Here is a 144,179-nt window from a genome sequence, read left to right as displayed (position 1 = left end):
TACGGCTCTTGAAAAGCACGAACCTCTATGACCGCTGGTGATTTACGATGAACGCTTGATAATGGCGTGCCAGTGCAAAGTGCGAACTTCACTTTTCTCATCTTTCAGTCCCCTTTCCCGTGTGCAGGGTAGCCCACCGAGCTAAGCATGGTTAACCTCCCTGCCTTTCCCTTCAGACGTCTTACTCTCAGACCCAGCAGCGAACTCCCCCCATCCCCTCCCCCCCCCCCCCTATGTAAACGTGGCTACAAATTCCATTTATTAAATAATACAGTGCTTGGAAACTTGTTTAGAAATAAACATCTATTTCGAGCACGAAGGAAGCGACAAGCCAGTAGGTCTGACAGGACTTGCAGAGCGCTCTGTCCTGTCTATTTGTTTTTCGATTCCCTGCGCTGAACATACCACTAGTTGTATGTACGATTTGTGACCATTAAAAGAGGCATGGCTGAGGCCTGATTGGCGTGCCCTATTGCAGAGGTAGCACTATGCATGCTATATAAGAAACGGCACGTACAAAATAGCGCGTATTGAGCGCGTCCTTGTGTGGAGTTGGCGAGTGCATGACGTGGGCTATCTAAAGGCGAAGAATGCCTTTCTCTACGGGCGGAGTTTGCGTCACGGCGTCATCACTGCTTCACCTACGAGGCGAACGAGTGCGAAGTAAACTTTCAACTCGGCCTACGCTGGTCCGTCAACATACTAGCACGTTCCGAACGAGTAAATCTATTTACACTGCAGCAAGATTCATCATTGCATATATTAAAAAATGAAAATATTTCAAGGCCTACAGAGACAAGCGGGAACACGGAATAGCTCGAGATAACAGAGAAGTACCGAATAGAAAGGTTGTATTCCTAGATTTGCAGCTTCTGATGCAATGGTTTGCTTCTTTCCTTCGTGATTTTCTTTTATCAATTTTTTGCGAGTCACTAATATGTGTCAGTGCTTGCAAATACACGTCGCCTTTCAGAATAAGCTAGCGAGCTTTCGACTGGCATCTTCTCGTACCGCAAGCGCCTGGCTTCCAACTTTTTCTGCTCATTTCGCAGTTTATACAGGCCGGTCAAACTCAGAATTTTTCGTGTCCTTCCAACTACGCTTAATGATGATCACTGCAGGGCCCGATCGACGTGATTCGAAGGGCTGAATACATACAACCTCCTTTTTTTCAGTAAAATATATAGTTACGGAAAATGAAGGCTTGAAGCTGGTGAAATTCCCCGCCTACCATGCATTGGGGGTACGTTAAAGATCCCCAGGTAGTAAAAATTAATCCTTAGTACCTCACTACAGCGTGCCTCATAATCAAATCGTGCTTTTGGCACGCAAAACTCCAGAATTCGTTAATTCACTCAAGCTTGTTCCAAAATTTTGGAACAGCGCTAAACGACAGCGCAAGAAAGACGATACATGGGCGCAGTGCGTTACATGTTGTCTGGTCCCGTCCTTTAGCGCCGTTTCATTAAAGATGTACCAACAAGCTCAATTTGCAACCGTACTGCAATTTGTTAAATTTTCTTGGGGCTGAAAATTCAACGAAACTTTTTACTCGAGATGTCCCCTTCAAATTTTTTTCACTAGGTTACCATGGTTACTGCTGCCGGCTTTGCAATGACGCAGCGCGTACACTTGCGAGTGGCGACCGCCGCCGAGCTTTCTTTCTCTCGCCGTGACGCAGCGACTTCGCGTGAAGAGCGAGCTAACAACGCCGCAGCCAACCGCGGCGGCGTAGGTGCGTTGTGGGCGATCGCGGCTGTTATGCCGCCGCGGCGGCGTTTGGTTAAACGCCGCATTCGTTCGTTTTCTTTTGATATTTTGATACGTGCAGATCACTCTGTACTTCACCGTATTTGAGTACAGCAGCATAATTACGAGCCATTCCTCCTGTCTGCTCCCTGTGATGCGCAACGCCACGAAAGTTCTACAATGTAATATGAACCAAAGGTGCGACATCTCATTCGTTTTTGAGTCGTCGCTTAACGTTCATGACAAAACCATTAGCCTGTTGCAGTTTCAAGCGAAGCGTAGAACTATTTTGTTCGAAAGTACAAGACTAATCACTTCGAGCTGCGTTTTGGACGCAGGTGGCTGGACTGCATGACGCAGCTGAAGGGTATTTAACAAGATACGCTCCAGAAGGAGATCTTGGGTTAGAAGCTTTCTTAACGACGTGAGGTAGCGCACGAGCACTACCACAAAGAAGAGGCACACAGAACACTTCACAGGCGCCGCTAACAACTTTACAGAATGGCATTGAGCTACAATACAGGAGGCGATCAGTTTTACGCTTTCTGGAATTATTAAAATCGCCCGTGGCATATAACGTAATTGTTGTCCTTGAGCTGGAGTACTCGAAGAGGCGGACGTTATTATCACAACAAATTGAAACAAATTGAAGAAAATTAAAAAATACAAATTATTTTATTTAGATTACCGCACACATTACGATGTACTAGTCGTGGCCGGTGAGTTTTCAAGACGTTTACACTTCAAATTAATCTTCAGGATGATACCAGTTTCGAGATATTATTTCCCAAAGTGTAGGACGAAACACATGGGGGTCCAGTTACTTTTGGGCTTGAATGCATAAAAGAAAATTTTGTTCAATATTAAGTGGGACAACAGTGCATTCTTTCGACGAGTTTGATGGCGCTTATCTCCAAACTGGCGTCATTCTGGAAATTCATTCCAAGTGGATATGCTTTGCCAACGCATCGGCTACAAATCGTACATTGTAATATGTGCCGTAAAGTAATTAATAAGTTAATTAGTGAATCGTCTAAATTAGGTGCATATGCGTTTTGATTTGTCGTGCAAGTTTTTACCGCCCCTCTCAATAATCCATCAAAAGGACTAAACTTACGTTATCTGCAACAGGAAATTTTTGAAAATTCCGTGAAAGTTAAAAATGACCATTCCATATAGATTCCTTCCATTGCGCAGATGAATCAGCCACAGTGGACGTGCTACAGAGGGTGTTTATCGAAAATGATTTGTAAGACTTAAAAAGCTGTTGTCCGCGTTATACAAAACTACAGACGTCAACATATACATCGCTTTATTTCGTGTGTGTGTGTGTGTGTGTGTGTGTGTGTGTGTGTGTGTCTTTGCTGTTACCCAGAATCTTTACATCACGAAATCTAGGTTGACAAGAGCAGGATTTACAGTGTGCAGAAACATGCGCAGTCAAGCCTTTTTTCAAGTTACATGCTAATAACAAACAACGGTCACGGCCACTGTTCAATGAAAAAGATATTTTAAAATGTCTGCGGCGCTGGGTGGTGACGAATACGCGTCACACGGGTCCTTCGAGCGCAGCAGCCCAACGAGACGGCGCAGCGTGTCCAATAAATTGAATAGGGAGAAACTGACCCTTCTAGGGTGGTGCTTCTGCACTGCTACCTGCAGCGACGTCACATGCGCAGCAGATTATACAAGTTTTATTTTTTTGTTCCCCGTTTGCTTCGCTTGAGACGAGTGCCTCCCGGGCACGCATTCTTGCGCTGGCTCGTTTGTTTTGCTCCATGTTCGTTCTGTTTGTTTATTTATAAACTTAGTGCAAATCGCATACGCGTGTCGACAATGAGCGATAATGTTGATGTTAAGGCACCCATTCTTATAAGATATTTGCCGGAGTTAAAACATGACGATGACATCTTGTCTGGCTACTTCAAATCGGACGATGAGCTGAAACAGCTGGAACGATCATTGACTGCTGCTGCAGTTCCCAGAAAGCAGCGTTTCAGGTAGGGTGGCCCCGCGTTGATTGCTCCTGAAACACACCGCAGCTCTCCCTGAAAAGCTACTTTATGGAGTTACCGGCAGGCGGCGAGACAAATTCACGATTGCGCCATCGCTGAAGCATCTCGCATCGCCATAAGCGTAGGCAGGTTTGCGCTTCTTTGCTTAAGAACCAGGTGTTAACAGGCGCAAGTGTTACATTGGACGACGTGGACTCCGAAATTCCATCCTTCTTCGAAATCGCTCAGGGGGTCAAGAATTTTTCGACAGTAAAGGTCTGCATGCTGGTGAGCAATAAGAACGTGATGACAGCCATCGCCTTGCAGTGCAGTGTTGCTATTTGTAAAGGAGATGAAGATGGCTAGCAAGACAGGCTATTTTGTGGAGGCGTGGATGAGTGACGACAGAGTGGAAGTGGGCACAACGGGAGAGAGCGTCGGCGTCGTGGTGCTTCTTTCCAGACCTGCACATTATGTCGAAGTCGTACTCTTGTAAGTGAATCATCCAGCGCCCAAGAAGACCTGATAAGTTCTTCAGCGAGGAGAGCCAGCACAATGCGTGATGGTCTGTAACGACCGTGAAACGGCGGCCGTGTAAATATGGGCAGAATTTCTGCAGAGCCCAAACACCAGCGAGGCATTTCTGCTCAGTAATTGTATAATTCTTCTTTGCTGTGGACAGGCGACGACTGGCATAGGCAATGACTCGCTCGCGAGATGTATGGTCACGTTGTAATAAAAGAACGCCTATGCCATGACTCTAGCGCATAAAAATATGCATGCCATGTATTCCACGCTATCTGGATGCCATTGTAGTGGTTTCTTTAGCTGGACCTATATATCGGGATATACATAACATGAATGACATGGCATGCGTGACATGGCATGCATGGTATGCATGGCATGGATGACACGCATGCATGAGATGACATGTAATCCATAACATAAACATCACTATTTCAGTTCGGCAAAAGAGCCCGACTGCATAAACGCTTCATAAATGACGCGTTTCACTCTTGTCAATAAGTTGCGTTGTTGTATTGCCTTAATGTTGACCTCATTAACGACCACAGTCATTGGGAGATGGATTCTGCCGCATTTTTTATTTGGACCCTCCTTGTTCTTTTAGAATATCGCCGAAAAATTGGCGAACTAGAAAAAAAGTCAGAAAATATATCTGTAACGTTTATCTTCGCGATAGAAGCACAAATTCAAATTTTCTTAACTGCAGAGAAAGAGAGAGAGAGAGAGAGAAAGCCACAAGGGAAAGGCATGGAGGCTAACCGGGCTGAGCCCGGTAGGTTACCATGCAGTGGGAAAGGCGGAAAGTTAATTGAGAACACGTCTAAGGCGTACAAAATTCAAGTTTTGTACATTGATCTGAGTCCTAACAATAAGCTGGTAATACCTGAAAAAGGAAAGAAAATTACCCGATACACTTGGCTTACATTTTAAACTGATTAAATTTTTCCAGTTCAGGCAGCTTTCATATTTGCTATATCTGTTTTAAAGTGCAGCTCTTGGGCTCCCGTTCCTGCATTGTGGCTGTTGGGGCGTGTTGGTAAGACATGACTAAGAACCTAAGACGCACAACCAGACGAGGACGGTGAAACAAGGTGGGAGACACGCGAACGTCTGGTTGTGCCCTTTAGGTTTTTAGTTCTTTAGCCCGTTCATGCGTTTAGCGTAGGCGTCCACCGGGCGTTTTCCCTAGGCGTAACCGAGTGAACGAGCACAGCCAAGGATGGAACTGCGAACCCGGAAAAGCAGCGGGGCATGAAAGACGGCGATAGTGAAGAGAGCGCGAGTAGGAAAACGGAGGAGGACGGTATGGCGAAAGCGTCAGAAGAAAAGCATAGTGCCACGCAAGACGGGCTCTGCGGCGACGACCGCTACGAGATGGCGCCAGAGTCGCGCGCCGGCGTCTGTCAACAGATCGCATGCGGCGAGCGCGTCTACCGTTACCATATACGGAAGCAAAGCACTGCGCGAGCAGGGGGCTGTCTGTGGCGGCTGCTGTGAGTTGCGCCCACGCGCTGCCTCTCACAATCTCCCGATTAGCGAGGCAGTCGCGCCACATTTCGCTCCATTTGCGTTGTGCCGTACGAGACATATTGTCCGCGCCAGTCAATAGAGAGTTTTCGTTCCTGCGTACGCAAGCCGCTTGCGTCCCCTAAACTAAAGCTCTCTATATAGCGTATAGAGCGGCGCTCAAATTTCGCATTAGGGAGTATCATAGTCGTCGGCGAACTTCTTTCATGCCGAGTTACAAATTTGTGAACTTAATGCTGTATTTTCTTTCCTCTTTACCATTTATGGGAAACATTTGTGAATACTGCGAGACTTTAAATTGAAGTCTTTGAACAGTCCGTAGAATTTGACTTTTCTTTTAAATTAAACAAATTTCGTTCAAATCAATTCAGTGGATGCCGATACCGACATACATTTTTTTCCGCGTTTCACATGCAATTGAATAGAATAGCAATTATTAGAGATTTCAAAATAATTTATTACTTTTTGGTCTTTTTACAGTTTTATCAACACTTATTCAGACATGCGCATCTACGTTTGCGGCACTTGTGGCTATACGGTGCACGTGATTCCAAAGATGTGTTCTTGCATGGTGATTGTTCATTGTATGTGTTGCGGTGGTCTTCGTTGTAATGCATTAGCATCATTAGGGAACTTCACGCACATTTCGGGGGCTGCCTTACTTGTGCCTGTGTATATGGGACAAGTTCCTGAAACCAGTATGTTCCCAGCTATCACATTGGGCATGCCCGCCTTATTATTATTATTATTATTATTATTATTATTATTATTATTATTATTATTATTATTATTATTATTATTATTATTATTATTATTATTATCGTCATAATCATCATCATCAGCCTGGTTACGCTCGCTGCAGGGCAAAGGCGTCTCCCATACTTCTCCAACTACCCCGGTATAAGGGAACACAAAGTTTCTCTATGGGATCTCCATATAAAAAATCCTTATATATGGTGCATTCATATAAACCTGATTAACTATGGATGATTTATCGGGTCGAAGGGTTCATGTAAAAGCTAACGGTCAGAACTGACCGATGCCGAAGCGATGAAGGCACTCGAAGAACCAGAGCTACTGCTTGCAATACGCCAACTGCCTTCTCTTGTGTCATCCGCAAAGCGACAGAAAAGCACTGGGACAATCCAGAAAATCACCACAGACTCAACCTAAAGATTGGACCCTAACATGAAATTTAGGTTAACACCAAAGATGCAGCGCAGCTGTGCCAGTCTCTAGCGCAGACTTAGGCTGGGGGTTGCGTTTACGGGCGGGTGCGTTCAACTAATGCGACGCACCGAGTCTCCAGACTGTGAGCGGCGCACGCGGCTGTACGTAGGTTGTGTGCTGTGCGAGTGCCCTCAGTGTGCGTGGAAGAGTGACCAAAGTTGAGCAACGATCTTACGCGCTGAGACAGCCCACCGTTGTCGGATGACGTTATTTTAGGCCTTTGGCGAGACGTTAAATCTACTTTTCAAGGGCCTTACTTGATTCTTTAAAAAGCACGGGCCTGGACTGTAGGGCTTGCGCAGACCTAGGCGCTTGTTATATATTCTAAAGCTTCTTCCTGTCGTCATCGTCACCCATCACACTTCTCTTTCTTCCCTCTTTCTTTCCCTCTTCCCCCAGCGCAGAGTAGCTGGTTGGAGGAATGTACCTCAGGCCGGCCTCTCTGCATTTCGTATCATTAAAGCTTTCTCTTTGTCTCTGGCGGAAGATAGGCTTTTGTATGAGAATATTGTATATGACTCTAATGGGTGTTTTTGAGAGGGCAGTCAGGGATGGTAATTGCAGAGTGTTTATATCTTGATATAGCCTACAGTCAGTAATGCTGGGATGATCGGTTCAAAGCACGGACACAAATTATTGGCTGCAGACGTTACAGATCATTAAATTAAATCTATTAATTTAGCATTGCTGACGGAAAAAGGCACGTCGAACATGTCTGCAAACATGGTATAGTCTTTTGAGCATAGTGTGTAACAGTACTCTAAACACAGCGGTTATACGAAATCGCAATGAACCTATGCAGGGAATTCAAGTTGTCCGCACCTCAATGTGCATGTTTTCTTGCTTTCTTTATTTTTTATTTTTTCATCGACCGGACAGAAACGGCAAGGACAAGTCGCGTACATGTACACCATAACGAAAGCGCATACGTGAAGAAAATTCCATACAATACGATTAAACCCTGCCGTTCTTTTTTCATTCAGTGTATAGCCAGCTCATTCCCAGACGTTTCATCTAGAACTATGACAAATAAGAGACCTCAATCATCAAGGCACTCTAAGGTGCAACTAAGACGTACAAAATGAGCCTTACGGCTTTTTCTTTTCTTTTTATGACATCGCAGCTCGAATTTTTTTAAGGAAGTGTCCTAAGCTCCTTAAAGTCGTGAATTTCGAGGCTGCGCAAACTGTTTTAGAAAACACGTGCGGCTAAAGTGCTTCGCTTTCCTGTAAGACAAAGGAACGGTCGATTCGGGCGGGGCTTATCGAATAAGCGGCGAAAAGCTTGGCTGGCATGCATGCCTGTTTGCCCATCGTATTACCCAGTCGGCGACGTATCGGAAGAGATAACAAGTGTCAACATTGAGCGCAGTGCATTGTTGATTTCCTCCCACGTTGGCGGGAAGGTCGACCGAGCGCTTCCGCGTGGCCGCCTGCGGTGGAGTCGGCTCTTTCAGTACGCATTTGCATAATTTAGACATTCACTGCTTGCAGCGAGAACGAACAATTCATAATGCAGGTCATTTGTCTAACGACACGCACTGCAGCGTTTATAGGAAATAACTTGCGCTCTTTTATATCTTGAGGTCCGCCAAAGATGGAGCAGTCAGTGCATACGATATGAACAGTGTTAAAATTATTTTCTCTCTCACAGGGTACGACGCGGGAAAATGTGGCCATAAAATGGTGGTTAACTCTGTAGAAGGCGTCGACTTACGTTTATTTTAACGTTTTATCCGCGTTCTTCCTCCAGCGCAAGTCACCGTATTTGCACGTACATAATGCGACCACGAACACGACAGGGGACTCTCGACGTCTCAGGAATATATATATATATATATATATATATATATATATATATATATATATATATATATATATATATATATATATATATATATATATATATATATATATATATAATATTTTTTCATGTCGGATTAACCAAGGAAATTCTGGCAATATTTATCTAAAGATAAAAGCGGCATCACAGAGATCAGAACATCTGGCATAAGCATTGACTATCCTTTAACCATTGCTAATTAATTTAACGCGTTTTTTCAATCGGTGTTTACTATCAACACATCGCACGCGCACTTGCAACCTTACACGCTTCGTAATCCGATGCCAGAAGTAGATTTAAGCAAAAACGGCATTCTTAGTCTTTTGCGTAATCTAGACATAATAAAGTCGTCAGGTCCGGACAAAATATCTGATGTTTTCCTCAACAGATACGCAATCTGGGTAGCAGAGTACTTATATGTAATATATAAAACTTTGTTAGAATCCTGTGTGATACCGGATGACTGGCGCTTTGCAAGGATAGTTCCGATTCCCAAATCTGGATCCCCTTTAGAATTAAATAAAAACAGACCAGTTTCCTTAACATCCACAACTTGTAAACTGCTAGAACACATATTATTTAAAGCGATTATAACACATTTAGAGAATATTCATTTGCTTCATGCAAATCAACATGGATTTAGGGCTGGTTTATCCACAATAACACAGTTAGCTGAGATAACGGATGATTTTATGAATGCACTGAATATGGGGGATCAAATCGATGCAGTGTTTTTGGACTTTTCCAAAGCGTTCGATGTAATTCGGCATGCCGATTTAGTAACTAAACTGCTCTCTATGGGCATTGAACGCAATATCATCCGTTGGATAGAATCTTATTTATCCTCAAGAAAACAATACGTTGCCGTTAAAGACTGCGTTTCTGGTACATTAAAAGTGCACTCAGGGGTGCCACAGGGGTCAATTCTCGGTCCTTTGTTGTTCTTAGTTTATATCTATCTGTTCAATTGCCTGTGAAGATCAGGTTGTTTGCGGACGATTGTGTTGTTTATACTAATGTAAATCATCACTCCGACCAAGTAAGACTTAATGAGGCGTTGCACTCAATTAGCGTATGGTGTGAAACATGGGGATTGAAGCTAAATACTTTGAAGACGGTAGCTATTACATTTACCAACAAGAAATAACCCTTAGATTTTGCTTATATTATTAATATTTCTTATATACATAAAACCCAGCGAGTGAAGTATTTAGGTGTTACACTCACAAACAATTTAAGTTGCGCGGAACCCCATATAGAAAACGTTTGCAGCAAAGCGCTAAAAAAGCTGGCATTTTTGATACGGAAATTGCGCCGTACCTCAGCGACCGTTAACAGCATACAAAGCTCTTGTCAGACCAAAATTAGAATATGCGGATTTGATCTGGAGCCCTCATCAAAAATATTTAATCAAGAAAATAGGAGTGCAAAATTTAGCTTTGCGGTTTATATACTCCACATACTCGCGTTTTTCTAGCGTGTCCGTTCTTCGCGACAGGGCGAAATTGAAAAAAAAACTAGCTCATCGCAGGCAGAATTGTATCTCGCATCAAATTATTATATCAGCTGTACCATGGTCACTTCAAAATACCGCGTGAATGTTATTTACCTGAGCCCCCCATGTGGTCTGCTCGTACAAACCACAACAGAACAATTAAGCAACCATTTAGTAATGTTAATATCCATCAATATTCTCTTTTTCCCGATGCAATTTCACTATGGAATAAATTACCCGAAGAAGCAGTTAACGATAATACAACAGAATCGTTCGTTCAGCTTTCAAATAACGTTTACTTTGACCTCTAAATTGCCGCAATGAAAGCAGTTGCTTTTGCGTTGCGCTTTTTCATTGTTATTTTGTTTATGTATTGCACTGTTGTATGTTCATGTTTATTTTTGTTACGTATAGTGTTACAATGATGTATGTACATGTTTTTGTTGTGTTCTCAATTGCTGTTGTAATTTACGTTGCTGTATGTACCCACTCCTGCTTGTGCCCGAATAGGGCCTGCAGTATTTGTAAATAAAAAGAGTATATTGCGATTATAACCCTAAGCTATCCGACAAGGGAACAAAAAACGGTGCGTAAAAGGGAATGCCCGCAGTGCATTAATGAACGTCACTGCAGACTAACGTAGCAAAATAAAGTCAGAGCATGGGTACTGGCGTCATGCCCCGTGGCACCCGCCAAGGTCACTCGACAGGCAGCACTTGAGAAATGCCTGCGGCACAATCGAACGGAGCAGAGCCTTTCACGCGTTTTCCGAGACCGCTGGCTTTACGCGCCTGTGCCTGCACAGCAGCATGGATCGTCTTGCTGGAGGTTGCGATTAATCGCCGATGCAACACTGCCAACACTAACAGCGTTCTAAATCGGGAGCGGAAATACGGCCCGAAATGCGCAGGGGCCACTCCCGCAGAGGCAGCTGTTGCGTGGGGCCAAGTGCCAGCGGGTGCAGAGAGTACGGGGAGCCCAGCTGCGTCCAGCGTGCGCAAAGTGATACACGACAAACCAGGTTGTGTTCGTGTCGGGAACCTGAATGTGACGTGAGGCGACCGTAAATTTCGGGGGGGGGGGGGGGGGGGCAAGAAAACCGCGTTATATTTGTGCAAGCACGGTACTTTTGCACACTATGCGGCGTCACATGTAACCTGTGCTGCGAATGTTTAGGCACGAGTGCATACCGTCTTACAGGACGCGAGGACTACTGAAAGGTAGAAAAACTCATCTGTACAGCTTTGATGTCTATTTCTTTATTTGTTTACAAATACTGCAGGCACTATTCGGGTCCGAGCAGGAGTGCGTACATACAGCAACGTAAATTGCAACTGTCAATTAGCAATTGAGAACACAACGAAAACATGTACATACATCATTGTAACACTATACGTAACAGAAATAAACATGAACATACAACAGTGCAATACATAAACAAAATAACAATGAAAAAGCGTAACGCAAAAGCTTTCATTGCGGCAATTTAGAGGTCAAAGGAAAGGTTATTTGAAAGCTGAACGAACGATTCTCTTGTATTAGCGTTAACTACTTCTTCGGGTAATTTATCCCATAGTGAAATTGCACCGGGAAAAAGAGAATATTGATGGATATTAACATTACTAAATGGTTGCTTAATTGTTTTGTTGTGGTTTGTACGAGCAGACCACATGGGGGGCTCAGGTAAATAACATTCACGCGGTATTTTGAAGTGACCATGGTATAGCTGATATAATAATTTGATGCGAGATACAATTCTGCGATGAGCTAGCTTTTTTCTATTTCGCCCTGTCGCGAAGAACGGACACGCTAGAAAAACGCGAGCACGAGTTGCTCGAATTTAGACAAATCTGCAAAGGCTTTTTTTGTTGTTGTTTCTGTTTGTGATTATGCAGTATATTTCCTCGTATGCGCATGGTCAGCTACTGCAGTGGTAATGGTTACTCATTGCTGAGCATGCTTTTCCTTAATAACCCTCAGACACGGGACATTCCCAAGAAATCAACAACGAAGTTGCGCTGCGCGCGAACTACAGCTTACGCGTAAATGTTTTAATTAGTCTGCTCCTTTTAACCTTCAGTATGCATCAGTAATGCTCCATTGGTTTGTACATAGCCTTTACATAAACGATGCCATAGGAAATCACCCCGCATATGATTATTTTGGGGCATGCGCCTTGCCGACTGTGGGATTTCCCGAACGACGAACCAAATCAAATCGCCACTGAAAGACGCCGACGAGCCCTCCGGTACTTTCAGTTCGCCTCTAGGGTGCGCTGGTGCGGTCATCCGCGAACGTGACGAACGGCAGTGGACACGTGTTTAAGAAAACTGCACCGATAGACGCAGGCCGCTACCTCGAGGCATTTAATTTCTTCCTGCTCGCGCCGCCAGGAATTGGCGGGGGAGCCGAAACGGCAAGGGATTCGTATGCTGGGCGCCGAACTAATGCCGCCCGAGGGTGTTCTCTATAAAATGAAAAAAAAAAAATATCAGCCGCCTCTTTGGTTCGGGAGCTGTTACTACACAACGGAGTCTTACTGCGCCTTTCACAGGAACAGTGCAATGTTCTCGAAGACCCCGCTAGCCCACGACCCTTACAGTTTGCCTAATAGATGCAAATGCAATGCTAGTGTCTGAGTTTATTCAGGGGCGTTTAACAAGTGTGGCAGTGAGAAAAGAAGAACCGACTTTAATCTTAGACTTAGGTTAATGCGCGGTGCAGTGGGAGCTTTATGTAAATTCTGTTCCTTGCAACAATACCTAATGATATCAGCTGTACACGTATTATACAAAATTGTTTCCCAAGATGGCGCAGTAGATAGAAAGCACCAGGGACTTGCACGGATGAGATTTTAGTCGTAAAATCACTCTGCTTTCTCCACCTAAAAGGCCCATACTATGGATAAGATACCGAACACACCGCGCTCATTGCATAAGGAAATCTTAGACCCAGAAAACTTGTAAAATTATGGAGCACTTCGTGGTAACAGCGCAAACCTACCAAACTTTACGCGAGTATGGAAAGCAAGATTGTTTTGTAGGAAACCAAACTTAGAAACGGATACTTGTACGCTTGGTGCATCCATGATTCATTGAGATGTAACTAGTGCAGGCCTCAAAAATCCTTTATTGTCTTGCTTGTTGAATCACTGGTACCAGTTATCGCCATAGTAAACTTTTGTGAAATTGTATGCGCACTCGCCGCAGTGGCTCGGTGGCTGGGAAGTTCTGTTGCTAAGCATGAGGTTGTGGGTTTGACTCCTAACCCCTGCGGCTCCATTTCGGTGGGGGTCAACAGCAAAAATGCCCATGTACTCAAATTTAGGTGCCTCAGACGGTCAAAACTAGTCCAGAGACCTCCACTATAAGTTGTCTCTGATAGCCCCAGCGTTGGTATATATATAATGTAGCCTTAATCCGCACAAACCGACCATCTATGGCATGCGTTGACTGAACAGGACAGCCAGTGACGTCGTGTTGCTCCTTGGCATTCGAGCATCGTGCTCCGGTCAAGTCCGCTGTCGAAAACAGCGAGCAGACTTAGGTGCAAGACGCGAAGCAACAACGTTATTTAGTCGTTCGAACGAAATGTTAAGCTTAGTTCGAGTGCTATAACCTATGATACCTCAGAAATATCAGGATGCTCGACGTTTGCTGGGACCACAGCGTGTTAAAAAGGGTGCCATAAGATGATATTCGCACCTGCCTAATTATTCGCAGCACTGATTACATGTGACGCCCCACAGTGTGCGAATGACCGGTCGTTTCGGTAACTAACTTCAAGAATTTAGGATTAGTGATAAAGTCATTGTGGAAATTGTAGGCACTTTCTGCATAACGAATAAAATGGGGAGAAATGCCCCTAATTATCGCCATCAGGTGACAAACTCTCGTTGAAAAAACTGCGGTTGTTATAAAAATGAAACGAGTAAAAGAAAGTTGAAGGCTGCCTTTAGTTCCAATTTCCTGTGTTCGTAAGTTTCAATATTCTGCGAAGGATTTGTCCCTCACGATATAATCTGAGGGAAGGACAAGAAAGAAAAAAAAAATGTCGCCCACCTGAGAACAGCACGAATCTACGAAAGAAAACAAGACGGGTTTCCTTTGTAGTTGGTCCCAGGTTTGATCCCCGAACCGGAACAAATTCCTCTTCAGAATTGTCGAAGTGCAGACCAATTGGTTTAGCACTGTTAAGGATGAAACAGCCCAAATCACGGGACCGAGAATAAAACGAACCAACGCAATTACGTTGTGTTACTCTTTGTAACTTGTATTGCGGTGTTTTACCCGACAATTTTTCTTCAACTGAGAGGCTTTCTTTACCAGAAACCCATTCGAAAGATATGGAAGAGAGAAAAATGAATGAGAGCAGGCAAAGTGAAAGCGTCTGATTGGTTATCCTACGCTGGGGGGAGGGTAAATACTGGGGAATAAAAACGAGAGAGGGAGAGAGAGGAGAAAGTGGCGAATGGGTTGAACACGCGCAGATAACATACGCAGGCAAAGGTGTCTTCCACACAAAACGCAAAAGGGACTCTGCTGCCGTCTCGACGGGCAGCCGGTGTTCCAGTACAAGCATGTTGACAAACTGAGCTTTATAACTGGAAGAAATCTTTCCCCCTGGACCAGCTCATGTCATCGTCATGGAAACTTTGGACAATCTGCTGTTTGTGGAAAAGCAGGCAACACAGTAGTAGCAATATTTCCTATTCCATCGAAATAAATCACAACCCTGCAGTCTGCACGGACATGCAGTGGACGATCGTCGTCTCAATTTATTGGATAGCGATTATTTTTATATGACAAATCGAGGACTGCATCACAAAAGGTGCTCGAGGTTCTTTTGCTAGTCCGGAGACATCGCACGCAGCACTGTCAGCCATCCAATTATTGCGGAAATAGCTCTCGTGAAGGCAACTCCTAGCCATCCGTAAGAGTTTTCTTTCTAGCTTCATGCTATGTTCTGAGGTATATGACAATTTTTATCGTGCTTGAAACTCACTCCACCTTGCGGATTTCTGCAGTGCTTATTTTCCAGGGGAGGGCAGGTCGTATATTTGGTGCCGACTGGGGCATTATTAGTTCTTCGGAGTAAAAAGTGGATTGCAATATATTTTAACAATTCATAATGTCGAAGTAAGTTGTGACAGCGAACACAAGAACAAAAAATAATACACGCAAGAATGGATCAGGTTGGATTCGTGAGTTCATACCTCCTCATCCACGAACGGCCGAGGCCTGCATTTTGCCTTCAACGACATTATGCTAACCTGTGGTTCACCTATGCGAGGACAGTACCGATTCACGGCTCCTACGAGATTAGCGCTTTCCAATTCAGGATAGCGGTCCGAATACTCAGCGCCACTACATTGACGAGGACCGGGAGGACGCAAACGGAGACAACTAGCGACGACATCTGAATTCACTTGTATTTAGGTGCAATACCGTTAGAAAAGAATTGTCGTACATGACATAGTAAACGCATGTTTCGAGCTTCTATCAGAGCCCAAATATTGCTTCGAGGCCTGTGCCCCCGGAATGTGGTTTGCAATGCCGCGGATTCGGTTTCTTTCATTGCGTTTCTCCAGCTTGGTGTGAATGGAGGGTGCTGCAAATTACAAGCGCTTAAGCAAAACAGGACAACAAGCAATTTGAGACTCCCAACTTTACACACGGGTTCGTTCTCTTTTGTGGAGCTGGCCATTACTATAACGCATGTGCGCGCACGCACGCACGCACGCACGCACGCACGCACGCACGCACGCACGCACGCACGCACGCACGCACGCACGCACGCACGCACGCACGCACGCACGCACCTACCATGCCATTAAGCTTACTAATTGAATGCGACTTTCGCTGTTGTATACAGTCAGTCAGTGCTTCTCAATTTTGCATACCATGCCACCCCTCCCATATGACGTACCAGGTCTCGATTATTATCGACTTACTTACGGTATTCGTCAGTACGTAAATAACGAGCAAAAATTAATACTGACACTTTATCTTGTAATTAATAAAACCTCACTGAATTTGTCGCATTAGCTGCACGTTATCTAAAGGCAATAGGTATGTGCAATATTTCTGGATATTAACGGTAACTACGACAACGTCTTCCACTATTCGATTCTTCGAGCGCTTGAGGATGTCGGAGTTGTTGGGCAGAAGTACGCATGGCTCTACAGTTAGCTCAGTGGCCGCACCGTTTTCATGTCCACTTCCTATGGCGAGACTGATAGACATGACGTTCGCAGAAGTGTTCCGCAGGGTGGCGTTCTTAGCACAATATTGTTCGATGTCATACTGGTGGGCGTTGCAGACGAGCTACCTGACACAACGCATGTCAGCACGTACGTGGACGACATCTGGTCATCTGGGATCACACGTGCACAAGTGCGTGCAAGGCTTCAACGTGCGGCTACCATCACGGCGAAGTACCTGCGCCGTAGAGGCCTGCAACTCGCAGCAACTAAGTGTGCAGTGTTGACATTCACGCGCAAATTAGCGTCACAAAATATAGCATCGTTGTTGACGAAACCACGATCCCTTTAGTCACCCACCACAGATTTCTTGGTGTGATAATAGATCGCAGTCTTTCTTGGAACAAACATGTTACTGCTCTTAGGGCTAAACTGACAAATTTCATGCACCTTGTTCGTCTTATATCTGGACTGAGATGGTGCCCCTCTGAACGAAGTTAGCTCCAAGTTTACCGGGCACTTTTTGTGGGCTACATACGCTACAGCATGTCTGTGCTGTCTAACATGGGATTATCTTGTATGCTCACGCTGGAGAGCCTTCAGGCACGAGCACTGCGGATATGCCTTGGCTTTCCACGCTGCACGTCAACTAAGGGCACAATAGCGGAAGCACGGGATTGCCCAATCGACATATAAAGGTCTTGTGAACCTGTGCGAACCTATCTTCGCCTGCTGACCAGACACTCACACCATCCTCTGCCAACGCTTCCAAGAACCAACCTTGGCTGTGCTTTTTATGAAGCAATTTCATGCCACCCAAGCATTATACCTTCAAGGTTCCAAGCCACCAACATCCTCGAAGCACTTCTATGGACATTATTGAGACCACTAGTGAGGCTTTAAATACCGGGAAAATGAGAAAATCCCACGTGGGATTTTCTCATTCTCATTTTCTCAATGGAATAAACGTACGTTTGTTCAGGACAACATTCATTTGGGCTAGATGGTGCATACTTGAATTACGAAGGAACAGCGCTTCGTTGGCGCTGTTCCTTCATCACAGTGCCGAATCAGGTGGCCATGTGATCACATTTCAATGGGTGCCTAGTCATTGTGGTGTGATTGGAAATGAACTGGCTGTCAGTGATGCAAGATGGGCACTCTCTTCCTCAGATGAACCCCGGATTGCCTACTCGCGACCTGACACCAACTCTATGATCAAGGCACTGATGCAGGACCTTAGAAAGGCGTACAGAGCCCCCGATGACAACATCCGCAGACGCCTACATTTGATCGACCTAGACCGTAAATTCTGTGTGCCCCCAGAAGGTTATGCGGAGCAAAACGTCATTGCTACACAGGATTCGGCTGGACGTTGCTTTCACCCGTCGCTATGCACATCTCATGGGCCAGTGGAAGAGCCCTGATTGTGAACACTGCCAGACGCCTGAAACACTGGAACTCATAGTGCGCGATTGCCCAGCAAATATGCTGCAGCCAAGGACGTCGGACAGTTCCCTAGCCAGCGTCAGCAGGCAACGACTGTCGGAGGACGCTATCCTCGGCCCATGGCCTGACACTGAACTTCAATTCGGGCAACTAAAGCGCAGTTGAAGTTTCTGCAGGACACCAAGTTAGACGAGCGGCTCTAGTAGGGCCCCTGTTTAATATACATAAGCACTCGCCACTTCTCTTATCATCATCACCCGTCCCAGTACTTTCACTCGCCGTGCCTCTTGCCCAATGCAGAGTAGCAGACTAGAGCGCACTAGCTCAAGTAGACCTCTCTGTATTTCTTGTCGATAAATTCTATCTAAACGCAAAGCCTGCCAGCATGGGCGACAATATTAATTGCCTGCAGTGTGTTTGTTTGCTATGGAGCCAAAGCATGGGTATGGTTTGGGCAACGTGACTCGCTTTAAAAATACTGCGGCTCGCGTCCCGGACTCTGGTATGGATTGTATGGGATCTCGGCATCTAATGCCCCATTGTGTGTATGTGCGTATGTATGTTTTTATTTGCGCTTTTGGTCTTGACGTTTCTGCATATTCGTATGACGATCAAGCGTTTCGAGAAAGCCGCCGCCGCAAGTTATCACCGTTTCCAATATCTAGCAGATAAATAAATCTGAGCACTATGTCATTGTCGCGGCACCGGACAACTTCCCCGCGACTGCTTTGCGAACTCTCTTAGCACGACTCGCGACCTACAGCTCGAAAAACACTGCCGGATCATTATACGCGAAAGGTGACCCAGACCTTGAAAGTAACCATCGCCGGTTCTCTCGGAAAAAAATAGGGCTGGTTGGTAATTGTGTACATAAGGTTCCACCGAAGTATCTTTATCGGGAAAAAAAAGTTGTTTGGTGACGTAAGCGATCTTTGAAAATTTAGCAAAGAAGCAAAAGTTTGTTGGTGGTGAATGTCTTTTAATCAAATCGTGAAACTAATTGCAATAACAAATCTTATTTTAGAGTATTCTACTTACGTGGTTCTTTGATGTGACATCATAAGTGAACGCATTTATGAATTTTGCGCTTTTAATTGGCTCAGTAAAAAAGCAAGAAATTGTGCGTTTTCAGAAATTCGTTGCATGAACGTCAGTCATGTTTCAGCCACAATAACTTTTACTGCTTTTTTTCTGTAGCTATAATTCCTGCTAAAAACAATGTTATACAGTCAAATGAAGTGTTTTTTCCAGAAAATTACCTCCAACGTTGTGGAAAGTTACTTTCTGACACGGTTCAGATCTAAATTAAGCACTAGGCACTCCAGACAACATTACGTGATATAGCTCATTACACGCACCAACGTTTAAGCTTGTGATCTAGAAATAATAATTTCAAAAATTTTGTTTGAAACCAGAACATTTTTTTTTGAAGCGACGAATCTCACCGGTAGGCGCTCCCGAACTGTCTTCACTAAACAGCACTTTTACGCAACCGCCATCTTTTCTTCTTTCTTTCTTTTATTTTTGGGGGGGGGGGAGGAGGGAGTACACGCATGTGCACTGTGGCCAAGCGAACGTGTGCTGTGTCACATTACATCAGTATAAATACATCGAAAAAGGTGTATGTTCGGCAGTTCACCACTTCTGCTGAACTGCCGGTATGGGGCACTTCTGGTATGGGGCACTACAACTGATACGAATTTAAACAAATTATTTTTATTACAGAAAAGGATAGTACGCGTCCTCGCAAATGTTCCGCCCGATACACACACCGAGCATTTGTTTGACAAGTTTAAAATTATTACAGTGGACAAAATTTATAAGCGTCGACTTTTGCAGAAGCGATCTATCCCTTGTTAAATTATCATGTTTAGAAGAACGTGTTCCCTCACGTTTCACAAGAAACACAGAACCCTGGACAGGGCACCGTTTTAGAACTAATTACAGCTCACAAATGGTAAAAATCACCTTATCAAGGCTTTTAAATGCTTACAATAAATCTGCAATTGATATATGTGCCCTTACCCTATCAGAATTTTCTCGACTTAATTAGCAGGACTAATATTCATGTTTATACGGTAAGCTATTTCCGGAGTGCAGATTAGTTGAGCGTACAGGCTCTTGTTTATATATATATAGATAATGTGTGTGTAGTGGTAGTGTGTGTGTGTGTGTGTGTGTGTGTGTGTGTGTGTGTGTGTGTGTGTGTGTGTGTGTGTGTGTGTGTGTGTGTGTGTGTGTGTGTGTGTGTGTGTGTGTGTGTGTGTGTGTGTGTGTGTGTGTGTTTCTGTGATGTGTGAGACATTGTGTAACTTCTCCATGCGCAACTTCTCACTTTCCAGTTAGTGCTTCTTATGCATTCTTGGATAACTATAACTGTATTTTTGTATTGTCAAAAACACGTGGCAGCTCGGCGCTCCCCATAGTCTTGTGTTCATAGGGGGCGGGTGTTTTTTCAAGCTGCACTTGCAGCTTTTCTTCCCTGCCTCCCCAATCTGTTGGAAATAAAGGTATATTCAAATTCTATTTTTGTGGGCTCAGGGCGGTGAGGTATAGACTACCACGCCATAGATATGTGCTTTTTGCAGCGGCAGATAGCGGCTAACTTAACCTTATTCTGTATTTCTTCACATTTCTCTATTACAACTCGGTTGGCGTGCAGTGTCGATGATTCAGGCTCTTGCATAAGTTGTAATGTGTTGATCTGTAGTACTTACAAAACAATTAATCAGCGCCGTGCACAATATTTCTTGCCTGATAACTGTTCCATCCTGACGACTCCTTTAAAGCAGTCATGGTTTACATTCATCTCACAAATTTATTATTGTAATAGTTTACTACCATTTACCACGTATAAAGAAGCATGCGTCCATATTTTGTGCACAAGGAGTTCATAAGCTCGGCAAGAATTCATTTGAGGCCCATACGTGATTTGCAATGAAGACACAGTGCAGTAGTGCCTACCGGTGAGACTGTTTGAGGACTTCACCTATTTTGTCGCTTCAAACAAAATTTACTCGAATAAAAAAATTATTGATAGCAAGCCGTAAGGTTGCTGCCTATAATGAGCCATCTCACTTAGTTTACTCTGGAGGATTTTAATGACTAAACTCGGTCTGAACATCGTCAAAAAGTGACTTCTTGGCAACTTCGGCAGTAATTTTCTGGGAAAGCACTTGATTTTGATTTTCTAACATTACTTTTAGCAGAAATTCTAGAAAAAAGTGCTACAAATTATTGTGGCTGAGACATCACGAATCTCTGTGCAAAACGTTCTAAAATCGCATAATTTCTTTCTTTCTTTCTTTCTTTCTTTCTTATTGAGCCAATTAAACGCGGAAAGTTTATAAATGGGTTCACGTATGACTTCTCGTGAAAGAAGTGCGCCGTTAGAATACTCTAAATGAAGGAATGGTGTCTGGATAGTGCAGCAACACACGGACGCAAGATGTTTCTTCTTGCGTCCGAAGACAAGCGGTAATGTTTACATGTCGCCCTCTTCTAAATGACACCGCTATTTAGAGAAGTATAAACGCGAGTGTCTAACATAACAGAAACTGAGCAAGTCCTCTCGGCCGCTGACCAATGCATCAGCAAGCCGCCGCCATCATTTTCCGCGAGAGAATTGGATTATTTGATCATGCCACGAAAGCTGACCACATTTGTAATGTATATTTTAGGTTTTCTTGGTGTCTTCTCGATGTATCGGTTTTAGATTGTTCTCATGCCGTCCTGTACGTATCTTCGAGCTTGATATTACTGTGCGCGTGGCTCCTTTGCGTGTATAAGTACGATCGATAGCGGAAATAAAATTTCATTGTTGATAGCTAGCGCTTGTCTTCGTCCGTTCGTTTCTTCTTGTGCCCGTGTTTTGCTGCGCTATCCATGCACCATTCCACGATGACCGACCAACAAGCCCATATCGCCACCTTTGTCTAAACGAAAATTTCTCATTGCACCTAGTTTCACACTTGAGCTTAAAAAAATTTATTTACAACCAACATTTGCTTCCTCGGGATAACTTCGAAAACCGCTTATGTCACACACACACAAAAAATAGCGTGAAATACTTTGATGAATCCTCATTCCCACAATAACCAACCAGCCCATTTTTGGCAAGAAAATCGGCGATGGTCTCTTTTAGGGTCTGGAACGTTTCGCGTGGAATGACCCTGCCGTCAGCCTAGTTTCTATAATCACGTCCAATTGCAAGATGTTTACACCCTTTAATCAAACACGTGTGCGCAGGACGTGGGTTTTCTTGCTAGCGCGTGGGAAAATGACAACAGTGCATGACTTGCGATAGGTGGAGCTGGATTTCCCCATTGCGCCACTGTGCTCAACTTGATTTGCAAGGACAACGTTCAATGAATTGCGTCAGTCGTCCGCGCGGACGCTACCCACCGACCATCCGCCCAAAAAGCAGTGAAACAGCGTCTGTGCTCTTTCGATAACAACTGGCGTATCAGCGCACGTGCACGCGTTACCGAATTCTTCTTGGGCCGCCTCGTGCCACATCAGACTGTGATGCGCCCGGCACTGGTTTCGACGCCACTGCCAGATGAGTTTGTTTGATCTGCACGGTGTTTGCGTAGGACCAGCACCGCTAACCCCTTGTTGCCTGAGAAAAGCACCCGGTGGCGACCCGTCTCCGGCGTACGGTCGGTAATTCTGATGCTCGCGGACCCGCCGCATCTATTGTAAACTTGTCGGGAGATACGCACGTGAAGGCGCACTGCTTTTTTTTTTAAATTTTATTCCTCAATACTGTTGGCCGAAGGCCGTTACAGGGCGGTTGCAAGAGAAACGAAACAAGATAGCAGTGCTGCCGCAGTCTAGAACAGGCCAAATAAGGCATATACACAGGAAAAGGCAGAATGCAAAGCAAGAAGAAGCAAAATACAAATTACAATAGGGTGGTACCAAATGTACCACAGTCACTGGAATAATCATGTGCGTTACAACCAGGAACGTAAGTTAGACAAATTACCATTATTAAAATAGCAGCTACATACTTTTAGCCGAGGTAAAAAAAATTGTTAGTGTGGTTTCAAATTTCTTTAGATGGTCTACTGTTAGTAATTCATGTGGCAGCGCGTTCCATTCCTCTTTTGTTCTGGGGAAAAAACGAGTACTCACGTGCATCTGTTCGTGCTGAAATGGGTGGAATTTGCTCTATAGGTTGCCGCTTCGTACTGTTCGAGACAGACGCTGTTTTATGTACTGCTATGTTTATGGTTAAACCAGTTATGGCGAATCAGATAAATAAATTTTAGTCTAGCTATCTTTCTGCGTTCTGAAAGTAGAGGTAGGTTGAGCTTCCTGAGCATTTGAGTTAAGGAGTCAGTTGAACTATATTTTGACAAGATGAATCTGGCCGCTCTTCGAAGTTTTTCAATTCTATCTAGCAGTGAACTAGGGTGGTTTCTTGGGCTAGTTGGTAATTCATGATCAAAAATAACGTACAGCGCTGTGTATGTCGCCTATCGCTGTCCTTGTCCTTCACGCTGTACGTTATTTTTTATCTATCTACCAGGTTTTTTTTAACGGATCCCACACGACGTTCGCGTACTCTAATGTGGGACAAACAAGCGTTGAATACGCAGCTAACTTAGTTTGTTGGTTGAAAGTGAGCATACATCCGAGCTTCCCTCCTGGTTACCATCTATGGATTTGTGGCTCACACCATAGATCTCTGCTGATCGTCATTACCGAGAACTATGTTTCTTTTTTCTTTTTTGTATCGTTAACGGTATCTTTAAGGAGACACCTGACATGTAGCGCAATTATACTTATTGAGATAGGTTAATCTAAAGGCGGGCATTATTCGCATGAAAACAAAATGATTCTTTGTCTAATTAACAATATTTCGCTAATTAATTTTCCAACTAATTATTTTACGGTGAATATTGTAATTTACGGATGCAGCCAATGACCTTGAATGTTACATTCACTTAGTACGAACTCTGAGGATGGTACCAGTTTCGAGACATACGTTCCCAAAGTTTGCGACATGCATTGGTGTTGCAGTAATTTTTTAGCTTCAGTTTATAAAAATGCCTTTTGTTAAGAAGGTAAATAGAACAACAGTGCATTTTTACCGCAATTTTGACAGCCCGCATATTAAAACTGTTGCTATTTTCAAGATTGCTTCTAAGTGAATGTACCTTGTGAAATCATTGGCTCTAATTCGCATATTTCAATATATATGCGCTAAGGTATTTAGTTAAAGAGTTGGTTATTAACATTTTGTTCAGTATTCTATATTACAATTTTTATGCGTTGATTTCTGAGGTAGGCCACAAGACGATTTTTTAATGTTTTAGTGATAAAGAATACCCACGGTATACGATATGCTGACCTGAGCAAAAAGTATTATGACCAGGGATTTCGCGACAAAAATGCAATTTGACGCTGAGGACTGCAGTCTGAATATGGCAGTGCAAGCTTTCCAGTGTGCTCGCCGACACCAGTTTGTGCGTCGGGATTGCGTGTAAATTCAGCTTTTTTTCTGCGAACCTGTGGTCCGCATATTTTTTTTTTTTTTTTCACAGGTGTTCGAATCAGACCCTTTCCTCTTCTTACGCCGCAAAGCCAACTTTCTAAATAAAGGAAGAATGTACGCGCTTGGTAAACGGCGGTGCTTCGAACAGGAAATGGATGGCCTTAAACAGGTAGCATGTGTGGCTGCCGTTTATGTCGGATTGTCACGTTTCGGTGCGCTGAAAAAAAAAATATATCCAGGTCCATTCCACCCTGTGAAAGTGGATCTAAAGTGAAGCTGTCGCCGAAGTTAGGCAAGCAACGCTACCACAATTGACGTACGTCACATGCGCACGCACGTGCGCGGAGGTGAAGCATGCGTCCCCATTCTTCTGGGCCCTCTGCCAAGCGCAAGTGCACTATTGAACTACATGAATGTTTAAAATTAAATCGCGTCAGAAAAATGCGTAACGTACGACTTACGCACAAGCTGCAGACATGATAGCGAGCATTGTTTAACTGCGCGAACAAACGAACCACAAAGACAGCGAGGGACAAGGACGGGCGCAGACTTGCAACTAAAGTTTATTCCACAACGTACACATATAAGTACACACCTGACATACCCCACTGCGCGTGCGCAAAAAAAGGCAAGGTAAAAGAAAAGTAAAACCTTGTATAAGCGAAACGCGACCTACCTATGCTCGTCAATAAACCTCATCTCACTGTTATGTAAATAAACTGAGGTGTCACTGACACATTCTTGTCCCTTCTTTCTAATATGGTACGCCTCGAGTAGCTCTCTGGCTCGGCTATCTCGGCAGCGGCACAAAATCTTTGCTTCCTTCATGATCGGCTTGCACGTGCATGCCAGGCAGTGGACAGGCAGGTGCCCATTCGCTTTATTCCTAATAGACAATTCATGCTCACGCAAGCGCACATTCACACACCTTCCTGTTTGACCTATGTAAACTTTGCCGCATGATAGAGGTATCTGATATACTACTCCAACACTGCAATCTACGTGGGAAATGGAGTGTTTTGTTCCGCACCCTTGGAAGTTATTTTTACTTCTTCCTATGCGCGAGCATAGCCCAGCGAGCTTGCCGGGAGCCGAGAGCGCTATCTCAACTCCATACCGTTTCGCAACCTTCTTTAAGTTGTGGGAAGTTTTGTGAACATAAGGCACAACTGTCCGTTTCTTATTTTTGCGCTCCCTTGCGTCTTCAGCAACATTGCCTTGCGTCTTTATCTTCTTAAGCACTGCCTCCACTACTGCTGAAATGACTGACTGCGGGAAACCGGCTTCTTCCAGCCTTACAATCTGCTTGTCAAAGCTTTCCTGTATTTTGTGCGTGCAGGTCTTTCTTATGGCTGATATGATGCACTGGGTGGCTATTGCCCGCTTTACCGTTTTCGAATGAGCCGAATCGTAGGGCACCAGTTTCTTTTGGGATCTTGGGTTATATTTCCAGCACACATGGTCGTCACAGAAGCTTATAGCGTTGTCTAAAAACTGAATATTATTATCCTTTGTTAGTTCATGGGTGAATGTTAGACCTTTGCCAAGGCGCTGAAAAATGTGTAGTACACCTGCGATGGCGTCGTCATATGTGTAACTGGCTTGCTTTTTTAAAAGAACAAGAAAATCGTCAACATAACGGAACACGGTAACAACCAGGTCACGATCGATCCCTTCGTTTACCGCTCTGTCAAATTCCGATAAGTAAATATTGCACAAGATAGGAGCTACGCAAGATCCTATACATATACCTTGTTTCTGCACGTAATAGTCTTCTTTAAACTGGATGAAGGTAGATTTGAGGTAAAACTCAAGCAACGCTAAAAACCTATTAACAGTCAACCCGGTAGAATTCTGAAAAGACACTTCGCCATTAACTTCAATACATTTCTGAACAGCCTGAAACAATGCAGCGTGAGGGATAGAATAAAACAAATCTTCTATGTCAATGGAAAAAGCATGGCCAATATCGTCATTCGACTCTATAAAGCTAGTAACAGCTTCCGAGTTCCTTGTTTCAAACGGATCGTGCACTTTCAGGTGCGATAAACATTTCTGCAAAAACTTGCTTACTTCGTTCTGCCAAGTTCCTCTTTCACTCACGATAGACCGGAAAGGGATATCGTCTTTGTGCGTCTTGGCCGTAAAAAACACGATCAAGCCATCACCTTTGCTTTTGTTGACTGAAGTAGCCAGTTTGTGCAGTTCCATCTCCTTGCACATAGAAACGGCCTTCGCCTTTATCCTTGCGGCTTTCACTGGCACAGGCTTGAAGTTCTTTTTCACAGCAGCCGTCGCCTTCTCGTCGAAAAGCCCCGACGGCATTACCACAAACCCTCCTTCTTTATCCTGTTGCAGCAGTCTGAGGTCGTTCTGTCTAAAAAACCTGACGATTTCTGACGTTGGGTCCTTCCGCTTTGGCCTTTTTTCCGTCTTCTTGACTGTGTTGATTAGGCTGTCCACGCCATCCAACAAACACCTTTCTTGATCCTCTGCCTCCGCTTGCTTGGCCAGGCTCCGGTTTAGGGTCAACCATTCATGCGCTTCCAGTGAAGTTTCCATGCTGTACTTGGGCCCTTTCTTGAGGGTGGACAGTATTCTCTCGGGCACCGCAGCTTCTCCGAGCTGCATAACGTTACCCAAAGCTTGTGGTTTGGTGTTCTTGATCTTTGCTAAGGCATCTCGGAGGTAACAGCGCCACCAACGTTCCGTCGTCTGAGCTTCTAGCCGTTTGGCGTCACGCATTTTGATGGCAGCCAGCCATGCAGGATAATTCGCAAAGAAGAGAAGTCGTAGCAAGTCTACAAACCTCCGCGTCTGCTCCTTCAGCTCGTCGCGTATACAATACAAGGTTTTACTTTTCTTTTACCTTGCCTTTTTTTGCGCACGCGCAGTGGGGTATGTCAGGTGTGTACTTATATGTGTACGTTGTGGAATAAACTTTAGTTGCAAGTCTGCGCCCGTCCTTGTCCCTCGCTGTCTTTGTGGTTCGTTTGTTCGCGCAGTTAAACAATGCTCGCTAATATCTACCAACTCGCCCAACAACAAGTTCTTCTAAACTATGTATGTTCTACAGCGGGCTATGGTTTTTGTGTTCCCACTCCTGTAAACCGTGTTCCGGAGATCATCGCCAACATCGTCACTGCGAAGTGCCGCGCGCGCCTGTATGCCTTCTACATAAGGAAGAATGTGGTTCCTGAAGAAGTACTCCGGTTGTATGGGCATGTTAAACCTTCCTTGAAACATGGAAAACAAGTATGTCGAAATATACGCGACGAGCTGAAGGAGCAGACGCGGAGGTTTGTAGACTTGCTACGACTTCTCTTCTTTGCGAATTATCCTGCATGGCTGGCTGCCATCAAAATGCGTGACGCCAAACGGCTAGAAGCTCAGACGACGGAACGTTGGTGGCGCTGTTACCTCCGAGATGCCTTAGCAAAGATCAAGAACACCAAACCACAAGCTTTGGGTAACGTTATGCAGCTCGGAGAAGCTGCGGTGCCCGAGAGAATACTGTCCACCCTCAAGAAAGGGCCCAAGTACAGCATGGAAACTTCACTGGAAGCGCATGAATGGTTGACCCTAAACCGGAGCCTGGCCAAGCAAGCGGAGGCAGAGGATCAAGAAAGGTGTTTGTTGGATGGCGTGGACAGCCTAATCAACACAGTCAAGAAGACGGAAAAAAGGCCAAAGCGGAAGGACCCAACGTCAGAAATCGTCAGGTTTTTTAGACAGAACGACCTCAGACTGCTGCAACAGGATAAAGAAGGAGGGTTTGTGGTAATGCCGTCGGGGCTTGTCGACGAGAAGGCGACGGCTGCTGTGAAAAAGAACTTCAAGCCTGTGCCAGTGAAAGCCGCAAGGATAAAGGCGAAGGCCGTTTCTATGTGCAAGGAGATGGAACTGCACAAACTGGCTACTTCAGTCAACAAAAGCAAAGGTGATGGCTTGATCGTGTTTTTTACGGCCAAGACGCACAAAGACGATATCCCTTTCCGGTCTATCGTGAGTGAAAGAGGAACTTGGCAGAACGAAGTAAGCAAGTTTTTGCAGAAATGTTTATCGCACCTGAAAGTGCACGATCCGTTTGAAACAAGGAACTCGGAAGCTGTTACTAGCTTTATAGAGTCGAATGACGATATTGGCCATGCTTTTTCCATTGACATAGAAGATTTGTTTTATTCTATCCCTCACGCTGCATTGTTTCAGGCTGTTCAGAAATGTATTGAAGTTAATGGCGAAGTGTCTTTTCAGAATTCTACCGGGTTGACTGTTAATAGGTTTTTAGCGTTGCTTGAGTTTTACCTCAAATCTACCTTCATCCAGTTTAAAGAAGACTATTACGTGCAGAAACAAGGTATATGTATAGGATCTTGCGTAGCTCCTATCTTGTGCAATATTTACTTATCGGAATTTGACAGAGCAGTAAACGAAGGGATCGATCGTGACCTGGTTGTTACCGTGTTCCGTTATGTTGACGATTTTCTTGTTCTTTTAAAAAAGCAAGCCAGTTACACATATGACGACGCCATCGCAGGTGTACTACACATTTTTCAGCGCCTTGGCAAAGGTCTAACATTCACCCATGAACTAACAAAGGATAATAATATTCAGTTTTTAGACAACGCTATAAGCTTCTGTGACGACCATGTGTGCTGGAAATATAACCCAAGATCCCAAAAGAAACTGGTGCCCTACGATTCGGCTCATTCGAAAACGGTAAAGCGGGCAATAGCCACCCAGTGCATCATATCAGCCATAAGAAAGACCTGCACGCACAAAATACAGGAAAGCTTTGACAAGCAGATTGTAAGGCTGGAAGAAGCCGGTTTCCCGCAGTCAGTCATTTCAGCAGTAGTGGAGGCAGTGCTTAAGAAGATAAAGACGCAAGGCAATGTTGCTGAAGACGCAAGGGAGCGCAAAAATAAGAAACGGACAGTTGTGCCTTATGTTCACAAAACTTCCCACAACTTAAAGAAGGTTGCGAAACGGTATGGAGTTGAGATAGCGCTCTCGGCTCCCGGCAAGCTCGCTGGGCTATGCTCGCGCATAGGAAGAAGTAAAAATAACTTCCAAGGGTGCGGAACAAAACACTCCATTTCCCACGTAGATTGCAGTGTTGGAGTAGTATATCAGATACCTCTATCATGCGGCAAAGTTTACATAGGTCAAACAGGAAGGTGTGTGAATGTGCGCTTGCGTGAGCATGAATTGTCTATTAGGAATAAAGCGAATGGGCACCTGCCTGTCCACTGCCTGGCATGCACGTGCAAGCCGATCATGAAGGAAGCAAAGATTTTGTGCCGCTGCCGAGATAGCCGAGCCAGAGAGCTACTCGAGGCGTACCATATTAGAAAGAAGGGACAAGAATGTGTCAGTGACACCTCAGTTTATTTACATAACAGTGAGATGAGGTTTATTGACGAGCATAGGTAGGTCGCGTTTCGCTTATACAAGGTTTTACTTTTCTTTTACCTTGCCTTTTTTTGCGCACGCGCAGTGGGGTATGTCAGGTGTGTACTTATATGTGTACGTTGTGGAATAAACTTTAGTTGCAAGTCTGCGCCCGTCCTTGTCCCTCGCTGTCTTTGTGGTTCGTTTGTTCGCGCAGTTAAACAATGCTCGCTAATATCTACCAACTCGCCCAACAACAAGTTCTTCTAGACATGATAGCACTGGTCTGTAATTCGAATATACGAGGAAATATAATTCTGTTATGGGGAAACTGAAACACAAAGCCTTCCAGCTGCCATTTGTCTATCTACCATCTAGAGGCAAATTCCGACCGTCCAGAGGCTGACAGCTTCACTTGAAGAATGGCTGAAGCTGACGCGCCGAAAACAGCCAGCGAACAGGCTGATTTCCCTTCAGCCGTCACGATCAGGTCGCATTGCAATCAAGAGCACCAGTCTTCGGAAAAGATAAACAGACAAACATGAGCGTTTTAATTGGAGGCGAGAAAGTGAACTCCCGCAAAGTGCGTTCTTGTTGCAAACGTGTGCGCCATCTTCTGGTATTTTGGATAACGGCAGACGGGTTCTTTCTTCAGCGTCACCACTCGGCACTCGAAGAGATTAAAAAAAGAAAGAAAATAAAGCGATGATTTATTTCTATAAACACGAAGGAGTGCTTACCCGCTATAGGCTTCAGCTTCAGCACCTGCTAAAGGAAAGTGCCAGGTGAGTGATTTCACAGCTCATTCGAGACAGGCTTTTGGCTGCCGTGAGGTTTAGTAACCCGCGAGTTTGTGGTGCGGGTGAGTTACAGTACGCAACCTGAGCATTGACAACTATGAACTGACGCGAGATCTTCCAGCGCCAGTCTTGATTTATTAACAGCACTGAATTCTGAAGACATAGTAATGTTCATGTTATTTTATGCTCTGTTTCTGTTCAGGTTAAAATTTCAAATGATGCGTACAGTTGCGTTCAATATGAGCTCCAACACCAGTGCCCGTGGTCGGAGGAGGTCCAATACTGCGCAGCGGCTCTGACGCATTAAAAATAGGTTTAATAAGTACCAGTAATTGGAGTGGCATTCTGGATTTTTTTTTTAATGTCGGCGCCGCCGTGCAGTCTAGGAGCCCCTTCACTGATGAGCACAGGTGTTGCAGCTCATATTGAACGCGGCTGTAGAGCCGAGTGGTGTAACATGTGCGCCGCGACGTCAAGCCCTGATTTGTATCTGGTTTCCGGGCCTCTGTGAAGCTACAGAACGCAGATTTTCCAACGCAGAACGCAAAACCCTTCCAAGAATGTTCTGAAAAAAAAAATGAATTCACTTGGCACCGAGTTGTGCGATAGCAACGAGCTTGACCTATAGCCGGCCACTTTCACTTCATCTTTAGATAATGTTAACAATGCGAGCGCTATCCTTACACCGCGCATCTTCATCTAGCAAACTGGAAGAAATGGAACGGACAAAGCATCTGAATTAAATATACATAAATTAAATTTGTTATTGAAGAATAATGTACTTAAGTAACGTCATCTGGCCTTGACAGTATTTGAAATAAATAAATAAATAAATACGAATTTAATTTACGCGCATATGTAGTTTGCACGGAGTACACCTTCGTGACATTGCATTGTCGACTCAGAATTCATGTCCTTACTTATGTCATCATTAGCGCAAATGCATTCAAAGCTAGTGATCACTTGCGTGCCATCAGTGTACTAAGGTCTCCACATCACCGATTAGCTATTCGGGCAAGTTGGTCAAAGTTCATGTTGTGAATGCGGTGCGAAGGGGTGTAGTTCGTGAAAACAATAAGTGTGTGATCTGCTTTGCTTGGACTTCGAACTACGTGTCACCACGCATTGATAAAAGACACAAAGTTGGTGTTCCAGTAGCAAGAACTAATCGTTTATTCCATGTTCTAGCGGAAACTCGAATCACTTTCCCGCCTCCATCGTCTTTATCCAAGATTGCACACCGTTCAAGCCTGCAATTTAACGACTTGCTACTGTTTCTTTTCGCTACTTCCTTATTTTGTGTTGTCACCTATTCCTTTCTGTAACGTCCACACGGCCTTGAAAGTAACTAAATGAAATGAAACAAACACATCAGCAATTTGCGCAAATCACTAGTTAAGCGCTCTGCAGGACGGACTGAAATGCTTGTTGTGACCTCTTCAGTTCTTTGCAGATTGCCGAGTCGCTTCGAGTTGCCATTGCACTTTCCACTGTTGGTTTTATGAGGGCAACGCCGCCATAGCATCCAGTTTGGGCAGCATTGTCGTATAGTTCCATGAGAAAATCATCTGCGAAGATCTTCTACAAGTAAATCATTGAGCGAGTCTCATCGACTTCCAAATATTGGTAAGTTTAGAGACCTTCGGCTACAACAATTTATAATACTTTATTGTCACAAACATCCAACTTCTGACAGTGGTACACAATACAGTTAGAGTGTGTAGATTGTTCATCGTTTGTCTTTTCCTGCTACACACAAATTTGATCTGTAGACATATATGCAGCTCAACTGGAATAGCAAAAATAAAATTGGGAAAGCCTGCTTGCGTTATATAAGACAGTCACAGCTATCACACAAACAAACATAAAAAGAAAGAAAAAGAATAGATTCCTGATATGACCCCAGAATAATTAATTAACGAATCAATATTAGCGAGCACGAATCAAATGATTAAGTCCCGCACTGTTGTCGACCCTCGCTAGAGTGAGTGCAAGGTCGGGACGTGAGAATATTCGGGCTCCTGCTTTTCATTATCAGCGTACATTATTTTCTCACATGACGTAAACATGATTGCTGTAGTTAAACTAGAGCCACAGTTTGGGCGTTCGATTACAAATATTCCGTGAACAGCTGTATGCGATGACCAGGAAATACTGCGAAGGGATGATGCCACATCGACGGCCATCCAACTGTCGAGGAGGAACCACCCACTCGGTCAGTTCTTCTTGCAGTGGAAGCAGGCGCAGCTTTTGGCCGACTTGAAGACCAGGTCTCTGTGGCCGTCGAGGCAGCGGACCTGGACTTTGACCTGCGGGAGGAGAAGCGCGAAAAGTGCATGCACATGGTTGATTATGCGGGATCTCAAACTTAAACGCGGTTCCAGCTATAGTGAATAGAACAATGTAGGATGTAATAAGTACAGGTGCGTGAAACAGTGTTCCGGATAACAGTAATCACTGCACTGGAACACAGTTCCACATAGTTACTGCTACGTGTATCTAACAAGTAGGAGACTCGGAATGTATGAAATGTCGTTCCATATATTTTGTGGTCTTTTGTGGAATCACGATCCGCTCAGTTACGCAGAAAATATTTGCAAAAGTTTTCTACTTATGGCAGGAACGGAGTTAAGAGACTATTAATGGTGGTAATATCGATGCGGAAATATGTAGCATTGAAACAGCAGAAAAAAATGTAAAAGCTTTTATGAGATAAAATGAACGAAACGAAATGGAAGGGAGACCCATGCAGTAGCAAGATTACCTTGACGAAGTGGCGAAGAGATTTTTGGAAACGCTGAACGTATATAAATATATAAATTAGATTTTTACATTGGGAAATAAAATGTAGGAAACGCGAACAAATTGAAAAAGAACAGACAAAAAAGTGGGCCGTACGTAGGCTAGAGCCAGAAGAGTGGACACGCGTGCATATGAAATGTTTCTTGCATTACAAGTAATAGAGACGCCTAGAAAAGCATTGCTCGTTATATTAAATGTGAAGCCGGAAATACCGACGCCCACGCTGAATAGCTGCACTTTCGCCACCGGGCTCGTGCCATTGAAAAACTTCCAGCTTCATCTTTTAGCGCCTCCTGATTAATGAAAAGTCTCAAACAAGGTTCGCAAGCACGGCAGGAATTGGGATGGAGACGCTGCTCGGCCATAAGAAAAAAAAAAAACACGTAACTGAATACATTTAGTGAAGTACTCGCCATAGAAACTATCTGGCCAGGAAAGCGCCGCCTTAAGTCTTGCACCACGTTTCGGTTACGTGTGGCAGAATAGTGTGTTAAATGTAGCTAGAATTGATCCGCGTATAGGCGGATCATATCTAGCTTATAAAGCTGACCGGCACTGTGCAGTGTCGTGAGAATAGAGTTGTTATTGCCTGAATAGCAGTAACTGGGAAGCGCTGGCATCCAAGCATCAAAACTCGCAGAAGTTTCAGGATTTCTCTTTTGCCCCCTTTTCTAGGAAGCGCTGTGCGCCGTCAGCCGCCTTGACTTCGGCTCTTCTGTTTTGGCGCTGTTGCGAAAAGCGAGGGCTGACGACACCTCGGAACGGCAGCTGTTGCGCACAATTTGAGCTTGGGACACCGAAGCGAGAAATAATAATAATAATAATAATAATAATAATAATAATAATAATAATAATAATAATAATAATAATAATAATAATAATAATAATAATAATAATTAGGAAGAGGAAAGAAAAAAAGAAGGCAGGCATGTTAGCCAGAAATCGTTGGAGAAACTAAAGCTTCACGCGGAAGACTAACAGGACTTGATTTCCCTGTAGCGTTAAAGACGTTCTGCCAAGAGCTCAGGGAACGAAGGACCTTGGACTTCAATAGCTCTCCGAGTTTCTCGCCCCACGCTCAACACACGAGTCAGTGGGCACTTCGAACGCTCGCCACAGCATGCTGGGCGACGAGAGACTTCAAACAACCCGGGTCATTTGTACCTTTATATAGGAGCGTATGACTTCCAGTTCTTTAGTATGCCTCCGTGGTTTGAGTCTGTACTTGTAGGTACAATTGTGAACTTCTCGAAAATGTGCAAAAAAGTTTACATCTATATTTAAACATCGATTCTGTCAAAAGCCTTCCATCTCCATAGAGCTAACACACACACTCGCGTAACCTAGCCTCACTTGTACACGCAATAAATCGGATGTTCTTCTTCTTCACAAATTAATGCATGGAAAACTCTGCTGCTCGTACTTGCTTTCTAACGTGCGCTTTTACGTTCCGCAGAAAGGCACACGGAAACAGCGCGCCTTTCAGCCTCCAGATTTTTGTGACCCTCTATCTAAAGTGCAGGCGACACATAACACCCATTCAGAATGCCTGGATATCTCAATGCCTAATTTTAATAATTCCCTGAAAGGAGTTGCAGAGGTATTTCAATAATTGAACAAAATCTCATATCAGTTGTGTTCTGTTGTGTATCTGTTCCGTCATTCTGCAATCCTTTTTTCTGTTTCTCCACTTTTGCTTTGTATACTCTTCGTGCACACATTTTATGCCCTGTTAAAATCGGCATTCGCAAAATTATTATTCCTTTTTTATGTATGCGTGCGTGTATATATGTGTGTGTGTGTGTGTGTGTGAGCTTGTATTGTTCTTCATGTGCATTGTTTTGCCGAGTGCGCCAGTACCAAGACGAGATCTCAAGGTTGTTCCTGGGCACTTAATTGAACATATTTGTATTATTATTATTATTATTATTGTTATTATTATTATTATTATTATTATTATTATTATTATTATTATTATTATTATTATTATTATTATTATTATTATTATTATTATTATTATTATTATTATTATTGCTTGTGTATTAATAGTAATATACAGGTTGTTTCAGCGAATACGTTCTAAAATTATTAAAGGTTGCTTGTGGCAGATGGCACAATTCTAGCCCATGAGCTGGTCTACTCGAAGAGGCGGACATTACTTCCACAAAAAGTTGAATTGCATAATCGACTGCATGCATAACTGTATGTGTGACCTCCATATAGGAAATGTTTGCGTCAAGCGGCTTTCTTGAAAGTACTGCATAATGCTTACAGTGCTGTTCCCGTGCAGGTGACTGACCAGACTGTCTTCGGGCTTTTTTTATGTCCCTCTAGGCTTTCTTTTTCGTTTGAGCATTTAAGGCGTAGTGCTAAAAATCGTAGGATTCAATGTTTTGAAACAGCATCACGGATTATGAGGAACGCTGCGACGGATGATTAATTTTGACCCCCTGAGGTTCTTTAACGGGAACCCAGCCGTGGTACGTGAACGTTGTCGTAATTATCCTCCATCGAAATCTGTCACCGCCGCTGTGAACCGAACCCACTACCTCGTGCTAAGCAGCAAAGCTTCACAGCCACTGACCCACCGAAGCGGGTAGGGCGTACTGGTGTTTTATTCAAAACTTGTTCGAAGTCAGTTTGGAAGATCCAGTTAAAAAGTAGCGCTCCTTGCAATCTCTTTTTTTTTTGATTTACTAAGCAACAGCAGGGATACCAAACATTCTAAAAGCCGAATGTTCCAGCGTTACTTGTAATTTACACTTGTTCCGGGAACGAAAGCAACGGATAACGTGGCGCAGCCGGTAATTGAACGTTTGCACCAAGCCAGTGTCCACGAGAAAAGCTAAGAGTGTTCTCGTAGGGCGCCAGCCACTTGTGCATATTGCGTGCATTGTGTTATAGTTAGGGTTAAGTAACGTGCTTGTGCGTGTCGTGTGCTTATGCAATATGCATGAATGCATCAATTCCTATGTAATCCGTGTCATCTGTAAGCGGTACATTCACTATATCTCGTTCTTTCTCCCTTAAGTGACGCCAGTAAGAGAGTTTAAAATATTTTCTCCTGCATCGCGTAAAAGCCGGGCTTTCCACACGGTCCCCCAACTGCCTCAGCTTCCGTGGCAGCGGGATCGATGGCGACGTTATGGCTTGGTTGGTAGTTTCTCATAATGAGGCCCACGCTGGGCTCAGCCCCCTCTGCAGAACTGTTCTTAAGCGCCGCTCTTAATGAGAGTAGCTTTCGTTCGCAGGCAGCTAAGGCACCTAAATGAAAGCGTCAAGCGATCAAGGACACGTCAGCTTAGGCACTATTGCAGTCATGAAAAATAAAATTGTGGTGCTTTCAGAGGCAGCAAAAAGAAAAATCGAAGCCGTGAAGCTGACCCGCAAATGGTTCTTAGCTTTTTTAACATATGATATTTAGATGTTCGCGCCTTTCATTGAGCCTACTTCACCAGAAATTTAAAGAAAGCTAGAAAAATATAAATACTCTATGTAACACACTGACGCTAATAGTCGAATGACATAAATAGGTTACACACGTGCACACGCGCTCACACTCACGCGCGCACAACCACACGCATGCACATACACACACCTAAATCAATTGTGTCATCTGTTCATAAAGACAGATCACCAGAACTTGTCACAAAAAATACACTAAAACGTAAAGTCGCGAGGAGGAGGGGGAGGAGGAGGAAAGAACTTTATTCTGGTCCTGTACAAGGTGTTGTCAGCTGCCTATAGCTAGTCCCATGTTGGGACCGGGAGGTCAAGCCTCCTAGCCCTATCACGGGCGTACTGCACAGCCAGGACTTGAGGGATATGATCTGAAGATCTGATCATTCCTAAAAACCGATTCCGGGAAATGCCAGGGCCGAGCGACCCACACTCCCAGAGCAGATGGTGAAGCGTACATATCTCCTTTTCGCATGCTTTGCATATAATATTCATGTCTGCAATGTCATACCATTCATTCCTTTATTTGTACAGGTGAATAATAAGAGTGTGTTTGTAATTGCCTAATTGCCTAAGTCTTCTCCGCCCTTAAACTGGCTCTCTTAACTACTACACGCACAGACAAAGCAACAGCGCGCGCTTTAGATCCTATAGATGAGATGAATATTTACAATTATTATTAGGGTTATAATTATATTCGAGTGCTGATTGCCGTGTTATAGTTTGTTAACGAAGCTTCCCCTCAAGTCTAAATATTGTAAGGCAGTTTGTCGTGTGCGTATCATGGACACGCATGCTTATATCGCCTTCCGTTTCTCTACCACGGTTGCGCTTTAAAACCACGGCGCTGCAATATTGCTTTCCTCTCCTTCCTTCTTCTCCGCCCTTAAACTGGCTCTCTTAACTACTACACGCAGAGACAAAGCAACATCGCGCGCATGCGATCCCATAGATGAGATGAATACATATATATAGAAAAGTATCAGTCATAGCTCTCGTAGTATAGCCTTCTGAGCCGTTTCCTTTTTTTTCTTTTCTTTTTTTTCTTTGAAAGAAGTCCTATTAGGGTTATTATAATTACACGAAGGTATTTCACCCTCGCCAGCAGCAGTACTTGAGATAGCTATTCCGGCGGCTAGCTTCCCACGCTATGCGTGCCGCCCTCGCACCTGTTTAAGCTTTTTCCTAGACGCTAGAGCTATACAATGTCCGCGCAACCTTGAGCGATCGGAAAGCGCGTTTTCCACTCCTGGCCGGCGGAGAGGGGAGACTTCGTTCCGGCCGCGAAGCTCTCTACATCTCAGTAAGGTGCCTGGTGGTGGTCTCGTGCTGACGATGCCCTCTCGGTGAGCGCATATTTCCCCCCTCATCTTTTAAGAGATTCAATACATACAAGCTTTTGTCTCGCAAACCAGATTTATTTCAAGGGAATTTTCCACGTCTCAATAATTTCTCTCGTCGTATTCGAGTGCTGATTACCGTGTTATAGTTTGTTAACGAAGCTTCCCCTCAAGTCTAAATATTGTAAGGCAGTTTCCTAGTCTCTAAAGCCGCTCGAGTTCACGCTGCTCCTCTGGCGGCCATTTTTCCAAGAAATTATGCCTTCCAACCACTCAAAATCGAGTGCCGCGGACAACATCAGTCCTTTTCCACATAAGTATGAGGCTCGGAGCAGGAGCTATGGCGCTTGAAAGTAACCGTTGGCTTGACGAACCAACCGACTGAGCTACCTTTCCGGGCAACATTGAAGGATCACGAGTTCAAATCACATATTATGTTCCTTTTTTCCCCCCCTTTGTTTTCTTTCTTTTAATGTATTTTCCTTCATTTTATCACTGTACGTAAACCCTCCTAAAAAAATTATATATCCTCAATTATGTGTGGCCACACATGTGCAGGTCATAAATACCAGGTTCTCTAGCCGAGTGCCATCCATGCGGTATAACCGAGCTCAGATTGGTCCACCTTGACTGATCAAATAGAGCACCACTGTAGGTTAAATGAGGCGTACAACTCCTGCGGGACCCGCCGTGGCTGCTCAGTGGTTATGGTGTTAGACTGCTGAGCACGAGGTCGCGGGATCGGACTCCGGCCACGGCGGCCGCATTTCGATGGGGGCGAAATGCGAAAACACCCGTGTACTTAGAATTAGGTGCACGTTAAAGAACCCCAGGTGGTCGAAATTTTCGGAGTCCTCCACTACGGCGTGCATAATCAGAAAGTGGTTTTGTCACGCAAAACCCCATAATTCAATTTTTAATTTAGCTCCTGCGGGGACGGTAAAGTATCCGTCTCCAGTGCAAGAGGACCGTGATTCAAATCCCGGTGCCGCGCAATTCTCCACCGGAAAATACAAAAAAAAACCGTGTGTCGAGAAAATTGCACAAACAGGCCTGGAGTGCGGCCTGATCCCGGTGACCAGAACCGGTAACGCACTCTCTCACCAGAACAGGATTGGCCACCCTGGTGCAGTACTTGGCCACAACCTCCTATATGAATACAACAATCAAACCCTGGCCCTCAGTCCCCAGCAGCCGCGAAGCAACTGACCACGGCGGCGGTCAGATCTGTGACGCTGCAGAGGGTGCTAAGAATACCTGGCTCCGGACAGGCCGCCATTGGAATCTGAACCTGGCAACGTTTAACGTTAGAACGCTATCTAGTGAGGCAAGTCTAGCAGTGTTATTGGAGGAATTAGAGGGTAGTAAATGGGATATAATAGGGCTCAGTGAGGTTAGGAGGACAAAAGAAGCATATACAGTGCTAAAAAGCGGGCATGTACTGTGTTACCGGGGCTTAGCGGAGAGACGAGAACTAGGAGTCGGATTCCTGATTAATAAGGAAATAGCTGGTAACATACAGGAATTCTATAGCATTAACGAGAGGGTGGCAGGTCTTGTTGTGAAACTTAATAAGAGGTACAAATTGAAGGTGGTACAAGTCTATGCCCCTACATGCAGTCATGATGACCAGGAAGTCGAAAGCTTTTATGAAGACGTGGAATCGGCGATGGGTAAAGTCAAAACAAAATACACTATACTGATGGGCGACTTCAATGCCAGGGTAGGCAAGAAGCAGGCTGGAGACAAGTCAGTGGGGGAATATGGCATAGGCTCTAGGAATAGCAGAGGAGAATTATTAGTAGAGTTTGCAGAACAGAATAATATGCGGATAATGAACACCTTTTTCTGCAAGCGGGTTAGTCGAAAGTGGACGTGGAGAAGCCCGAATGGTGAGACTAGAAATGAAATCGACTTCATACTCTGCGCGAACCCTGGCATCATACAAGATGTAGACGTGCTCGGCAAGGTACGCTGCAGTGACCATAGGATGGTAAGAACTCGAATTAGCCTAGACTTGAGGAGGGAACGGAAGAAACTGGTACACAAGAAGCCAATCAATGAGTTAGCGGTAGGAGGGAAACTAGAGGAATTCCGGATCAAGCTACAGAACAGGTATTCGGCTTTAACTCAGGAAGAGGACCTTAGTGTTGAAGCAATGAACGACTATCTCATGGGCATCATTAAGGAGTGCGCAATAGAAGTCGGTGGCAACGCCGTTAGACAGGAAACCAGTAAGCTATCGCAGGAGACGAAAGATCTGATCAAGAAACGCCAATGTATGAAAGCCTCTAACCCTACAGCTAGAATAGAACTGGCAGAACTTTCTAAGTTAATCAACAAGCGTAAGACAGCGGACATCAGGAACTATAATATGGATAGAATTGAAGAGGCTCTCAGGAACGGAGGAAGCCTAAAAACGGTGAAGAAGAAACTAGGAATAGGCAAGAATCAGATGTGTGCGTTAAGAGACAAAGCCGGCAATATCGTTACTAATATGGATGAGATAGTTCAAGTGGCTGAGGAGTTCTATAGAGATTTATACAGTACCAGTGGCACCCACGACGATAGTGGAAGAGAGAATAGCCTAGAGGAATTCGAAATCCCACAGGTAACGCCAGAAGAAGTAAAGAAAGCCTTAGGAGCTATGCAAAGGGGGAAGGCAGCTGGGGAGGATCAGGTAACAGCAGATTTGTTGAAGGATGGTGGTCAGATTGTTCTAGAGAAACTGGCCACCCTATATACGCAATGCCTCATAACCTCGAGCGTACCGGAATCTTGGAAGAACGCTAACATAATCCTAATCCATAAGAAAGGGGACGCCAAAGACTTGAAAAATTATAGACCGATCAGCTTACTGTCCGTTGCCTACAAAGTATTTACTAAGGTAATCGCAAATAGAATCAGGAACACCTTAGACTTCTGTCAACCAAAGGACCAGGCAGGATTCCGTAAAGGCTACTCAACAATAGACCATATTCACACTATCAATCAGGTGATAGAGAAATGTGCAGAATATAACCAACCCTTATATATAGCTTTCATTCATTACGAGAAAGCGTTTGATTCAGTCGAAACCTCAGCAGTCATGGAGGCATTACGGAATCAGGGTGTAGATGAGCCATATGTAAAGATACTGGAAGATATCTAGATATCTGTAGCGGCTCCACAGCCACGGTAGTCCTCCACAAAGAAAGCAACAAAATCCCTATAAAGAAAGGCGTCAGACAGGGAGATACGATATCTCCAATGCTATTCACAGCATGTTTACAGGAGGTATTCAGAGACCTGGAGTGGGAAGAATTGGGGATAAAAGTTGATGGAGAATACCTTAGCAACTTGCGATTTGCTGATGATATTGCCTTGCTTAGTAACTCAGGAGACCAATTGCAATGCATGCTCACTGACCTGGAGAGGCAAAGCAGAAGGGTGGGTCTGAAAATTAACCTGCAGAAAACTAAAGTATTGTTTAACAGTCTCGGAAGAGAACAGCAGTTTACGATAGGTAGCGAAGCACTGGAAGTGGTAAGGGAATACATCTACTTAGGGCAGGTAGTGACCACGGATCCGGATCATGAGACTGAAATAACCAGAATAATAAGAATGGGCTGGGGTGCGTTTGGCAGGCATTCTCAAATCATGAACAGCAGGTTGCCACTATTCCTCAAAAGGAAAGTGTATAACAGCTGTGTGTTACCAGTACTCACATATGGGGCAGAAACCTGGAGGCTTACGAAAAGGGTTCTGCTGAAATTGAGGACGACGCAACGAGCTATGGAAAGAAGAATGATGGGTGTGACGTTAAGGGATAAGAAAAGAGCAGATTGGGTGAGGCAACAAACGCGGGTAAACGACATCTTAGTTGAAATCAAGAAAAAGAAATGGGCATGGGCCGGACATGTAATGAGGAGGGAAGATAACCGATGGTCATTAAGGGTTACGGACTGGATCCCAAGGGAAGGGAAGCGTAGCAGGGGGCGGCAGAAAGTTAGGTGGGCGGATGAGATTAAGACGTTTGCAGGGACAACATGGCCACAATTAGTACATGACCGGGGTAGTTGGAGAAGTATGGGAGAGGTCTTTGCCCTGCAGTGGGCGTAACTAGGCTGATGATGATGATGATGATGAAGTGTAACTGCTTGTGCTCTGTTTAGCCTATAGTGAGGGGGTGGAAACTCCCTCCTTTCCATGTAGTAATGTTTTGTAATTTCATTGTATGTAATGAGCTTCTCTCTCTGTAGGTCTCCAATCCAGCAGAATCAAAACCATACGTAAAAGCGACCCGGTCTGTAAGGTCGCGGGCGACGCTGTTGGCCGATGCATTTGGATTGAGAGGAATGTCATCAAGTGAACCAAGGTGTGCCTGGAACCAACAAATGCAACGTGTAAAATTTGTTTGCATTTGGTTAATTATTCTTGCAGCCTGTGGAGCAATCTTTTCCCTACTGAAAGCTCTAATAGCTGTTTTCGAGTCACTATATATTGTAATGTCGCGACATAAATATGCAAAGCAGGATGCACCAACCTAACGGAGTAACGTAGCAAGCTCACGGGAAGCCAAACACAGAGTAGCCAATTGTTCGTGTGAGTGCAGCGGCATATGTGCTTCCAATTCTGAAGTCTTCAGTTGACTGCCGCATTATCACTGCTGCCATCTAAGCAGCACTGCGGATCGAAGTTTCTCCGGCCACAGCCTGCTATCCTCTTTTCAGACATTGCAATTCCATCTACTATATACGGCTCTGTGACGGACTCGGTGTTGTGTACACTTGCCGATATCTTAACAAGATCGTAGCGGAAGAAATTATTGACGGTTGCCTCAGTGGTACCTTAGAGACACTATGTCGCATGCTGCGCGTGTGCCACCAACATGCGACTGAGTGAAATATGCTCAAGTTTACACGGGACTGTCTGACTCACTCCCCTTTTCGCAGCAGATGCTTTTGGGCGCATGGAGTTAAGTTGATCATGCGCAACACGTCATAAGATCACCGCATGGCCTTCTATGCGAGACGATCTTAGACGCGCCACATTAGAATATGTGCGGCGTGAATTCAATGTATAAAATATGTTTACGAGAGAACATTGCGTGTAGACGCATTCATTTTGTTTGTAGTGCTCGCGCCAATACCGCATATAGGGCAATGTGTATATAGTTCGTTGTATTGTACTAGTGTATATCGCCACCTACTTCCTCTCTCTGTCTCTCCTCCCTTACCTCTGTAAAGTGTACAGCCGGCTAGACTCACGCTTTACCGGCCGACCTCTCCTTCTTTCTCTTTATTAAAACGGTTCTCCTACTGCTGATTCGCGAACGGCAATGCTAGATTACAATTACTACAAAGCATATTGCAAGTTCACAGGCGCACTGGGCGCTCATAACACGTTGCTAAACAATTACGCAACCTCGGTTCTACTATCACGTTCCGTTGGGTATACCGTCACAGGCAACGAGGCTGCTGACCGTCTTGCGCGGACAGCGTTGATGTTCAAGCCAACGTAGAAAGCTCGTCAGAAAACAAAGGGTGATGAAACAGACTGTCTTAAGCCATTTACCTTCTTTGTGGTTACCCCAGTCCTTAGCTTCTGTGACAAGTGAGCGTCGCAGACCTGAAGGCGCCCACATTTATTGCACCTACACGGAGTTGACCATTGTTGTATTAGGTAGTAAGGTATACAGGGAGTTGAACTGGGGGGAGAGCTTGGAAGCAGCAGGGATTCGACTACTCAGGAAGCGTGCTGCATTCTTTGTTCACGGTGTAGGTGTTTCAACGCTTCCTTAGAGTTGCGATTGATACTTATTATGTGTGTTTCATAGCTCGTTCGAACTGCTTGTCTTCTTTACCTGAACGTACACATTTACGAGGTGCAGTGTCGCTAAAAAATAAAGCGGTCTCGGGGTTTAGGTGCTAAAACAACGATATCGTTATGAAGCACACAGTAGTGGGGGACTACGGATTAATTTTGGCTACCTGAGGTTCCTTAACCTGCACCCAGTGCACGGTGCGGGGGCGTTTATTGCATTTCAGCCCCTTCGAAATGCAACCGCCACGCACGGGATTTTAACCCGCGCCCTTTGGCTTAGCAGCGCAAAGCCAAAGCCACCACGGCGGGTATAAATGCCTTGTCCTGCCCAGTACGTTGCTCAACGATCCAAGCGTGTCGATGTAAGTGCTCATATAATTCAGTGTATATATGCGAATCTATTTATTTGCACATTTCCTCTCGTCATATGTGCTGATCCATAGACCAACAAGTGCTGTGGAAAAGCCGACGACGGAAGTTCCCAACATTTCCAGAATCGTCAAATCAATTAACCGGTGCAAACTCCATCGTGGCGGTGCAAGATTGGAGTTAACACGGCATCGTCATCCTGTATGTACTGTCAAACTCTTGATGACATTAACCATTATTTTTTGGAGTGCTTCGAGATGGTACCACGTGGGCTCATCAATGAAGCGTATATAAGACATCATACGCAAGCACGACTTCCATTGCATTCCTGTGGAGGTCCTTATATGCTTAGGAGCGAAGTGTTTCGGTTTTGAGCTGGAGAGTGAATGGTAAGCCCATCGGGCAGGCTATAGCTGAGCGAGATGTGACAGAGGGTTCGAAGCATATTTCGCTCACTTTCAACCCCGCCATCTAACCGGCATGCGTTGTTATAGGCGGGCGAAGCAATTTGTGGTCGTATCTACAAGACTACGTTGACCTTGAGCTAGAAACAACGTCATTCCCCTCCTCTTAAAAAAAAAAACAGCAAATGTTATGAGCCGGGAAACGGAGGCCTACCGAAGAAAAAGATCAATAACGCGACTCTGGCTTACTGATATCCACGTTACCATTATACCTTCCCGCCACCTCCTACACAACACCGACATATCGAAGGCAACCGCTTACTGGCAAATAAATTGATACAGCGCAATCCCATCACAGGGATGCCACCGTGTTGCAACTTCAACCAGGGCTCCGATTTCATGACAGCCAAAGGTGTGTACGTGAGGGGGAGCAGGCGCACTCCCATCGCAACATCGATCGACAAAGAGGCGACGCCTGCATTGTGCGTCGCGCAGCCGTAACACACTCGTCTGCTGTGACCCGACGACCTGCCGGGCGCGCACTTCTCACGGGTCTGTCAGATTTATGACACCTTCATGGGTACAATACGTGATTCTAGAGAGCATCAAACAATATAAGGCGGTTATATGCACTGCTTGTCTTCTACGAATATCTTGAGTGAAACACGTGTTGCCCGATTGAGAAAAATTCGAGAGCTCGCGTGGACAAAGATGCCAGCCGTGGTTGGTCCCCTTGCTCTTTTAACATTGGCTTTTCACCTTATACCCGCCTACACGGGCATACACGGGCATTCAATTCCGAATTCCTCAAATGCCTCTGCATGGTCGCTAGCTGGGTGATTGCATAGGTATCTCGCAAGAGGACGTTTCTCTGCCCTGCACTGAATGATGCGCCCACAAGTGTCGCGCAGATAATCTCCGAATGTGCGCTCTCCCTGTAATGCTTTCAATCTGCGTGCAGCCCGCAGTTCGCAGAACTGCCGCAGCATGTCGTTCGTTTGCCACGTAACCCAGTCCCCTCGCAGCTGACTAACCTACCCTCCCGCGCCATTTTTTTTTCAGTCATCTATGGAATGTGTATCAATTTGCGCTGACTCGTTCGACATGTAAAAGCTCTCCGCCCGCGACATTTATGCACCCCGGTATCCAACCGCTAAGCCTAACGGTGCGCGTATCGTTCGGCCGAGATCCGGCGTGCCGCCTGCGCTACGTATTTATGGCTCGCCGCTCGTGCGCCGTCTGGAATGCAGTAAAGGTGTATTAGCTCGGCCGGCTCCCTTCGCGTCAGGTGGCAGACCGGTATAGCGCACCGATGGACCAAATCTTCGTCTCCACCGCAAATGAAAGTGGCGCGAAATGACCGCCAAACGGACACGTGCGTGGGCCTGCGTGTCTCATGGGTATTGGAAGAGTGTTTCTGAGCTACACGACAAAGAAAACACAAAAAATTGCAATGATGGACAGTACATGAATCTGCCTAAACTTCGTTCTCCTGTCTTCAAATATGGCTTTCGGCTTTGCAAGCTGGTCACCTTAAATAAAGTATTGCATTCTAATGCAACAATTCGCCATGAGTGTGCATGTGGGTGAATTAATGTTGCCTTCCTGTATTTAGAAAATAACGATTGCTTGCAAATTAATAGAGAAAAAGCACGATGAACAACTCTTAAGCCACGAGCACCAATATTAGGCAAATCCCTGTATACTTTACCTATGGAGCTACGATTGCAGCTTAAGTTTCCTCAAGTAACTTTTGTAGGAAATCGTACAGGGACTCCGCCTATACTAATTTTAAGCTTAATTTAGAAAATGATGAAAGTGATAGCTTTCGGAGATGGAGAATTTAATTTGAATTATTGACAGCTGGCTATTTACCAAGAAATTCTTTTTTGAAGGCACCACGTTAGAGGGCGTTCGCACGCAAAAATTTCAAGGTGTTTGGTTCGTGGAAAACACGTCGTGGAATACCCATGCGTCAAAGTTTGCTTCTGAATTGGACAACACTGTAGGCTGCCTGTACAGGCTATCAAATCGAGCCCCATTATGGCTAAAAAAAGCTATATATTACGCTCACTTCTACTCTCGCTTGTCTTACTGCGCGCTAGTATGGCGAGAAACGTCTGCTCAAAACCCAAACAGACTCGAGGTATTGCAGAAAAAGGGTTCTTTGAATATTTGAAAATTTTTATGGGCACCCTCGCGAACTACGTGCTCATGAGTTGTTCATAAATCACGATATTACTAGAGCAAGTGATCTTTATAGATATAAATTACTACTTTATACAAAGAAAAACAAGCTTTATCAGCATTCATTTGATAGCTCCCGCCGATACTCTCTCCGAAATCAATCCATACCAGTTCCGTCTTCCCGTACAAGCTACGGAGGATGTTTTCTTCAATACCAAATACGAGTAATACTGAGCAAATTTTTAACTTGTACCTATTTCGAACTTCCTGAATGTAAATTCAAGAAACGTGTGGACTATGCTTTCAAACGTATAGGAACCACTCGAACACTAACATTCTTCCTTTGTTATCTTGATATATATTACATTTTATGTACAAAATTATCTTTGTTGCCTGCGCGCAAGTGTTTACAAGTATTGTGTGACATCTGTATTATGTGCATTTATTTTGTGCACTAAAAGGGTTGCGTTGCGTGAATTATATTTCGTGCCACATTTTAGCACGTTCTTGTACAGTGTTTGAGGTTATTATTCTTGCTATCTGCCTGCTGTTACTTAATGGGTCCTTGGTTAATCTCAAGATGTCTGTGTCATCTTTTCGCCCAAGAACTTCGGACTCTGTGTTGTTGGAAATAAACTTGAATTGACTTGAACCCGCACGAGAGAACCCCAGTTCATGATGCATTGCTCCAAAAGTGCTCCACGAAATGCATCGCTGTTCCGGAAATTCACTGATTCTTTATCTTATTTTTTTGCACTTAGCCCCCTTCTCTTCCTCCCATGTACAACTTTCGGCATAATTCAAATGAAAATGGAAAGGCCTCTTTTTTAGATGAGCTGCAGAAGTGGTCGGTACTAAAGGTCATGTATGTGTCAATTAACGAATTCAGGCGTGCGGTCGGAGAGATGGAGAGAGAGAGAGCAAATGATAAATGAAAGGTAGGGAGGTTAGCCAGGACTGAGCCCTGTTGGCTACCCTACACTGGGGACGGGTGCTGCGTGTATGGGCATAGATGAATAAAGCCACAGGTAGGAGAGATGATCGCTACCTGCGAATTCATGGTCCTCTCTCCCTGCACGCGCTATTCGTATCGTGTAAATAATTTGCCACACCCAGGTAGGGCTAGCCTCGGTCTCTGCTCATTTGCACGCAGTCTCTATGTTGATCAAACCCAGGCTGTGCAGGCCGCATTTAGATATCTACAACGCTTATTTTCCTAATGGATGAGCAGAAATGATGCGAGGAAATTAGCAAATAAATAGACTTGCACACACACAGACTTAATTATGCGAGCACCTACGTTGACGCGCTTATATTGTTGAGCAACGTAGTGGGCACGACAAGGCACCTAACCGCCATGGTGGCTTTGGCTTTGCGCTGCTAAGCAAGAGGTTGCGGATTCGAAACCCGTCCGCGGTGGCCGCATTTCGGTGGGAGCGAAATACGAAAACGCCAGTGTACCCTGCATTGTGTGCACGTTAAAGAACCCCGGGTGGTCAAAGTTAATGCACTCCCTCACTACGGCATGCCTCAAACTCATATCGAGGTTTTGGCGGGTAAAGCAACACAATTCTTTAAATTCTCTATGTTGAACTCATTCACCGATATTTTGCCTCTCACTGCGTTCATTACCCCGTGATGTTCGAGAACACCCAGGACGCGCTACTGCTTTTAAATACAGTGAAGATCGGGAAAAGATAGAAAGATAGCGTGACCAGACAATGCGTCCTCTGTTTTTCATTAATAAAAGTTCACGATGACAGTCTTTTTGGGCCCTTCTCCTGTGAATTCCAATTTATGACGAGGAGTGTAATCAAACTGCTGGACTTCTTTTTCAGGCGATGTAGCGTGCTAGTGTTGTGTGAAGGTGCTGACCCCGATTTTAATAAATTAAAAAGAAAGCGACCTACGAACTGTATTTGTTAAGACATATAGGCCTGATTTTTTTTATAATTTTTGCTTCACGAATGGACCTATAGGAAATCACGAGTTATTAAGCAACACTTTGGGGGTATTAGGTCCTCATTGCATTGTGCAGAATCAAGCATGTTCATAGGCAGATGACTGAGCTGCATGGCTGCACGCCGACATAGCAATGAACTCCTCATCTCCAGAGCAGCTCGAGTGTTTTTATTTTAAAGTGAAGCTGCATAGAGGACTTCCACGAATGTTTTCGTGTTGTGGAGGAGGCAATGTGCGGCGCGGTGTTTGACATCGAGGAGGCATAGGCGCATTGTGTACAGAGCGAAGCCAGGGCAGCACACAGGTTACATGCATCGCTTGTAACAGAGGCCATTCGAATACCAAGTATACGGATTTAGCGAACTGTGTGAATATGGTCGGGTGTAGCTAAGAACTTGTGCAGGAAGTAGTTGCTAAGTCTTGTTTAGATTTCTGGCAGTGGCGAACCACACCCCCAAGCCTTCTGAATGTTGTGAGAACACCCTTAACAGATTGCATACGAGGACGAAGGTTTTTTTTTTCAACCGAATTTTGCGATCATGAACTCTGTAATTACCCTGCTATCCAGCATGACGAGCTGGCAAAATTTGTAATTCAGCCACGTAACAGGATTTATGAGCTATCATCGTCAGCTGTTAAGTAGCATTTGCTAGAAACCAGTTATAATATCTGCTGATTGTTATAATCAGACTAAAGAAAAGATAAATCAGGCCAGAACATAGCTCCGCTATCTCTCGAAGTATGCTCTCACACACTTAAACTATGATGCTTCGACAGCTTTGGGCGCATGCGTCAGGAACGATCGTGCGCGCACTATGATTTACCAAGGTGACGTTTTTTATACCTCTCACCTCTTGCGAACTTACAATTTCGTGCACACAGTGACGTGCTTGCCTGCACTCAGTATAATTCGAGCTTTCTGCTCCGTAGCTTCCAAGTTGTAGAAGTGTGCCTATAGTTCAATAAAAAAAAATCCTGAGAGATTCTGGAATGGAACATGTGCCTTCCAGCACAGAATCCCCCAGTGATCTAACCATTAGGCAACTATCGCACGCTTGCTCCTCTCGTGCCAGCGTCGCTCTTTGAAAGTTTGGCGCATGCGTCACGAGCCACTTTCTCGCATTGTTCCCTCGTGACAGCACTTAGGGACGCTGTGTTGGAATCGACTGCCTTAGAGGTCGGCCCACATTTCCTGTTAGATACTGGATACTTCCAAAGTTGGTCAACTCCACCTACAACTCTATCGCCATAAAACGTCCACGAATTTCTTCTATTTCATTTTATCTACGCGTTGCACCCCCCCCCCCCCTCTGTTTTGTTTTAGTTCTACTGCACTAATTGAGCGAGGCCCTAGATCTAGCTCCATAATTATCAACGCTACCTTTTGAGATAATTTGTACACGCTTCCAATTCCTTGTTCTTTATTCGGAGAGCCCCACAGTGCCACTGAGGAATTATTGCGGTGGGTTACTGTTCAAAAAACAAGTCGACATTCTTGTAGTCCACCCAGTCCTCTGCCAAATGATTCCTCTCTTCGATGGTCCGGGGAAAACATGGACACTTAAACAGCTTTGTCCAGGAGTGATACGGCCTTATCTTACACGCGTGATACTTGCGTGATGAAACATAATGCAGGGGATAAAGATACGTCCTGGGGGAAATTCCCGATTTATTGTTGTATATTGAATGAAATAAAGCGCAAATTCTTACGCCGCCCCACTGGGGAAACTCAGCCGATATCTTCCGTCATTAAAAATAATCATTTACTCTCGTTGCATTCAACATTTACTACTGCCATTACCACCATACATATCACATGACGACTTCTGCCTACCACCTTTTGGTCAGAGTACGGCTGCGATCACTGCACCATTATCACAGCGCCATTGACGGTGCCCTGTTGGCGCGTTGAGCTTCGAAAAGGCCGTGACCAACGAGACGGAGCGAAGCGATAGCCAACTCACGTTCGGGCATGGCTCCGTCGTTCCAGCGGCGTGGAACTTCGTGAAGGCTGACTGCGTGTGATGCCAATATCCGTTGCACCGAGCATAAACAGCCGTTTGATTCGAACTGCCAGCAGAGCCAGCATCATTATTATGATCATTACAGCATGTGTGCTTCAGTTATTTATGCAGTCAACTGCATTATAAGTCCGGTGCGGTGAGACGCTACAAATCATTCTAGATAGAAATAAAAAGAAAAGAACACTTTATCTCTCTGCGAGTACACAGTGTCGTACGTGCGCTCCGTTTTACACTGGCCGTTTTATTTCACTTGCAACTCGCAACTGTTTACTCCTTTAAAGAACGCTTGTTGTACCTTGTAAAAACAGTGAAACCGTTTCCTGAGCGCTTATTGGACTTATTTCAGCCGTCTTTAGCTGCAGTGGTTAGCTCCGGTGGACAATAACAGTTTAGTGCGCTAAAACAAGCCTAAGAGGAAGCATTACCTCGGGGTCTCCTATCTATACCATGAGAACGGAGAAATCGTTTTTCTTGTCAACCACTACAGCGATTGGGAGGAAGTTTCCCACGCTTAAAAAAATTGAATCTAGTGACCGTAAAAAGCCGATTTCCAATTTAGACCTTCATTTCTTTTCTGGAGTTCTCTAATATTGCAAAATGTGAAAAAAATAGAGCTTAAGTACGTAGCTGACAGCTCTGTAACTCAGTAACAAATATATCTGAGTTCTGCAACCTACACTTAACATTACATCTAACGCACATAAAGGTAATATATCATAAACCGCTCTGAAATATACCACTAAATTATGAATTTGATTCTTTTTTCGAAACCTTTGTAAGCATTAACAACTTCATGTAAACTGTCAATTCCTATGCCAAATTTGTCCGCTTAATATACTTTAACAGATGCAGTTCACATAACTGCGACATCTGTTCTAGATGCAGTTACTGATTAATTAACTTTGAGGTTCAATTTCTTTTTAAACTTACCAATTCGTGCAACCTTCTCTACAATATACTCGGCCCCAAATAAACATTTTGCTTCATAGAGCCAATAGAATTTAACTTCCTCTCTCCTCTCCAATCAGTTGGCGGTTGTCTCCTAAAAGGAATTTGGTATTTTACTTGTATTTGAATAAGGAAATCGGGGTTTGCCCCGAGCTAAAGCTTTGTTTTAAAGGGACGCTATTGTGGACGCCAACATTGAATTAATCTAGGCTGTTTCGCCACCATTTTAGTAACCTCGCAACGTTCTATTTATTTGAAGAGGTAACGCCCTGAAAAAAAAATACATTGCCAAAAACGTTGCCAAACCATTCAGAAGTCTTAAAAACAATTAAAATTATGGGGTTTAACGTGCCAAAACAACCTTTTGATTATGAGGCACGCCGTAGTGGAGGACTCCGGAAATTTCCACCATGTGGGATTCTTCAACGTGCACCTAAATCTAGGTACACGTGTCTACTTAGCACGCGGCCGGGATTCGATCCCGCGACCTCGTGCTTAGCAGCCCAACACTATAGCCGCTGAGCAACCACGGCGGATATTAAGAAGTCTTGCCATGCTGGGCGCTGCCCCCTGCTTCGAACAGGTGAGGCGGGTAAGCAAGACGGCACACATGGCAGGGTAGAGACGACCCTTCTCAACCTGGAAATCCGGGACCACATGTGCGAACAGCATGAGCTGATTTTCAATGAATATCGAATCGTGACAGTACAGAGGAAATATTTTGTGCAATACCGCGCTCGCGTCGATAAACGTAGTTAATGGTAAATGAATTCCAAATGCTTTTTGAGGCTGCCTTCAGGACTCCGGAGTACACGCATGTTCCTTTATGACCATGTAATCTCCGCACTACTTACATCCCACCCTAACTCCGTATTTTGCTAACGCTGACTAGCTTAAATACTCATTTTTTTTTCTACGCACGAAGGATATATTTGGAATTGTCAGGACTGCGCATTACACCAGGTTGCTTTTGATGTATTTCTGACATGTTATTATATTACTGTGTTTCTTTTTTTAATTTTTGCGCCTTGCCTGCCAGCAGTGCTTGGACGGAGGACATACCGCCATTTCGGGACGCGTGGCACAGCGCAGCAGTGATGACTCACTTGCTCACTTTATATTTCGCAACACATGCTGCCCCATTCTTTCATTTCTTGTAATTGCTACCTGCCTTCATACATTGTTCCCTGCCCCTCCTCATCCCAAAACTTGTTTATTCGAAGTACAATAAACTTATACAAGATGCATTCACTTAATTTTATGGCGAAGCACAACGTAAATAGCCGGATTGTGTATTGTCATCGATTGAGGAGTATTCACCTATTTAAAAAGAAAACACCTGACGTCACGGGAGGCTCCTACCAGGCTTTCACAGTTACGGCACCAACGGTGGCCCATTATGACGTCCTTGATTACCGTAAAGAAAAAAAAATTGATAGTTCCAGCCGAAAGCGTTGACAGCGATCGCAATGTTTAGCATTGCGCTTAAACTTCTCGGACTACACGCGGGTGCGCGAAAATTCCTGGCTCCCTGATAAGATTTAACACACCGTGTACGCTTTTTAATTGCATCACACAGGGCATCACTGCGCTGCCCGTAATAAACAGCGGTACCAGTGAAATTACATTACTTTTAGATTGTAAGCACTAATTTTGTTTTCGATATTTTAATACCTGAGAAGAGTTAAGATAAAATACATACGCTCTGATTGAAATTTTGTTAAGAACGTTGTTTATGCGCTGGAATTGTCAAAATTCTGAGGAATAATTCAACCAATCATATAAGATATGGCTTTAGCAACTTTGGCGATCGAATATTATTACAGCTACTTTGCACATACGGCACAGATAAACGTATACATAAATATATACAAGTCGGCATGGCGATGGATCAGATTCGCCTTGGGTGTTCACGTTGTGATGAATGGTCGTAGGCAGCAGGATTTCCGACAGCATCGCGTGCTGCAGATGCTCGAATCTACAGACTGTGATCGGTCAAGCGCTCTACCCGTCATCGGCCCGTCGTGTAATAAACCTCCTTCATAATATAATTGCTATCGCACTAAAGAGCTTTGTTTAGGGTAAAATCGACGCCTTGCAGTATCATCTGTCGCTTTGTCTTTGCCTATTGTTTAAATGTGAATACCACAATGCGAGGGAGTGAATGAAAGACACATACGTATTTAGCATTCTTTTAAATGTCTTCAGAGATCTTTATGTTTGAGCAAGCAGTGCTATAAATAGGTTACTGGAAAACCAGACGAACGGTGCACGGAGCAAATTGGGCCTCGTCCCAATTATGTATATATATATATATATATATATATATATATATATATATATATATATATATATATATATATATATATATAATGTAGACACGAAAGGCCAACCAGCTCCCTACAGATACACCAGCCGCACAGCAGACTTAATGAGGCTCCACACATGCTCATGGTTATATTGCGCTCAGTTTTACAAACACGATATTAAGGAAGGACAGGACGTGGACGTCGTGTCCTTCCGTCCACGTCGTGTCTTTCCTTAATGTCGTGTTTGTAAAACTGAGCGCAATATAACCATGAACGTTCACCAACTAGCCCCCTTCATTGCTTTACTCCACACATGCACTCACGTCCTCGGTGTCGATGATGTTGCAGCACTGTCCGAACGAGGTGACCCGCTGGTTGCGGTTCATGCGCAGCGTGAACTCTGGCGACGGGATCGAGTACGAGGTGCAGAAGCCCCGGCACGCGTTCGTCGTGATGTCGAACTCGACGCACTCGGGGATGCTCACCCGGCGCGTGTGTCCTGCGTGCAGGAAAAGAAGAGATCACGTGACGTCACGTGAAGGCAACGGGTGCGGCGAGGCCGTGTCTTGTTTCGTTGTCTTATTAACTGCCGACGAATGGGACGGTAGGCGACGTAGTTAAGATAGCGATTTGTGGCAGGTCGGTCTAAGTTCATGGCGTTAACGCAGCGCTGAGCACTGGAGTGCGGGGAAGGCGCTGCTGTGGTTAGTGGAGATAGCACAGCGCTTGTGTTCATAACCGCTCTCCCCTAATCGCGCGCACACACACCTACCTTCCTGCAGTTGTGAACTTTGCGCTGCACTCGCGCCATCTAGTGCTTTAGGGCCGGCTATGAGAGACGAGTAAATGTTGGAGAAAAACAGTGGCGAAAGCACCGATGCCGTTTCTCCCAACAACTACGTCGCATCGACAACAACACTTTCTTTTACAAAGCAGCTCATACAATCCAGAGCAGCGCAGAAACCGATATATACCAACACTGCAAATCTACAGTGAAAAGTTTGTTCCTTTCTTGCAAATCTCGTCCGTGACACTGCGTCATTTCGCGCGGGACATCTGCTGCATACATTATGACCTTCGAGGTGGATAATTCCCAATCGTCGCCTTCATGGTAAGGTTTGTAACAGCGCACCCAAGACAAGGACAACAGAAGGAATAAAACGATGACACGGCGCTGACTCTCAACCGATATTTTATTGAAGATATGTCTAACATATATATAGGTGTCATTTGATAACCATGACATGCACAAGATACAGATAAGCGTCGAGGCAACTGTGACAAACTGACGCATACTCAAAGTTGAGATATCATGGTTATCAAATGACACCTATACATATGTTAGACATATCTTCAATAAAATATCGGTTGAGAGTCAGCGCCGTGTCGTCGTTTCATTCCTTCTCTTGTCCTTGTCTTGGGTGCGCTGTTACAAACCTTACTATGAATCCCAACCAACTGGCCCAACTTGCCGTTCTGACGTCGCCTTCAAAACGGCTCACCGAGACGGAAAAGAACACTTTAACCAGCAGCTTGTGAAATAATGTGCTCTGCTCGCCAGGCAAAATTATTTTTAATTATTACGTGAATATTCTGTAACTACAAATTCATCAGTAGTTTTTCGATTCTCAGGCGCCGTTATTTGAGAAAGAAATAACCTAAAAGGAAGGCGGTCTCTGCTGTGACATCATCTCGCAGTAAATGAGTTTATAACCGAAGGAATTGCTGAACACTGCCGATTTTTTTTTTTGTCCGCCTAACGTTTCAATCAATGAGCACAAGCGCATCACGCGAGTGTACCGACGAAGAATCAGTGTGGAGCTTGCATGTTTAATGTTTCACGAGCGCACAGCAATGACAGAATGACGTTATACTTTTGGGCAGTTCCTTCTTCGCATTGTACTCATGTCAGTATGATTTATGACGTTGCTGCGTTATAAGTAAGTATAAAAAATCCGCCTCCACTCCACCCTGTGAAAGTGCATGTACAGCGAAACTGATGCACACGTTAGACGAGTACCAAAAACCCAGTTGATGGCAGACGACGTAATACAGGCGCCACCTTCGCCACAAGTACGGACGCACGTGTGCGGCAGTGCAGCATGCGCATCCTCGTTATTGTAGGCCGTCCGTCAAGTGCAAGTGCTTTATTGAACTAAATTAATGGTTAATAGTTGATTGCGTCAGAAAATACGTATAGTACAGCTATACACAGAGCCTACGGACGGTGATAGCACAGGATTATATAATTCCAATATACGAGAAAGCATACTTCTGTTACGCAGAAACTGAAACACACGCCCCTTTTCCAGCTGCCGTTTTTTGGGTGGGAAAACCCGAGCAACAAGAGGTTAACGGCTTCGCTGTAAAAGTTCGACGTATTCACTCCTCTATATGACGAAAAAAATTGACTGAATGTATTGATTACGGTGGTCTTCTTGACATAACTTTAAGAGCAACCGAATTGTTATGAAGAAGCGCACACCTCAGTGCTTCGGCTACTGCTGTCTACCAGTCCATATTTGCATTTATTTATTTATTTATTTATTTATTTATTTATTTATTTATTTATTTATTTATTTATTGCTATTGCTTTTGCTATCCCATTGTACTGGGACATTGCAGGAGCGGGTTAACAGTATAAAAAGCAGAACAACATGATGTGTGCAACATCGTTGGAAATTTGCTTCGTGCACAATGCGATAACTTCATTAAAAAGTTTGTAACAAAATTCACAATAGTAGTAAAGTTAGCAATGAACGTGGGTTAATACAGAATGCGAGTACCGTGTTTCACAGTGTGTTAGAAAATCACAATAAAGAAAGTTAACATTGAAGCTGATTAGAAACTTCGCGCACAAGTTATACAAAGGGCGATTGCCGCGATAAGCTATTTAATTTATTACAAACTATAGACGCCCCCCCCCCAAAAAAAAAAAAAATATTGAAGCAATTCAGTAAAGGCTAGAATATGTATGCACCAAAATACTAACGAAATGAGCAGTCTATATTGCCACGCGTACATTGTGTTACTTTTTGTCGGTCAGATTTTCTCGCCAGGTTATCACTGTTATCGAGTTATCGCTTGGCGCACGACGCATTTGAAATTTTCGGAACGCTGTCGCCCGTCATATAGCGTAGAGACTTGCTCAATCGAGATTGTTTGCGCTACGTGAATGATGTTGTGCATTCTCAAACGCACGCGATCCCCAGCGATAATTCTATAATATACGATGACACAGGTGTAAGTAGCGGAGGACTTTGGCCGTGAGTTTACATTCAACAACCAACGACTATGCTCGCCGCTATTTTTGTGACTCGAGTGTTGCTTGTCATCTTGGGCACGTATTTCCCACTAGAGAGTTAGATTATAAACTGACAATTTTCGCAATTTCGCAGTTTCTGGTTTTTTACAATAACCATAACGCGAAAATATAGTGGGAATTTGTGCTAGCCCCACTCATTTATTCACCTAATTCCTGCCCAAGACATTCTGCCCACCTGCGACTGCTAGGTCGACTATGACTTCGCACTCGAGCAGCAGTTATATTTGGCGGGACGTTCTAGTGCCTGGCTCGCTTCAGCGAAGGCGCGCAGCTCTTCACAGTTCCGTCCGCAGTGCTTTCAGCCCGCCGCTCCAGCGCCTGTTTAACATTCCGATTTCGCAACTACGTTCGTTAGTCCATGGCGCCTCTGACGGGAACTCGCAAGACTTGAATTTTTAAACGGCCTGGATGAAATACAAGGAGGGCAATTCATATTCAAGGACAAGGGTAAACCGTTGAATCCTGCTTTCACGCTCGCATTTCGCCGGTTCTCCCACGTTGCGACCGAAATCAGAACTTAATCTAATCTGCTCCCTTGCGCACAGGCGTGCACCGCGGCGAAATTGTCTGCACTGGCCTTCCTCTAGCTGGTCAGCCTTTTTCCGGCTCGCGCAAGTCAAGATCAAGAAGAAAATTCACTGGAGCAGAGGTGTACGTTGCTACTTTCTTCTTACACGTCTGACGCATCTTGGCAATTCACTAACGAGAAGAAAAAAATAAATACCATCGCAACAAGTGCGTTAAGCGAATCTTTTAAACGTTGTCTTAGTTGTCCGAGAACAAGTTTCAGAATGCAGCGCGTGTAATGTACGCAAACGATACCGTGAAACGCAACGAAATATACAGGTGGCGTCAACTACGCTATAAAGAAAACATGCCGCTGCGCTTATCTGTTCCCATTAGGAATTACACCGGTTCTGTACCACATTCTGTGCCTGTCTATGAATAAAAGAGTTAGGAAATCTTTTGTGATGCGAAGAAGTGGCTTCGTGTCCCACATGCGGCCAATTGTTTTTCCCTCTATACTTTCCTGTCCGATTATTCATCATGTGTGCGCTTCACTTGAAACAAGCAATTTACCCTATGCTGTCCGTGGTGTCTGTTGGCTTCGTTCTTATGTTTTTTTCCGAACCAGGACGCAGGTTGTTTCTTGTTCTTTGACCTATGCATCACAGCAGGCGTCTTCGACTAGCCTCGGCAAAACGCTCGCCGTCTGTGCCTGTGTCTGTAGCGTCCTATTCTTTAAAAAAAAAATGACAGACCTCCACGACCCCGAGCAAAGCAGCCTCGATTTCGTCCACTGAGCTCGAGGACGTGGGGAATTCGATTCCCGCCGCGGCGCGGCCGCATATCGATGGCGGCGAAATGCAAATACGCTCGTGAGCTTACGTTTAGGTCCACGTCAAAGAATACCACGTGGCCAGATCATTCCCAAGTCTTCCACTGCGGTGTGCCCAGTAATCGGATCGTGGTTTAGGCGCGAAAAATTGGCTGAGACTTAGCCAAGGTTAAGCCTGGGTATCTCGAAGCGAAAAGGTTTGGTGATGCTTATGGTTTAGCTTATGGTTGTGCTTTATGACTTAGCCTATGGTTATGCTTACGGTTTAGCGTATGGCTATGCTTTCTGATTTAGCCTATGGATATGCTTACGGTTGAACTTATGGATATGCCTATGGTTTAGGTTATGGATATGCTTACGGTTTAGCTTATGATTATGCTTTATGATTTAGCCTATGGTTATGCTTACAGTTTAACTTATGGATATGCTTTGGTTAGCTTATGGTTATGCTATACGTGTGCCTTCTGTGATTAAGTAAATTGCTTATCAATGATATATACCATAAGTTATCCAGGATTATTAAACTTCTTTATTTATCACTGTTGGGCACATTGTCTTGCGATTTCTGTACAGCCATAAACACAGCTCTCTCTATCGGTAGTATCCCTCTCTTCTCCTGCCATGTTTAATGCGCACGCCTATACTCTGGCAAGCGGTTATATAGTCGGCCTCCGCGATAAACACGCGCTTGCGGCGAACGTCAAACGATGACGCATAGGGCGCGGCAGTGGCCACCTGCGCAGACTCTGAACATGCTTACGGAGCCAATTCCGACTCCGAACACGCTTACGGAAATATACGCTAGCACGCGCTTCGCGCGTGCTGGCGTATTTCGGAGCGTATGTCGGACTGGAACTGGTAGATCTACCAGCTCCAGTCACAAGACCGACGGGACGCTTTTGCACGTGCCATGTTTAGGAGTACTCCTCACGGGAACGCCACTGCGCACCAGCTGCTCATTTTCTCTTTTCTCCTTTTCCTTTCTCTTTAGATTCCCGCAAGCGGGCAAATTCATTCGCATAGTGGCGATTCTCGATATCAGTGACATTGTGGAACGTTAAACTCTCCGGCACGCCATGTGCATGAGTCAAGAGAAGCCAGTCCAAAGACGTACTCCTGGACAATGCAATATGCAGTAGGGTTTTCATTTCATTTGTTTTTCAGGAGGTCATTACATATAAGGAGGACGTACGAGTGTGTTATATACAAGCATTTCAGAAACTAAATTAAAGAACAAGAGAATAGAAGCAAAGGATTGCAGACACATAAACATTACAGAGCATAGTGTGTTTATGCAACGAAGTCTCCACACCTCAAACTGCCAAAGTGCGCAAAGTGCCCCGAGTGTCCAGACAGGCGGCAATTTGTCGTGTATTCGAGGACTTCTTTCATGCTCGGAAAAACACTTTTATGTAGCACCTATTGTGCAACGGAAAGCTGTATGGGTAGTTTTTCGTGTTGCGCTACAATTTTCTCATGGACACTTTTTATCTAATTATAATATTTGAGAAGATTAAAAATTAATTAAGACTGTGTAATTGGGCGGAATGCAGAAGTAATCTGAGTATCCCCAGAGAGAGAGAGAGAGAGGAAAAAGGAAAGGCAGGGAGGTTAACCAGAGAAAAAGATCCGGTTGGCTACCCTACGCTGGGGAGAGAGGGGAGGGGCAGGTAAAGTGGTAGCAAAGTAGAGATAAGGAAAGGAAGAAGCATAGACACACAATCACAATCGGTCACTGTCACCGAATACTGTCATCGCACAGCACAGTGACACTTGCAGCTCTATCAACTCCAAGCGACGGCAAACAGCATTACGCTGATTCTGTCCAGCTGCGTGGTATCCGCATATGTTTAAAATATGGCTAAGTTACATGGGACACCCAGTATTGGCGGCGAGAACTTACGGAGTTGCCATCTGTCAGAAGCGCCTCGCTTGCGTAGTATGAGGAATAACGCGGCGCTCTCCTCATAGGTTTGGCTGTCACCGCTCAATAGAAACACCACGCGGGAGCCCTCCTGGGTATTTCTGTGAGTACTCCCAAAGCGAGAGAACTTTCTACAGTCAAAATAATAATCATGAGCAAACGCAAAGCACAGAATGGTTTACAGACACTATCTGTTTACCGAACACGTACAGTGAATGCCAACTGCTAGCGGTCGCCGCGATGGAGTCACCCGAACCGGCTTCTAGCGTGAAAGGCCGGCAGAAGCTGAGAGCAAACTGTTTGAAATATGATGGGTTCGCAGCGACCGACTGCGCGTTTACGTGCATGTCCGCGCACAATGTTTCGCTTTTGCTGCGAGGGCGTCTTAATTCGCACAGTGCCGTGAGCTTTAGGCGGCAGCATATGAGCATTTGACAGTACACAAGCAATCATTGTTGCGTGGACACTGTCGGAGCTGTTCAAAAATAATTTCGTTATATCTAGGGACTTCGACGCTTATGGCAGTCGACTTGTGCTGTGCCGTCGCGACGATTGAATTTTTTTTTCTTGGGTGTTTCAATATCATTATTTCTGAAATTGTGTCGCCCTTACGTTTATCGCTCTTCTCAGCGAGCAACTGCCCGCTATTTCTTTTTCTAAATCCCGTACATTTCATCGTTTTGGTGATACACAAGCATGGTCATATGTGAAGCCTTTTTGTTAATGTGATTTTCACTGTTCCCTCTCCATTCCAGCCAACTTGTATCTAGCATCAAAACGCTCATAGAACAAAGCTTCATGACATTAGACGGGCATCGCGCGCGGGGAAATGTCTCAGTGAGCGCCTCCTGCTACTCACCGCGAACATCGCAGCCCCGTCGTCGCAGCAGCAATCTTCCTCACGGAAGTGATTCCTACACACCCGAGTTGTAGTCGATGGCTGCTTGCTGGTTGCAAGTTTTGCCATGTGGTTTCGCAATCCAAGCTTCGCGCGGCTTCTTGTCCAGCGGGTACGTGTGAGTGCTGACACCGGGCTCCGTTGTGTGCGTTGTGTACGTTGTGTACCGAGCAGTAGCCTACCATGTTGGACGCCTTCAAAGCCAGCCATTACCTATTAGAAGGCTTTCAAGTGTGATCGAGCCCACACCCGAAGCGGGAAAGCCTCCCCACTTATCAGAACCGCAGCGCAGGTGGGACATTAAACTTTCGTTTTCAGCTCGCTTCGGCGCTTCCGAAGCAGCCGACGCGGCCGCTGTGTCCACGTAATCCTTTTTATCACGTCACGCCGATGGCGGCTCCAGAGAGAGAGAGAATATTTATTTGGACCATCGGGGTCGTTGCTCTTGGGCTCGAGTGGGTGGTGTCCTCGCTCCAGGACTCCACTGGCCATGGCTGCTCGGCGTACTTGCTGGACGAGAGCTTCTTGTCCCGCCAGGGTTTCGCCGATCAGCTGTACCTTCCACCGCTCAAATGACGTGCTAGGCGCCAGCTTTTTCAGTGGTGGAGCTCGCCCCCATTAGTGTTAAACTGCCCGTGTCTCAGTTGTGGGATTTTTGTTTAAACAACTAATGACGATAATTTTATCCTTGCGTCACCGAGGTGCTCAAGCGTGATACAGCCAGCTTCGGAAATCAGAACTATAAAGTGCAGCAGAATCCTAATTTCTTTTATCCTGTTGGAAAGAATATCGAAGTTCAGTGATCCACACTCTATTTTGTCCACGTGAAAGTGAACAAACGCCACACTAATTGCGTGGAAAATGCCTGTGCGTTCTGAATAGGTGCAGTTCCAAGTTTTTTATCCAAGAAGTGGTGCTTTGAGTTCCTGATCAATGATGATGACGATGATGATGAGTTTTTTACATGCTGGCGGTTTCTCTTTAATAAACATTAAACCTTTCTTTTTTACTGAGAGAAAAACAACAGTAACCACGGGGAAAGACTTCATGGGTTTGTCACATGCCGTACACTGGCGCTGGGCACACAAATTTGAAGGGGTGGGGGAGGTGAGACGGTTGGGGGGGAAGTCAGGACATCCAGACATCACTCCGAATCTGCGCATGATTCTAAAGACGGCTGCAAAACAGCACCAATGTAAGGCAATATTCTGACGGAATCTATTCTGGTGGAGAAGAATGAACGAAGATAAACAAAATAGAAGCAAACCAAGATTAAGGAATTAAAGACACTTGGCGTTTCGTGCCCCTCCACGGGAACGTTGAGTACAAGGCTCTCATATGGAAGCCGATATATGCGACTTTTTTGTTCGCGACAGCAATTGCTGTAATATAATGCACGTTGGTGACTTGCCGCTGTCCGAAAGACCACTTCAACAAAGCTACCGCGGTTTTGCTGGAGCCATATAATTGCATTTTGCCCCACATGCTCATTCATAGCGGGCTCCGCTTCCTCTTCAGGAAAATGGGTACACAGCTTCGCATCGTCTGCGCATGTTTTATAACGAGCGAAAGAAAAAAAAAAGCCTGCTCGAAAATCAACTTTACGCCCACTGTGCACCTTCGCCTGAACGTCTCGTATTGGGGTCGGTATTCTCAGGTTACTCTTCATGGTATACCGCTCGCGTGCCCCTGCGATTAAAATACTGCTTCTTGAGAAAGGATAAACAGCGCACAGGGAAACATTCAACTTGAGCACCGTGACCTCACAACGAGTGAAAAGTAAAGGAAACGCGAAGGAAGAGCTCAGCGCCAGCGCTTGAACGCGATGAAGCTGTTTCAAACTGCTGGGTATACCAGCTGCAGTATAACTTGCTGGCTGGGGCGGTTTGCTACTGAGCACGTGGTCGCGGATTCGGTTCACTGCGTTGGAGGCTGCATTTCGATGGGGACGAAATACGAGAACGCTCGTGCAGCGTGCTTTGGGCGCAAGTTAGGCAGCCCCAACTTGTCAAAATTAATGAGGAGCTCTCTCCCACGGCGTCCCTTATAACCCACTGTTCAGTTTTAGGATGTTAAGCTCTACAACTTAATTTTATATTGATATGTGCGATCGTCGCAACGACACTGTCAAGTTGTCACTTGCATGCTGTTTAGCTGCATCTTCCTCATAATGGCTACCTGGGCCTCAGACAAGCTGTTTGTACATCTTATAGCTTAATTAGCCAGCCAGAAGTGTCTCGTAAATAAACTGTATTGAATAAGAAGTTACAGAGGCACTTAAGCTTCCTCCTGTGCATGGAATGCTAAAGCAGTGTGACTCTTTCGCGCGATACCTTTAATTTGGTCACGTGCTCGAATGGGGCAAAGTCAATTTCGGGGTTGGCCACCGAAATTTTGGGTGTGCATAGCTCAATTTTGAGTGTGAGCCAGGTCGATTTTGAACGTGGGTCAACTCATTTGCCGATTTGGGCTAGGTCAGTCTTGGGGGTCGGCACTGAAAATTTGAGGGTGGGCCAAGTCAATTTTAGCAGTAAGCCAAGTCGGTTTTGAACGTGGGTCAACTCAATTTTCGAATTTGGCAAAGTGAGTGAGTGAGTGAGTGAGTGAGTGAGTGAGTGAGTGAGTGAGTGAGTGAGTGAGTGAGTGAGTGAGTGAGTGAGTGAGTGAGTGAGTGAGTGAGTGAGTGAGTGAGTGAGTGAGTGAGTGAGTGAGTGAGTGAGTGAGTGAGTGAGTGAGTGAATAAACTTTTATTTGGTCCAGCAAAACACGATAAAACGCGCACCCGGCTAATCCCATGACAGGACTGACAGATCTAGTCTGCCGGCCCGATCGCGGGCGCGCTGGACGGCCAGGATTTGGTCCTCAAAGACGGGACTTCGCGGGAGTGCGTCCCACTCTTCCTAGGTGAACTTCGGACCCAGCGACCCGCACTCCCAGAGCATATGAGGAAAAGTAGCAACCTCACCACAGGCCACGCAAGAACAATTCGAATAAACCTCGGGATATATGCTGTTAAGGGACGCCGGATTTGGGTAGGAGTTCGTTGGCAGGAGTCAGAGTGTGACCGCCAGCGGCCTGCTTAGCTTGGAGTGAGGCGGCGGCAAAACCCTTCTCTCTAAGTAAAAGAATTTAGTAAGTTCATTGTGCGTTATAGGAGCGTCCCTGTCTCCGGGGAGAGAGTCGCCCGATCCGAGGGCAGCGCGGTCGGTAAAGCCCCGCGCAGCCTCGTGGGCAGACTCGTTGAGGGTCAGAGGAATCCCCTCAATCGCCCCGACGTGGGCAGGGAACCAAAGGATGGAGTGTATGGAGGTGTCGCCGTGTTTTGCGCCTTTCAGAATTTGAATTGCCTGCCGGGCTACCCGGCCTTTCTGGAATGCCCTGATGGCGGCTTTCGAATCGCTATACACCCTGTCTCTTCGACCGTCTTCCATGACGAGTGCAATGGCCACTTGCTCGGCCACCTCGGGATTCGTCGTCCGGACGGAAGCACAGTTGATGACTTTGCCCAGCGTGTCTACGACGGAAACCGCAAAAGCCTTGTCGTCTCGGTATGCAGCTGCGTCCACGAAGCATGCTTCGATCTTGCCCTTGTTTATTTGCTTCAGTATATTCAATGCTCTTGCCTTGCGACGACCTGTGTTGTGAACGGGATGAACGCTGCGGGGCAAAGGGGGGACCACGATCTCCTCCCCTATTTCTCTGGGGATTTGGGTGTTTTCAGCCAAGTTCTTGGTGGATGCGAGTCCGATCTCCTAGAGGATACGCCTGTCGGTTGACGTGGTGGACAGCCGAGTTAGCTGGGCCCGTTCCTGAGCCTCGGCTATCTCCTCCATGGTGTTGTGTATGTCGAGCCGAACGAGGTCCTCGGCATGCGTTCTGACGGGCAGCCCGAGGGCTCTCTTGACGAATTTCCTAATGAGGGCATTAAGCTTTTCCCGCTCGGCTCTGAGCCAGTTGTGCATGGCCACCGTGTAGGTGAAGTGACACAGCACAAAGGTGATGATGAGCCGAAGCAGGTTGTCTTCCTTGAAGCCACAATGCCTGTTCGTGACCCTTCAGACGAGGCGAAAAGCATTGTCGGTTTTCACAATTATCTTGCGTAACGCAGTGCTGTTGCCGCCGCGTGATTCGATGAACATACCCATGACTCTGATGGTGTCGACCTTAGGTATCGGGGTCACCGCTCCGAGTGAAGAAATGAATGTCACTTTCCGAGACCAGTTTCGAGCCCTTGGGGTTTGCGGCCTTTTTATTTTCTATAAAGAAGAAGCTCAGATTTGGTCGGGGAGCATCTGAGTCCGGTGGGTAGCCGGTACTGCTCCGTTACGTCTACCGCCTCTTGCATGGCGCTTTCCACTTGCTATTCGCTACCGTCGGTGCACCAGATCGTGATGTCGTCGGCGTAGATGGTGTGTTTGACACCTTCAACTCGGGCCAGATTCCTCGAGAGGCCGATCATGCAGATGTTGAAGAGAGCAGGCGAAATGACCGAGCCTTGCGGCGTGCCCCGTGGGCCCAGGAGCACCTCGTCGGAGACAAAGTCGCCGATCCGCAGCTTCGCTTTCCTCCCCTTCAGGAACGAACGGACGTAGTTATATGGTCTGGGGCCCGGCTCGACGTCTGCGGTGGAGGCCAGAATGTATTCGTGGAGAACGTTGTCAAACGCTTTCTCGAGGTCGAGTCCGAGCAGGGCCCTGGTGTCCCTGGTACTGCCGTCGGTGATTTGATGTTTGATCATCTTCATGGCGTCCTGCGACGAGAGGCCGGCACGGAAACCAATCATGTTGTGAGTATAGATGTTGTTCTCTTCGATATATCTGTTTATTGTGTTGAGGACGACGTGATCCGCCACTTTCCCGACGCAGGAGGTGAGAGAAATCGGTCTGAGGTTGTCCACGTTCGGAGCCTTGCCGGGTTTGGGGCAAAGTCAATTTTTTTGGCGTAGGCCACGGCGTCCGTCCGAGGCTGTGGTTGTTCACCGTTGGATTTGACAGTGCGAGCCATAAGAGATCCAGGGCCGGGAACGTGACGTCAACACTTGGTCATGTGTGCTTTGGTGCCATCGGGTGCAAACGGCGGACGCTTGGCGGATTTCCCGCTTCATCGGGCAAATAATGCTTTCGCAATAAAGGGCATTGTAGGGACGGTGAAAAATTATATGCTGTCAGAAGTGTGAGTTACTGGGAGCGCCCAGAAAGACAAGAAACACTCAGAGAGAGGGAGAGGAATATAAGGAAGGCAGGGATGTTAACCAGTCAAGAGTCTGGTTCGCTACCCTACGCTGCGGGAAGGGAGAAGGGAAAGAGAGAGAAGGGATAGAGAGAGGGCATAGAGACGTGCAAGGACAATACTTGAGTCAAATCCGCTCATGCAAACCAGACGTTCTGAGCAAGCACAAAAGTGTCCCTGCCTTCTGAACTGTTGATCGGGGGGACGGTGCTCTAGTACTGTCTGTTCACTCAGAGGACGATCATCTAATTTCGTAAATGTGTTGGACAAAGATTGTCTTTGTGCTTGAAATTGAGGACATGCAATGGCACAATAAGTAATCAATGGTCTCCTCGCATTCACAAACATCATATTCAGGACTATCAGCCATTCCAATTATTGCTGAGTAGGCATTCGTGAAGGCAACTCCAAGCCAAAACCGACACAGAAGGGACGCTTCGCGTCGGTGCAGTCCGACTGGAGGTCTGAGTTACAGTGAAGGGTTTAGTCTGTGCAGTCTGGTGCACCTTGTATGTGCGGTATTCCACTCTGCTAAGGAGATTGTGCGTGCTAGAATGCGAAGTTGTCTCGCAGCGTCGGTCCTTGAGAGAGGAATGGGGACGCAGCGGTCTCCTTGGTTTGACGACCGAGCTGCACTCAAGTCACAAGAATAGCGGCGAGCACAGTCCTTAGTCGTAGAGTATGCCATCACGGATCAAATGCGCCTGCTATTCATACATGGCTCACCATTGTACATTCCATAGTAGTCGATAGTGTATTCGTACATTCGAGAATGTACAGCCCTATTTGGCGAGTCACGCACAATCTGGCCCGACACGCCTCTTCTGTTTATAGAACTTAAGACAACGTCCAATAAATTTCGAAAGCCGTAAACGCGTCTGGCTTAATCGACAACTTGATAATAGTGATAATCTGGTGAGAACAACCACGGCGAAAAGTCAGACGATGCGTAGCAATATATCTTTGCTATCACCGCCAATTCCCCTGCATGTGTACGGCAGGACGAAAGCATCTCCTCGGAACTCCATTCACCTTTATTCTGCGTCACTCGCCGGCATTGTATATCGGAGGGTTTCTTAACCTGATCCCACGACCTAATCCTCTGGCGTCCTCGACGGCGTCTTCCATCCCTTGTCACGTGGTCTGTTACCGATATTATGTTGACTATAGTTAACTATAGCATTTGGAAAGCTGGAAATGCTACATCATCGCTTACCGCGCCTGTTAAACACACTCATGAGCAATAACATCGATGTCACTTCTTGCCCTGTTTCGCGTTTGTATGAGTTTTTCAGCGAAATTCGGTCATGACCGAATTTGCTGTTTTATGTTGTTTTTGAAATTGTAAAATTTGCAATCTGCTGCTTTTTTCTCATACTTAAACTTCGGATTTCTTGATCTTTTGTCGTGTTCTTCTTATATAGAAATTTTCGTTTTTTTGCCGGCACAAGTTGAAGGCAACACTGTATAGTATTGAAATGTATTGTTTGTGTTGTCGGTCCTAAATCACTGCATGCCTCTGCCAGCTGCTGCTGCCATCAGACAGGGTTTCAGGGCCCGTCAACTTGCTCTGTGTAACTGTTCCTTAAATCCCCCATAAATTGTACGTTTACGGAAATAAAGCCTACTGACTACGCCGCTAGTTACCAGCTCCACGCCATTACATGACGTATAATGACCTGACACACATGCTGCCGGCCCACGCGGAATCTGAGAATGGTGGAGTCTGTGCATGTATTTTGAAGCCATAATCGGCACTGCTGTGGCGGGCGAAGACAGCGCCGCGCGAATTGCCTGTGAGAATACGGCGGTGTCCGGTTTAAAGGCATGCCGCTTTCCCATTAAGCGAGCACAGAGCCAGGGGAAAAATCGCTAGAATACAGTACACTTACAATCGTTACGTCTCGATTTGTGCATTTTAGCACGTCGCGATGTCCGTATAGAGTAATCAACAGGGGACAAAGAAGGGGTGTTTCGGTCTGAAAACAGCGTTTCGACAACGGGACTTGTCGTCTACAAGTCCCGTTGTCGAAACATTGGCTTCAGACTGAGACATCATTCATTTGTCCACTGTCTATCACTTTAAATGTCAATTTCCCTGTGAACTATGTAATTATACCTGGGAGTTAGAAGTAGCACGGAAAGGTATAATAGATCTGCGTGATAAACACCACCATGGTGGCGTACTGGCTTTGGCGTTACGCTGCTGAGCGCGAGGGCGTGGGATCAAACGCACGCTGCGGTGGCCGCATTTCGATCGGGACGAAATGCGAAGCCGCCCGCGTGTCGTGCATTGGACGTCCGTTAAAGAATCCAGTCTGGACAAAATTAATCCGGAGTCCTCCACCACAGAGTACCCTTTAAGCATAGTGGTTTTGGCAGGTAAAACCCCAAAATGGTATTATTATTGCGACACCAATTTTATAGACGCTCCAGGTGAAAGTTCACCGCCGTCAACGTCGGCTTCACCCTGATGTTCTGTATAAAGTGCACGTGCGATAACGTCACGACCATGCACTGTGTGCTGTAGGTGCGAGGGAAAGCTTGCGAAGGTGAGCCGAGAAGGACGGTCGCTAGATGCGGCGGCGTCTCCTCGCGGGCGCTATAAGACGGGGAGGTGATAAGGGCACAAATATCCTCTCCGGCTGCGGCGGGTGAGCGCGGCAGCGCACGCCTTATCTGGAGGTAATCTGCGGCGGGTTCGAAGAGGCTAGGCGCCTCGAGATGGGTGGTGGTTTCGCATGCACTGTGTTATCCCGCGCGACTAGTTCACACTGGACCTCTCGGATTATCCATCCCCCCCAGACCCTGAGTGCTTGGGGCTGCTGTCTCGCATTCGATTTTCTAGGACAGCTTCGGAAGCTCCACCCGCCAGTCCGAGAGCTGCAAGAATGGCGTCTGTTTTTCGCGGATCAGAAGTAGTGGACCGTCCGCGGACTCACGGAGCTGTTCGTCGATTTTAGCTCGATACAGCGCAAGCAGCTAGCAGACGATGAATGTCTGAAAAAATTGCGTGCAGCATCTGCAGCCATATTATGATAGAAGCTCCAGCGTACTTTGCGCGTTCCAGGCGGCAAGTTTTGTGCATTAAGCTATCGCGTCGATAATAACGGCGCTTTCTGAGCCATCGTGCGAGCTTTTCATGAGCCATGTAAATGCTGCATATTTAGTCTTAGCGTTTTTAGGAGACGAGCAACGCGATCAGGCGCGTATGCTTAAATTTTCATGGTGTGTTTCAAGAAATTGTTTATGCTCATTGCTATAATGGATGTCCCAGCTAACTTTAGCTAGGCTATTCAACGAAAAAAAAAAGAATAGATTAAGAAACACTGTGCAAGATACGATTTAATACCGGTCGTGCTTGTCGCTGGACCTCTAACGACCGAACACCGCAGGTCTGTTGCACGATGTCCTTTCAACCTTCTTTCCTTTTCTGTTGAACAACTCGGCTTAAGTTAGCTGGAACACACGGTACACTGTAAAATAATTTGCACCCTAAAAAGTGAAAAAGAGTGTAAATGTGTATATAACTCACGCCCTAAGGGTGTTTTCTATATGAGAGACACCCTAAGGGTGTGAGTTGTAGACACATTTACACCCTTTTTTACTTTTTAGCGTGTAAATTATTGTACAGTGTATCTGTAGTAAACAGGTGGATTTTGCCTTTCAAGTGAGTGAAACTGGTCTGGGAGGAAGTGCATATCATATCGAATGTGCATATCTGTTCCTCGCCGGTAGTTGGGATGGTGTACAATTGGAACTAGAACTAGGGAACAGTGCGAAAATCAAGGACACAGAATAGGCACGCAACAACCACACGTAGCGCTAACCACACGTTCAGCCAACAAGCCGGCACGTTCACCGTTTATTATACAATCGGAGCTTTGCCGCGATTGCTGTTCTCATATGTTCGTGCCTTCTGTTGTCAAGTTCGACCGTTGCTTTCTGATGTGCGGGATTAGCAGGTGGTGCATATGCGCTCTGTCCGAGGCACGCGTCGGACCTTTCGTAGATGATCTCACAAGCTTTGAGGGTGCGATCACGACTTTGCTTACGTTCGCGTATAAATTCCACTTAAACCTCGCAGGCAATGAGCCAGCTTAATTACAGCGGTTAAGTGGCACGAAGAGTGAGAGTGCGACGTAAACTGCGCTTTGCGAACGCGTTCTGTGCGATTTGGCTGCGATTCCACGATGCAAGCCTTGTGATTGTGTTGGCCTTCACCAGAAGGGAAACTTGGGCCACTTAGTGGTAATTCACGTTTTGAAATGTAACAGCACTAAAGGGACAGGGACTTAGGACGAAGTGTCTTGTTCTTCTTTGCCTAAGTCCTTGGCCGTTTAGCGCTGTCACTTTTGAAGACTGTGCTGTCGACGTGGCCTCCGAGGCTACGCAAGTGATTTCGCTGAGTAGTGGGGCTACCTGTGAGTGGCTACAAGCGGATTACGGCAGCCAGGATAATGACTTCCGGTTACGGTGCCTTCGAGTGAAACCTCGGATAGTCCCCAACAGCTGGATCATGTCACCGTTGTACGATGTGGGGTGCTGACAGACGCTAACCGCGTCAACCCAAGTGACTCGGAGCCGCGTTGACCGAACGAATCCACGCACCTTTATTAGACAACCACATATATAGAACGAGCGGCGCGTAGCGCCCTCTACAACTGTGACTCGCCCGTCTGTCAAGGCTAGTCAGACTAAAGCCGCGGACGGTTTGCAGACAGTCGGAGACTTCATAACACTAGAAGAAGCCCGTAGAAGCGTGAGGTAGCAGGCAGGGGAATTCGCTCGCCGCTGCTGCCGCTCTTCATCACACCAGCATTCTGACAGCGAGTGTTCGCGGTCATTGAGCGAAATGTGTTCGTGTTTGGCTGTGCGTGCATGACGACGTACTCATTAATTTATTTAGGGAGCGTACGTTTACACCAATTTATACAGCTAATAAAACTGCTAACCATACTTCGTTTAGCTGTCTTATTATTTGCTATCGCAATGACCGCTTCGCCTTTCGGGCAAAACTGCGATCGTGTTATGTGTGCGTTAAGGAATAGCAAAATGCAGCTGATAGATATGGAGCCTAATGGTTGCGAACACTTAGAAATATTTATGTTTATTTCCTTTCTGAGATGTCTTCTCATAAACAACAGCACACTGACTACATATAAGCGCTCGATGGGGGCAAAATGCGAAAATAGCCGTGTGCTTAGATTTAGGTGCACGTTAAGGTAACCCTGGGGGTCCAAATTATTCCGGAGTCCCCCACTACGGCGTGCCTCATAATCAAGTTGCGGTTTTGACACGTAAAACGCCCTAATTTAATTTTTATCTATAAGCATTTTAGCTGTGGTACTTCGTCTGTTCAATTGCAGCGACAGCGCGACCCTTGCATGCGAACGGGTCAAAGCATTAAACTCCTTCCTCAAGCCATCCGCATTACCTCGCTGTAAACACGTGATTTCCTTCTTTTCTTTGTGCGTGCGCTTATTCTACTCGCGTGACCAGCTCCAGGACGACGAATGACAGCAGTATAATTAAGAACAAGCACTGCAATGAAGACGACACTAAAACACTTGGACGTTACCTACAGCGCCTCCTGGACTCCGAACCACGCGGAATTACCTCCACTGAAGCGTAAACACAACAGCCCACGGAGGAGTCGTAAATTCGAGCTCGTAAACGGATTGAAATTAGCCTGTGACGCCGACTAAAAGGGAGGTGCAGTGAAAAGGCAGTACGGCACATATGGCAAGCAGACTCATATTTAAACAGCAGCTGACGCTTGCTTCAGTGGAAGGGTTAAATAAAAATTAAAGTGGATTATATGAATAAACTTGAGGAAAGGGACCTAAATTAATAAACTGCGGAGTTCTTCAATGATCTACACCGGGTAAATACGTCGAATGACACCCGTCGCTGCAAACCTCGCTTTTTTTGTTTGCTTGCGTTCCCTTCCTGAACCAATTACCAGTGTTTTAAACGACGGGCTTCTACGGGACATAGTGAGTAACACCCCTCCGCCATACAATCTGTTGACTCTGGCGTCAATGCGGGAGCATTAAGTGGGACTAGTTGGTTTATGCTACTTATGAAAACGGCGCTAGCTTGAAAGCAGCGCATGAATGGCAGAAACAGACAGAGAGGTTTACAGGACCTGCTGCACTAAGCATAAACCTGTATTTCTGTCTCTTTCATTCGTGTGGTGATCATAGATTAACTCGTTCTCATGATCATTGTGCAGACTAATTGACCGATTGATAATGACTGTTCTCAGGGGCTTTCGTCCTTCGTATTGGCTTTCTTTTCTATTGAAATGCTAAGCATCCTTTGCCTATTCTTAGCCAGATCGAAGGCTGCTTCTCAATTTTTGGCCCTGCCCCGCCTTTGGGATTGACACAGTTTGCACGGTTGCTCGGCATACCCGCAACAAAACAGGCTTCGAGTTTTTTTTTTTTTAACGCAGTACAATATATCAGCCATCATGCCGTCGTAATTCAATCATCCTCGCTGGCGAGGTATTGTCGTTGTCGCCACACAAACGCTTCCGTCAAACGCGCAATTGTTTGTCTTACATTGGCACGTCCCGCCATGTGGTAACACTTTGTGCAAACCGAAACAAAACTAGAAAACCAGCTGCCTGCAGAATTGTTTGCACGCCATTAATTCCAACGGTGCGTGTCAACCTTACTGCAACAAAAGCGAACGTCGAATACAACTACGCGACATAATGCCCAAGGGAATTAAAGTCCTGCTGAATGACATTTCCGGTAAATTCCGCCGTTATGGTCTGTTTAGATGACGCCGAGCACGCTCGCGTCCTCCTCAAAGCTATAGCCAAGGATTCGCATATTTAAATTGCCCGAGTGTGAATTCAATGTGAGTTGTACGGACTCGTTCCACCGTCATTTATTGGGGTTAGGTGGCCTCTGTGCTGCATCTTACTACGTAGTAAACGTGAACTGATGACGTGCGAGCTATTCGGAAAAGAAATATAAGAAACTTACCTGCTTACCAAACAGCATGAGAGTACGCTCCTTGGTAGACGGAATAGTTTATCAAGAGATGCCCCTGATGTGATTGCAGGAGGCGCACTTGTACAACAAACAGCAAAAATCGCAAGTTCTTGGTGCACTTTTAATGTGGTTCCACTGAAGTACCAGTTACTTTTCACATAAACTATCGTTCCGCGCACTTTCCCAACGTCGAGGCGTATTTTAAGCATGTTAAACGGTTTTATGCGAAATGCTTGTTCGTTTCTCTTAATGCTTGCTTTCCTGTATGAAACATGTGCCTTGGAAGGTCATAAGCCGGTTGCTCCGCCTAATTTTGTACGACTTACTCGAATGATGTTCTTTCCTTAACGTCTCGTCATTGTCTATTTTGTAGAGCAGTCTTCTGAGACACAAATGAACGAGGATTTCAAATTGAAGGCACTTTGCATAAAAAAAAAAAGCACGCGCAGCATCTTGAAGTGCAGGTGAACTGAAGCTCGTTGTGAATGTTCAATACTCACCCACTTTGTGGCAACCGGGCCTCTCCCAGAAATTCGCCTCAGCCCCTGCCAACGCCAACATGGCCAGAACAATGGCGACGCGCTGCTGCTTCCGAGCCATTTGCCGCCAATCTGCGAAACACCGACGAGAACATTCTCTTTCTGTTCTTCCCTGTTGCACGTGTCAGCAGTTCATTTTTGCTCTTGGAAAGCCATTTTGCAAGCACATCTTACTTTCTTAATAGGTTAACAATTATATGGACAGTCCCAGCGCATTTCTGCCGTCGCCGTGATGTTCCGTAGAAAACCCAAACACGAAAACATTGTCGTCAGGCGCCGCACGCTGTATGTGCGAGTGAAAGCTTTCGAGGGTCAGCCGACGATTGCGGCTCAATCTCGCGCGCGAGAGGGAGGAAGGCGGGACGGAAGCGTGCCCTCTTCTGTCACGCGCGAGAAATGGGGGTGAGGCGAGGGACGAGAGAGGGAGGGGGGCTTTCTACTCAGGTGGCTGCTGCTTACGGCGCGGCCGCGCCGCCGCCGTATCTGCAAAGCGATCTGCGACGTGGACAAAGTACGCGAAGTGCCGTTACTTCATATGCGCTTTGCTTTAGACCTTCGCGTTGCTGCCGACAAACAGCACCGAGGTCAATCCGCTCTTTGCTGCTGCCGTGCTTCTCCAGACCGGCATTTTGACAGTGAGTTTCCGCGGTCATTGAGCGAAATTTGTTCATGTTTACCTGTGCGCGCATGACACCGTGCTTGTTAATTTAGTTAGTAAGGGAATGTTTACAAGTTTATATGGCCGATAAAGTTAACATCCTTACTTCCTATTGCTGTCTACTAATTTGCTATCGCAATCGATGCTTGGCCTTCGGGTGAAACTGCAACTTTCTTGTACACAGCAGTGAGCGTTAATTGATACCTTGTGGGACGACTTAGGCTACGGAGACATCCAATTTGTACACAAAGAGCGCCCCCGCCTTGACTAGGCTAATGCAAGTTAAGTATCCAAAATAGCGTTTTGATGCTCGTACATGAAAAAAAAAAGAAGGAAGACGCGTACGAATGGAGATTTACTTGGTTACGGGCTACGCAGAAATGCAAGATGCATGCACTGTTAGATAAAATATTGGCTCTAATAGTATCGCCAACACATAAATTGCAAATAACCCAATGAACACTGCCAGACGTTTGGTAAAGATTCTGTAGCACTGTAGGTTTCTTCGCGAGCAAATCTCACGGACCATACAATGAAAGCTGCTCACCGTGTCAGGCAAACTTACGACGTTTGCTTTTTGCGACTTTCTATTCACAGTGCACGTCAATGCATCCCGTTTCGTTGTGGCAGTTGCACTTTCTTTTGTTTTTTTTCTTTGCCCACCCTGGTAGCGTCTTTACAATTGCTTGTAAGTGCAGCAGAGCATGGCACTTCTGGCGGCGCCGGATGTTTGTGCGCATGCGCGAGTAATAGCGGTAGCGAGAGAGAAAATAGCGGGGGGGGGGGGGGGGGGGGGGCTCCTTGAATATATGACTCTGCCTAGGCACTACTGAGGAGAAGTCTCTTAACGCGTGTTGTATACGGTTGTCCCTAGGCGTGCGGACATTGCGAAGTGGGGTCGAGTTTACGCTCCGCTGGTTGCCGGGGCGGTGAAATAGGTGAAGCAGCGGGCACTAACGCCCCATTTCGCGACAGCTGTGTCAGACTGTTTCGCACCTGCAGCGCTCGTGCTAAGTCAGTCGTGCCGGATCATAGCTTTCTCGCGCCTTGCGGCGATGTACCTTGAAAATAACATCACAGATGTTTATGTGGGAGCAGTAGGTGCGGTATAGCAGAGGCCGGGCCGCATGTATTGAAATCCTAGAATGCAGAGCGCCTTAGCAACCGCGGCTGAACGCAAGTGGCTGAAAAGCCGCCGGTGACGCTGGACGACCCTGCAGCCGCTATGCGAATACGTCGCGCTACCCTAACGCCTCTTACGCTAACCTAACTTAACCTAAGCTAGCCTAACGTTACTTTAACCTAATCAAACATGGCAGACACGCAAGGACAATAATTCTCACGGCGTAACCGCTGCGGGAATACGCCGCGCCAACCTTACGCCTTTTACGCTACCCTAACCTAATGTAACCTAACCTTAACCTAACCTAAGGTGGCCGGGACGCAAAGACAAATATCCGCACGGCGTAACCACTGTGAGAATATGCTGTGCCACCCTAACGGCTTTTACGCTAACCTAACCTAACCTATGGTAACCTAAACATATGCTAACCTGACCTAACCAAACCTAACGTGGTCAAGACGCAAAGCCTATAATCCTCACGGCGTGACATCAGGCAGTGGCGTTAAACCGTGGCTACTAAGGCTCTGTGCGTTTATTTCGCTTAAAGGGGCCCATTCAAAAATGCTCCTGAAAAGTCGCGGACAGCAGCATGCGAAAAGCCTGCCAAGAGCGAAGGTACTGCATCGGGAGAGCAAGACCGGCCTTTACTACGGCCCCTACTGCTCCCCAAGAAAAATCAGTGGTGTTTTTTTTTGAAGGTAGAACGCCCTAAAAGGCAAGAAAGGTTTAATCCTGCGTGAATGAATCAGCACCAGCGCCACAGGCACGAGAAAGTCCTTCCGACGTATCTTCAGACACAGCGATCAGCAAATGGGGCGTCCATACCCACTGCCTCACCGTACGGGCAGCCAGCGTCAGAGCGTCAACAAACTCGAGCCCTAGGGGACAAACGCATGCAACACGAGCAAAGAAACTTCTCCTCCGTAGTGCCTAGGCAAAGTCATATATTCAAGGAGCAGAAGCCCTCAGATTTTCTCTCTCGCGCCCGCTCTTACTCGAGCATGAGCAGAAACGTCCGGCGCCTCCGAAAGTGCCACGCCCCGTTGTACTCACTAGCAATTGTAAAAATGCATCCCGTTAACTCTACTGTGGCGTTCAGATCCCTGCGAAATGGCACGGAAATAGATGCAGCTTACGCTTGTACGTCTACTACATGTGGCGTGCCTGCTCAGCACACCACTCAATGCAGACAGAGTAACCGATGGAGCGGTGAATATCCACCAAGACATCCTCAGCATGAGAGGATCTACGTAGGCCTTTCCCAGGAGGTCTCCTATAGGGGGCGCCAGAGGGCGCGAAGTTCATGGCCACCGCCTTTCGTGCTCTGCATCATTAGTTGGCTGCAACAGTGGCGACACTCGGTGTGCTCCGGATGCGGTGTCATACTTCGCGAGCACACCTAACTCGAGATGCATGTTGGCTCCACGCATAGACCCCTAATATTGTTCTGCATAAGTTTCGCCAAGTGTAGCCTAAGTGGAACGGACAGTGTGTTTTGACATACTTTGCGTCGTCGATTCTGTTGTGGAATGTGCAGCTGGCGTCGGTGAGACAGGAGAACGATCCTTTCGATAATATGCGTTCCCCCTTATGTACTCGGAGCTACGTGCACGCCGTCACAGGCTGTTGACAAGCAGGCGGTGCGCGGTTTAAAAACAAATGACGCGAGGTCGTGTTGCTCTGTCAGACTTGCGAGAAAGTTAAAATGTAGAGAAAACAGCCAAAGTATTCGTGGGTGATAACGCAACGCTGTTTTCAGCCCAGCACTACTTTCTATCAAAACTAACGTTTAAGTTCCACAAGGCTTAGTTTGATTGCGAGTATTTCTTTAACATTCTCGCAGTCATACGGGCTTGATTTGTTAGTCTGTTCCCAGTTCTTTTTATTTGTTGTGCTATCTATGTAAATTAAAACGCATTATATGATGTACCAACAGCCTTTTGCAGCATTGACATCTTCAGCTTCCACTAGGCTCTTTCTCTCTCTCTCTCTCTCTCTCTCTGAGCGCAAAGATGAGTAGGACGCACACCTATCTTCTAAGACACTTCCGGCACACAAACAGCCGTCTAACTGTGACTTAGCCCCCTACTCGAGCCATACTTGCACAGTATTTAAGAGCAAAGCGGGAGAGATTAAAGCGAGTCGAAGAATGGACAGAATTTGAGGCAAACTGACAAGACGCTTTTCCTAGACGTTCTCTCTCTCTCTCTCTCTCTCTCTCTCTCCGAAGACAGGGCCTCTACCGGCCGAATCGAGGCTGCTTCCACGCTGCGCGCAATTAGAGAAATCAAGTACGTCTCGGGCCCGAAGAGAAGTTCCCGCTCCCATGCCTCCTCCTATATAACGCAAAGCCCTGTTGGCGGCAATTCCCCATTGGCGACGTGCAGCGCCTGCCTGATGGACCCGGTGTTCGCTGTTCGCGTAATTAGGGTGCGCGCGAGGGCTAAGCCCACCCAGCGCAGCCCCCTTTTATCTGTCCAGCCTCTTCGCACTGTTTCCGGCTAAGATCCTACCGCAAAGCACTGGCGCCTCCATCGCGCTGGTCATTCAGCTACACCGTAAAGCAACTACAATGTGGCCCGTTTTTATCCGAAAACGTGACCCTGCTCTTCCTTTCTTCAAAGCTCCATCTTCAATATTTTCTTTTCATCTGCAGCAAAATAATTACCGCAAGGAAATGGCAGAAATTTTCTTTGAAACAATCACTGTCTTCTTTCTGCTTTTCAGACAGAATGGTCGTAGCTTTCTTCCTTGCGCATATTCCGAGTGGCATTGTACAAGTTGTGGGAGGAGACACGTTTCTGCACCTTTACCCGGCATTCAAAAAAAGGTTTTGGTGCTCTCCTCTATATGGATAGATGTCTCTACTACCACCGAAACAAAAAAGACAAAGAAAAAAATTATTTGTGCGACAGATTGCCTGATTGCGTTTGAGGCAACTTCATTTTATTTTTCTGACGTCAACACAATATAAACCACATAACTTAGTGCTAAACACATCCAAGCAAGACACGTTCAAACGGAGAGATGATTTGTGCATTAATCAACAAGTCATTGCTAATTAGTTGTCTAATCGCAAGATATGTGGCTTTTTAAACATCTAGCCACGTGACTGCAGTTATCCCTAAACAATCATGGAAACATTTTGCGTGCTAGCTCTTTCACCTTTGTTGGCTATTTCAACTGAAGAAAAAAAAACGCTATCGCGTTAATAAAGTAACTGCCACGTGACGCGTGCCTCGGTCCTACCTGACGTGCGCCACTCCTTCAAAAGCGTGCTTGAAATCTGGCTTCTCCGCAGTAGGTCACGGAGCAAGGAGGAGCCCACTTCTCCGTTTCCCTAGCGTTGGGACGTAGTGGTGTGCGAATATTCGAAACTTTCTTATAATTAATCAAATATTATGCTATTTGACTCGGTCCTCGAATCGAACAGTCGCCATTCCCAAATGTGAATAATTTTCGAATAACTTGCATCGTCACATGTGCGCCATTCAAAGATGCTTTAATTTGAAACCTTCTTGGCATCACCAAGCAAGAATATAAAGCATAGACGACGCATATTCCACCCATGCCATAAAGAGTCGCATAGAGCACGCGGCGTCACTCAAGGAGCCAGAATTTCCCAGCTTAAGTGCAATCATTCACACTCAAATTTCACTCGTACATGACATTTGGCAAGGGGTATTGTTATTATCGATGTTGCAATTGTGTGCTCTCCTGTGATTAAATCTGAACAAGCTCTATTGCAGCACGACTTTATGTAACAGTGGCACCATCTGGACCAAACATTCCAACAAAAGAAAGAGTGCCTTTTTTCTTCTCTACCATCGCTGCTTTCAACGTGCATTTCCGCTATAAATGTTAACAGGATCACGAGGCTGCTTTATTTGCGATAGCAATTATATGGACACTCGAAGTGGAGTTTTGCTGTCCGTATATCACTAATATTTCTCATACCAGGTCTTAAATTGCTGCAAAACTATTCCTCAGAATTTTGAGAATGGGATACCACAAACAAATGTCATGAAACAAAACACCGGCAGCGCATGACTTCCACCTTAAATCTTCTCATACTTACATATTAGAAGTGCGAAACAAGAACAGAGCTCAAACTTTAAAATAAAGTAATTTTATTGGCGCGGCTGTTCACTAGCTCCGGCCCAGTAAAGAGGCTTATACGTGATACGGAAAAGTGGTGGTAATGTCGCTAAGAAAGGCGCTGGCTTTAATTAATAAACCTACAAGAAATTGTCCGATGGCAGGGTTCAGAGAGACGACCTCTAGCACAACAGCTCGTTTGTACTTAGCTTACGTTTACTTCAATTCATACTGCCACTGCAGCTACGAGTCTAACACTTCGTGTAATATTCCAACATGCTGCTATCGCATTGATTTCGCCCTCATGGTAGAAGTGTGATATTTTTAAGCCTTTATTATGATAATGAATGACCTCGCATGCTCTCAAGAATCATGCTTATTTGTTATAAATGCTTTATTCAAGTGTTCATTAAGTCGTACTTTTTGATGTTGAGTATTATCACAAAACCTTTCTAATGCAGCGAATACTCCGTTGTTAACTATGCCGTAATGGTAAAAAGGGCTGTTCATTAGTCGAAAACTATTGTAAAGTATTCAATCCTCAGTTCAATTAGACTAATTCCTGGCAATATTCGACTGGTATTAGATTTGGTCTGAAAAATTGATATTCGCACTATCCTTTTAGTTAGAAGCATTTAGGTGCGAGTTTAACCGAGAGCCCTAGCGTGGCATTCGTAAACCTACATGTACGTAATGGATAAAAAGTGCGTGTCGTCAGAGATTGCACCAGCGCTCTCTCGGTTCCGAGACCAAGACAGAATACGCAAATAATTAGGTCCTCTCAGCTTACTACCTGTTATTCCGACCCTTTAAAAGATATATACAAATACAGCAAGCGCCTTGTACCCACCCTAATGTGCAGATATAGCGTTTGACTTCTGAGTACTAGCCCTGGGATTAACCTAGTTTTGGATCGCATTTCAGTGAGGACGATATGCAAGAGCACCTCTGTACCATGCTTTATGTGCATGTTAACAAGCTCTAGGTGGCCAAAACTTGTCCGCAAAGCCCTACTGTGGCGTTGCTTGTAACCGGTGCGCTGCTTTGAGACAAAACCGATCGGTCAGTCGGTCTGGCGATTAGATAGCTTGGGTCCCAGACCTAAGTGCGTAAACTAGATGTTGAATACCTGTTATGATTCTGAACTTGATTCTGAAGTTTAGTGAGCGTAGGGAGGAGAGGGCGAAAATTGCCAATAATTTAAAAATTAAGGATAATAATGAATAATTAACCTTAATACACTGTAAATCTTCAATAAAAACATATATCACAGTTCCATGCACTGCATCGGCCAGGGTATCTGAGGAGAACACAATCAAACGTGGCTGCACAAGGCACCAGTTTGTTGTCCATACTAATTAAAAAAAAACACGAAGATGAACATGCCAGATTTTTGATATCTGCTTTCGTCTCTGGTGTCATTGGGTTGCAAACCTTCTGCTTCGCTTGAATGGATTTTTTAAAGTATTTTCACTTTACAACTGCGCTTGCGTATAGCAAGCAGTTTTGTTCCTGCACGAAACGTCCTCGCGATTGCAGCGTCACGTAAACGTAGCTTTACACAAATTATGCATGACATGAGAGGAACGACAACAATAGCACGTAACCTTTTGTTATTCTGCGGCATTTGAAGGCGATAAAGTTATTCTGGTGAGCTCTGTTTACTCGCACAGCGGGTCGGCCATTCTTGTGAGCGCATAAGATAAAAGGCACGCGCTTAATTTTGTTTTTCACTTTTTTTATCTAGGAAATGCTTCTGCGATTGCATAGTCGTCGGTTTAATTGCATTAAGTGGACTGCGCAGTTAACAAGAGAATACCCTGCGCCTTAGCGTTCAGTATTATGTGGCGCTGTTGAGATGGTGGGATGTGCTGCGAAAGAGACGGGAGCAATTAAATACGGTGTGTGTAAACGTATCCAGCGCAATGGCGGTGCATTAAACAACAAACGGTACCGCACAATACACGAGGCAATTAGTGCCAAGCTTCGAAGCATTTTTCTTTAAGGTGCTCTGTACTCCCACGGAAAGTGTAAACCACTGAGACACGACCCACAGGGTAACTCATTAAAATTTCGCGTATGAGCCAGGCTCGGCGCTCTTGGTGGGCGTCGGCGCGCTTTATTTTAGGATTCAGTCTTAGTTCTCTACTGATGGTTATTTTTTGTGAGCATACGCAACAATCAACTTATATGCATGCAGGATTATTCTTCTTTTTGAGCGATAGCCTTTCACTGCACTTTCGGGAAAGTTTTGCACTGATTAGCAATGTGGTGGGGCGTACAGCCTCCAGAAGGATGTTCTTATGTTGTTGATTAAAAAATAAAGCTCGATAAATTATTTTTTTTAATACTTGGAGAGATGAACAGGCTTCCTCTTCCTTCAACTTCGGCCACCAGGTATGTGAAACTGGTTATGTTCCTCTCATGACTACCATGCGACATCCTTAACCACATCCACGCAATACCCTGCGCCACGAAATTTCGACACCTGGACACCAAGCAGTAATCGGAAGCCATCGTGCACACACGATAGCCCGAGATAACTGCAACCAAGCACTGCAATAGACGGCTGAGGGCCCCATTCCACAGGCACGTACTATGCACATACCATAAAATACTGCAAAACCACCGCCTTTCGAGAAGAACTATGCCGCCACCACACCCATCCTTCACCAGAGCTGAAGCCGTGGCCTGGAGGCAACTCGAAACTGACACCTATCCTCACTCACGTTCCTCCACGAGATGTATACCCACCCGTCACCGACCCATTTGTGATTCCTGTACAGAGCGAGCTAACCTATACCGCATCACATGGCCCTGCCGAAAGATCTCTAATACACACCCCAAACGAAAGGTAACCAACGAGCAGTGGAAGATGGTGCTGACGAATGCGGCATTGGAAGATCAGCTTTCGCTGATCGCGAAAGCCGTAAGTGCTGCCACCGCCGCCGGAAACGGGACTGAGGGCTTCGCCCACCACGGGGATCGAACCCTTCCCATGCCCTACAAAAATAAAGTTTCGTTTTCTCTTTATCCCTTCAATAATAAAAAAAATGTCCCGTAATGGGCGTATTCGAACCCACAACATATATATTCAGACGATCCTGTCTGAATATACAAGTACACATGCGCCACGCACAGACTTCATGGTGGCGCCGTTAGATGGCGCAGCTTGTCTAAAGGGAAACGCTGGAAAGGAGCCCGGCTGCAGTACCCCTGACGCATCGCTGCAGCGGAAAAGACGGTGTGTCGCTCCATTGCTTCAATGCTAATCGCGTTAACGTCGGTAGTTATCGGGAACTGGGTTCTGCGGGAATTTTTATTTAATATCTAGGCGCGAGCAATCGGCGTTCAGGTTTACGAACGCTGTTCCTTCCCGACTGAGCCGAATGCCTGCACTCACGTTCCCTTTACTTGGCGAATCGACCGTATTCGCTATGATACAGAGCGCCTGTCGATGTGAGGAGCGCACGTGATGAAAAACCTCAGTGGTGATGCCGTACAGATGGGCTTCGCGCCAAGTCGTTCGCCTCGTTTATTTAAATGCCGAGCGGCGTGCGCACAAGTTCGGCACCAGAATAAGTTTTCGCGTGCCAACTTGTGCCGCATCGTTTGATGCGACGCAAGTTGTGTGCGCAGAACTCACACGGTGCTATGTTCACTGCGTGTGTTGTAAGAGCAGTCAACGGAGGTTGCGACGACCGCCGCCATGCAACGAGAGGCACTGGACACTCAACTGGCGTTCGCCCAACATGCTGGCAGAAGCAGCGTGTTTTTAGCCTTTTCTCTGGTAAAACATTACTTTCTCCAACGACTTTAATGGGGAGGTCTTTGTACCAACTAGTGTCATGCTATATATTCTGATCAACACAGCGTTGGACTCAAAACCACAATGAATGATGCTGTGTTGACGTTCAGCATTCTTAGTATCGCTGTTCTCTTCAACGTCATCTTTCATCCCCCTATCTGTTCCCTTCTCCCCTTTCCCAGTGCAGAGTGGCAAATTAAACTGCACAAGCTGGGGCCAATCTGCCTTCATTTTGATAAATAAAGTTATCGCGACATGCTCGCGGTCTGCGTTCCCAGATGTCATGTTGGATTGACGATGTCCCATGTTTGTTTGTGTGCTACCGTAAAACTGTGCGAAAATCTTTTCTTCATGAAATATCTGCTAACTGTTTGTTAAATGCCTGCGAACTCTAGAAGACTGCCTTCTGCAGTCTTTTGCAGTCTGTACGTCGGTTTCTGAACAATGTGACATATTACGTGTTCTTTCTTTATAATTGCAAGTGGCTGCCCCGCGCGTTGGTCCGTAAATTGTTAAGTATCTGAAATGTTCACACTCACCAATAATCATCATTCATGTACTGTATATATATATATATATATATATATATATATATATATATATATATATCGTCACTAGCGTAACTAGCACGCGCTAGTTACGCTAGAAGCCGAGGAGGAAGAAGTGTACGTGGTAGCTGCAGAAACGAACATGGCCAGCCCCCTTGAGTGGGTATGCGCCAAATTATCAAGGACTTCATCATCATCATAATCATCATCAGTAAACGGCCGTTCGCTTGAGTGAGTGAAGAAACTTTATTGCAGGTCCGGCGAGGACGCGAACTCGTCGCGCACCCGGAACTTCGCTTGGAACTGGCTGCTTGCCTTTTGCTCTCGCGACAAACTGGTGCAGGCGCTGGGTACGTATCCGCCCTGTGCCTACTGGTCCTGAACCATAAGCTACCGACGCCAGTACCTCGGGGATGGCAGAAATCCATCGAAGCGGCCGTCACCTCCAAGGTCTTCCACCGCAATACAGTCCCCTCGCAAGCTCCGTGAGGAAGACGTCAACAACAACCGCAAGCCAAACCGAGGGGATTCCAAATGCTGCTGTACGATGCATTGCCTCGCACGCCTAACACGTTCCACGGCGACGCCTTTGAGGACGTTGAAGACTGGTTGGACCATTTCGACCGGGTCACCGCCTCTAACAACAGGGACGGTGGCTGTAAGTTGAAGAACGTCTACTTTTCCCTTTTAGACTGAGCAAGAGTGTGGTACGAGAGCCACGAAGCTTCATGTACCAGCTGGCAGGATTTTTACCGACTGCTTCGCGACGCCTTCAGCACCTCCGAGAGGAAAGAAAGAGCCGAACAGGCACTGTCTTCGAAGTTCCAAATGCCGAACGAAACCCTCGCCATGTTCGTCGAAGACATGACGCGATTGTTCCGTCGGGCCGACCCACTAATGCCAGAAGACAAGAAGGTGCGTCTATTAATACGAGGCGTAAAAGAACAGCTTTTCGCGGGCCTAGTGCGCAATCCTCCTACAACAGTGTTTCAGTTCGTTCGTGAGGCAACAGTCATGGAACGTAGGCTTCGGCAGCGACTCTCGCAGTATGAATGCCAGACTACCATGACTGCTGCATGCTCGCTTGTACTTGCAAATGATGACAGGGAGTCCTTTGCCGACCTAATACGGGAGATTGTTCGATATACATCGGCTCCGGCACCTCCGAGTGCCGCGGCTCTTACGGACATCATTCGGGAGGAAATCGGCAAAGTGGTTCATCACTCGCCACCAACACGTACAGAAGCCACGTACCGCTGACGCCTTCATTCGAAACTGCCAAAAGAACTTCCGCTGCTATTACTGTTTCTGTCGACGGTTATCTGGTAACTGCCCTTGTCGACACGGGAGCTGATTACTCGGTTATGAGTGTCTCACTGGCCACTCGGCTACGCAGGGTGCTGACAGCGTGGGACGGCCCACATCTGATTACGGCTGGAGGACGCCTCGTGTCACCCATTGGACGATGCACCGCCAGACTTGCAATTCGTACTTCGACTTTCGCAGCGTCTTTCCTTCTGCTGCCCAAGTGTTCTCGGCTGGTTATACTGGACATGGATTTTCTCCAGGAATATGAGGCGATCATTAACCTGCGTGACTTGTTCGTGACTTTTTCTATGTTTTTGCGGATTCGAGTGTGGAGGATGAACATCACCGCGCGGCTTTACGCGTGATCGATTACTGCGAGACGTTACTGCCTCGAAGTAGCATCTTCGTCCTCGTTTAATACCCACTATACCAACTAGGCATAGGCATCGCCGAAGGTAACCTCACCTTTTTGCTGCATCGAGAAGTCGGCGTCGAACGAGGTCTCGTAGAGCTCAAAAATAGGCAAACCACGATCCTAGTTACCAACTTCAGTGGCGAATACAAGCACTTTGCGAGGCGCACCACCATGACGTACTTTGAAACAGTGGCCGAGTCCAACGCCTGTGCTTCGGTAACGACAATCTCGATTCCGGAACCAAGCGATGTGGCCTCGACCAGTCACATCAACGTCAACCCAGAGCTAGACCAACCCAAAAAGGAGAGGCCCCTCACTCTGCTATCGTCATTTAGCGACTGTTTCGCCACCATGTCGAAGGTCAAGCAGACTCCTTTAACCGAACACAGAATAATCACTGAACTGACCGTCCAACCTGTTCGCCAACCCGCTTGTCGCTTGTCGCAGAGAGAACAGGATGCTATTCTTCATCAAGTTAAACAAATGCTAGACGATGATGTCATTCAATCATCGGTAAGTCTTGGGCTTCACCTGTTGTATTAGTTAACAAGAAATGTGGTTCGCTACGATTCTGTGTCGATTATCGCAAACTGGACAAGGTCACGAAAAAAGACGTTTACCCCCTTCCTCGGATTGACGACTCTTTAGATCGCCTGCAACAGTCCCGTTACTTTTTTTCAATGGATCTGCGTAGTGGGTACTGGCATATTGAAATTGACGAACGGGACCAGGAAAAAACGGCGTTTATAACACCCGACGGTCTTTATCAATTTAAGGTCCTTCGTTTTGGATTGTGTTCCGCTCCGGCCACATTTCAACGCATGATGGACACAGTTTTAGCCGACCTCAAGTAGCACTCGTGTTTAGTCTACTTAGACGATGTAATTGTTTTTTCCACCACGTTTGAGCAACATATTCAGCGGCTTGAGACGGTTCTTCAAGCCATCCGCACCGCCGCCCTGTCTCTGAAGCCCGAAAAATGTCACTTTGGATACGAGGAGCTTAAATTTCTAGGTCATGTTGTCAGCAGCATTGGTGTGCGCTCTGACCCTGACAAAGCCATGGAAGTTGCTTTGTTCCTGATACCGAAGACAAAGCACGATGCCCGCTGATTTTTAGGGCTTTGTACGTAATATACCGCCGTTTTGTGCCCGATTTTTTGTGAGATTGCGGAAGATTTGCAGCGACTCATCAAGAACGACGTCACATTTGTTTGGGGCCTGGCACAATCCGGCGCCTTCAGCGACGTCTACAGACACCACCGATCCTTGGTCACTTTGACAGCAAGGCCGACAGAGAAGTCTATACTGATGCTAGTAACTTTGGTCTCGGAGCGACCCACGTACAATTTCAAGCTGGTGTTGAACGCGTTCTTGCCTATGCCAGCCGGACGCCGTTCTGCTCCTGAATAAAAACTACTCAGAAACTGAAAATGAATGTCTGGCAGTCATGTGGACTATCCAGAAGTTCCGGCCATACTTGTACGGCCGCCCCTTCCGTGTCGTGAGCGGCCACCACTCTCTCTGCTAGCTGGAGACTCTCAAGAATCCTTCAGGCCGTCTCGCAAGATGGAGCCTTCGGTTGCAGGAATTTGATGTGACAATCGTCTATAAGTCTGGCCAGAAACACACGGACGCCGACTGTCTCTCCCGCGCCCCCGTCGAACCCGCACCACTAGATACTGACGACGACTCTGCTTTTCTTTGTACTCTTCCGTGTTTAAATTTAGCTCAACAGCAACGCCAAGATTCTGAGCTCCAGCCCTTGATTGAATACCTTGAAGGAAGCCGCCCACAACCCCCGCGGCAGTTCGCGCGTCACTTGTCCTCTTTCTGCCTACGCGGCGACATCCTATACAAGCAGAACTTTCTCGCAACGGCAACCGTTTCCCTGCTCGTTGTTCCCGCTTCTCTCCGCGACGACGTTCTGCGTGCATGCCACGACGAAACAATGTCCGGGCATATTGGTTTCACGCATACTCTGGCAATGATCAAGCAGAAGTACTACTGGCGAAAACTCACAAAACCGTGAAGCAGTACGTCAGAAGTTGTCGAGATTGCCAGCGTCGCAAAGTTCCACCACTGAAACCAGCCGGTCTGCTTCAGACTGTACGGTCTCCCTGCTCACCTTTTGAACAAGTCGGGATAGATTTACTTGGCCCGTTTCCCAAGTCTTCGGCTGATAACCGCTGGAACGTTGTCGCCACCGATTACCTCACTTGATACTGCGAAACACAAGCTGTTCAGCGAGCTACTGCCTCAGATGTAGCCAGCTTCTTGTCAAAAATATCGTCCTTCGACATGGTGCTCCCGCTGTCGTCATCACAGACCATGGTATGGCCTTCACCGCCCAGTTGGTCTGAGATATTCTGCAGCGGAGTGGAACAACGCACCGTATGGCAACTGCGTATCACACGCAGACTAACGGGTTAACTGAGCGTCTAAACAAAACGATTGCGGATATGATTTCTATGTATGTCGCCACGGATGATAAAAATTGGGACGAACTGCTCCCGTATGTGACATTCGCGTATAACACTGCATTTCAAGAAACCGCCAGGTTTTCTCCTTTTCGTCTGGTCTACGGGCGCGTCGTCACCACTATGCTCGACATGATGCTCCTAGCAACTTCGTCTCAACTTACCACACCACATACAGACGCCTTTGTTCCGTGTGCCAAAACAGCGCGGCACCTTGCACGGCTACGAATTCTATCCCGACAAAGTCAAGATGCTCGTCGATACAACAAACGCCATCGAGTCGTCATGTAATACCCGGGAGATCTCGTGTGGGTTTGGACCCCTATACGTCAACGAGGCCGCTCAGAAAAATTATTGCGCCGATACTTTGGACCCTACATAGTTTTGCATCGTCCAAGTCCTGTCAACTACGAAGTTATTCCAGCCGAAACTTCGCACCACTCCCGTAGTCCACGTTCCTCTGACATTGTTCGCGTTATCAGGATGAAGTCCTACCACTCGCGCTGGCTCCCATCCACAAACTTTGTGGTGCGGCCCCTGTCGTCACGTCCGTTGCCTTTCTCATTTCTTTTCTTTTCTCCTTGTGGCATTTAACATCTCCCCAACTTTCTTTTTCGGGGGGGGGGAGGGGGGGAGGGGGCTAACTTTCGTCTAGTCGCATGGAGAAGCAGTCTCTCTTCTTTTTGTTCTTTTTTTGGAGGGAGGGGAGCACGCGCTAGTTATGCTAGAAGACGAGGAGGAAGAAATGTGCGTGGTAGCTGCAGCAGAAACGAACAGTAAACGGCCGTTCGCTTTGAACTGACTGCGTGCCTCTTTCTCTCGCGACAATATATATATATATATATATATATATATATATATATATATATATATATATATATATATATATATATATATATATATATATATATATATATATATATATATATATATATATATATATATATATATATATATATATATATATATATAAGAAACGTCTTACGGCACTCGTGTAAATATTTGCTTATATGGAAAGAGGAGCGGGGAGTACCTGGCCAGCGCCAAGGCTCTTATTCGGGAGTGTACTTCTTCAATTTCAATACGATGCACGAAAAGCTAGAACGCTACGTGGACGCAAAGTTCTGTCGCATGTTCCGGTGCCAGCTAAGCAGCGCTGACCGCTCAATATTGCCAAGAAATTCTTGGGATCGTAAAGCCAAAAGTAAAATAAAAGAAAATAAGAGCTCGGTCCACCGTCAATTACGACAGCCAAGAACAAGGCAGCCAAGGTTTCTTCCAACCAGCCAGCGCCACTTGCTATATACGTGCAAATTTAGACTAAACTTATCTGAGGGTCATACGACGTGATTGGAAGCGTATGCTTCCCGATTCACCGCTTCAGTTCTATGTGGTTTCAGAATAAGGCGCTATGATTGTCGAATTTTGATAGACAAATAAATTCTCAAGTGCATGAGCAAAATGAAAAACAAAAACAAAATTTGGGTGATGTAATTTCATACTTAAGCGCGAGCCTGAAAAACAACATAATGCTCAAACGCATGCACACTTTCAGTGCTGGAGATTTTTTATTGTTATTTCGTGCAACATAGCAATATGCCAAATACTTTGAGAGCTTGGCTGCTATGTAGCTATAACGCTCGCTCCAGCGTGGAGCATGCTGCACGACTTTACTGTGCTGTAGAGTCGTGTGTCAAAATAGGGCGGTCCCTTATGAGCACGTCGGTATCCCAAAGAGCACGGACAGGAGAAGAAAGAAAACGTTTTGTTGCGCGCAACTAAGTGTTTTGACACATTTCAGGGCCGTAGGCAATAGACCGCCGAAGGGGAGCCTGCCTCGTGAAACGAACGACAGCGAGAGCGCGGCACCTCAGTGACGAGACCCGTTTATAGCCGGACCAATATATATCGCGGCGAGGGCAACGTTCCCGGTGCGGTGTTTATAGTTTACCGGGCGAAATCCAGGGCAGAAGCACTGCAAAACAAAAATAAATACTTGCAGAGCCACGACGAAGACAGTTGAAATAACTTCCGATTTAACTTCCTTTTCGAAGTCGCTGCAGGGATAACCGCAGCATTGCCCTTAAAGCGAAGGCCTTGCTGGTCAACAGAGGAATTCTGTTTTGCAACGTTCCAAATCCAACCGCAGTATATATATATATATATATATATATATATATATATATATATATATATATATATATGTGTGTGTGTGTGTGTGTGTGTGTGTGTGTGTGTGTGTGTGTGTGTGTGTGTGTGTGTGTGTGCGCGTGTATGTGTGTGTGTGTGCGTGTATGTGTGTGTGTGTGTGTTTCTCCAACTTATCGCTGCGTATACTCTGAGTGTGCTGAAGCGCCACGGGACTGGAAAATGATCACGTGTTGTTTTCTGACGCCACCGATGCGATTAAAAAAATATATCGCAGCTTCTTTTTGCAACTGGTTTCGTCCAGCCTCTTACGCCACTCCGAAAGCTGAGTTACCAAATTTAGCTGTGGCATTGTCTCATCACCCTTTTTCCTGACGTTTCGTAGATATAGAACCTAGCATGCGGAATCCCTGGGCGACATCATCTCAGCGGTCACAAGGCTCCTGTTAAAAACAATGCTTCTGATGAAAAAACAAGAAAAAGCAAATCGCGCTGAGTGCCATTCCTTTCATTCACTGAAATGCGTTGGCTCTTGTCTTGTGCACGTGACGTCAGGGCTGAAAGCGCGTAGCAGAGGGAGAGTGATAGAGAGAGCCAGAGTTGAACTGTCCGGCTGGCTACTCTGCACTGCGGCAAAAGTACAAAGAATGAGGAGAAAAAACAAGGTGAGGATATGAAACAAATTTCTCCGCAGAGACCGCACAACCCTGTAGGCGCTTCCCAACGATTACACCCTTACAATCCGGATGTTTCTTCATTTTTTATAAAAGTGCAGTTTTCTGTAGGGGAGCGGTTGCCAAAGCGCGTGCGCCTTGCACTGTGCCAGCACGTGCCTCCTAATGAATCCCGCAGTATCATTTTCCTCGTGAACTCCTCGAGCCCCTTACTTTGCACTTGCTTCGAGCATCGTTTGTATTTTCTTTGTGCATACTACGCCGTACCTTTTGCCTCGGCAGAGAGAAGCCGGTATCCGCGATTGTAGTGATACATTGCAGCCAATCTGGTTGTTCGTTATGCTCGGCAACTAACCAACATGGCACACACGCACACGCACATAAATTATTTCCTGAGCGCACAGTAGCCTCTGTGCACCAGTGCTCCCGGTTTGCTCAACTTAATTCTGTGACCTTATAGTGTCAGAGGCTTCCCGCTTATAGTACGATGTTTTGTAACAACTGTCATGTCTTATAGCTCGGCACGCCCCAAGTTTTTCTCGGTTTTATGTTTCCCAATTTGCGAGTTACACAATATTGAGAAAATCGTCAAGGGGTGGAACCACTGCACAAATGTCGAAGTAAAATCGGTACACAGGAAATTAAAGTAACATATTTTTGCAATTTTGTATGGGCTTGCTGTCAGGACAAAAAGCATACACAGTGATCTTTATAAGCAAAAAAAAAAAAATCAGTTGATGCTTTAAATTTTCTTTTATTCTTCTCGCTTAAACTAGGCTGTACTAAACATGTTTCGTTGCCACGATATCTTGCTGAAACATTACATGTGGACTTGAACATTAGCTAGAGTGGAGATACTTGCTGAAGTTACCTGTTTTACAAGTGATTTATCACTGACTTCGTTGATATGATCGCAATAAAGAGGCCTCGAACATGTGGGATGCTAACGGTAAACACGCCACATTATGTGCGAGAGAAATGGATTTGTAAACAAGTTGACACAAACTGACAAACTTGAAGAAGCTGGCACACAAATAAATGCTCTATATAGTTACACAACCGCTGGACAACCGCTAAACCCTGAACTAGCCTCCACAGATGTTTATGGTGCTGCAAGTGCTACAGTGCTGTGCGGTGAAGGTATGCGGTGATAGTGACCGATTGTGTTTGTATGTTTATGCTCCTTTCTTTCTCTATCTCTACTTTGCTATCACTTTTCCTTCCCTCCTCTCTCTCCCCAGCGTAGGGTAGCAAACCAGATCTTCCCTACTGGTAGCCTCCCTGCCTTTCCTCTTTCTTCTTTCTCTCTCTCTCTCTGTCGATATTGACAAGCAGAATTTCATTTAGGGATTAAAATGCTTGATAGAAATCGTCAAATACACGTAAATTTCGTAAATTTAAAAGCAATTGATTCGGGAAGTTTACAGCTTCATTACTCTCCACCGAATATAGATACCACAATTTTGTAAGCTGCATCTGCTATAGCATATCGAGCAATGAAATTTGTTGTATTAGTTGACACCTTGTGTAAAACCAGTAAAACCAAAACTTCAGCAAAAATTTGCTAAGTGATGATAAATTGATTGAAATTTTGCAATATTATGTTTTAATTGTTTCTAGACTTTTGTCGTTATTTTTTGTGCTGTAGTGTTAAATTAATTCTTGCGGTGTTAAGTCCCTGGTTGAAATGTGAAAAGGGAAAAGAACCCCCGATTTCCTAAAGCGGTTTCACATCTTCGGATTCCGCTTTACGTAGAAAAGGAGCTTCGGTGCGCCCAGGTGGGACACTAATCGGGTCATCAGCATGTCTCCGTGGGGACACCAGGTTCGGGGCGACCGCCGTGCAGTAAGCCGTGCGTCAGGGGCGCTCAGAGGCAGCTTGCGCACGAACACTTCCCGAACTCTCCGTCGGCGCGATCTGGCACCGACGCCTGCACCTCCGAAAGCCGCGACAAACGTAGTCGCGTATGTAGCCATTCCAAATAAAATATGAAGAGGTACTGAACTTAACGAAAGCACCTCGAAAAATTTTATAAAGGCAACGGCCACATTTTTGTGTCACTACAAAGGTTGATCTGACTCCAAAAAGGCAATATTGTCGTTAATGCTGTAATGCCCAACGCATCATTTCTCCACCGCTGAGTTCAGAAACTCTAAAATCGCGATTTAAGCCCGGAAACTTAACACACTGCCTGTAGTAAGTTTCCGATACGCTGCAGCGAGTTTTCATTTGTGGATAGTTCACCAAACCAATTCCTATTTAAATGATTACTATAAATAATGAAGCTTATACAAAAATACCATATTGATTTTTGTACAAATGCCGGAAATTGGGAGTTGTTATAAGTTTCATTTATGTGGACTTGTACTTAGGTATTAGAGGGTTAATAATTCTGCGATTTGATGTCCCGAAGGTGCGTAGGGTAGGGGGAGGGGGGGGGGGTGCAGCGGGTTATGAGCGAGACCGCAGTGGACGGCTTCGCAATAATTTTAATAACTTGGGGTTCCTTAACGTGCACCCAATGCACAGTACACGAGAGCTCTTCCATTCTATGCCCATCGGACTGCGGGCGCCTCAGCTGCCATAGCGATTCAACAACAGCGGACGGTGCATTACAGGTTTAAGGTCACTGAAACTAGAACTCACCAAGTTTAGCTACTTTCTCGTTAAGTTACCAAACAATGCGCCGAGCGGCGGGACTGCGTGAGCAGCCCAGCGTTTCTTTCTTTTTTCGCCGCTTGTTCTAACTAGTTTTCCCGGAAGAACCGTCAACTACAGGCTGGTTGCATCTCGCATCACGGGACGTCCTGTTCTTGACAGGCAAAGAAGTACTCCGCTTTTATTCGTGCTAGTCTCTACTCTGTAGCCGAAGGAGCAAATGCGAGAATACAAACGATCCAGAGAACAGAAGCCCGAAAGAAAGTCAGAGGTGAGTTGATCACGCTAACTAAAAGTTTTTGACGATTGGAGTCGAACAGTGGTAGCTGGCTCACGTTGCCAGAGTGCGAAGGTCACGTTCTGGTTAAGTTTGACTTGGTTTGACTTGGGCCCTGAGCCACTTTATATCGAAGTTGAGAAATACATTTGACGGGATGATAGGCTATTTCAGAACCACTTTGCCGCAAAAAAGTACTTCAATGCGTTCAGCAGAAGCGGAGCTATTGGCAATCAAATACGGCCTCAGCTGTGCTCCCCTTCCTCCTCCAATGCCTTCCACTGCGAAGGCTACGACGGAGACGTCACCGTGGTGCGCAGTTTAAATTTCCGATTTGGTGCCTATGCCGCGCTAAACGTAAGCCAAACGCGGCTGTCCTAAGAAAGCCGCAGTGCGTTTCACCACTGGACTCGTGGCGGCACCTCGCGGCGGCCGCGGTGTAGCCGAGCGCAGCGACCAATAGAAGCCGCGTATTGGGGTGTGCTTTATGACGAAATAAAGCACACAGAAGAGAGCGAGGGAGGAGCACCGGGTTTTTGAAACGAGAGCGTTTGAGAAAAAGGTAACTTCGCGCTCCGCTTGCCAGCTCCACGGACCGCGTACGACAGCAGAACTTGGCTGAGATGTTCACAACAGCGTATGCTACCCGCGGACTATGTTATTTCACCAAGCCCGAGGGGTGATTCAGGGCTCCTTTAACTGATGGAGCATACTGTCTACTATAGGAGATTCGGCTGGAATCAGAAATTTATTTAATGCTGACAAGAAAACAACAGAAATATTTGGGCAAGAATCTAAGGAACGATAAGAAATTTCTAGGACGCTTAAGTATCGCCTTTAAAAGTGGAAAGCGATATCATTCAAAGATTTCTGACTGCCTCTCACGCTTGCGAGTAACTGCAACTTATACGTAACCGGAATGTTTACCGGGAAACGCTGGCGGCGAAATCTATGCACGAAGGCGAGGATTCTGGTAGAAATGCGGTTTGTTGTATGGGCCGATCCCCTGTTATTGTTTCGGACTTTTGATATTTCGTCCTGAGTAGATTTAACATAAAAGGCATGCGGCTGTCAGTGTTTTGTTTCATGGTTTTTGATCTTGGGCTGCCATTCTCAAAATTGCGAGGAATAACTTTGTAAAGAACGTAACACAAGGCATGAGCAACTTGAGCGATAGAAAAACAACTTTACTGCCGTATAGAATATGCGTGGTTCGCGATTATTTTTTCGGCCGCGGATGCCGGCGCCGACACCTACGTCGACACCGAATTTTCCGCGACACGGTGCCTCCTTAACGCTATCGCGTTAACACAAATGAATGTCCTCAGCGTCTCCACGTAATGGGTATCAGAAGGGGGGGGAGGACGGGGGGGGGGTGAAGGCATAAAGCTTCCCACAAGCACTACTAGAGGGAACTCTCGTGCTAGTGTCGATAGAAGCAGCAGGCATGGCTGTTCAACCGACATCGAAATGATGGGGCAGTTCATGGATTTGCCTAAACTTCGTCTTTGTAATTTCAAACTGCTTCGTGGCTATATAACGTGACCATATTCAACAAAAATATGCATTATAAATGCGACAGCTTGCAATAATTGCGCACGTGTGTGGAAGATAATTTCCTTGCTTAATTTATAAAACTATGTTTGAAAGTAAAATTAGGAAGATGTAGTGCAGTAAATAACGTTGCAAGAACATTCGAAGCCGCAAGCACGAAGGCTATACAAATACAACTATATATATATATATATATATATATATATATATATATATATATATATATATATATATATATATATATATATATATATTCACACGATAGCTGAACGATCTTCTCGCCTGGCTTCTCTCCACGGTTTGTTTTCTGAACCATTATACAGGGTGCCATACCAGTTCTGTGGGGGGATTGGTTTTTCTTCCACATTATTTTTCTTTATTTCTTTTTTATTTTCATTTACATCTGCCGTTCTATCTCTTTTCTGCTCCTCCAGAACGCGCTTACACACTGGGACTCCTACTTCAAGTGACGTCAGGGGCGCGTCCTGTCACGTGCCTTCTCTACGAGCGGCGTCCCTTGCCACTCGTGTTGTTTGAGGCGCTCGTTTTTGAAACGCCTGTTTGCCCTCGGACATTAGGAACAACAGTGGCGCTGACAGTGTGAGGACAGAAGTGCCCACGCCTCTAATGGATCCGCGTTTTGGGCTCCCTCAGAACGCTGCAGTGCGGCTGAAAGGCACCGGCACACGTCTGACGCGTCAGCGAAGCGCGTAGGCAGCACCTGGCGCAGTTTACTTGGCCGCTCGTATCCCTGTAACTATAATTAAAAGGGCACTAAATATCTAAAGTATCTTTGTTATAGAAAGAAAACACCAGAAGTCTTGCGCCGCTCTGACGAGCACAAGTGCGCCACTCTGACGTCATGAAATTCAAAGCGCATTTTTGTATTTAGGCCACTATGGCGGAGTAACAGTTCCCAAAATTTCCCTCTATGGCACGCCCAGAATGCCGGGTAGCCCGCCTTTTGGTGACGCCGTCGAAACACGTGACGTCGCGGCGAGTTGGTGCGAAAATGTTGTCGCCACCCGCCATTCGATTTGGCGTCTCTCCGTGCAGGTTTTCGTTTCATTTCATTTATTCGGTTTTAGGTGGAACAGGACGAACGGTGTCGATTAACCTCCTGGCCAGATCCTACTCTCGCTAGGCGTAACAGCAGCAGTGTTCAATTTACAGAAAGCTTTGTTCTGCAGTAATTCTAAATCAACTTCAGAAGGCTTAACCAAACTTTTTCCATTGATGAGTACATTGTTTATTATTGTAAAAAGGTAATTCACTACTACCGCGAGGGTTATTTTTGTCTGGTGTCTTTTTAAAGAGACACTAAAAAAAAGTCAGTTTCACCCCAAGGCGAAACATCGATTGCGATAGCAAATTAGTAGACAGCCATAATGAGTAAGGATGGTAGTTTCACCAGCCGTACAAACTTGGAAACATTCGCTTACTAACTGAAGTAACAAGCACGATGTCAGCGCGCACGAGCAAACATGAACACATCACACTCGATGACCGCGAACACTTGCTGTCAAAACGTTGGCGTGAGCAATCGCGGCAGCAGCTGCGAGCGAAGTGAACTTCGTGTTGTCTATCGCTTCAACGTAAACATCGTCGAGAAAACAGCACGCACAAAGGTACGAGCCGTCTGCAAATCGTGGATGCCATCAAGGGCGCCTACATCTCCTATTACATCATTTCAATAATAAAAAAAGAGCAAGAACAGGTTTGCGTAAACGAAATGCGACTCCTACGTTCGCCAGTGTGCGTCCAGGAGCGTACTCCGGCTCGCTTGACAGGGTTTCGGTGCAGTTACGTGGCAAAGAAATTATTTAAGAAGGGACATTTCAATATAGAACCCGTAGACCACACACACATACAAGGTATAGTCTTCGAGACAAAAGTAAATCAACCAATCAATCATTCAATCAATCAATGTTTCACTGTCTTTGAGCTAATGAGCTACTGCGATCCCGTTCTTATACGTACGAAAATTTTTGCAAGTGAAGAGCCCGATGAGCTCTTGCTGGCTGCTGCTTTCGCTACTGTGCACGCTTTTATCGAGATTTATTATACGTATAGAATCAGCACCCAGACGACACTGCCTTTCGCACATCCTCACCGTCATCTTTTTCTTCTTGTCCTTATTCTTACGCGTGGGCTTAGCAGCCTATACTCGTTCTTAACGTCACTCTGCCCGAAGAACCTTGAAGGACAACAATCGCCGCGTTTAGATGACGGCGCGACGTTTTAAGTAAGTGCGGTTGCGCTTTGAGTGAAAGAGGCGGAAGTGAGACTTAACGCCATGTCATCTTCTGTGAAGGGGGATGCACCTAAGTGGGCAGGGATAAAGCTCTTACCAACTAACAAGGCGATACCTATTGCGTGGGAGTCAGGAGCACCTCCTCTTCGTGGGCGCTTGAGCACTGAAGACAAGACAGGCCGCATTTACCTGACGCCAAGCTTGTTGTGCTAGGATCGCCCCGCGGCTGTTTAACTCGCGTGAGTCGCAGCAACGCTTCACAGACTGTACAACACTGCACTTGCCCGTTTTGTTCAAATTGCTGGGCCAAGGTTTATTTACGTAAATAGCTTTTCTTGGAAGTTACAAGTTCATCGCATCTATGTGCACATGAACATGCAATGAACACAAGTTGATTATTTCAGCGTACACATTACATGCTAGATGGGGCCTTCTTAGGGCCGGCTGTGCCGAAATCCCGAATTCTTTAGCCAGGCGAGAATAATGAAGAAAAAGAAAGGCAAGGAAGTAAAGAAACTCTCACCATGCACAAGACCCGCAATCACAAGACACGGCCAAGCAAATACTGTCACAATACGAATACTGGCACCGCCACCTTATTCCGGTCTACGGCGCAGTCGTGAATCCCCGCAGGAATGTTGGAGCACATCCATCCCCCTGTTATGAAGGCCATTTAAAGAAAGCTGCACCCCGCCACCATCCATGGTTAACCCCTGAGAAAGGAGCCTTTCAGTGCTTGGAGACTTTCTTAAATTCTTAATTAATTAGCCCCACGAGACGGGTAATCTGACGAAATGGTTAGCTTAGTCTGTTCATGTAAGGATATGCCAGCAGCATTCATATTTTCACCTACTGACTCTGACACGGGGTACAAAACAAGAACTATGCAAAGCTAGGCGAACTGCATCAAAAAAAGCTGAACAAAAAAAATACATGGAATGAAAACATGGCAATGAGAACACATCGCAAGTTGACTTGGTGCAAAGAGCTCGCAAACACGTAATAGAAAACAAGGAACTGTAACAGATGACGTGATATAAAACAAAATATGCGAATGAACTGTAAAAGTTCAATTGAAGATAAACAAAAGGCATCCGCGAATACGTTGGCAATGAACTACTCTCTCCAGCGAGCAGCAAGTCACAATGGCGGCGGCGTCTTGCCACCGCCGAACAACAGCCGAGATGGCATTTCCCCGATTCCTCTGATCTGGATGCAGCGCGTAATGCAGTTGTTTGCCGCGAGCTCTGGAAACAGCGAGAACGACATGTCGCGGGCTGTCTTCGTACAGCGCCCCTTCTGGCGTGAATCGCGCCCTGTGCTTGGCTGCGAAGATTGCCTCACAGGTGCAAGATGGCGTCAGCGCGCAGCCGAAATGGGCACGCTGTTGCCGCACCGAAGGTTCGTTCTATTTCTATCGTAGATGCTGGGTGCCACGCATGCGTAGCACAAACTTCGGTGCAATCCGGCCGTGTGAGTGTGCACTCGTTACTGGTGCGCACAGAACAAATCTTGGAGAGGCTTTGCCAATATTGGCAAAAAAAAAACATTCTTCGAAAACAAGTATTGGAACGGCAGAAGGATGAAGTCTTTCTTGATGTCCACACAAAGGAACAGTTTATCTGAGCAGGAATCTTGGCGAGGACGAACGAGGGAGTCGCTAGCGTTGCCCCGGGATACTGTCCTTAAGGAGCAACCTTGGGCGAAGCCTCAAGGTGGCTTAGCAACACCGTGAGAGAGGCTGCAGATGCTGTCGAGGAAGCCAGTTCGAATGATTGCGTACGCACTTTTGTAGTTTGAATCAACGTGCAAAAAGTACTGACGGCAACAATTAGGAAGGGATGGCCGTTGCCGAAAACCGCGATTCCAGCCAATTGGGAATCGTGCAGAGGGAGTGTCTGTACCGCGCTTACGTCCCGTAGCTGCTTCCGCACAGCGCGCTGTCTCTGTCTAACAAGAACTGAAATTTTGACGAATTAGAGCTCGTACTTAAAGCGCACAAAACGAAGACACAAGAAGGGAAACCAAACAAGACGAGCAGTCGCCCTGTCTGGGTTTCCTTGTGTCCTCGTTTTTTGCGCTTTAAGTCAAGTATGTGTCTTGCTTGTTCGGCGTGCGGAAATACCTGCTACCTCGCACGCTCCGAACGCGATAAGCTCTTATTAAAAGTAGACACTTTCCAATTTTGTGCCCGTATAGACAGAAGTAATATACTACAAAATGTCCCATTCGCTTTAAGGATACAGCACTCCGAGATAATTGCTAGTAACTTAAAGGTTACACTTGGATTTTGGCAGTGCTGACTCTAGCAGAACATGGTAGAAGTTAAGCGTCACTTTTAATGTTGAGCGCTGTATCAATTTATATGTACAGTGGCCACTGAGCCACTTGGCGAGAGAGAAAAAAAGTTTTGCATTGTGCGCTGAATTTTTCTTCTTTAGTAAATCTACTCGTCTAATCTCGCCTTCCAGCTGATAGTTATCAATGCTCTAACGTTTCGGTAAACACGCACCGAAACCACACAAGCGAGACATTGTGATGCAAATAATACGTTGTTGTCGGGAGTAAGGAGTCCACAGAAGAGATAGAGAGGGGTACAAGGAAGGCAGGGATGTTAACCAGTCAAGAGTCCAAAGTCAACATAAGAATACTAGGGAAACAGCGATGTCTAGGCGGTTCCAAGGCTGTGACTAAAATATGTGGAGTAGCGATGATATCTCTGCTTCTAGACTTTCTGCCCTCTTCTTTACTTCCTGATTACATGCCATTTCCTTCTCAGTAATTAAACTTCCTCTTTGACATGGGCCCTTTCATTGTTCCATTAGTAGCACTGGCCGTTACCGTTATGTGGTGCAGACTGTAGTAGGGGAGCGGGAGTCGCACATCAGGTTCTCGTTGTCTTGTCGTTTCTTTTTGCAACCACAAAGATAACTTACATTACTCCCCCTTACACCCTTGTACAGTCATTGTAAAAAGTATGCGGCCTTTGTTGCCTTAAAGGGCTTGTCACCATGCCACATAGCATATCTTGAGTACACGCTGGAACGTGCTAGAAACGTCTAGCAACGCTTCTTTCGTGCCAAGAAAAGACTTAGCTTACAAGAAAATTGCATCTGAAGGGTCCGAATACCGTTTTTGAAATTCAAATCTCCCGCCACCCAACCAGAGGAGTGGTGACGTTGCATGTACCCTTTCCTGCCGTTGGTGATAAAACGGCGCCCGACAGACGGCGGTACCGAGCCAAAACAGAGCGACAGAGCGGTGGATTCGCCGCTGCAGCTGCTTTTTGGTCAAAGGGCGTAGACCATTCGGCCAACCCGGGGCATCACATGGAAGTTTAATTCTCTGCTACTTGCAGTTTGCGCGAGTTTCGCGAGCCAGCAAAGCCAGCGTCGCACTACGCGATAACGGAACTACTGAAACGCAAGAGGGTGGGCGGCGCAGAGCCAAGCGAAAACGAAACCTTTTGGCCGCCCGCGTCGTTGTCAAAGGCAATTTCAATGACTTCTTTCTTTTAAAAATGAAATAGAACTGGCCAAGTAGCATTTCATTTTGTCCTATAATGCAATACAAGGATGTTTTTTGCAAAGACTGGTTGAGTACTAGTGACAGAATTTAACGGAGCAGTGCTTTCGTCACCGAGCAAGTGCTTGAATGTCCCGAGGGAGTCTCTAATAATGTCTTGCGCTTAGCTCAATTTCTCGATTATTTAGGCTCTGTTTGGTATAATATTGAGGCCTTAGAGATTGTCGAACACTAATCTATCCCTTTAGCTCGACTTGATATTTGCCTTTAGTGTGCCTTTAAACAGTCCTCGTCGACTTAGTATTTGCCTTTATTGTCCCTTTAAGGCACAGTTAATTCAGGTGGAGTTAAGACAGTCGAACCCACGACCTCTTTTGGGAGTCGAGCCCTAAACTTTTGATGGAAGTCAAACCCACGACCTTTCATTGTGCGCACCTTGTGGCGAACACCGTTTGTCACGTGACGTCGCGGCGCTTCTGCTGACGTGGCTGCTCGATTCCCGTGACTACAGTGGCGCCACCGGACGTCGCCACGCTACTGTCGACGCGGGCGCAGTGCTTTCGCATTCATCCGCGGAGGGACAAATACCCCCTGAGTTTTTTTTTTTCTAGCCTTTGTGATGGCCAGGGCCATTGCTATTTATTCTGCGGTACCTATTTCTCTAAGATGCCAGCTGCCGTTCTCTCTTTGCTCTTGCTGTCGACGTTAGAACATTTGGGGAGGGAGCAATAACACTCACTGACAAACATTGTTGGAATTTTCAGAAAGGGCAAATGTCCAAGCAAGCCTTACAAATCCTCACAGAAACGGCAAAGAAGCACGTACCAGATATATATGCATCGTTTAGACTCCGGGAGACGAGACCCTGCTGGCGAGCAAGGCAGCCGACGCCTAAACCCGAGCTGAAGTTCACCGGGCTTTCGCACAGGACGCGCCGAGGCGACGGATGAAGTCCCCAAAAAGTTCACCGCTATTCTTCAACACTACAGGCAACGCCACTCGCCATTTCAGCTCAGCCTAACTAGAGAAAACGCAGAAACCCCCAGGAAATTGCACACCAACCAAACCTACAAAATACAAACAAATCGCATCCACGTTTTTAGAGCTCACTCTGTCCTCCGTTCCCTTTGATTACCCCTTACACCTTCCTTCTTGCTCTTTCTCAGCTGCGCTATATGCCTAAAGAAGTCATGACATACCAACTCGCCCAAACTTCCACGCTTTTGCACCCATGGAATCCTATTGCACCGAATCTCACCTACTGAGCATTTGTACATCTGCACGCACTCTAATGTCCCAGACACCCCATGCCATATAGCGTGGGGATGTGGAAGAAAACATGGCACCGTAGACTCCCAAACACTAACCGCATAGCTGTGGGAGACCAAGCTATTAGACTCGCACCCGAAGAGACAGCGGTCGAACGCGCAGAGGAGACGGCCATGGTCCGGGTTTGCCTGGAGCAAAGAGGCCGCCCACCTATAAGGCGCTTGCTGAAAATCTCGTGCGCACTTGTAGCGTTGCGCGCAGCACACAATTTTGCGGGCTGTGCCCAGAAAACCTGGATAGCGCTGCAAGTCAATTCCACGCGAGCACTGAGCAAGATGCGAGCGGATCAAAAAGCACGATCGTGCGTTGGAACCCGACATAAAATGACAGATAATTTAGTTTTCTGCGCGTGCGACTGCACGACGTGGAAACGAGCATACGAGACGGAAGTAGTATACCTCTTGCTACGCACGGAGTAAAACAAACGCTCGCAGACATTCGGTTTGTAGGTTTTATTATTTCTCTAAACTTTAGATCGTCTAATAAAGGCAACAGATTGAACAAATAGCTGATGGAGCCTCGAATAATTATCCAAGTCGCGTGTCGCGCTGAGTGTCGTTTTAACAATGCGAATTACGCAGGCGCACTTTGGCGCCTGACTCTCCGGCTGCACCCCCTTGAGAAGAAGGGTGTGCGGCGTTTGTTCGGAATTTCAGCTGATTTCGCAGCGCGCGGTAGCCTAATAGTTTGCAGATGCGATCGTCAGCGCGCATTTTATAGACTGCGCTCGTTATGACCAAACCTGGTGAGGTGTACTCTGAGGGCGTTCCTCTGATATACGCCAGAAGTTACAGTGCCTCGCGGAAGAAATAACGCCCTCCTACTCAACATATTTCAAATGTCTGCAGTGTCAGGCGTGCCACGAACACAGCAGCACATAGCCGAACGCCCTGTGCGGTGAATGCGCGGAGTAACCCGTATGCTTTTGTCAAAGGCTGCACCTCTTGCGCGTGTTAGTCCAGTGTGTGGGAACGCTGCCTGTTTTTCCTGTAAACTCATCCCGCCACCACCCGCCAAGGAACAATGGGATGTCCTTCTCTCCAGCAGTGACCGAGACATCCAGACACGGCTCCTGGCACCAGCTGAAGACGTCATCGAAAAGCACAGCCTGGCAGCCTATACGTAGCTTAACCTCCCTTCGACTGGTACAGTTGTCACGCGCTCACTACAGTAAACTAAAATCGGGTTACCAGAAGCATTTTTCTTCCAGCCTCTTCACTTGGTACTATTCACTAAAACCTACCTATTACCTGCCTCTTACCACAACGTATTCTCTCTCTCTTCTGAGCTGTCACCTGCCAAGCGCACCTCGTTAGACCGCAGCGTATACTGGCATTTCGCTTTCTAACTAGCGTGTACTCCTGCTCTTTCTTCTCTTTGTGACAGTAAGTGGCAATTTCTCGTGTTAATTACCCAACTCGAGGGTACTTTTGACTTCTTGTCAAACACCTGAGGTCATTCTTGTATCTTAGAAGTTGCAATCGCCCCGGTGCTATATTCCAGAGAAAAATAAGCAAATAAAAAAAGACATAGGAGAAGTAGACAAGAAAGGACGGAGCGCTCCGTCTCACCTATTTGTTTGTATCGTTTTTTCGTACCGGAGAATGGCCCTACGTCAAACGAACAAGCGCAACAGCTCGTTCTTGCAAATTAAAGTTTGCTGCAGGCTGTGTCTGCAGCCGAAAGACGCGCAAGAGATGAACAGATAAGAGAGCGAGAGACGAAATCACCGCTGCTCGCACCACTGCGGGCCAGGCGTCGCCTATAGCTGCACCCAATCTATTTCAAAGTCGATGCCTCGAGCGCGAGTCGTTTGACGCGTGTGCATGTTTGCGGGAGTGTGTACGTTCGTGCGCGTCTGTGCCTCTCACCGGGGCCGCCGTGCGCGTCTTTAGCCTCACGGACGTCGGGCACGTATGGCGGCTCATGCTTAAGTAAAACGCAGCGCGCTGCGAGTGAAAAAGTCGCTGAATAAGTGAACAGGCCGTCCCGCATCTTGCCTGTCATTGCGAAGGCACCCTTCCCTCCTCTCCTCCTTTTTGGGTAATCGTCGTTCGGTCGCCGTTAGTCGGTCACCAACACCGCTCCGTCGGAGCAGCTCGCGGGCGTCAAGGGGTCCCTGTGGGGACGGCTGCTCGTTCCGCATTCATACACTCTGGCTGCCTTGCTTTTCGGCCGTTGTTCTCTTCCTCAACAGAACGGTGCACCCGCGTAAAAGCCAGAGCGTTCGCTGACGAATATTGCTCGAACTTCACAGCGCTCTCGCAATGAAGGAGGATATTATTTGTTGAAGTATTGTATATGCGTCAATTTGAGAGATATCTTTATTGTATTCTCGCGAATAAATGTTCAAATTTGCCTAATACGATTAACCGACGTTGACAGAGTTCCGGGCTTCTCTGTATATTGTGTTTCACGCAGCAGGAGAGCAAATGGGATGTGTGTGGAAGGTAGATCACGTGCCCGAGTTCGTTTCTTTTTTTTTATTGTTTTAATTCCTACGAGAGGATTCTCCTCAGCAGGGACAACGTTAGCCGTATTCACAAAAGCGTTTCTTTCGTATAAGTATCGTTTTGACCAGCCGCCTTTTCTAATACGGGTCAAAGTTACGAGCACCTTGAAAATCTCTTCCCAATAAATTCCAAGGCTGCAGTAGGCTATTGCACAGGAAACACTTCACCATTTGAACGCCGCAGCATTGCCACGGAGACTTAGTGGCTATGCCAGTTGGTGTTGCCAGTTGGCAACAGGCAATCGAGTGAACAAGTATTACTGGGCCCTTGGCCGGACGTCATATCCACAAGGCGAGTCTTCCAGGTTCTACGCGTTTTCGATAACACAGACTTAGATTCAATTCTGCAAGTGGGCCCTTCGGAAACGAACGCTTTTATATAGTAGCATCCTACCCTCATCACCACTCCAGGTGCCCTCTGGGCAGAGTAGCTGTCTCAGGTCGGCCTCTCTGCTTTTCCTTAAGCGAATTCTCCTCAGTATCTCTGGCTCCCTAATGTAGATGACGCTCTCCTGCTGAGCATTTGTGGGTCCACCGCATTTGTGAGTCCTGCGCGAGCAGAGTGCGATAAATTTCGTGAAAGGAAAACTTCGTGTGTGAGTGCCCGCCTATGAAAATACTGTGCCTCTTCAAGTGCAGTGGCATAATCTGAACCCCTTTCCGCTCTCTGTCCCTCATACTCCCCCTCTATAAGTGTAAGGCAGCAGACTGGACAAGTTAACGCCCCTGCATTTCCTACCCTCTCTTTCTAAGCCCCATCCTTCGATCAAAGCATCAGGAACACGTATGGGTTTCCTTTGTAGCAATCGCTACGAACGGGTGGATGTCTTATTTTCCCTTTATTCATTACTTTTCTCCACCTTGCAGGTTTCCGCAGAACTACTACGTCAAACTCTTGCCTTTGCTTCGTGATGTCGACAAATTCGACTTCGCCCTGCCATCTGCTAGCCGCCTGGTTAGCTCAGATGGTAGAGCGGCTGCCCCGGAAAGCCGGTGGTCCCGCGTTCGAGTCCCGGAACAGGACGAATTTTTCTTTAACTATGAGGCTTTTCTTTCGAGGAACCCGCATTGGTTTCCTTTGTAGCAATCGCTACGAACGGGTGGATGTCTTATTTTCCCTTTATTCATTACTTCTCTCCACCTTGCGGGTTTCCGCAGAACTACTACGTCAATCAAAGCATAAAGTGTCCTTAAATTAACTCGCTGTTTATTTTGTGTCACCAATAGCAAATGGATTGGCCTCTTGTCGAGTGAACTGACTAGGCTCTGCACGTCATTTCAGCTTTCACTTGACAAGAACTGAATAATTATTTGAAATTTAACATTAATTTTCGTATGTGTAGTGGATATATTCCAATAAGAAACATACATATAGTCTTTTTAATTCTAGTCTTTACGGCCTTGACATTGTCTCCTGAACTAGCTTTTCCTGACCACTAGGTGCATCTTTTAGGGCATAGACCCCCTATAGAGAGAAAGTTTCAAGCCTTCTAGCCAGTGCCCCAGACATCTGTAACAGACAGCAGATCGATGAACGAGGCATCTTGGTTGCTCTAGCTTGCTTCGCCATGATTCTCGTGTAGCGCGTTTGTCTTTCTGTGAGTATCTTAGATGTAGTATCTGCGTCCGATATCGAGTATGTGATTATTTGATTGCAGGTTTAGCCTGAAGACAACTTTCCGGCGATATGTTTGCTGTGGCGCTCGTCAATGACGTTGCTTCTTAGAAACGCGGCGTTTCTAATGTGCCGCCCATACGAGACCTCGTTTTAGTATGCTTTTAAAGAAATCAGTAAGATTAGCATGAATTTGTCAACTGCAGCTTGAACATTACAATATCATTCGTTTTGCAGGCGTCGTGCTCCTCCGGGCGGCAGTTACCAGCTAGCTCTCTTCTCTGTTAATGCTTTTGTGTGCAAACGAAGTAAATAAATAAATAAATAAATAAATAAATAAATAAATAAATAAATACTCCCTGCAATTTTTCCCACACGTGGTAGATTAAGAGAAGCCAGAGACGTTGCAAGATGCTATATTTTCTCATACCGGTATAGTAGCAGAAGATTAGGTCGGCTCGCGCCTTTCACCATATTCCACCACATTTTTACTTTGGCGACAACTTCGAGGGTCGCAAGGCCAGGACGACAAGATTCTGTGGCGACGCCCGTCCTCTAGGCCTTGCCCTCGAATATACCAGAACATTGAGTGCATTGACCGCAATGACGGCGACTTCAAGGCTCGCAAAGCCGGGATATGTAGCGAGCCTGATTCCGAAACCTGATCCTGCAAACCTAGCACTCGAAGCCACCGGCTGTGCATGTGCCGATATGCGGCGCCTTCGTCGCGACGGTCACTCCGAGGTTCGCGAGGCCGCGATGTTGACGTCTTCCAACGGGAGTCACCCTTGCGTCTTTGCCCTTGGAGTACCGAGCTCCATTCCACAAGATTAATCGAACGCACAAACCTGGAGCAACAGAGACCGTGGCAAGAAAGGTTTCCGGAACGCCCATGGTACTGGCTGAAACTGCAACGCAGCGAGAGCTGAAGACCAGGACACGGAGTGGCTGAGAGTTTCAATGTATGCCACGAGCTTGGAGATTCCGGAAATCATGAAGAAAGGTGATCAGGCCTTCTTGCGACAGAGAGTTCGTAAGCTGATGGACATTCATTACTTGTAGAGTCAAAAGGAAAGACCCTGCAAAATGTAGATAGAGAAATAGATAACCTTCTCAATGTGACAAAATAGAGAGCAACGTCTACGCATGCCAAGTCTTCGAATTTGGAATCTGCAACACAAAAGCGAAGCTCCAGATGATGATTGAAGAAGTAGAAGTAAGGTCAAAGAACAAAAATAAACTTTCAAAAATCGACATAACGCGGCGTTTTCTCGACTCACACGGCAAGCGGATGTTCATGTACAAGTATCCAACTGGCGCAATTACTGTTAAGAACACTACAGAGAAACCTGAAATGCATTCATTAGTTGGAATGGCACTCTTGATTGGACTATTGCAGGACATGATATTGAGCAGAATGCAAGCCAAATGATCAGTAGGAATGGATCGGCAAGCAAGCGCGAAGTAAATTGTTGCTGAATTTGAGGGAAGAGACTGTTCTAGTGTTGAAACATTGCAAGATACTTAACCGTGGTTTAGCAACGCTAACGACTGGTAGGACTTACGTACCCAGCCATTCATGACTGTCAACGCAGGACAAGCTTGAAAGAAGTCGTCTATGTGAATGAAGCACACACATTTTACGCCACGGAATCCTCAGGACTGGTACATTCTGGTCAACTGACACCAAGAGGTAATAAGGACCAACTTTTAAGCGAAGACGCGCCTAGCGACTTTCGGAATCAAGAAATTGACAAGAGAAAACGAAGGAAGTTACGAAACGTCCTAAGCAAATGCATACCGGAGTTATACCGGACAGGGTTCTCAATCCTGCAGTGAAAAAGATTACCGACGATTACGTTACTTCCTAATGCGAAATTTGAGCGCAGCAAATAAGCTGTTTCACCTTTTGGATAGATTGAGGCAAAGAAATCGAGCAACACATGTATGCGCTATCACAGAATTTTTTTTTATTTTTCACACGTATTCCTTTAACAAAGACTCCACTAACAGTTCTTGACAGTCATGAAGGAAGCTTTGTGGTCGGAGAAATAGACTGATATATGTTCGACTTGGTACACCAATGCTTGATTCTCAAAGACGAGATGTATACAAGTGCCTCGCGAGGTTGTCACAGCCGTGGGGGAAGCAGAGGCTAAGCGCCGCCGCCGAGAAGACCCTGCCGTTCGCGCCGCCGAAGCGGAGGCTCATTGCCGCCGTCGAGAGCAACCAGCAGTAAGCGAGGCTGAAGCAGAAGCTCATCGCCGCCGCCGAGAAGACCCTGCAGTTCGCGCCGCCGAAGCGGAGGCTCATCGCCGCCGTCGAGAGCAACCAGCAGTAAGCGGAAGCGGAGGGGGGCGGCGTGTACACCCAGCGGCAAACGATGGGGGCAGAAGCGCGCGCAGCAAGCGGACAACACGATAAAGGGAGGAGGGAAGAGATAGCAGCGACTGACTGATGCCTTTGACTGATACTCTTTCTGCATGGCAGCGACGGTGTTCTATGCAGTCACGTTATCTTGACTCTCTAGCGGCGTCAGCGGCATCCAGCGGTATCAGTCGGTCGCTGCTAGCGCTGGGGGGATGAAAGGGGGGCGGAGCTGGTTACGAGGCCGACGCCGACGACAACGCCGACGACGACGCGAAACCCAGGAACGGACGCCAAAGAGCTGCGCTCTAAAACACGGGGAAGAAGTACTCGCAGAAATGTGTAGGGTAAGATGCAGGAAGAAATTCCTGCAGTTTCGCGCTTCGCACAATGTGGTGGTAACGTATGAAATCTTCCGGCGCCACTGAAAGCTGCACGTGGATGAATGCGGAGGGATGAAGACGCTTAGGTCTCGTGTTGAGGAGGTTCAAGTCACACCTGCTACCCGGGGGGATCACAAGATGGAAGAGTAAATCGCGTGCTTGTCCTGGCATTCGTCTATAGCGTCAGCGTGAATTTGACTGCTGCCAGGGCTCTAACAGAACGTGGTTGGCAAAGCAGGTTATCAGTCTAGCGCCTGCGCAACTATTCACGAATGTCGTGCACTGGGTGACGATTAAGGAGACGAGCATCGGTACTTTTAGCGCATGAACCTGATGGAGGGAATTTCCATCGTATACACGCACGAGAGCAAGCGCACAGTGCACTTCGTTGATATCGGCCACTTGATGCTGCAACCATCGGGGTATTCAAACAGGACCTTCTCAGGATGACTGCTATGACAGCCAGGTATACAGAAGGGTGGGTCCTCATCCAGCTCATCGGAAAGTACGGCTTTAAGTGCGGGACGTTGGCGCCTACCGCAATTCATCTATTGTTGTGAGCGAGATGTTCCAAACAGAAAAAGTTGGCGTCTCTCGTCTATCATCCACATTATCATTAGGATTTCATTACACAAGAAGATCAGATCGGCAATGGCGTCGGTCTCGGTTCTTTACATTTGCAATGCACTTCGGTCATAAGATCTCTGTACATTTTGCCGATGCGTTGGACACGATCTCATTGGCTCTTCCGACTGGCCAGTGCTTGTCGTCGAGAACTATTTTTTGCGTAATAAAGGATCTTAGAGAAACCGAGCGCTTGGTTATCATTTCATTGAGTGGTTCTTTCAGTTTATCAGCGGGAACAGAAGTACCCGTCGATTCTGAAGCACTCTCGTGCGAGGATAAGACGTCATTATTTAATGGTATGCACTTATACTGCATGTATTTCGTGTGACCTATCCGGCGTGCAATGTGCAAGAATACAGCTCGACTGACCCAAATTACGGTGGGGAATAATCGCTCCTACCTCACTGCATCATTCACGAGCTGCTCTTCCGTGCTACTCTGAGCTCTCACTTTGTGAGTGTGCCATGCGGTATTAGGGAAGTTTGTTTATACAGAATTACCTTAACAGAAACAGGTTACATACATACTAGCAACTATACTATGCTCGTTTCTAAGACTCGTAACTGCGGCCAACTAGCAAAATTAACAATGAATCTTTGTCCAGAAACAGTACCTCATTTCCTAGGTGACATACTTCTCGTGCACTTGCCCGCATGAAAAAAAGAATAAACCAGGAGTATTATTAATGCAGTATCGGACAAGTAATAAGGCATCTCCCCGTGAGGGTCGAATCTGTTCACTAGCGGCGCAATGTTATGCGGACTATTTCTCGTAAGCAGTCGCTGTGGCCGGAATCGCTGGAGGAGGATCATTTACATTCGATGGTTCCGTTTGGGTGTGGGTTATAAATGTGACGGTGGTCGGGGCGCAAAATAGTATCTGCGCACTGCTGTTAAATGGCTGGCAACCGGCTGTATTATCTGTTTGTCGAATGTTGCGTTTCGTCTCAGATTTATGATGCTAAAGCCAGCTTATTCCGACCAAAGTGCTAGCATACCTATCATACTCTTAATGTGAATATCATTCTTTCACTATTTCAGCAGTTTTGAGTCTGTCTGTCTGTCTGTCTGTCTGTCCTTCCTTCCTTCCTTCCTTCCTTCCTTCCTTCCTTCCTTCCTTCCTTCCTTCCATCCATCCATCCATCCATCCATCCATCCATCCATCCATCCATTCTTCCTTTCCATCACTTCAGTAACGTCATCCCATTATCGCCATACCGTCGTAGTCACACCACCACCGCTGTTCCATCGACGTCAATCTACATTCGTCGTTATATCGTAATCATAATGTCGTCATTCAATCGTGATTTTGCAGCCCATGTCATGCCGCCATCGTCAGACAGTCGCTCTCATGCATCGGTTGTCAAACCGTCGTCGTCGTGCCGTCGTGGTCATGCCGTTGTCATCCCACCAGCTCCGTCATCCGACTCTCGTGATACCATCGTCGTCACGCCATTGTCGTCGTACAGTTACCGTTACGACACTATCACCATACATTCGTCATCCCATTGTCCTTATACCGTTTCGACGCCATTATCATCACTGCATCGTTGTCATGCCGTTGTATTCATTCCATTGCCATCACGGTGTCTTTTCCGCCATCTCGATCACTTCAGTAATGTCATTCCATTGTCGTCATGCCGTCGTCATTGTACCATCTTCGCTGATCCATCAACATCCTTCCATGTTCTTCAGTTCATTGTAATCATGCTGTCGTCATTGAATTGCGATTATGCCATCGTTGTCGTGCCATCGGCATCACTGAGTAGTCGTCAGACAGATATATCATGCACCCATTGTCACACGGTGGTCGTCATGCCGCCATGGTCGTGCCATCGTCGTCATTCCAGCTCCTTGATCCGGTTGTCGTAATGCCGTCATCGTCAAGCGATCGTCGTCATACAGCCGTCGAAATCTCACTGTAGCCACGCCGTCGTCCGTTATATTGCCTTTGCCGTTCCATCGATATCATTCCTGCTTCATCATTCCATCGTCACGGCATTGGCATTGTACAGTCGTCGTCATGCCGACATGCTCATTGGCGATTTTAGCAAGCGAGTGTCATAGCAAAGTGGGACAACATCGGACTATGTGTCATTTAGCCGAAGCAATCATAGTCTTAGTATTGCCACTACAAGTGTTAAATAACCGTTGTTTCTGAAATACCTCCTGTTGCTGCATTGCTGGACTGCTACTCGCATTACCGTCCACAGTCATCATGACGTGATTTATGCCGTAATTTTTTAAAAGAGCATGTCTTCTTCATAGTCACGCGTTCTTTGCTTCATAAAATCAGGCACCCTCCAGGGTGCTCTCACGCCTTCCTGCAGCGTACGTGACGTTCGTGCCACCCACATGCGCAAGTGAAGCTGGATGAAAGCGCCTGAGTAGCATTCCCACGGCAAATGAAAAACCTCCGGGCTTGAATGGGTGCGCATCGCTTGGAGACGTCACTTTTTTTTTTTTACGAGCGACGCTTCGCTATATCTGGCCTGAACGTCCGTGCCTGTTCGCAAAAATTCAGTGGCTCGTACTCCCGTAAGCAAGCAAAAAAAATGCAATGGCTCATACGCCCGTAAACCAGAGAGTACAAGACTTCAACATGGACGTTTCCAAACCAGAACGACAGCGTCTGATTACATTCATGTTTGAATGGTTCTCACTTCCGTGCTGCACTCGGGTGAATGCACTCACTGCTATAAGACGCACGTGTATAGATTTCACATTTTCAAAAGACATGTGTGACATCAACGTTGACCGAACCCCGTGCAGTACAGCGCAGCGATCACAAGGCTACTCTGCTCACTTGCAAAAAATTGACCGTTGAAGTTATCGATGTTCGATAAACGTGCGTTTCACTGACAAGTTGTCTTCGTTAATTTAACCAAAAATCAACACAATGCACATCCCGTTGATCACAAGGGCCCATTCTATTAAACATAAAGTTGATGGCAAAGGGGACGGTTAGGCATACAAAGGGACAAGCTTCGCTTATCGTCCATATTCACGGTGTGCAAAGGCCGACGAACTTTTCTTACTCAGCATGTGCACTGGCATGGGCCTCCCGCAGAAGGATTTTCGAGAGGACCAAAAGATACACTATGCGCCGTGGTCAGGCTACTCCATCAGCTTCACTTTCGCCGCCGTGTGGTGAATAAAAAAAAAGGAAACTTCGCCCACTGCTGCAACTGGTGATGGAACTCATGCGCTTTGAATGGTCGATTTGTTAAACACCGGATCCGTCCGAAGTACTACTTCATTCACACACACACACACACACGCATATATATATATATATATATATATATATATATATATATATATATATATATATATATATATATATGTGTGTGTGTGTGTGTGTGTGTGTGTACATTGCAACTGACGGTGGCGACGTAATGCTAACGCACTTCTCTCGCATCCACCTCTAAAGCGAAACTGATTTTTTTTTACTCGTTCTTTTTCATTTTAATAAAGCTTATAAAGAAAAATGCTAGCACGGCTTCCATGTCAGTATGTTCTTAAACAATCCAAAGGAAATGCTTTCTCTTTTGCTTTCCATGTATACCCGCATATTTACTTTATGTGGTAAATGTCGAAATATTAGGTCCCTCATTAGCCGACTATTTTTCTTTCGCCGCGCTTAAAGTTTATCTCCAAAAAGCAATGCAGAAGATGTTGCGCACCTGTTTCGTCACCGTCGTTCCATGTGCCGTCGAAGATATTCGAACACAAAAGGCGCGTGCTTCCCAAGTCAGCGCGTTTTTCCTCACAAATACCCCGGATTGTCGAGGAGTTAAGGGCGACTCGGAAGCAACATGTTTACCCTACATGGAAGAATCAGGTGTAGGGTCTGTGCAGAGAATAGTAAAGCAAGTGTAGCTGATTTCTCGCTACCAGGAAGGACTCTTTCTGCACAGGGTTACCTGCTTCTACCGGAAGCACTCGTCCATTTGAGCGATGGTGCCAAAAGTGTGCCCAGCTACCTTGTGCATATTTGAGAGGCCGGCGCGCAATCGCCCTAATGCGTCCCAATTCCTAATCGGGGCAACAGTTCCAGGTATGAAAGAGGCCGCGTGGGAAACTTCTTGATGCGTCGCTAATGGCAGGTCCATGCGACTGACGGCCCATAGAGCGAAGGCCACTAGTCGCGCATTGCGTCGAAGGCTAGTGGTTGAATTTCGGGAAAGAAAGTGGGAACTTTGAGCACTGATTACGAGAGTTGAGTCCTACTGAAATATGGCCACAAAAAGGTCTCGCATTTAAGATATTTCTAAAAGTTGTTGCCTCGGCAAGGTAAAAGCGACGGGCCGCGAAAACTTACAGGATCAGGATCTCATAGTTTACCGACAGTTGCTAGCGTCTTTAGTAATCTCAGCACAGCCGCCTCCAGTATATCCTTAGAGCCAAAGACATTTCAGGAAAATATGCTTTTCAAGACTTTGTTCTCTTTGCTTACTTATATATTACACGAACGTGACCCCAGCCCCCCCACCCTCTTCTTCTTCTTTTTAATTGCGTTAGCTTTATGAGTGTCAAAATTTAAAAAAAAAAAGTGTATGTGCGTGAAGAGTGAGAAGCCGGACATATGCTATATATATGGCGGGGCACAGCGAAGGTGAGAGCAAGAAAGAGACCTCGCCTTCACGAAACACACAATCGGGAGACCGACAGTACTTCAAACAATGACCTAAGCGATTATGACTCCATTGAATGTGATGACGCATCTTTCAGTTTCGTGATCTACAAAAAAAAGAAAAAAAGACGTGAAGGAATCCCGGTGGTGTTCCGACCATGAGAAGGAGGACAGAATTTTTCGCAAGTGAATTCAAATCATGTTGCCTCAGAAATTGTCTCAGCGGCAAAGGTAAAAGTTTATAGACTTTCCGAGTAAACAGAGATGGCAGTTTTTCAGTGAGTGTTACCTCAGTGGAATCTGGTAAAAACCTCCTTTTACTGGATGAAGTAGCGGGACAAAGAGCTAAGCCCTGCATACCGCGTTCATACGCTCGAAATGCTGGAAATATTCGTCACATGCTACTCCAGTACACTGAAGGGCAACTGCTCCAGTTTTTGAAGGATTTTGAAATAATACCAGTCCGCCGCCAGTACTACCGTTTGGAGGATGGTACATTTCAAACCCACTCTTTACAGAGTGTAATACTTCAAAGATGACAAACCAATACTTCCGAGAATGCACTTGGGCTTCGCCAGCTACCCGGTGGACGAATAGTCCTGCTCTTAGGTCTCAATACGGCAAAGGGAATTCCTTAGGTGATGGCCTGCATCAACAAAGGGGGATAGGCCAAGAATCGGGCGGCAGGATGTAGCTAAACGAAATTTTTATTTTAAAACAGTAAACGCAAAGTAAAAGAAATACAAAAAAGGAGATGATGCAATAACTAGACTAGTATGCGAGCGAGCATTCAGACTAAATGAAATGTTAACGTTAAAAGAGGCTACAGTCTAAGACAAATTAATGTTAATAAATGAAGGAAGGAAAAAGTGGACAAGGAAAGGCAGGGAGGTTAACCAGTTTAGCTTAACCATTTTGTTACCCTAGACATGAGAGCGGGATGGCGGGATGAAAGATGGGGAGGAGAGAGAGAGCACATAACACAGCTCACACATCGTCAGTTACAGTCCGTCACTCTTGCGCGGTACGTGACATTACTGTCACAGCCGCTTGTCCAAGCCCGCCTCTTTAAAAAACCGAAGTAGACCCTTCGTCGCCTTCAGCTGCGATGTCTTCTGTCGTCGATATGGAAAAATAGTTGCAACTCACAATGGTCTATTGTCAAGGTGCGCTAGAACGGACGCCATGGACTGTCTCTGAACATTATATTCAGGACAGTCGCACAGAATGTGTTCTAGCGTCTCCTCACAAAGACAGGCATTGCAGAGAGCGTTGTCGGCCATTCCAATGCGAAATGAGTAAGGTTTCGTGAAGGCCACCCCTAGCCATAAGCGATAAAGTAGAGTGGCCTCTCTTCGGCGGAGTCCAGTTGGCATACAGAGATGCATCAAAGAAGGCAGGTCCTATGGACGATTGCTCCGGTTGGTCTGGCTGCTTGGTGTGCATCATAGAGAGAGCGTGATCTCCTGTGCAAGCACTCGAACTCTTCTGGCTGCGTCGGACCGTGAAAGTGGTATGGCCTCTTCCTACGTGTCTTCAAGAGCTGCCCGAGCGGCATTATCGCCCTCTTCGTTTCCTATGACGCAGCAGTGACTTTGCAGCCACTGAAACTTCACGTGGTGTCCTTTCTCTTGTGATGTATAGAGTAGGCATCTAATATCGAATACGAGCTGTTCGAATGGCCCGCGACGCAGAGCTGGTAGCAGAGATTGTAGGGCTGCCTTTGAGTCGCTGAAGATTGACCATTGTCGAGGTGGCTCCCGATTGACAAAACAAAGTGCAGCGCGAAGAGCAGCTAGTTCCGCAGATGTCGATGTTGTTGGGTAGTCAGTCCTGAAGCTGACGGTAATAGCTCCTGCTGGGATAACCACAGCTCCGGATGAACACTCGATGTTTGTAGAACCATCAGTATAAAGGCGTTCACTGTCCGCATACCTCTCGTACAGAAGAAGCAGAGACAGTTGTTTCAGCACAGGCGACGACAGCTCAGACTTTTCCCGATTCCTCGTACACTGAGATGGACTGTGGGGCTGATGACACCAAGGGAGTATCGGTGGTTTAGATGCAGCGGTGAAGCCCGAGGGAAGTTTGTCGTTGTACTTGACGATAGTTTTGGAGAATGATGCTTGGTGCCTGTCTTAAGGTAGTGTTGCAAGGTGGTGATAGGGGGCACGTGCAAAATGTCTGATGTGCGTTCTCAGGGCTTCCGCCGTAATGTGAGTTCGCATTGGATGGTCCCCAGCAATCGCAATAGTTGCCTCTGTTGACGTGCATCTGGGCAAAACCAAGGCAAACTCTGAGTGCTTGAGCTCGTGCTGCCGAATATTTGTCTTGTGCTGCAGAACACGAATATTTGTCGTGTAGGTGTTGTTTAGTACAGGTAGACTATATCTTAAAAAACCGAGAAAGATAGCTCTGTAGAGTTTCAGCATTGCGTCTATTGACATCCCTCACGTCTTACCTGTCAAGTATTTAAAGATCTGGGAAGTTGCTGTCATTCGCCGTTTCATGTAGGCCACGTGGGGGCTCCAACAGAGGTCTCAGTCAATAATTACGCCAAGAAATCTGTGGGTTCTGACATAAGAAATGGTCCGCCCATTGATTGAGATGACATAAGGCGTAATCGTTTTGCGGGTAAATGCCACTAGTGCGCATTCTTCTGGTGATATGCTGAGACCTTGTTTACCCGAGTAGCTCGCTGTCAAAGTTGCCACTCTTTGAAGCCGCGCACAGTGTGACAATAGACCTCGAAGGAATTTTCCACAATAGTTCCGTTGGCATACGAGGGCTTTGATAATTCAGCGGGAGCAAGCTCCGCACCACAGGACCGCTGTCTCAGGCAAGCGAATGACTCGGCACTGTGTTGGCAAAGCGCATGTGTACTCGAACAAACTCCAGCTGCAGAAGTGGTGGAACCGATAGGCATCTGCTTTTTGCAAGGGTTCCTCCACTTGATGTGTTTTTCGGTATACGAGGCACACCCTCAGGACTTTTTCTTGCGCACCAGTGAGTGCTTTTATGTTCGTTTGGGAAATGCCCTGTAGCAAAGGAAGGCTGTATCGCAGGAGACCGTATCGCAGTATACGGCTATCTGTATTCACAGAGAGCTGTATACATGCGTAGCCAAGAATTTACGGAGCAGCCCCCAGTGTTGCTTGATAGTATACGAAAGATGCTCGCGTCTGACCCAATTCTTTATTTTAGTATTCGAACATGGGGTGTCCACGTCTTTAGCCTGTCGGCCATAAACTTACGACTTGACGCGAACCGAATGGGAGAGTGTACGTGTGAAATGCACGAGTGAGTACCTCTCGTTATACGTTGACAATGGGAGTAACGCCGCCTTGGCATATATAGTAAGTTTCTTGCGCGTTGTGTACACGCATCTGTCACAACTCACACGCAAACTTATGCCCACTCGATCGCCAACGTATCAAGGATAAGTGAACGGGCTCACACTTGTATCAGTGCGCTGAAACATAGGTGACAGCAGCTACACCGACAGCACACTAAATTTCGAAGCAAAGCTTTTCGCAACGGTCCACATGGTACACGAGTGACTAGTGATGATACGTATTTGCTATAAGTTATTACGACGTGCAGAACATCTACGTTACAAGTGTCGTGCCCAGCCAGAACAAATATATCGCAGCTGAGACCACCTGCGAGCGATCATGCAGAAAATCATCAGATAGTGAGCGTCCGAGGAACTTTATACTGAGTCAGAAACGTGACAAGCCGCTGCTTAAAAAAAAATCCTAGATCAAAGAACAAAGATCTAAACACACTGATACTGATTCAATTCATAAGCGGAAAGTTAGGATAGCTTGGAATACATTTTAGCCCCGTTTTTATTACAAGCACCGTATACGCCGCTCGCGCCGTTTGGACAAAGCGTAATGAGCTCCGGAAGCACTTACATGTCCTCTGAAGCTGCAGCCAAACCTTCGCGTATCGTCCACCCAGTCACCGTCTACGATATCTGCCGAAACAGAAGCTTGCAGTGCCGCAACGCCGTCATATACATCCATTTTAAACATTGAGGCAACGGAGACAGCTGAGGCAAGCAATGGACGCGCCACCACGTGATCAAACATGGTAGCGCCCACGGTATCGCCGTGAAAAGGATTAATACTATCTGTGTTATTACATGTAGGACTTTTGCACGAACGGATGAAGACTGCAAAGTGTATATACCGTTTGTTTAGCGGCGCAAATAGATGTTACATGTAGAGTGAACTCATCCGTTGAGACATTCTTATCTGTATCATGCATGATTAGCTTCATGGTCATCCATTTGTGTATGCATTTGTTGATTTGTTTCATTACTTGTTTTTCCTTCTTCTTCCGTATAACATAGAGAAATGAGGTAATCGAGATACTGTTCCTCCATAGCGACGGATCTATAGCAGAACAGAGCAGAACAGAAAAAAAAAATGTTTCTGCGCCGCTTTCGACCTGGGCATCTATTGCAGCAGAATGATGCTGATATAATTTTCATTTTCCTTGTGGCAAAAACATTCTATATTATATTAGTCTGGTTTCGACAGCTATATTTATCCGGAACTTATTTTGTACACTTACATACAACTTTTCTACGAGAATAAGTTGGAACCGTACTGGGCGCGTACGATGTGATGCTTCTCACGTCCTCTTGCGTGGCAGGACAATGTAGGACCACGGTGTAGTTATTCAGTAAACATACTGCCGCTCTAACATTATCAGTTTGAACCGAAATCAAAGATGTGCCATGCACCATTGTCGCACACTGATGTGGAGTTGTATAAACGCAAATGTATAGCAAACATAGTACACTTGAAAGAGTATAGATTCCACAATGATACATTTAAGTTCTCATTCTTCCCACGGACAATAACAAAATGGAATGCACTACCTTAACACGTCGTTGGTAGTAGTTCAACTGATATGTTTGTCTCAAGACTAACCAATTAGGCAGTAGAGAAATTATATTTCTCTACTGCCTTAGCTTGAAAAATTAGATGTATTTATCGGTGTTTTCCATGTCAGTAAAGTTCCGTGGCAAGTTTTCTTTCTTTTAAATATGTTTATAGTGCTATTAATACTTTTGTGTATACGAATTGCATACATTGACATGACTTCCAGGAAAGTGTCTGTACTGCCCTTTATTCTTTGTCCACAATATTTGGAATAGCTGTTAACAGAAACTGTTAAGCCTGTTTGATACCACTTTCACAGTTGTATTTGTGTCCCGACCCTGCTACAGCCTTATATATAAGGCTAGCAGTATGTATTAAATAAAATAAATAAATAAATAAATAATATATAAATAAATAAATAATATTGATTTCCTTATTCTCTCCTGCCCTCTTTTTACGGTGTCCTGGCGCTTTGTCAATTTATTAGCGCTAGCTTGACATAATTCATTAATGCCATTGTGCGCTCTAACAAGAGGCAACGTGAGTGGTGCCAAAACTTTATTTGATTTGTCGTCTATGCCCAAAGTTTCCGACAACAAATGTTGAGTTAATACCTGTCCATTTGTCAGCTTCAGTGGCTGTTCTTTGAAAGCATGCTCGTCATTTTTTTTTTTTTTTTTTGATGAGGAAACTCGACCTGTTAAAGCAGATGGGACCCAACTAAACAAAAACGAGGGCTACGCGCCATTAATCAGAATGAACGACCTTCCCGCAGTTCCTACGCTTTGACACCTCTCTCTCTTTCTCTTTCTCTCTCTCTCTCTCTCTCTCTCTCTCAATCCTTTATATGAGCCACTTTCTACCCTTTTTGATTTTTTTATATGCGCGTCTCACTTTCCGTTTGTGTAAAAGTGGGATCATCCTTATTTTCATGCCAGAGATGCTGCTCAGTAAAGAGAAAGCGTAACAAATTTTTCTAGGTAGCACACATTATTAGGCAACACCCGTGTACTTAGATTTAGGTGCACGTTAAAGAACCCCAGGTGGTCAAAATTTCCGGAGTCCTCCACTACGGCGTGCCTCATAATCAGAAAGTGGTTTTGGCACGTAAAACCCCATAATTTTTTTATTATTATTAGGCAAATCGCACACTGACCGTGGAATTCACCCCCCCACCTCCTGCCTCCTCACCCCAAGCGCGTACTTATTCCAAGCATAGAAGCTTGATGGTTTGAGCTAGTTGGTTTTCCATTTTACTCTGTGTGGTACAGAGCGAAGCGGGACAGGCGACACAGGACACAAGCTTGTCCTCGTACTTTCCTTTGTCCCCTGTCCCGCTTTCGCTGTACCACACAGTTTATTCCAAGCATATCAGTGCTCGACAGTTCGGGAAGCTCCTCTACGAGGATGTTTTAGCATGTCGCCAGCTGCGGCTTCCCTCATCTAACGCATGTGAAACGCAGAAATGAACTTAATTGTGCAATGGCAAATTTTGCTCTAATGTGGAGCTTTTTGTCGGAATGGTTAGTCACGTGCGCGTCGTATGTGAACGCATACTGACGTTCAGTCTCAAAATATTTGCAGTATATACTTGAGTCTTCACTGGGTGCCATCCCATGAATGGACAAGTGATGTATTCCTAAAAGTTTACAAAAGTTTGAAGATCTTAAAAGCAGCATCACAAATATTTTAAGAGATACCCTTGTTGCATAACTAAGACAAATCATGCATAAAACAAAAACAAAAGCTGGCATATATCCCCCACCCCACGCCATACAAGCCCGGTGGGATCGACAGAAATTCCGCTATGTTCTTTCTACAGGATCCCCAACTTTCCCTCTTTTTTTTTTCTTGAAGGTCCTCACTCACTTCCTTTCTATAAGAGCGAGCAAACTGCGAAAATGTAAGTGCGCATGCGGCAACAATGTTCGAGCACATCGTTGAAAACATACAGCAAGTATAACCCTAAGTACTCACAGTGCGCCGCTCTCGTCGAAGTCTCTGGATCGGGCAGTCAGGAAGTTTCGCAGGCCTTTCGCTTCCTACAACGGCAGCCGTAACAGCCAACAACTAATTTTATTTCTAGAGTAAACTTTTCTCGCTACCACTTTTACCTAACCCAATAAAACTATGGGCGCAACACTTAAAACGCCATGCGGTATGTAACTCGGTCGCACAGTTTACGAGAGTTTATTAATGCAGTCAGGCCTGGGAAATTTTCGCTTAAACGTCGCAATTCAGCGATTGCGTCGAACGAGCGCTGTCTCACGTCGTAGAATCACGCGCCGGATCTGCGACTCTGCGTTCGGGCAAACGTTCGGCGATAGTTTACGTCCGCTCCAACCAGTGGCAGTTTTTGCGAGTCTTACTTTTTCTTCTTTCGCTCTTTCTAGCTTCGATTGGGAAAGGAGGTTCAAACTGTTGCCTTTGAAAGAGTTCGCGGCAGATGGCGCCACATCGCAAGCGGTTGAAAAGAGATGCTGCTTCGTCTTATACGATCAATCCATGACTCCTTTCATCTTTAGCTTGTACCTAGGGAAAACAGATGTCGCTAGCTGTCGCTAGCTGCCACCAGAAGCTAGAGAGGTATTTTCTTTGGTGAATTTGTCACCAGGTCGCGCTTGCGCGCTGAATACTTTTCATTAGGCTTTCCTTAGGCGCGAAGTTCACACCGGGTGGTTAAGCATAAAACCGCAAGAAATATTGCACTGCGTTAGGTGACAAGAATTAAGTACAAGTTCCACCCACAAAACCGCACTTCTTGCCCTGTTTTCGCGCTCTAAAACGTAGTTCACGAGAGACGACAGTATTGAAGGAAGTTCGCCTACAACGTTACGTCAAGAAAGAGAGCGAACGTAATTGGCTGTGCGTCTACAAAATCATTTTCGACTTGGGCAGCAGTGTATTTCACATGGCTTTCTTGTACTTGTCTAGGCCGTCACTGACTTGCGCTGAACACATGCAGCCTTGTGCAGACCGCGTGAAGGCGCTAGATAGAGTGCTATATATTCTGTAGCCGAGAGGTGCGTAGCACTGGAAAACCATGTTCTTGTGTTCCTGATGACATGCAATAAGTACATCCAGAAATGTGCGTGAAATGTGTGTTGAAGAGGGGCTGCGGAGGGTCCGAATAGAGCTAAGCTCCAAGAATTTTTTGGAAGAAATACTCCAGTCTGAGTGACCCTGTGCGACTTGACTGAAACTAAACACTGCGAAAAGACGCAGGCAGTAAGAACACACGCACAGAATCACATAAACAAACGCATACACAAACACAAACAGGACAGTTCTGGTAATGCGTGTATTTGTTTCGGCTCCCTGTATCTTTTCGCACAGTTTTAGTCTTCAGTATTTCCAGTAACCGTAGTCGTCACACGAGCTGTAAGTTTGGCAGTTCATGTTATTAATTTTGCCAAAAATTCTAAAGCTGCAAACACTTTCAAGCGCATTAGGTGATCGTTATTTCAACAAAGAGCTTCTTAGGGTGGCAAAAAATTCTGTATTTATAGTGTACGCATGGTTTAAATGGCCAATACAGTGTTCTTTCTCACCTCTGTAGGAGAAGGAGAAATTTCTAAATAGAATTATATGCTTGTCATATATTTCATCTGTCCTACTGCTGCTTGTCCTCAGTTTTTCTTATTTTGTACTAGTCTATCTACTATAAAGCGATATGTATTTCTTAAGACATCGTTGACTACTGTTGGGAGCCCCCATACAGGGTGCCCTTCTTTTTAGCTGTACAAAATTTTAGAAGTCGCCTGTATCAGATTGCGCAATTTTATCTCTTGATCTAAGAAATTATTCAATCAGGCGGACATTTCCTACGATAAATCAAATGCGGAATGTACTAATTAACAAAATATCACGAGTTAAGATTTTTACTAATTATTTCAGAGCACATATTGCAATTTACCAGTTGTAGCTAGTGAGTATGAAAGGCATAGCGACTAGGAAAGAATTCTGAAGATGGCGCCGATTTCGAGATATGCAGCGTCAAACACGCGGTAAAAAGGCACTGTTGTTCAACTCACTTTTTAAGGGAAGTGCTGTTCTCTTGCATTAAAGCACAAAAGTAACTGTTACGCCAACGCATTACGTCTGGCATTTCGAAAATTATCTCGAAACTGGTGTAGTCTTGATAATTCGTTCGAAGTGGATACGCCTTGCGAACTTCCTTAGCAGGAGGAGGAAGGAATGTTTATTGTGAGAAACAGCGAGAAAGTGTTCCTTCTTCGCCCTATAGGTGGGCGGCTCTCTTAGTCCAGAAAGCCGTTGGCTAATGCCAGAACCTGGGACCGGTCCACCAGACTTCACTGATCTTCCAGGCTCTCTGCCTTTAACATTGCCTCCCACGTTTCTTCGATCTCCTGTAGCGGTTCTGAGGAATTATCTTCAATATTTTTCTCGCGGTGTGGGCACACCAACACCACGTGTTGGAGGGTGTCTGGTACATCACAATATCAGCATAGGTATGAGAATTTGGAGGGGTGCATCCGGTAAATGGTAATTCTATAGATATACGTATTCGTTTGTAGTCTGCGGAGGGCGGTGGCTTCTTCTTTGCTTAATTTTGGATGTGGTAGAGGATACTGTCTTCTCTCCAGTCGGTAATGTTGCAATATTACGGCGTAGTTGATGGGAATGTCCTCCACCCTCGTCGCTTTCCGGAGACCGTGCAGCAGGAAATCCCGCCTAGTATGCTCTCGGGCGACAGCATGTGCTGCTTCGTTTCCTGCCAGGTTTTCGTGCCCTGGGGTCCATGCCACGTAAGTTTCGGGTAGTTCTTGGCGTCTTGTTATTTCTTTTAGAATCTTCACTGCTGCGGCAGAAATTCGGACTTTTCGTTGGTTTCTACATGCTCTTTGCGAGTCGCTCAAGATGATTGCTGTGTCTTTGCATGTGGCGATGCCGAGGACGATGGCCACTTCCTCCGCCGTTTCTGGATTTCTGGCCGGTATGGTGGCAGCGGCTAGCTCATTCCCTTGGTTATTGGTCACGGTAATTGCGTGTGCTCTTCTACCTGGGCCTTTTGCCGCATCTGTATATCTCGTGTTGGGGTTCTTTGAGTATTTCTCGCTAAGCGCTCTAACTCTTGCTTGTCTTCTGTCTTTGTGGTATGTTGCATGCATGTGGCGATGTATTGGAGCGACTGAGATAGAGTCACGAAGAAGTGGACGGCAATCGGGCTTTCGCGTCTGATTCTGCTATGAATGAGTACAGGCAAGGCGCAAAAGACAAGGACTGAAGAAGGACACAAACGACAGGACCTTGTCGACAGGATTCCTTGTCTTTTGTGCCTTGCTTTTACTCATTCAAGCATGAACCAACTAGCCCAAGCAAGAGTTTTACTTGAGTCTGCTATGAAGTTTTCGCTGTATGCGAGTTTGCGAAGTACTGCTGTGCCTGTTTGAGTCAGCTTAAGGCGTTCCAGCTTGCTGGCTCTGTGCGCTTTACTCATTTCTTCCCTGGTGCTTTGGAGGCAAAGTTTGAGGAGTGTCGTGGTTGAGGTCGTACTGGGAAGTCCTAGTGCGCTCTTGATTGCTTTTCTGGTGACGATGTTGAGTTTTTCAATTTCAGCTTTCTTGAGGAGTACATACGGGGTTCCATATGTGATCCGCCTAATAAGGAGTGCTTGGATTATTTGGACGGTTTCTTGCTTTTTAACTCCTGTTCTTTGGGTGGTTATACGCCGAATGAGATGAGTTACTTGTGTTAGGGTCTTCTGAAGCTTCGGAAGTGTAGCTGCGCCAGAACCGTCTTTATGTATTGTTGGGCCAAGGACGCGGAGGGCGCCAACTTGAGGGATATCGATTCCATTGAGTTTGACGTTGGGACCTGGGGCGACATAGGATGGTGGTCTTCCCCGGGTCCTTGCCTTGAGTGTAAGTAGCTCTGGTTTTTCAGGGGCGCACTGGAGACTGCATCTTGAGGGGTACTGTTCTATCTGATCGATTGCCTGTTAGAGGGTAGTTTGCTGTTGGCCGGTTGTGGACGCCTTTGTCCATAACGTTATATCGTCGGCGTATATTGCATGGCTTAAACCTTCCATGCCATCGAGTTGTTGCGGCAGCTTAATCATGGCGAGATTGAACAGCAAAGATGAAATGACTGACCGTTGTGGAATTCCTTTGTTGGGCATTTCGAACTTGTCGCTTCGGATGTTGCCGATACCCACTGTAGCCGTGCGATCTTTGAGAAAGTCGTGTACGTATTGGCAAGTCCGGATTTCGCAGTTTGTATCTTGCAGATTCTGGAGTATTGCTTCATGCTTCACATTATCGAAGGCTCCTTTTACATCTATTGCGAAAATGTAGAACTTTTTGTGGCTTTCTAGATAGTCCAAGAGGTCTTCCTTGAGCAGCAGTAGTATATTTTGTGCTGAGAGGAGCTGGTCGGAAGCCAAACATTGCGTCAGGCATGAGTCCTGAGTCTTCGAGGTATATGGTGAGGCGATCGTTAACCATGTGTTCGAGAAGCTTTCCAGCGCAGGAAGTAAGGGAGATGGGCCGTAGATTGCTGATTTTTAGTGGCTTGTGCTTTGGGGGATCATAATGATTTCTGCGTGCTTCCATTCTGCCGGGAGCTCACCTTTTCCCCAGCAGTTATGCATGTAGTCGAGGAGTCCATTTAGGGCCATGTCTGGGAGGTTTCGTAGGATCTTGTTGGTCACCCTGTCCTTTCCTAGCGATGTGTTACAGGTCAATTTGGAAAGGGCGGCGTGGAGTTCAGGAAGCGTGAAAGGGCTGTCGAGGGTGAGGTTTGGTTCGCTTTTGTACGGTCGGGGATCGGTAACCTTGGGGGCATTGTCTCCTACAAATTTACGCTTGATTTCTTCCAGAATTTGTTTCTCAGTTCCTGGATGGCAGTGAATGATTTTCTTGAGGTCATGTCCTTGTTTGGTTTTGGTTTTGGTAGTAGCTAGAAGGGCTCGCAGTATATGCCGGGTCTTCGCGCTGAGTGTGCCTTGAAGTTGGTCGCACAGCTTATGCCAGTTCTGACTGAGTTGATCTCCGTATTCTTGTGCTTGCTTTGTTATGTGAGCGATCCGTTTCTGTAGTTTGCGGTTAAGTTTCATCTTTTTCCAGTGCCTCAGCAATCCTCTTCTGGCATCCCAAAGATGTAGGAGGTGAGAGCGTACGGCCGGCTTGTCCATTGTAAGTTGGATGACTTTACCGTCTTCACCGCTTCGGTGAGCCACTCTTCAATATTTTCGATGTTTTCTTCATTGTCATGTTCTCTGAAGGCCTTCCAGTCCGTCAGCCTTGCCATTACGGTTCTGCTCGGCTTCTTATGGAGCAGGATTTCAAGCTGACGGTTGCTCTGAGATTTTCTTCCAGTCGGGTCCATTCGGCCTTGGATATTCCTATCGTAGAGGTGAGGTCGGGATTTGTATCCACGGACACACTGTTGCCTATTCGAGTCGTTAGTTTAGGATCATTCCCGAGGGTGAGGTCATTCTGCTGCGCCGAATCGGTGCACTCGCGCTCCTTTCTTGGTCGTGTGCTCGTAACCCCATGCTGTGTGGGGGGATTAAAATCGCCCATTATTACGAGTTTATGGCCTTTAGATAGTCTTCTGGCTTGCGTGATGAATAATACAAAGTCGGATAACGGATCTCCTGGTGGAATATATAAGCATAGGACGTACAGTCCTTGGTGTGTCGTCTTCCACTAGGGTGTGTTCCACGCTTGTTCCTTGCATTGTGTGAGCTTGCATGGTGAGATTTTTCTTCGTCAGAATGGTTGTTCTCTGAGATCCGGTGAGTGTATCATATCCCTGTATGCGCAGATTACTGTGATAAGTTTCTTGGATAGCGATGATATCTGGTTGTTCCAGTTTGTTCAGTTCCTGGAGGTTTGTTCTTTTGGTTCGGATAGAACGACAGTTCCATTGCCACAGGTTCATTAGGAGTTCTCCTCTAGGTATTACTCGCCATCTTGTTCGATATCGTTGTTTTCGCCCCGGGCCATGGATTCCGGTCTGGATGCATTGTGGAGGTCTTTACGTGCTTTATTGCGAGCCGTGTCAGTTTTGTTGAGTAGCTTTTCTACTGTGGCTTTCGTTACGTGGTTCTGCTTCGCATAGGACATGAAGTTGCTGAGGTCTTGGAGGGTAGCAAGGATAGGCGCTAGCTGAGCGGTGGTGTGTTGCTGGAGCTGTTGTATTATCTTCTTTGCAAAAGTGGTCATGGCCTCCTGCATCTGTTTCCGCACCTCCAGTGTTAAAATTTCCTTGATTCGCTCTTCCGTAAAGGGTGGTGGGATGTTTTGCATTCCTTGAGGTTTCGAGGCTTGCTTAGCGGTAGTTTGTTCTTTGCAACTTTGTATTAGCTTGTCAATGAGGGCTTGCTGATTTTTGGAGTTGTGCTCGCAGATCTCGTTCGGTTTCCGTGGGTTCTTGTGCTCGTCTGTTTCCTTTTGCAGCGTCTGCATACGTGACTTGCTTTTGTGAGTTATGTGTACGGGATCCAGAACGTGATCTTGACCGGGGTCCTTAGTTTGCTTGACCGCCTGTTGATTTGGAGTTACTTATGGATCTGCGTGGACTGCGTAGTGAGGTACTGCTTGATACCGATAATGCCGGGAAGTCTGAGTCTGAATTTGAGTTCCATCTGCATTGCTGCTCTTGGATCTTGTTTTCCCATTGCAGTCTGATCTTGTACGGTGGTGGATTTGGTTTCAATTTATGTCGGCAACCCTTTCCTGCTGTATCATGGGGTTGTTGACAGATTTTACAACTGGGTTAGCAGTCATGGTCTTCCGGTTGATTTTCCATCCCGCATATGTAGCAGAAGTTGATAAGGGGTTTCGGGCAGATATCTTGTCGGTGCCCTAGTTCTCCGCAGGTTCTGCAGTATTGCACGGATTTCGTGTATCGTTTGCAGCGGTAGTCACAGCCAGTGGCGTAGCAACAGGGGGAGGGGCCGGGGGCCGTGGGCCCCGCGTGCAGGGGGCCAGTGGGGGGGGGGGCGTCATGTACGTCTGAAGACACCCCTCTTTCCACCGGCTACACCCCGGGGGAGGGGGGGTGACAGAAGACCTACGGGCCCCGGGTGCCAGACGACCTAGCTACGCCACTGGTCACAGCATTTATATATGATATTGTTTGAGACGTGCGGTCCGTCGAAGTAGATGAGTGCTGTTGACGATCTTCCCAGCATGCGTGTTGCGAGAACCGTGTATCTTGCGGATACTGTTAGCCCTTGAAATATTTCTTCTTCGCTCGTGCCTGGCGGGATGTTGTAGATTACGCCTTTGCTGATGCCCTCTGGTGTCCTGACATGTGCTTTAACTTCGTAAATGGACCCTCCAAGCTGGCTGCTGGTAATCTTGACGAGCATGTTGTACGCTATGTCTTTGTTTGGTGTACTTGCGATTATTATATTCTCGACATGTTGCTCTTGAATCCGGATGTTATCATAGAAGTATTTTTGGGACAACTTGCTAGCTCAGCCGATGCCATGTGTCACTGACACCAATGTCCATTTGGAGAGTTGTAATCCCGCCTTAGGTCTGTATGTGATCTTCGTGTCGTCCACTGGCAAAGGCGGAAGTCTCGGTATTCTATAATGTGGCATGTTTCCCGCAATAGGTATTGTTGCTGCGGCTTGCTGCGTTCGTAGTTGTTCTGCTTAATGGGCTGTGGGTTTTATATGCACCTGAGTCTTCTTGCCTCTCCTCTCTCATGTGTGCCCTTTTTCCTGGATGTTTATCGCCTTGCCGCCGCTCTCGTCATACGTCCACTCCGCTTCCGGTTGTTGCTGCTCTTCTATCGTCTCCACCTGCATTTCAATGGTGTTGTTTTCCTTGTTCAGTTCTCGTGCAGTTCTTGCTGCGTCGGATGCGTCAGTCCTTGGTACTCAGCAGCAGGGCCGAGTCGCTCTCGAAAAGAGCGAGCGGCAGTTCACGAGCGCTCACGAGCCACGGGACACGGGTCACACGCGTTCGGCTGGCCGCTTAGTCTTGTAGGGTTAGCTCTGTTAGCATGGCGTGAAACCTTATGACGTTATAATAAACTTTATATCCTCGGGTACCACTATCGTGCCGATTCCGTCGATGCCACAGTTTTCAATGAATAAAAGCAGGTATGCGGAAAATTGCCCAAAAATGCAGGAGCCCATGCAAAATGCGTCAGCACCGCTTAGCCCCCTAGCGGGCAGTCACTTTCGTTAGAAAAAAACAATAATTTCTTTAGAACAAGCTATCCCTGTAAGCGAAACGCATACGTGTACATATAGAAACATAACACGCATTGGTGCATAAAAAGAACTCCGTCGGTTAATAATCAGACGGTTTCTGCGAACCCCGCAGTGGTGGATTTAGTGTTATGATAAGCGAAATTTGTGTCCGCTAAATCGAGCAGTAAGGGCAACGTTGTAAAGATATCCACCATACCGTAGCCCAACGCAAAAAAAAGAGGCCTTCCACCTCGGCTTTGCGAAATTGCATGTCCAGCGAAGCTGTTGAAAACCACCACTACAACTGTTGTGCGGGGTATGCAATGTTTTATGGCTTTAGAGCAATGGTAGTAGTGATATTTTAGAGTAATCATAGAAATTGTAGTAATGGTAATTTTGAAAGCACGTTGCCACCCATAGCGGTGCTGCAACAACATTGAAATCAGTTGCTAAGCTGGTAATTTTATATACACGAGGCTCGCAAGAGGCTAGGGACGTGACACCCCACTTTGGTACAGCTTCACTTTGCTGTGTGCTTGTAGCCTTGCCTTACGTGGGTATGAGACATTGGATCTTCTTTTCGCTTGCTTACGGGGGTATGAGCCATTTATGATGATAGTTTTCGACATGCCCTTCTGTATGTTGTATGCGTGATTCCAAAGAATGTAAGCACTGTTCGCTTCACTTTGCTGAGCGCTTGTAGCCTTTGCCTTACGGGGCTATGAGCCGTTGAATTTTTTGCTTGCTTACGGAGGTACGAGTGCTTAGTGCTTACGGGGGTATGATCCGTTGAAGATGATAGTTTTCTGTCAATGGACGGCCAGAAAGAATCCAGAAAGCCAGAAAGAAAGATTGTTAATCTGTATTGTGCCTCACATTCTTTCCCCTTTTCTTCTACGTTGTAACATAAATGACGCATCTAGCATCAAAGGGTAATCCGTTCAACAAAAAATAAGTAAAGCAGATATGAGTAAATGGGAAGTATTTTTTGTCTAGTCTTATTCAAGGCCAGAGCAAAGTCACGCGCAAGGACGTGCGAATTCGTCTCCGAAAAATGGGGGCCGATTTCGGAGACAGTGGAACTCGAAAAGTTACCGGACCTGCAAACACCGAATATACAGTACGAACTAAGCTTCCCGATTTCATATATTGGACATAGGGCAAGCAAGACACCGGATTTGCAAGCGATAGGTTTAAGGGTCACGTTGCGCAACGAGCACGCCGTCCGCGGCGTAGAGCGCGAGCTTACCGTAAGCGAAACGTGCGTACCAATCACAGAACGGCGCACCGCGTTTGTACCATCCGCGGCATCTGCCGCGTTGGGGTTAATAAGAAGAACCAGAAATGCTGTTGAGTTCTACTCTTAAAGGCGAAGCTTAACGGGTCCTAAATTTCTGTGGGAAATAAGGCGGCGCGCGGTGGCACGTGATGCGCGTAAGTGCAATGTGAGCTCCAGTACCAACATGCCGTCGTTGTCATGCTGTCGTCATTTAACCTTCGTCATTTGGTCGTATCAATAGCACTGTAGTCAACCCATCGTCATCATACCTTTGTTGTAACGCTGTCATCGCGATTTGGAGCTTCGTCATCCCTTTGTTGTCAAACCATCGTCGATGCACCGTAGCCATTATACAGTCATCGTTATATCCCTGTAATCATTTTAACATCGTCCTACCATAGGCATCACTCTCGCATTCGCATGAAGTTATCGTCACGCCGCCGTCTTCACACCGCCGTCGTCACACCGTGTTGTCGTCATCCCATGTAGTCATCGTCACGTCATTGTCGTCATATCAGCGTCCCCTTTATTTGTACACATTTGTGTCAACTATAAGTTTCACAAACGCTTCACATGACATCAATAATCATCAAGGACGGTTGCTGTTTTTTCCCACCCAGTATAGAGACATTTGCCCCTGGTGCGGCGCAAAGCCCACCTTATATCACATTACATGGGAATGCGTTCAGAATCAACAATTCCTTCAAATAAAAGACCCGAGTGCGGAGCAGTGGGAGAGGGTGCTCTCCAGCAGCGACCCGAAAGTCCAGCATGGACTAATAAGGCACGCTCGCCGAGTAGCCACCCTCAGTGGTGCCCTGGAATAGGGGCGTCGACCCTGCGCAGATGGGGAAGAAGACCGTGAAGACGGCCGACCGCATCTGCCACCGCTAATTTCTAACCAATTAGAGCAAATAAAGTTTTTCCTCCTCCTCCTCCTCCTGCTGCTTTCATCAGCAAGTGTAGAATGGAATGGAATGGAAAAACTTTATTGCTCTATATCTCAGAGAGATTGGCGGTGGGCCGTTGCCTTCATGTCTTGAGTCCTGGCCGTTTCACAAGGTTGGCGCCCCTATTCCAGGGACCCGCTGAGTAGAAAGAATCACTGGAACAAACATAGCACAACGAAAAAGTAAGGAAAGTAGAGACAGAAAAATTGAGAGCAGGATTTGGCAAAGATGGGGCTTTTCAGCGTACATAATGTAGTTTGCATACTCACATGCTTGTTCCGAGCACGACCCGCTCGTGATGAAGTGAAGAAGAAGATGTCTGAGAGTGCAGAATGTAAGCAAATTTTCTCTGAACTTATGTTTGTCAAGATTCTTTTCATTTTCTTGAACCGTCCTGCAGCCCTATTCTTGACCAATCACCCAGAGTCTGTTGCGCCCATTTCAGTAAGAAAAATCGAACAGTGTTAAAGCATGCTGTTGTCCATTCTACATTGCTAATGTGTAGGCAGTGCCACTTGGCTGACCTGGAACAGCCGACTAGCAGAGCCCAACAGGCTTCCAGAGCCCATCGGGCTTCTTTCGTGCCACTGATGAAAAATGTGCTCAGAGTATGTAATAATAAGATTATTGTTTGTTGTCATATGTTGCTGTTTTGTTAATTCTTTTCTACTTACCGTAATCCATAACACGCAGCCGTCGAGTATAAAAAAAAAAACCTATAATAGCACCTGTAACACAACAGGAGAGTTCAATCGTCCCTCGTGAGTCTTGATGGCTGCTCAGTGAACGTGCGGACTGCTATATTTTTTTAGAGAGATATGAAACATAAGTTAATGTCACCTACTAGCTGTGCAATTTACTTTTGCTACTACCGCATGTTTTTCTTAGCCTGTGTGCGTGTTAATGCAAACTTCATGGTGATGTGCTCGTAGCCACATATCGAGAAACAGGTCGTGGTAAAGCATTGTAATGGCGCTCTCCGGTGGGTAGTAAGTCGATTCTAGAAGTGTTCGCACCTAATTCAGTTGTGGCAACATAACCCTCGTAATCGCTTCTCGAGAAATGATTAATGCGCATATTCAGGCCGTGGGAAAGCGCCGGAGAGACGTTGGTATTGGTGAGCAAAGTGGGACTCGTATATGCGCGCCGCTTCCAAAAAAATGCGCAAAATGTGGGGCGTTACAGTGTTGCGAAATTCACTGAGCTAACGAAGGAGCAGTTATCACTCTAGCGAAGTTAACCACGCGAATTACCACGGCAGGTGTATTAATTTTGTTTCATTTTATTACTCTCGAGGCCGATGAGGCGTTACATAGGGTGGGAGATTAGTAGGAGAATGAATAAATATTGTGTGCTTACCGGGCTATCGCAAACTTTACATTCTCTCCTATGAGAAGACATGTGATGGATACCATGGAGCCGAGAAGGCGGTTCAAATTCGATGTTGCCTTTGGCACTGAATTGATGTACTGACCAGGCCTGCCCCGCGGAATACGAAATCTTGAGCAGTGGTTTGTGCTGGATGGAAAATGCGTGGGAGTAGCAAACATTTCATTCGACAGGCACGTTCACAAAGAACAAAAGCAGACGGAGAGAGAAACACTACTGCCTCTCTGTTCTGTCTCAGTCCTATTTGAACCGGCTTTGTCGCAGCCACGGGGTGCTGGCTTCCGCTGCTGGCGGCACGAGCGTTCTGCGCACATTCGTTGTCGTGTTCCCGCTGAATGCGCATGCCACAACGTGACGAGCGGAATTCACGCAAGCAATTCTTTGGACCGATGCCAACGGCTTTTCTTCAATCTCGTCTCATGCACTAGAGCTGCTGCATACGGCTTCTCATCCCCATTAAGAACCATGCGCAGCATACATCTATCGCGCACCATCGAGATGCGACATTTGCAACGCCGTTGCACGCTTCTCATCCCCCGCCAGCGTTATCTGCAAACCTAAACCTTTCTATCGCTTCCAAGACTTCTTTTCTTCATTCTGTCGCAATAAATCACTAATAAGGTCGAAATAAATGTCTTAGAAGACACTTATTTTGTTTCTTAGATGAACGTTTTTCTGTATAAGTGGTCTCTTTGTTATTTATCTTTGTCTGTCCATAGCATGCCCATCTATGACCCCATTTGTGTGATCTGTACAAAGCCGATTCTTTCTTGCGTTATTGCTTGTTTTTTGTTGTTGTTGTTTTCTCGTGAGCTAGCTGCCATCTGCTGAGCCGGTTGCTGTGCTGCCTATCTATAAAAAGCACGCTGGTGACGTCTCGGAGGCTTTTTATCCCGCAACTCAAATAAGACATACGTTTGAGGGTGTCACCATGTTGTATTGTGTGGCGAAAATGGTTATGGACTGTTTCCTTTTTCGCAGCATCGTCGCGTCAGAGCACCGACGACATCCAAGTTAGTCGCAGTTTGACTTTAATCATCGCGATCTGCGGGCTGGTCGCCTTGGCGGTCGTCATCTTGGTCGCCATGGCCGTCGTACTGGCTTTCTCCAGGCGAAGTACTTACCGAGACAAGCATCCACCGGGTAAGTTTTACTTACTGCGTTTCCTGTATTACTTTTGAGGAAAAAAACATATTCGAACATGAGCACGGCCAGTCTGCACTCTCCCCTGTCGGTGTGTTCAGCGCTCAAGTAGCTAGGACACAACACTGACTCGCATAAACTTTACTTGCAATCACTATTACACAGAGAACAAATAAGGTAGATCAACAACGCATCATTTCACTGGCCAGCAAGCGTCATTTCTCTGCCCTAGCTGGCACAATGATTCGAATTTTTATTTTGAAAGGTTGAGGGATGCGTTTGCACGTTTATACGTGTTGTCACCAGACTTCTTCATTCGTGTCGATTCTTGTTGCATGCTACTTAAACAGGTGCGAGTAAGCCTTGTGTCTGTCTGTATGCGCGGTGTCCTTGCAGCTGTCACATGTAATAAATTAAGAAGTAAAAAAAATCATAATTGGTGCTATTATGAGTTGGTGGCACCTTTCCACTCGCACGCACGCAGCCTCGCAACTCGTGCTCATTTGTTCACTGGCTTTGAGTTATGTAAGATCGTCCTCAATGAAGTGGCACTATTTCGAGGCAGCTTGTATTCATATTAGCCGCGGGAAAGTTACGACAGCATAAAGACAAAGAGAAAAACGAAACAATCGGGATACCATTTCGTTTCATTGCTTGTTTTCTTCAATTTCGTCGCGGGATCAAATTCCGGTCGCGGCGGCCACATTGGGCGAAATGCGAGAACGCCTGCGCCCCGTGCGTTGAAGGCACATTGGTCAAAATTAATCCGGAGTCGCCCACTACGGCGTGCCTCATAATTGAATTCTGGTTATGGCCCGTAAAACCCCAGCATTTATTCTTCAGTTTTACGCTGCCAACATGGATGCAGCCTGTAGCACCCAACTAGTTCATCTTTCCGTTTTCGTAGTTCCTTATCGAGGCAAGCTACTTACTATGGGCCAACTCTGCACTAAAGGACGCGTGTTCAGTGCAACGCCACAATAAAACTAAATTGCCACCAACATTGACAAATTTACCATGCATACAAAGAGAGAAGAATTTAAGAGATCGGAAGCATACCGAAAGCCGCTGATGGTAGGGAAATAACGGGGAAAATGGTGTCTTCCAACCATGGTAACAGGACGGTCACTAGGGAAGTTTATTCAGCCACAAGATTCTCATGAAGCGGGTTTGTTTGTCAGCCGGAGCACATTTGGCGACATCTGGGTGCGTTGGAAAGTAGAGTTTGCATAGCACTCTGGTTGGTGTTATGAAATATGGCACTCTTACACTGTCTCTCATACATGTTTCCTGCTTTGACCTTGTTTTTTCAGAGCCGAAAAACCAAAACGCTACTGCTTCCTTTCCTGGATCAGCGAATCACTCCCTCGCGTAGCAAGAGGCCCATCGTTGTATCATAATACTACGACAAACCAAAGAGGGTTTTTCAAGCGTTAGACAACTTGGACTACTTCTTGATTGATAACATAATGACCAATTTCTTGCCGCACGCCTTGTTTGTCGATGGTTCCCTACATCGCAGAGGTGCTCCAAGTTTGCTAGGGCAACTGATAAGCATCACAAGCACTGAAGAGGGTTTGAACGCGAGCTCGTTGGTGTGAATCCATCAAAGAAAACGGCGCTTTTAAAACACCGAGGAGAAATATACAGGACAGCGCTTGTCCTTGTCTTCCCTCTTTCTCGTCCATGTTTTAACAGAGCTGTTTTCTTCAATGAATGACAAGCACAGTAAACTCTCAATATAAAAAAATCGGTTTATTTGAAATGTCGCTCTCTTTAAGTATTTCGTGGTCCCGACCGGAGTGTGTGCGCTTTATAGGGAATCATTGGAAGTACAGTGGCACCGGGCTACGTTTAGACTGAATATTTGCACGGGACCGCTTGGTGAAGTGCGTACGCGACGAAGGTTTGCGTTTTTCTGGACCAACTTTCGAAGACAAAGAACACAATGTTGCCGATCGCATCGTAAGGTATTTTAATGACCCCCCCCCTCCCATTTGCTGTGGTTTTATCTAAATCATACGTATTCATAAAAAATATCAGTATCTGTAAAATTATTTTTTTCATTTGTGCCATTGCCTTATGTATGGCATGCCTGAGTTTTTCATTCACTTTCATTTCCATTAATTTATCATTTCTTTAATTCAATTAGTAAGCACAAGTAATTTCCCATATGTTGTCCTTGGTGTCATTATTGGTTGCCTTCTTATGATCAATAAAATTCCGGCCCCTCGGTTTTTATTTTTGTTTGCCATAGTTAGTGCAAGCTTTAGGGACATCTAGCATTTGTGACAGAAAATAATAATGCATCGTTAAAAACAGAGTTCTTTAGCGTACAGTTCATTGGTGTTAACATATTGCAACAAGCTAAAATAGTAGACTTGATTCGCCTTAACAATTCATACCTGCTAAATAATGGCGATGTGAAAAAAGTATTCTGGCGTACCACTCTAATCATTAATGCATCCAAAGGCTCTCTTCTGAAGGATCAGAAGTTTCTGACATTTAGTGGCAGTACTGGTCCCCCGTACAAAGATACAGTACGTTAACTTAGAGTAGCCAAGGGCATAATAGATCTGCAGCCTTAACAATACAGGTGCCAATTAGGCTGCTATGTAGAGACAGCCAGTATGTTTACTTAATTCAGAGGTGAGTTTTCATATGTTGACTGTGTTATTCGGTGGTGGGCACACCAACCGTAGTGTCGGGGTTGCGAGAAAATATTGGGAGAAAGAAGGAAACGAGACATTTGTGCTAGGAGAAGTAGCTTTCATCACTGCGGCGCGATACAGAAAAATACTACTGCAAATAACTTCGCGCGGTAATCATTGTCAACATCTGATTTCCCGCATCTAAATTTTCCTTGGAACAACAAATTGTGTTCCACTAGAAAAATTGAAGTTACGATTACTGGACTACGGTGCCGAGGACCCCTACTAAACTTTTACCTCCACAGGTCTGGTCTGGCTATATCACCCTTGTGCCCTTTATGCAATGAGAGTGAATCTCTGGAACACTTCTTTTTGACGTGCCGCTGTTTCATTATTCAAACGAAAATATTTTTAGAAGAACCCTTCCACAAGTTTGGCTGAATTGGACTCTGTCTGAAATTATTTCCTTTGGGGATACCGTACTAGGTTACAGCCACAGAAACGTTTGTGAAGTCCTCTGCATATTTCTGCGCGAGACAAAAAAAATTGCATGCTATAATTCTTCTTAATACTTATTACGCTGGCATAATTATTTTTATGTAGTCCTTAGATAAATCATTATTCATATCTGTAACAGTAGACACTTTAAATCCCATTTTCAAGATACTTCATTTCGCTTTAATTTCTTTTAAAAAATTGATAATAGTTTTTTTCACCGCCCAATTCATGGTCGATCCTCCGGAGTGGGTTGAGCCATTTCACTAGGGAACCAGAAGTAGCGTGCAGTACATGGCCAGTGCGATGCTCACGCGTCGAGGGTGGAGCGTGCCACTCCAGTGCAGGCTGCACGCCCTGGCCCAATTAATTAAAGCAGCGGTGACATTGCGCTTCAGTGGTCGTTTGCACACATTCCCGGAAAGGAAGCGCCCGCCTGAATGATGTGACTGTTGAAGTAGTGCGAAGATAAACCAAAGAAGAAAACACGAAGATTCACCGGGGCGACCGGGTCTTTTTTATGTGCTGGTACATTTTTGTGCACTGCACTGCTGCGCAAACTAGCATTCTCATTGTTTCGAACTTAGGACAGAAATGCCAGTTGCTGCCACCAATTCGAATGAGACATAAAAATGTTGTTGACAGCAGCTACGTTGACCAGCTACTGATAAGCGCGTGGTAGTTTCCACCGTAGAATAGCAGGAAGAAGAAGAGGGAATCGTGTGCTGGCAAGAATGAAGATCTAGTTATGGCTTTGTTTGGCGCCTCAACTTTGGGATTCAGCGACAGATATGTTCTAAGCCATCTAGCGATTCCTTATTGAGTTCATCCGATAGCGCTGTCAGATTTCATTCTCTATTGCTCCGTTTGTTTTTGCACTTTTCAAAAATGATGACTGCGCTTACTGTTCTTGTTTTTCTCACGTTAGCACGCAATTCGGCCTTTCGACAATACTTGCCCTGCATAAGCTCTGAAAATTTATTTCCGCTTATCACTTCGAATATTGCAATAATATATCCTATTCTTGGCCAATGGCTTATATAATGAGCCATGTGTTTAGTAGATAATAAGGAGAAGAAGAAGGAAAGGAAGAAGAAGACTGCGTCCTAGCGCCTTGTTTCTTTTTTTTTTCTTTTTCAGTTCAAAACTTGTAAGCGGAGGATCTAATCAATTTTGCAAATGAAACCAATTTTGCTACACGAGAACACTAAGTGTCTGGCGGGGTCAATCGTTATTGCTGGCGAGCATATCTTTGCAGGCGCATTGCTTTTAATTACGATGACATCGTGTTCGTCACACTGCTTGCCCGAAAGGTAACGGTGGAGTGAGAAAATCAACTAAAATATTATATTATTTTGTGAATGGCATCGCTGCTTCACTTGCAATATTATAACGCAAGACATGCAGTGTGTCCGATAGCGTCTGTGGGGTGCACTCAAAGTACGGGGGCACGAATACCATCCCTACACACTGCAAGAGCCACAGGCAACCATTATCCAGTACATTGCTCAGATAGGCACAGCAACCCTCCATCGAGTGTTTATCAATATATCCAGCGTCGTGTGCCGAAATGTCTTCAAGCCAGCGGTGGACGTTTATCACAATCTGTAGGGATCACTGCACTGCCGTACAGTATGGCTTCGTTTGAAGACCCCCATTTCCCCTGCTTTTCGGACATCCAGTAGTTGTGCGCCCGGAGCCCATCGCATGCTTTGATCATCGTTTGACAAAATATTATTTTCAGGTCGCACCAGCATGCTGTCCTTAAGAATAATCAGCCAGCAAGCAATCAAGATAAAGTTGCGTCCTTGCGGGGCGAAGGGAGCATATCTAGGTTTCAATGTTGCTTGCTTATCTAACAGCGACGTTCGCGTTTAACCATAAGGTCTCCTGTAGGTCAAAAGCAAAAGAAATAACCGTAATAGAAAACCCGAGTGCGGAACAGTGGGAGAGGATGCTTTCCAGCGACATCCTGAAAGTCCAGCAAGGGCTAGTAAGGCGTGCTCGCACGGCAGCTACCCTCAGTGGGGCCCTGGACTAGGGGCACCAACCCTGCAAATCAAGATGGAAGAAGCCATCTGACGCACCGCTAACTCCATATGTAAATAGAGCAAATAAACGTTTTTCACCACCACCACCACCACGATATTAAACCGTAAGAACGTGTGACACCCTCTGTGCATTATAATGCGATGTACTTATGTCATTTATGCTTACGAATGACGCTAGTTTCGGTGATAGTATGTACACAAGACGACTTTTATTTTCCTTACGTACTTCCTTTTCATGACAGGCATTCGATCATTGAAGCCGAGCTAAGTAACAATGTCTAGAGGGGCTCAAGACTGCGTGAATGACTCTCCAACGGTTCGTATATACTGCTTTTGCATATCCGCTAGTGTAGCTGAGATCAATATACAAGCGCCCATTTGAACATTCTATTTTTGCAGTATTGCTCGAGTAATTCGGAAGCCGAAAAACTGAGAATTGAGAAAATTCGCTACACGAGGACAACAGTATTGAGACGTCAAAGTAAACATTTTTTTTATTGTATCGGAAAAAGTATGATATAGAAAATTCATCAGGAATCGCCGCATTGGCCTTTAAAACACACAAGCACAAGCGGCTCTACAAGATATTTTTTTTTCATAGATCCTATTCACAAAATAGAGTTAATTGCATATTTTAAAGCCACGTGTAATTTCTGACCATCTGCTTTATACACGCTAAGGTTCACTCCTAAGCCGGCTATATCCGGCTGGCGCACACTGGTAATATGTGGCGCCTGTCAGCGAATAGCTAAGGAGTCCAATATGGCATGACGATACATTAACGAACATTGGAGTTGGTCGCTCAGGTAATTGTGTGTCATTTCGAAGGTCGAAGGAGACGGTGAAGGAGACTGCGAAGAGGGCGGAGGACACCGCTAATTTTGCTATCGCTATTGATGCTTTGCCTTTCGGGTGAAGCTGCCTGATTTTCTCACAACTTCTAAGTGTATGCTATATGCCAATGACACAACAATTATTAATTGCCATATTCACTGCCATGGCTTTCTGATTACGGCGTGCTCGCACAATGTAATGCTCCCGCGTAAAAAAAATAGTCACGAAGCTAGGTCAGCATGCGCCACAACGAAGTACGCTGCCCTAAGGGCTAAGGACTTACGGGCTGCTCTGCGGGCCAATGTATTATCGCTCCGCGAGGAAAGCAGACAGCGGGTAAAGTGCGGGGGTATGAGCATTTCTCGAATGGCAAAAACCTCTCCACCTTTTTTCTCGACAGCGTAGCTGCGGGCACGGCTCGGGCGTTGCAGCTCATATTGAGCGCGATGGTATACATGGAGGAGCAGGATGACATCCCTAGCATACTGTGGCCTTATGACTTGCTCGAGCAACGACTTGGCTCAAACTAGTGAAAATACACACTTACGGCTGTTGCTCGAACCCTTAAATTCTGAAACATGTAAATTCCTTAAATTCTGAAACATGTAAAACATGTAAAACCCTTAAATTCTGAAACATGTATGTTTTGGACAGAATACCCTTTTATGATCATGGTTATATTGCGCTCAGTTTTACAAACACGATATTAAGGAAGGACAGGACGTGGACGGACGAAGCACATTGCGCTTCGTCCGTCCACGTCGTGTCCTTCCTTAATATCGTGTTTGTAAAACTGAGCGCAATATAACCATGAACGTTCACCAACTAGCCCCCTTCATTGCTTTACCCTTTTATGACCCTGAATTTATTCAAATGATGCACTAAGTGTGTCCTACTAACGAATTGATCAATTTTCAATATATTCAGAGAAAGTGAGGGTGCGAAAAGGGTGCTGCAACATCCAATCCACCCTCTAGGGTGTAATTCCTTAGAGTGTAGGTTTCCACGAAGCTCGAAAGTATTATGTAAGGGTTCGAGATTAACGATCAATAAAAAAAAGTAAACTCTGACGCCAAGTTTTCTCAACCAAAACTCCGCAACAGAAACACACGATTCTGTGAACTGTACATACCAGCATTCAACGGCAACAAACATTACATATTTATTTATTTATTTATTTATTTATTTATTTATTTACTTCGATGAAGTGATACGACAAAGCGGTGCTATTGCCAAACAAGGAAGGACAGAAGGGAACAAGGGGTGTACACGGCGCTTCCCTTCTTCCCTTCCATCCTTCCTTGTTTGCGCCAAAGCGATCATACTTACGGCCTACTCAGCAGTATGTATCGAATGGCCCAGCAACATGTACTTCTGAATATGTCTGACCCATATGAATGTGCTGTACCGGCGGTACGAAACAAATGTCAAAGAAGAAGTTTCAGGGAAAGCTTTCTTGGTAGATTTGGTGGTGGTGGAATGAAATCTGTCTCTAGGACCACATATAGAGCCGACTTGGCGCATTGTAGACATAACCGAAATTCCGATCTTGCGAAAATTTAATGTCAGACACGCCACATGCGCGATGGGTTTTGGTGGTCGTGGAATGCGCCTTCCGTAGGGGCGTCCCTTCACCGACTGAAATGCCACCGGTCTCTGAGGTCTCACGCGCTTCACGTCGCGCAACACGCTGATAAGCAGCCATCAGTTATTAAGGAATGGTGAGGCGTTATATGGGTTTAATCGTGGTCGTTAATGGTTCGACGTGGATGGGTAAGGTGCTAAATAGCGATAAGGGCTTATCATCGTTGGATCAATTCTGATAAGTTTAATAAGCACCGATATGGGTTGATAAGGGTCGGACAAAATCCGACAAGCTTGATAAGGACCGATAACAGTTGATAATGGTCGGATCATGCCCGATAAGGTTGATAACGACTGATAAGGGTGGGTAAGGATTTATACTGGTCGGGCCAACTTTCATAACATTGAGAATGACATCGGGCTGCGTGGATATGAGCAAGTGGCGCAGTGTTTACGCATACTCGGACTAGACAACTCCCAGAAGAATTCTACGTGAATTTTTATTTCATGCTTATTGAAAAAGCGCTGCAGGGGTTGTGATGTTTTCACTCAGCGACTGTCTCTCACGAAGACTCGCCGAACGATGATCTGCCGAGAGGTTTTGTTGGTGTGCGGTGCACAAAAAGTATGTCATCCTACGCCGACTCGCAGTAGTCGGTCGCGTGGGAAGCGTTGACGGACAAGTGCATCTCGGTGACTCAGTTTGCCGATTAGTGGGCCGATCATCGGCGTCGGGGTCCTGCCACCATTGGTATTGCGTCGGCAAAGTGTAATCAGGCCTTCAGAGTTACTTAGAGGTGTCTCACTGACACTACTTTGTCGGCCAAACATTTCTTGCTTATAAGGAAGATATGCCCAGTTGGCACATATTAAGTAGGTAGCCCAAAGATTCACATAAACACGAGTGCCTAATTTGAGTCGGCGATAGCAATGATAAATGCATAACAACTCATACGAGTGCGCGTGATTTCCCAAGTGGACTCGCGTGTTCCTGTAATGCAATACATGTGCTTTTAAATATGTGCTACAGCAAAGTGAGAAAAAAAGAAGACGCAGTTTCGCAAATTAGTAGACAGCTATACGAAGTAAGAATAGTAGTATTATTGGCCGTATAAACTCGTGGTGGTGGTGGTGGTGAATTGTA

At 45.9% G+C, this 144,179-nt stretch overlaps 1 protein-coding gene across 1 annotated transcript; it reads right to left on the bottom strand.

Annotated features, from left to right (window-relative positions):
• Window positions 1-31,873: 31,873 nt before the first annotated feature.
• On the bottom strand, window positions 31,874-122,821 carry Gpa2 (Glycoprotein hormone alpha 2). The gene is made up of 4 exons (XM_075675049.1): window positions 122,457-122,821; window positions 74,547-74,657; window positions 54,645-54,820; window positions 31,874-33,021 (listed from the first exon to the last, which is right to left on the bottom strand). Exons 2-4 carry the CDS (start codon window positions 74,644-74,646, stop codon window positions 32,929-32,931), a joined length of 369 nt encoding a protein of 122 aa, XP_075531164.1. The 5' UTR covers window positions 74,647-74,657; window positions 122,457-122,821; the 3' UTR covers window positions 31,874-32,928.
• Window positions 122,822-144,179: the final 21,358 nt, after the last annotated feature.

The sequence above is a fragment of the Dermacentor variabilis genome, chromosome 11 (assembly GCF_050947875.1).
Source record: "Dermacentor variabilis isolate Ectoservices chromosome 11, ASM5094787v1, whole genome shotgun sequence".
In the NCBI taxonomy this organism is placed as follows: domain Eukaryota; kingdom Metazoa; phylum Arthropoda; class Arachnida; order Ixodida; family Ixodidae; genus Dermacentor; species Dermacentor variabilis.
This window is presented reverse-complemented; position numbering and strand designations above follow the sequence as displayed.

Coding starts and splice junctions, on each gene's coding strand:
- Gpa2 (XM_075675049.1), bottom strand. CDS start 74,646: ATGGCTCGGAAGCAGCAGCGCGTCGCCATTGTTCTGGCCATGTTGGCG. Junction 54,821..74,546: donor GCCCGGTTGCCACAAAGTGG/GTGAGTATTGAA, acceptor TCCTGCACGCAG/GACACACGCGCCGGGTGAGC. Junction 33,022..54,644: donor ACATCATCGACACCGAGGAC/GTGAGTGCATGT, acceptor CTCCTCCCGCAG/GTCAAAGTCCAGGTCCGCTG.